Source organism: Stegostoma tigrinum, chromosome 2 (assembly GCF_030684315.1).
Source record: "Stegostoma tigrinum isolate sSteTig4 chromosome 2, sSteTig4.hap1, whole genome shotgun sequence".
NCBI lineage: Eukaryota > Metazoa > Chordata > Chondrichthyes > Orectolobiformes > Stegostomatidae > Stegostoma > Stegostoma tigrinum.
The window spans coordinates 97,411,398-97,555,576 of record NC_081355.1 but is presented as its reverse complement, the minus strand read 5'-3'; the positions used below and the strand labels follow the sequence as shown (position 1 = coordinate 97,555,576).

General features: G+C 40.4%; 1 protein-coding gene across 1 annotated transcript; it reads left to right on the top strand.

The window, feature by feature from the left end:
- The first annotated feature begins 49,250 nt into the window (after positions 1–49,250).
- LOC125462801 (maternal DNA replication licensing factor mcm6-like) lies at positions 49,251–113,074 on the top strand. Its single transcript, XM_059641122.1, is given in 17 exon segments — positions 49,251–49,351; positions 57,465–57,611; positions 58,536–58,646; positions 63,736–63,776; positions 64,151–64,296; positions 67,262–67,409; positions 69,023–69,164; positions 77,206–77,347; positions 84,406–84,513; positions 87,149–87,304; positions 87,928–87,949; positions 87,952–88,037; positions 92,691–92,852; positions 98,887–98,992; positions 99,579–99,749; positions 106,074–106,213; positions 112,728–113,074. Coding segments are annotated over 17 exon segments (2,055 nt in total). The 3' UTR covers positions 112,854–113,074.
- The last annotated feature ends 31,105 nt before the right edge of the window (positions 113,075–144,179 follow it).

Genomic DNA, 144,179 nt, shown 5'->3' with positions numbered 1-144,179 from the left:
AGATCTGTCAGTCCAACTTGTCCATGCCTGTCAGGTTTCCCGAACTAAACTAATCCCATCTTCCTGCATTTATTCCATATCTCTCTAAATCTTTCCTGCTTGTGTATCTGTCCAAAAGTCTTTTAAATACTGTAACTGTACCTGCACCTACCACTTCCTCTGGCAGTTCATTCCATATATGCACCACCCTCTGAATGAAAAGGTTGTCCCTTGTGACAAATGAAGGCAAGCGTGCCAAATTCCTTCTTCACCACCCTGTCTACCTGTGATGCCACTTTCAAGAAACTATGTACCTGAACCCCCAGGCCTCGCTCTTCGACAACATTCCCCAGGATCTTAACATTAACTGTGTAAGCCCTGCCCTAATTTGTCTTACCAAAATGTAACACCTCACATTTATCTAAATTAAACTGCATCTGCCACCCCTCAGCCCATTGGCTCAGCAGATCAAGATCCTGTTGTAGTCTTAGATAACTTTCTTCACTCTCCATTATCCCTCTACCTAAACATATGCTGAATTTGGATACTAACATTTTGTGATTCACACATGAGGACCACAAATCCATCTATATTGCAGTTTTTCTCCATTTAAATCATATTCTGATCCATTATTCTTCCTGTCAAACTGCATGATCTCTTATTTTCCTTTATTATATTCAATCTGCCAAGCTGCCCACTCAATTTGTCTTTCTCCCTCTGTAGACTCTCAGCGCATGTAACAATGCAAATGATTTTGTGCTGCTAAACCTGAAGTATACAATAAGGTTCAATGAAGGCTACTTCACTGAAGGCAAGCTGTGTGATCCAAGATCAACCCATTCCTTGTACTGGTATGCTTTAAAATCCATTTCTTCATCATCCTTTTAAAGCTATCTATAGTGGCTTTGTTCTTATACATTCAAATGTGATAGTTCTCAACAATTCCCCACGTAATGCATGTAAAAAATGGCTGGTTGAAGAGATGAAGACAACAACAATTTATGAAAAACAAGCTTTGTGCTGACAAAGATGGGACAAAAGTTAACAATAAGGTGTTTTATGGCTTTAAACCTTGAAAGACCTTGTTAGTTTCAAGGTGGCAGGGTGGAGTAGCAACATTCAGGCTCCTGCTCGTCTACTGTTTTCTGCCGTCCATTTCTCTTCTTTTTTCCTTCTGACTTTCATTTTCTTTACTGTTCTCTCTTACCTTTTGCCCTTGGGGCACTTGGGTGCACTCGAACCGACAGAATTGGTGATAATAGCGAATGTGGGGCCCACGGGCAAGAGAAGGTGCTCGAGTGTGGCAACTTTGACATTGGTGGGCCTACTGCAGAGCTCGAAGCAGTGAAGGTTCCCCCGGTAATGCTGGCTCTAATGTCAGTGCTGGTTTAAGGGTTATACTCTTTGGTTTTGTTCAGGAATGTTGTGGACTCTGATACTTCAATCACTCCAAAATTGATACTTTAGACACCAGCTTTGGTATAAAGGTGCCTAAGTACAGATTCTTCAGCTCAAGTTCTAAGGCAAAGAAATTTGTGAAATAAACAGGGCAGCGCAGTGACTCAGTGGTTAGCACTGCTGCCTCACTGTGCCAGGGACCTGGGTTTGATTCTGCCTTCGGGTGACTGTCTGTGCGGAGTTTGCACATTCTCCCTGTGTCTGCATGGGTTTCCTCCGGGTGCTCCGGTTTCCTCCCACAGTCCAAAGATGTGCAGGCTAGGTGGATTGGCCATGCTAAACTGCCCGTAGTGTTCAGGGATGTGTAGGTCAGGTGGGTCATTACGGGGATGTGCCTGGGTGGGATGCTCTGAGGGTCAGATGCTCTGAGGGTCATTGTGGACTTGTTGGGCTGAAGGGCATGTTTCCACACTGTAGGGGGAATCTATGATCTGATCCTCTATGATCTGAAATAAATAAGCCAAGCTTTATAGATCATAGCAATAAATTAGAAAAATAGAGAAATATAAAGTTCAGAATAACAATCCTTCCAATCCAGAGCATGTGGTGCCTAGTTTCCAGACCACCCTGAGCTTTACCTCGAGTCTCAAGAGGGCAGTGGGCTGCTCTGGAAACACCTTGAGGCCAAAGGCCCACACTGAGTCAACGCTGAGCTCAGGGACCTCTATGGGCCACTGAGTGACTGTCATGCTGGGCTGGGAGACAGCCACACTGGGCCGAGAGATCATCACGCTGGGCCGGGAGACCGCCACACCAGTTTTAGCGTAAGCCATGCTGGGCCGAGACGACACCTCGCTGGGTGTGTGCTGAGGCCAAGAGTCCAGGTCAACGCTGAGGCCAATATTTCAGGACTGCACCGAGAAGATAGGAGAGAGAGAAAAAAACAGAAAAGACATAGTAAAGGAAAAAAAAAGTGGACTGAGCAAGCGAGCTCAGGTTGAAGTGTCCCACTCTGCCACCACTTAGATAAAGATGGCAGCAGCATCGGTGATGTGTGCCCAGCAGCAAGTGATAGTGCTGGATCGTGGCAACTTCAGCTTTAGTACATCAGGCTCAGGATGCGGTGAGGTGCAGGACTCGAGGAGGTGGCATCAGTGCTGACGAAGTGGCAGCACTGCAGTGTTGCTGGGTCCAGAGCAGTTGGCTTTAGCGAGCCTGGCTCAAGACTCATGGCGTCAGTGATGGGCGTGATCTGGACATTTTCTTTTCCTTTTGTTTCTATTTCTTTAATTGCTGCGCTTGCTTTTAATTCTAACTATTGTTTCCTAAGATGATGACAAAGAGTAGTGATTCTGTATACTTTTCACTCGTCTTGTTCTCAGGTACCTGTGACAACAAAAGCTAATCTAATCTAATAAATCTAGCTTTCAAATGGGTTGAACTTTTATGAACGTTTTAATCTTCATATGGAAGAAGTTACACGATAGGGAAAAGCAAATACAACTGTGTTGCAATTTTTGGCAGTTAACCATCTCAGCCCCGGGATATTACACAGGATTTGTTTAGGGCAGTGTCCTGACCTGAGAAACATCAGCTGCTTTATCAATTAACTTCCCTTCTTTTGATGTCAGAAGTAGTGATGTTTGCTACTGATAGGACAATGTTCAGCGTCATTCATGACTCCTCAGATACCGAAGCAGTCCGTGTCCACATGCAGGAAGGCCTTAGCAGACAAGTGCCAAGTTACATTTGCACCACACAACTGCCAGGCAATGACGATCTTTAACAAGGGGGAATTAGAGCACTTGTCATTGTTATTCAATACCCTTACCATCACTGAGTCCCACACACTAACAACACCCTGGGATTACCATTGACTAGGAACTGAACTGGACCAGAAATATAAATACTGTCATTACAACAGCATGTCTAGGCTGAATTTTATGGCAGATAATTCACTTCCAGTCTCTACAAAGCTTGTCCATTATTGTTGAATACTGCTGTTCAATAGAAGTTATCAGGCAGAAGTGTGATGAATTGCTGTTCACATGTCTGGATGGATACAACTTTAACAATACTCCAGAAAGTCGACACCATTCAGGACAAAATGGCATCCCATCCATCCCCTTCAATACTCTTTCCACCACTTGCATTTTGACTGTACTGCATAAACTTACCGAGGCTTCTTTGATAGCGTATTCCAAACCTGTGACCTCCAGCACCTAGAAAGACAGTAGCTGCTGTTGCTTAAGAGCACTGCAACTATAAGTTCCCCATGAAGCTGCGCACCATCTTCATATGGAACAAAATTGTGTTCCTTCATAGTTTTTGGGTCAAAATTGAACTCTCTTCCTAGCAGCACAATAGATGTTGTGACATACCAAGGGCAGCAGTGATTCAAATATACAACTCACCACCACCTTCTTAGGGTCAATTAGGAGTGGATAATAAATGCTAGCCTCACTAGCGATATCCAAATCCTATGAAGGTATTGCAGCTTAAGAATGGTTCAGCGGCAGGAGCTTGCAATTGGGTCTGTTGAACTCAAAAAAACTATGTGATGAAGCTGCTTTAGTTTTCCATCCTAATGCTGATCTGGTGGCTGCAGGATAAATATTGGTCAGAATACTGGAAAGGGCTCCCTAGACTGTGTTTGTAAAATAGCCTCCCATAACCTCCTTGCCTTATAAATCAGTGAGATATCTGCATGTACAGTGTTTGTATGAGAACAGTGCACAACTTGATTTAATTATTAGTTTAAATTAATCATGATTTATTGTGTAAAAGAGCAGTTGGAAGAATCGGCACAAAGAGGCCCCGCAGGGAACTGGCTGGCAGGAAACAGAAGATTTGTCATATTTGATTTTGTTGTATTTTCGAGAAGATGAGGAATTTTCTGTGTCAAGTTTAGCAAGAATGCTCAAACTTGCAAAGGCAAGAAGTTTGATTGGTAATCAAGATCTACAGAAGTGATGGTGGTGCTCAATTTCTATTTTCCAACACATACTGCCTTTGCTGTTTTGTTAAACGTGTTACATAAATTATTCTTAGTAATTGCATCGAAGGAACTGTCAATGCATCAACGTCTCAATTACACACATCAGAAGCAAACTAAGATTATAAATTACAAGATTAGAGTTGAACAAATGATAGAGCTACTGCCTTTGGTTTTCTTCTATTTATTTCATTCATTAAATATTTTATAAAATGCCATTAGTGAATAACAGCTGCATTTAAAAATACAATAGAGACTTCTAAAAAAAGGTTCCTATAATAAGTAAATGCAAAATATAAAATTAATTGCTATCTGTACCAACCTTTATTGTCAGTTTCTGTTATAACGTCAATGTATAACACAATAAAAAGCTGACAATGCAACAAAGAATTATACCCTTGTTTCATTTGCTTTTACTGCAATGCAGAACATCAGAAAATAAGTCTCGACGTTTTTTGTGCAGTGCAAAATTACTTCAGAATGTTTTATAAGTGAAGAAATTGGATCAACCTGAGATCTGACTCAGTTACTCACAATAATACCTAATGAGTGAGAACATTTCTGAGTGAACTATAAACTGGGCAATATTGCTTTCAATAGAGGTTCTCAACAGGAATATGCCTTTAAGCATATTGAAAAAATATTAGGTTTGAAATACTTAAATCACTCGAATTTTTCTGGTAATGATATTTTAGGTTTGGTGACCAAGGGAAGAGAGAACTAAAGTAACAAATCATGACCCATTTGTCATTTTTAGGCACTTCATTGTAGAAATTGCACTGAAGCCATGGAGAGCAGATAGCAAACTATGGTTTTGATGAGATGCTTGAAATAGTATGGGTGCAAAATTGCAATGAGGCTACAGGTTGATCTCCTGAAGAAAAGCCAGTGTCTGGTCAACAGGAAGATATTTAAAATCCTGTCTGTGCCCTCAGGGTTCTGCAGCGGGTTTTTAGCCAGGTCCCATTGAAATGCCACCCTTCACTGTGAGGAAATTTTACTCTCAGGGGTTGCTGGTAAATGAAACAATGATCAGCTCTAACAGTCCTGACAGTGCCACAGTTCTCTGGCTGTCTCAGCAGGAAGTTTGATAATAATAGTAGACTGAGGTTATGTATTGTGGTTGAACACAATTCTGTTCCTGCTGGGGGCACGGTCTACCTCATGAATGTTTTGAGTTTGCAACCTTTCCCATTCATCATAATGGCAATGCCACACAATACAATGGAAGATATCCTCAATGCGAAAAGCGGAATTGGGCACAACAGGAATAGAATGATGATAACTCTGACTTATATTGCCATGCAAAGATACATTTGTGGCAGACAAATTAATGAGGAATGAGGTCAAGAATGAATTTTTTATCCTCTTGTTGGATTTTTCACCAGTTTCTGCAGACACAGTCGAGGAGATATGTCTTTATAATTGAGTCAGCTCAATCGTTTGCAGCATTACTGTGCCATTCTTGGTGATGGATATTGAAGGCCCCCACTCAAACTACAATCTGTGCCCTTGCTACCCTGAAAGTTGCTACTATGTCATATTCATTATGAGAGAGTATGATTCATCAGCTGAGGTAGGGGTGTTAGGTGAACTTCAACAGATTTCCTTGTCAATGTTTGACCTGATGACATGAAATTTCATGGGATTTGGAGCCAATGTTGAGATATCCCTGGGTAACACCTTCCTGACTGGATACAACTGTGCCAACAACAGGGATGGTGATGGTGCTTTGGGGACAATGCAAAATTTGAATCATTGCATACGAATGTGTCAAACTGATTCTTGTCTAGGCTTTTGTTGATGCTGAGTGGTCCATTCCAAATCATTCCCTTTTGACCTTTTCTGCAATAGCTTGAAGCCATTCAGAATGGTTTAAGAGTCAACCACATTGGCATCGCTATCACTGTGTATTGGTGGTGAAGGGAGTGGACGTTGACAGTGGTGAATCAGATACTAATCAAGTGAACTGCTTTGTCCTGTATGGTGTTGAGCTTCCCAAGTGCTTTTGAAATTGTACTCTTTTCAGCAAGCAAACATTTTCCATCACACTCCTGATTTATGCCCTGCCGATAACAGACTCACTCAGGGGAGTCAGCAGAATTCCCAGCTTCTGATGTGCTGACAACAGCTCTCTTTCAAGGTTTTTAAACTGAGTTGAAATGTTCAAACTGTTACAGTGTGTTTTGAGCTCACAATATTCGGATTATTGATTCATTTACATAACAGTTGCACTTCTTTATTCAGATTTATGCTTGTTTTTGTTAGTTCAGACTGCCCTGTGTTCACAGTTTTAATCAACTGGCACAAGTCCAGACTACAGTAAAGTTGAATTAAGAAAGGTTAGTCAACTCTTCTGCTCCTAACTGAGAATCACAGAGCGTGGTGAGCCTGTGGAATTCATTACCACAGAAAACAGTCGAGATCAAAAGTATTTCAAGAAGGAGTTGAATATTGCACAGCATTAAAGGGATCAAATGATCTGGAGGGAACATCAGGAACAGACTCTTGAGGTGGATGATCAACTGAGGCCATAATGAATGATGGAATAGGGCCAAGGAGTTGGATGGCCTGCACCAGCTCCTGTTTCCTACGTTTCTATTGTCCTTGAGTCAGCGTTGATCTTACTTACCTGCACAGAGATATTAGTGAACATTTTATGAAACTTCCATTGTTAGTGAGGTGAAGTCATTGGCATCCACTGGCTGCCCATCAAAAAATGTATTCAGCAGCAACTTTGACCTGGAAAAGGAAAATTAGTCAAGATGACAATGGCTTGAGCAGCTGGAGCTTAAAACATTCATCACTTGAAGACACAGGCAGAGCTGAAAGTTGGAACATGAATCAAAGAAAGAAGTCAGCATCAATCCAAGCATGAGTCAGTGCAGAAAACAATCATCATTGATTGCAACCTAAAGAGTTTATACCAACAGCACCTGGAACATGATGAGAAAGAAAGTCCACACTCTTCGGGGCCTGGAGCACTCATTTGAGAAACACTGAGCATTTTCTGGAGTCTGCTGCAATAGTCAAAGGAAACAGTTAGCATTGGCCTGAAAAGTCATATGAGAAGCTATTAGCATTCGGTCAGGTCTCAAGTGTCAGTTAGGCAAAGCTTTTCATATCATACAAGGTCTGGAGCATATCAATAAGCAATATCTGTGTCCATGTGTCAGTCAATTGAAGCATTTAATACTGACCACGGTCTCCAGAATGTCTGGGAAAGCAATTAGCATGAAATGGCACATTAAGCTTTTGTTAGCAATAAAAATCTGAATTAAAATGCCTCATTAGCAAGCATGTGGAATTCGCGCTAAGAGCTTTAATTCTGGCTTTGCAATGTCCCTGGTTCAGCAGCCTCAGTTTGATTTATTTCTGCGGCTCTAAGTTACTCTCACTGTAGCTGTGTCTAATAGGGGCTGCTCACTATGGCGACAATGTTTGATTTGAGTTCTATGTACTTTTCATTGCTTCTCGCTTTTCCAGGTTGTAATTCTTCACTGTGTTTTAAAGATTTCCTGGGATTTTAACTTTATTCATGGAACATCTGATACCAGTTTGCTTTCCAGCCTAACCTTGACTTCAGGACAATTCCTACAGATCACTGGCACCCAAAGCATTCTGTAACAGATTTGGGAGTAACTAATATCCCAGCTGTTATGCATCTCTTACCTGATCTGAAATGTTTTTGCCAGCAATTGAGTGCTTGCTGGAATCTTGCAACAAGGTTTTCTTCTGCAGGTTTCTTGAATGTTCAGCTCTTTCTGTTGCTGACTGTCTGCAGGAGCAGGATGCTTTAAGCTGTGAATTCAGAAATCTTCAGACTTCCATTGCCACCTGCATGTGATATGACACAGCTAAATGGGATCTGAGCATTGCTCACCATGTTGCATGAACAAGTTTCATGGCTTACAACATCATTGAATGAGAAAGTCCACATATTTGCTAACTATTGGGTGAGTGTGGTCACCATCCTCTTCCAGAATAGAATAGAATATCCTTTATTGTCACACGTGCAGTGAGAAGTGTTTACAATGGCTGCCTTTAATGCCATCATCTTAGGTATAAGTGCCGAGGTACAAATCTTGGATACAAAAGAGAATAAAAGGAAAAGAAGAAGCATTGCTTACAATGTCTAAGAGATAAGTTAGATATAAGATAGTTCTAACACAATTAAAGGGTTGACATTACAGTTCGATTAATAATTTTAAATAGCAGCAGCTCAGCATGTGGTCTGACTGATCACACCAGGCCCCAGTCTAACAACTGTCCTGCTCCGCTCCAAGCCTGCAGTCCACTCCACGTCGGCCCTCGGCTGTACCAGGTAAGTGGTGCCGCACAGGACCTTCTTCCCCTCACACTGCCCTGGGACTGCTTCCCTGCATGCTGATCCAGGACTGCTAAAAAGAAAGGAAATAAGGAATGAAATGAAAATAACAGGCTGAGCAGAGGAGCTCCGGATGGAGCATCCTACTCTGCCACCATCTTGTGGAAAAGATTAGGCTATCTACTTAGCTCACTTGATCCTTTACGGTAGAGGAAAACAACTTATTTGTCTAATGTGAAGAGGTGCTTATTATTAACCAAGATGTCATTACTTGCATGTTAGCAACTAAAAAGGACTTACACAGGTTTGATAGATGTTGGTATAGAAACAATGAGAAGCGTTGGGATAGTAGGTCTTACTTGTTCAAGATTCTCATCTGTTTCAAAAACAGAAATTGCAGGAGAAACTCAGTAGGTTGAACAGCATCTGTGGGAAGAATGCAGAGTTAACGTTTCAAGTTTGGTGACTCTTCAACAGAACCTGGATGCGTGCAGTGTATCCATTTTCTGTATTTGACTTTTGCCAAGTGTGTGTTTGTGCGATGTTACTGAATTGGAGCAGTTAATTAGTAATTGTTACTCTATCTATTATTCTGCAAAGTTTTCCGATAGACTTAAGTTATTCCAATCCCTTCTTTTTTTTGTTGTATTTCCTCTGTCGTGTATGAATAAAGTATGAGAGATAGTGGGAACTGCAGATGCTGGAGAATCCAAGATAATAAAATGTGAGGCTGGGTGAACACAGCAGGCCCAGCAGCATCTCAGGAGCACAAAAGCTGACGTTTCGGGCCTAGACCCTTCATCAGAGAGGACCCTTCTGATGAAGGGTCTAGGCCCGAAACGTCAGCTTTCTGCTCCTGAGATTCTGTTTGGCCTGCTGTGTTCATCCAGCCTCACATTTTATTATCTATGAATAAAGTATGCTTTGCTTTAAACCCGGTAGTTTTACCAAACAAATTGCATCTGGAACTCCACCCCTTACAGTTATCTTCAAAATGAATAAAAGTTGGGATCGAGACTATTTTGTGATTATTTTGAGGGGGTTTGTTCTCGTCCATAACAGAAACATTGACAGCTTTTGGGAGAACAGCCCAGATTTCAACATGAAAAGTGCTTCCGAATTTCACTCCTAAAAGGCCTAACATAAAATTTTAAAATTATGCCTTCTTATTTTTGGAAGCTATCTTCCAACAGACTTAAGTGTAAAATTCCCCATTTTCATTTATCAATTTATGATCGGGGAGGGGGGGTGGTGGCTGCTCAAGAATAAAATAAGTCCAAGGACACAGAAGATATCAGAGGGCTTGTTCAAAATGTAAACAAATTTTAAAAAAAGGTTTCTAGGCATTTAAGTTCTCTGTCTTTTACGCCAGAAAATGATAACAGACATAAATAAATATGATAATGCGGAATCTGAATTTCCATTAAAAACATGAGATCATAATCAAATCATAAGTAAACAAGATGGGAATGAAAGTCATCGAGCTTTCCCACCAAAGTATACTTTTATGCATACTGAAACTAATTACTTTTGTGGCTTTGAAACATATAATAATAAAGATCTGCAGTCAAAAATCGTACTTTTTACAGCAGAAAATGCCATTAATCTAATGGAAAAATGTTTAGGAAAAGTTTATAATGAATGCTTATATGTAGTTTAAAAGCAATATGGAAGAGTACAATTTCCATGTTGTAACAAAATGCATTCTAAGTTATGAGATAGAATTACACAGGAATTATAGCATGAAAAAGGCCTGTATGTCTGATTAATGTACATTGGTATTTATTCCCTGTTTGAGCAGCCATTATAATTCCACATCCATACTCTGTTTTCAAATGCTTTTATTCCTTTTTCCATCAACTTTTAACTAACCTATTATTAAGTATAGGCAATATGTCTGCTTCAATCACTAATGCCCAAATTATAGTCCACAGACTTAGAACTCTGTGTAACAAACATGTTTTCTGCTTTCTGTCATGAATGTTTTGGAATGTCGGGCCTTATTTGGTTTGGAGCCATAGTTCACAAAGGACCACAGGCATCGATTTCCATTAGAGATAGACCACTCGTTACAGCTGGTTGGAATAAGGGTAAGCATTCCAAAATGTGGGGTTAGGGGAAGAGTTAGGCAGCCATGAAGTACCACAGCTGGTATAGGGATTGATCCTGCGCTATTGGCTTTACTCTGTACCACACTTTAGTCATCTACCAACTCAACTAACCTTCCCTATAATGCAATGTGGATAAATGGGGACCTATGGGTGTATAGGCTATTCATAGATTTCCAAAAGGTATTTGGCAAGGTGCCACATCAAAGTTTACTATGCGACTGAGAGGTCATGAATTTGGAGGGGCATAGCAGGACAGCATGGGTATTGGCGAGACAACAGGAAATAGAGTAGGCATAAGAAGGGTGACTGGATTTGAAATGTTAACTGCTTTCTTTTCACAGATACTGCCAGAGCTGCTGAGTTTTCCAACAATTCCTGTTTTTGTTTCAGATCTTCAGCATCTGCAGTTCTTTTCTTTGTTTTGTTATTATGGCCATCTTGATGCTGGTTGCTGCCACTCAGTGTTATTGCACATTCATCGTCATTAGATTTTTTTCACCTTGTTCCCGTTGTGTGTGATTTCTGTGCTGTACATTGGTCTGAGCTGACTCCTGTTCCACTACAGTACAGAACCATGATCAGTATTGACTTCATATGATCAGGGCTGATCACATAGTCTAGAAACCTTCTCTGGTTTCAAAATATTTTTATTTGTATTTCGAAGTTACACTCTCTTACTTCTACTCAGTTGTGTTGGTTCTCTGCTTGCTCGCTCACTGTGCATGTCTTTTTGTTCTCGGCTATTTTGGAGAAGAATATCCTGTGTCTCAAAATGGTTAGATGAATGGATGCTGGGCAAGGTCATTTCTACTTGCCTCCTAAACATAAATCACACTGCGGATAGTAATCCATTCTCCATTGGTGTTGCATGAAAATACAGCAATGCAAGACAAAAACATAATATATCACTCAATGATTAATGATCATGAAATAAAAAGAAGAGAGTGCTGGAGAAACTGAGTATGCTGGCAGCTTCTTTAGGAAAGAAACAGGATTAACATTTCAAGTTCAGTATGATCCTTCTTCAAAACGTCAGAAAATCTTCAGCAAGCTCTAAAGAAGAATCATACTGGACTCAAAACTTTAACGTTTTTATTAACACTACCAGATTCTGCTAGACCTGTTGAGAATTTCTCCAGATTTTTAAGTTGATATCCAGATGTGATTCTTATTTGCCCATGAAATAATATGCCAAGTTCATCTCTGTATAGGCAAATGAATAAATTATCTCAGGTACTTTTTAAATACTGTTAGGCCATCCCTCGATAAAGGAGTTTTGAAAGCTTAGCAGCTGCTCATCTTCAGCAGTTGCTGATTGCAACTGCCAACACTTGCTCTGGCCAAAGTGTTAAGAGATAAACTTCGAGAATATCTTCAACTTCAGCTGACTTCATTACATCATGTGTGGGATACTACCCCGATCTGTGAATGCTGCTACCGCTGGACCATTGGTATTTACCAGATAGAAGACTTTAGGAAACCAAGATGATCTAGCATAGTGGTTCTGCAGTGTGATTGTGTAAATATGTGGAATTGACAAGACATGGAACACCAATGACTTTCAGGATGTGTAATGATAATACATTGCTTTCTATGTTAACTTGAGTTTTTCATGTTAGTAGTCCTGCGTTTTCAGGACATACTATGTTAATGTTTGTGAAGGTTTCTTAAACTATCAACATGGTATGTGATGTTAATGGCTTAGAAAGCTTGACTGTCTTCTGAAATTTCTCTTTAACTTGATGGCTTTGAACCTTATGAACATGCTTACAGATTTTCTTCACACATGCTTTGCTGACATTGTTGCGGCACTGCACTATCTTGCTGATCACCCTCTGTTTTGTTCTGGGCTCTGGCTTAGCCTTTGACATCAAATTTGATACCATATGTGCCCAATGTTCTATGGTGCTATTTTTTTAAAACAATTCTTGCATAGGAGTAGAGCATTACTATCTACTCCAGCAATTATTGCCCATTCCTAATACCTGCAGGGTAGTTAAAAGTCAACCATATTACTCAGCGCCTGGTGTCACATCCAAGCCAGACCTGGGAAGCACGGCAGAGTTCCATCCCGAAAGGGCATTAGTAAACCAGATACGTTTACATAACATTTGGCAGTGATTACATGGTGGCCAGCATTTTATTCCAGACTTTTATTGGATTTTATTATTTCTTAAAGATATTTGGATACTGATTGTGAGTCATAACACAACAATAAAGAACTTGCAAAAGAATTTGAATAGGTAAAGTAAATGGGCAAAGATATGACAGATGGAGTATAAAGTAAGAAAATTTAAATATATTAACTTAGGCAGGAAGAGTCAAAAAGCAGCACATTATTTAAATTCAGAGAGATTGCAGAACTGTCAGATACAGAGATATTTGGGTTTCCAGGTACATGAATCACATAATGTTGTATGCAAGTACATCAGGTGACTAGAAAGGCAAATGAAAAGTTGTCATTTATTGCAAGAATACAGAGTACAGACCCAGGGTCCTCAACTGCTTCTCATACGACAAGCCCTTAATCACTGGGATCATTCTTGTTAACCTCCTCTGAACCCCCGCCCGGGCCAACACATACTTACTTAGATATGGGGCTCAAAGCTGTTCAAAATATTCCAAATATGGTCTGACTAGAGTTTTATACAGCTTCATCAGTACTTAACTGTTCTTGTATTTTAGCCCTCTAGAAATTAATGCTAACATTGCATTTGCCTCCTAACTGCCAATTGAATCTGCATGTTAACCTTAACAGAAAACGGAACCATGACTCCTAAGTCCCTTTGTGCCGCAGATTTCCAAAGCCTTTCCCTATGTGGAAAATAGTCTACACCTTTATTCTTCCTGGCAAAATGCATAACCTCACACTTACCCACATTGTATTCCATCTGCCACGTCTCTGGCCATTCTCCTAGCCTGTCCAAGTCTGTAGCCATTCTGTAGTCATTCTGTAGCCTCCCCACCTCCTCAATACTACCTGATCCTCTACCTATCTTTGTGTCATCTTCCAACTTAGCAACGTCCTCAGATTCTTTATCCAAATTGTTAATGCATAACATGAATAGTGTGGTTCTAACATGGATCTCTGTGAAAGTCCACTAGTGACCAGCTGCCATCCTGAAAAAGACCCCTCCAATCCCATTCTCTGCCTTCTACCAGTCAACCAATCCTCTATCCATGCCAGTATCTTGCTCCTATCATCAGGTCATCTGGTGTCATCCACATCTATCATTAGTCACGTAGGCTAAACAAATTTAGAGCTCTTATTTTGCAGGTCCAAGAACTAACATTTCATTGTGTGAACGAGTGGAACATGCTTTCAAATCAATTGTACCAACTATTGTAAAACCATTTATCACCATCACGAGGAAGACTGAGCAATTAAAAACAAATGTCTCCGGTGGAATGAGACACCAAGGTGTAGAGCTGGATGAACACAGCAGGCCAAGCAGCATCAGAGGAGCAGGAAGGCTGACGTTTGGGGCCTAGACCATTCTTCAGATCTAGGCCTAAAGCATCAGCCATCCTGCTCCTCTGATGCTGCTTGGCCTGCTGTGTTCATCCAGCTCTACACCTTGGCGTCTCCAGTGGAATGTCTGGTTGTCTTTTAAGAATACGAATGTTTTGCTCTACACACTCAGTATAATTAATGAACTAAAACCTCTACTAATAATACACAATTCTTGTTAAAAGATAATGTGTGCAACTCATTTCAACTTCCAAAATGCAAACATATTACTTATTCCTTGAAAGTGAACAAACAAGCCTCGAATTGCACCTAATGTAACTGGAACAAAAACAATTGCTCAATTCAGACCATTCAGTACTATCACCCTGTTGTCTCACTCGTGTAAATTCAAATCAGGCTATTTAAAAAGATATCAGAGATAGTAGGAACTGCAGATGCTGGAGAATACAAAATAACAAGGTGTAGAGCTGGATGGACACAGCAGGTCAAGCAGCATTGTAGGAGCAGGAAGGCTGACGTTTCGGGCCTAGACTGAAACGGCTGATGAAGGGTCTAGGCCCGAAACATCTGCTCCTATGATGCTGCTTGGCCTGCTGTGTTCATCCAGCTCTACACTCTGTTATTTAAAAAGATAGTTAAGGCCAAATCATAAATGTTATTTGAACTAATATTGTACTCTGAAGTTTGACAATACTGTCAAATTGCTGTGTATGAAAAACGTTTTCACCAAATGTAAGCCATTAAAGTTTATCTTTCTCTTCAACATTGTTCTGCCTTCTTGTGCCAGCTCACACACTGAACGATTCACCCTATACAAATCTCTCTGTGTTATCTCTTACACTTGGATTGACAATTTCTGTGCTTGCAAGGATATAATGAGTGCTAACATAATTTATGTGACAGTAATCCCATTCCATAAATTGTGTGCGGGGTCAGGGTGTGAAGTTGGTAAAAGAAGAAGGGAATGAGGTATATTGAATGATGTTTAGACACCAGTAGAAGAACATCATTACCTTTGGTTATCATGCTGCCTCTATATAATGGTTTTAGAAAAAAGAAAGGTGTTGTGGCAAGACATTATCCAATGATAAAAGAACATGAAGACATAGTTCTTACCATTGCTATCTTAGTAGGACCACTGAACATGACCTTGTACAAAACCATTTCCAGACAGTGAATTCAACATGTGTGTGTTCAAAATGTAATTATTGTTTTTATTTGACAGTGAGATCAATTTTTTTTCAGCTTGTTCTATCACCTTAATAATATTCATTTGCTGAGTCTTTTTATTTTGAACTTTTTATATTTTCTCCACTCTAAGTACAATCTGAAAAACCACTCTCTTAAGCCCTCTTAGAAATAATTTTTGGATTGCTGTAAATAGAAGCAGAACATAACCCTATTGAACTTAAGTTTACCACTTTCACGTTGAGAAATGGCCTGGATTTGTACTCTCTTTTTCATTCCTTCCGAATAGTTTTTATTCTGTTTTAAACTCTGACCCTAATTCTATACTCGGTCGACTTTTCCCAATATGCCGGTTCTCAGAAAGTCTATGGATGCCACACCAACTGCATTTCCTTGGTCATCTCAAGGAATTCTATAAGATTTCCAAAGTGTGATCTGTTTTGGATTAAAGTCTTCACTGGCACTTAGAAACAACTTTCCTTCATGAAGATATTTGATGATTTCTTATTTAATTCAAGATTCCATCACCTTCCCCCCTCACAGATATTTAACAAACAGATATGTAACTATCTGGCTTAGCCCAGTCTCCCTTATTGAAATTGGAAATATCCTGGCTACCATCTCAGCCTGCCACTTGATCACACTTCATAGAATTCTGATGTATAATTTCTAGGTTCTTCACTATTTTTCCATTTGTTTCCTCAGGATCATTAAGTAGGGCCTTGGTTTGTATGATATCTCTCATATTTCTTTTTAATAAATTCAGGAGCCACATCTGATGAGCAAATTTTAAAATAATTCAATGGATTACTTGTAACATGTAGGTGATAAAAATCCTAAACAAATGTTTTGTCCTCCTTCAGAGATAGTAGGAGCTACAGATGCTGGAGAATCTGAGATAACAAGGTGTAGAGCTGGATGAACACAGCAGGCCAAGCAGCATCAGAGGAGCAGGAAAGCTGACGTTTCGGGCCTAGAGTCTTCTTCCTCCTTCCCTTCTTCTTAAAGATAATATTTCCCAGTCATTCTATCATAAAATAACTTATCTTTCAGACATTTTCTTCATTTGGGATGGGAAAATAATTAGATGTTATTTTCAATGCAATTATGTATTCACATAATTTGGTTATGATTTACAATATTGAGCAGTATAGACAAAACAGAAGAAAGAAAATGCTGAGAAATCCTTAAAAAATGCTACAGCCCCCTTTAATATAGGGGTCGGTAGTAACGTAATTCATAAGTTGTTTTATTTAAGTGAAGAAAAGAAGAGAAATGCCAGGGTAGCATATGTACAATTCACACATCAGTACACATTGCAACTCTGCCTAGCGTGATTGGAATAGACATATATTGCTTAAATCCCATAACTAACTGTGGGAAATTAGAATATCCCCTGGGAAATAGGCTGCAATTTTCTCATTGACATTAAAGTAAAAACAAAAAATAATGTCAGATTCAGTCAGCTGAGTTTTACAAATGTTCTGCTGATTGGACAGAAGGATAGTAACATTTGATTCTACTAGACATGAAAAATGTATTAAGAAAGCACATGACATCATTGTCAACAATATTACACATATTACTGTAATTACTCATATCAAATTATGCCTACAGCTTTGTGAAGGTATTGAAAAATTCTCCTTCCGGATCAGCAGTGAAACTGGTAGATTGGCAACACAGCTGGTAAATCATTTGGGAAAACATGACCTGGTAAGATGAAGTAAGGTTTTCAATGTCCAGAAAAAGCCTCTGATTCTGCAACTAAGTTGTGAAACAGCAAAAATCTTACATCTTGCTAGTGACATGCACTCGCGTATCATTAGTACATAATTACACCTAATTTATATGCATTCTCCCATGCTCTGGACAGAAACAAGACAGCCGCAATTCCCAACATGAAAGTTGGAATGGGTACCTGGTCATTTCACCTTGCAGCTTGCTTCTCCAGGTTTCCATCTTGAGCAGCAGAAAACAACATTACAAGTCACGCTCTCCAGGTAATGACTGCCCATTACCCCATCCACAGAACTTGGCAGTGGACATGTCACCACATCATCATGGCACACCTCTGACCCCGTTACAGTTGTCCACTTCAATGTTGCACTTTGAAACATACTGGTACGTTTTAATGAAACACTGTTACCAGCACACTTTGAACGCAGGAACAAGCACCCATGTTGAGGATTGGACCGGGGTGTATCACAGAATTCCTCACTTGCTCTCTTAGTGTTCAATCATTTTTTGCCTGCTTGGATGCTCATAGTGCCTCTACTTTGCCTTTTTTTGGACTTTCCCATCCATTCAGAGCATAAAAGCTCAAAGTACTTCTGTCATTCTTTGTGTTCAGCACAGACACAAAACCCAGCAGCTTGTCATAGTTTCCAACAATGATTAAGCAAGAGGGTGGACATGTTGCTATACTGTACTATGTTATATCAATCTCACACCCACACAATGTGCCAGCAGCCTACAGATTTGCAGTATTCCAAAGACAGAGAGTGTCTGGAATCTTGGTGGTCCGTTGCATCCTATAAAACCTCATTCAACAAACAGCAGAGGAATTTGCAGAGGAGTTGACGGACAATATCTCCTCTGATGATGAGGAAGGGTAAAGCAATATTGTTCATGAGGTAGTAGACAGTGTGGGTGCATTAGCAGATGGCAGAGAGATCGTATGACATACTGACAAGCCCTCGACACCTCATCACAAGCAGATTAGGAACACAGGAACAGGAATGCGCCACTCAGCCCCTCAAGCCTGTTCTACTATTCAATGAGATCATGGCTGATCTGTGCCCTATCTCCATATATCTGCCTTGTCCAAATCTTTTAATACCCTTGCTTAATAAAAAAATTATTAATCTTAGATTTAAAATTTACAACCGATCCAGCATCCATTGTCAGTTACGGTAGAGAGTTCCAAACTTCTACCAGCTTGTGTGTGTAGAAGTGCTTCATAACATTTCTCCTGAATGGTAATGGCCCTAATTCTCAGGCTATTCCCTGTTGTTCTAGAAGATCCAAACAGTGGAAATAGTTTATCTTTATTTGCCCTGTTTTCCCTGTTAAGTCTTGAAGACATTGAACAGATCTCCCCTTAACCTTCTAAATTCTAGAGAAAATAAACCTAATTTATATAATCTCTGCTCATAACTTAACCCCTGAAATCTAGGCATCATTCTTGTAAACCTACATTGTACGCCTCCTAGCGTCAATATATTCTTCCTAAAGTGTGGTGCCCAGGCTTGCTCACATTTGATTCCAGGCTGAGCAAGGCTCATACCATCTGTACATCACTATAGGTTTTCGGTCTCTGAAGGCTGTGTCCCGAGGTTCCATTAAGGACAGGCATCCTTGTTTCATTGGCAGCTGCATTGAATTTCGCATATCTACCTATGACTGGTGTTGTGATAGCGTGAGTAAACTGATGTAAAAAAGATATCATACTGGGGCAAGGTGTGTTGCTGAGGCAAAATCATGATGTCAGTGTTAGTAGGATGATGACCTGCATAACATTGTAGATCCCCAACAACTTCTCTGTTTGCCCTTGGCACGAATAAGCCCATAAGCAACTTATTGGAAGCTGCACACACTCGTAATTTGCAGGAAATCACATACAGGTAGTTCTCCCATAACGCGATAATTGCATTCTTGTACGACCTCACGTGATAGAAAATCACGACACCTGTACAGCAGAAAATTCACATTATCCAAATAGCGTCAGTGATTCATCTATCAGGTTGCAGCCAATTCGTTATATAACGGGACTACCTGTACTTCATTGACCATATTCTCCACTTGGGGTCACTGCAAAAGATTCTCTGTTATGTGGATACTAAACCAGACACATAATGACTTAACTGCAGGCCCTGCTCAAGCAGCAGTTTCAGAAGAATGATAATCATGTGAAAACTATCTGAATGATTACAGTTGGGGTGTGATGTAGCTCCCACTTGTTCAGCCTAATGTTCCATTTGATAGAGGAGACTTGCAACCCAGATTTCCGTCTGTCATCCCTCTGTACTTGTGCTTTTATACTGTTTGATGACTTCAAGAGAGTCACTTTACAGTGACTACATGAGATCACTCCCCACCACCACCCCCCCCACCCCCACCACAGAGCATAGCAGATCACCCATCATTTTTCTGCAGTGAACCTAGGTTCTGGAGAACGTCCCATTGATGCAAACTCAGGCTGAGACCACTGTCCAGGCTGCCTTGGTCAAAACGGAGGACCTCTCCTGCTGCCATCATTGAGAAAAAAGGCCTCCCACTTTCTCAACGAATTAATGTGCCTCTGACAGAAGACTCACTCACATCCTCTCATGTTGCTGATTACCTCATTCCTTTGGAAGATTCTGTTCATCCAAAAGAGTTTCCAGCACAGTAAAAATAGAAACCTAACACAAAATGGTTTGTAAAAGAAAAAAAGTGATCTTGGACTAGCTAGGCAAGTCCTACCTTGGACATGCCACATTTTGATTGCACCATGGGCTACGGCTTATTAACTTAATGCTGTGAGAGACATGAGTAAGCACAGATAGAATGATGAAAAAAACCTCTTTATGATTTCCTCTGACATAGTGCAGTACATCAATCTCTTACCATTATTGACCATCACCAGTTGTTTTCCATGCATCCTGCAATGTCGAGCTACAACAGCTTGCATTTGTTTATTATACCGAAATAGTTCAAAGACATAACTGCCACATCTCTTACATTATATCGCTGAGTGTTTTTGTGGGCATTTCACAAGCTGTATTTTATTTTAGGGCTCTTTGAAGTTGGGAGGGTTGTTATATAAATGTAAGTACTTGTTTTACTTCCCCAATTGGAGATAAAAAACAACATCCAGGACATTACTCTCTCTCATCCTGAAATCACTGCTGAAGTCAGGAATGAAATTCCACAATGGGCACAATCCCAATATAACTGCTGGGAATACATTCCCATGGTTTCATTTGGTCAAACTATCTAAATTCTAGTCTTCAGTTATTATCATCAATGTGATCTGTAATGTTAAGTATTTTTTATCTTAGACTCAGTGTAACAAAATTTACTAAATATCGAGGCCAGGAAAATACTCATGAGACCATCGACAGTGAACAATCATCTGCACAAGTAATATAAAATTCAGAAGTAAAATTTTCTAGGTTAAGAGGGAAAGAACAGATGCAACATATCAACTTTATGATCTCCCTTAAACTGTTTGGAAACACTGGACTGGCTCAAAAATACTGATTAATGCACCTTCTCTGTGCAGCAATGGCTGAGGTGCACATCTTTGAGTGGTTGAAGACTGGCTATCTGTAATTGAGTAACTGATGCATTTTCTACTCATATGTGACCTGAAGTATGAATTCTTAAAGTGATAAGTGACTTGTTATTTGGGAAGTGAGACATCTCGCCAAACACAAACTACATTTGTACCTACTTCTTATAAGAAATGTTCATATTTAAATGGCCAAATCTTAGATCTCATACATTTGATCAGTGTATGTTGGTAATCTCTGCTGCATTAGTGCAGTAAAGGTGGGAGGTGGTGGCCTAATAGCATTATCAGTGGACTTTTACTCCAGAGGCAGTAGAAACTGCAGATGCTGGAGAATCTGAGATCACAAGGTATAGAGCTGGATGAACACAGCAGGCTAAGCAGCATCAGAGGAGCTGGAAAGCTGACGTTTTGGGCCTAGACTCGAGGTCCAGGTAATGTTCCGGAGACTCAGTTTCAAACCTGCCACAGCAGATGGGGTATTTGAATTCAATACAATATCTGGAATTAAGATTCTAATGACGACCATGAATCCATTGTTGATTGTCAGCAGAAATCCATCTGGTTCACCAATGTCCTTTAGGGAAGGAAACTACCTCCTTAGTTGGTCTGTCTTACCTATAATTCCAGACCCACCAGCAATATAATTGACTCTTACCTGCCCTCTGAGTAATTAACGATGGGAATAACTACTGGCTAAGCTAGTGATGCCTTCATCCTGTGAACAAATGAAGAAAAATTAGTATGGTGTAAATGATTGATAACATAAGCCGAACAAATGCACGGTCATGTCATGTATATGTTGACATCTCAAAATGGTCTGAGAAATTGTTATCCTTTCCAATAACTTAGAGAAAAGAAGGAGTGGGAGTAATTTGTACAATGAACTGAAATCTGTTTTTTATACTATCTCAAGCATTCAGTTATATGAAGTGGGATCTCTCGTAATATCTTAACATTTTTCAGGTTTAGCATCATTCAGTTAGATCAGATGACTTACGAATAATTTGCAATTAGGTTTATTATCACATGTACTCATATGAGTACAGTGAAGAGTTTACAAAGTAGCCAGTTATGATGCCATCTTAGGCAACAAGGTACCTAGGTACAGATTCTTAGGAATAAAGTAGAAAAATAAAGGAACAAACCTTTGTGCCATCTTAGGTACAAAAGGTATCTGCGTATAAAATCTTAGGAGTATATTAGAAGAATAAAGAAATAAAAAGTTCAGAATTACAGACAGCACTGGGCATCGACTCCAGTCTGTGCCAGGTTTCACCTCGAAGATGGGAGTCCATGATGGCTTCACCATAACTTCACTGACTAAGTTGTCATTCGGTGCTCCAAACTTTAATCCCCAAGAACTTTGAGTTGGGGGTATTTCACAAGTGACTGGTTAGAAACAGGTATTAGATAGTTTAAATCAATTATATTGTTTGTGCTCAATTTATAACATCTGTTTAATAACTGAAAAGATCAAAATTAAATTGGAGGCTAATATGAAGCACATTCTCTCGGGAGCTGGATTACTTTTACACCACTCTTATAGGTGTACACATGTTACAGTATTGACCCATAAAACCATGTAAAGGTTATGGCACAGAATGATGCTGTTCTGGCCATTGTGTCCTTCTTGCTGCCTGTCAGTTAGAGCAAATTTACCTCATTCCCCCGCCTCTTCCACAGTGTTCGTGCAAATATTTTGTCTTTGGGTAATTATCTAATTATCTCTTGAAAGCTTTGACTGAATCTGTCTCCACCCTGTTCATTCCTAGGAAGTGTACTGCAGATCTTAACCACTTACATTCACGTCACTATTCCCTCTTTTGCCATTTATTTTGATTCAGTGTCTTTGGGATCTCAATCCTTCTAACAACTGAAACACTTTCTCCATATCTATTCTGTTCAATTTCCTGCCTAATAATCCAGATCGTCTGGCTTTTCAATTTGAAGATATGTAGCATAATTCCAGAGGCTACAGAAATTTAAGTGTTTCTTTGGTGAGCCGTCTCTGTTTCATTGCTTGTGGAACTGACTAGAATGTTAAAGTCTGAGCTGTTCCAATCAATAGTGACAATCTGGGTTCTAATATCTAGTCTTTTAGAGTTCAGTGTTCATTTCCTGAATTCTGCTTCATTCCTTGTGATTGTGACATCTTCCTTGCTGACAGAGAAATTCAATCAGTTTTGTACGAGAATGCTCAGTCTTTAGATATTCATTGTGAATCTTAGCTTAAAGTGGTCATCTTCTCAAAATCAAACTGAAAGGGGACCCAGGTGATACATGAAGAATATACTAATGAATGCATAGCAGTTTTACAAGTTGTGAAAACACTCTGAGATAAGAAGGTTAGTTTTCTCTTTCAAGTATCCAACTCAAATTAGGTGCGGGAAATAAAATGATAATAGCATTATGTAACTGATATGTAGAACTGACCATGTCTGCAGTTTAGAGTTGTGAGCACTTCCCCAGAGAATAGTTACAGACAGAGAGAAAAGGAGTGAAGGGAGAATAGAAGAAAGATGTAGAAACAACACTTTTGGAAAGCGTACAAGCAACACAAAATGCAGGCTTCAGAAAAATGGCCAAGCAGACAGCTTTTTGTACAAAGAGAGGACTGCATGTGAATAGCATCGGCAATTGAGAGGTGTACTGAAACAGGAAGACAGGCTTGTCTCGGTGAGATACTTTGGGAAATGGGAAATTGATCGAGGAGAAGTAATTCATGAATTAGGACTCCAATAACATCCATACATTAATTCGTATCATATGGCATTTCTATTCAGGATCACAAATTCATTAAATTTACCTTCAGAAATTTTTATAAACCATATACAACTGAATTATATATTTGTTTAAAAAATAAATAGGAACATCATAACAGTGTGTTATTCTGAATGTTTCACCAGCAATATTAAAATAAACTGATTAAAATCTCTCCCTATTAAAATAGCAGAATCAGCATGCACAGTTCATGTGTAATATGAAAAAATTATCGATTTTAAAATAAATAAATGGACCAGCTAAGATAACATACTCAACATAGAGCTTTGGCACAATTTATGGTGTATTGAGGGAAATTAAAGCTGATAATGAAACATTCTTCAATCCATATCAGTTATAGATATGTAGTATTACATTTATGTGTTATCAAAATTATTTCTGCTTAACTCATTGTTATTTATCACTTCCTAAATTATTTAAAGAGACCAAATGCAAAGGAGGAGTCAGCTAATGTTCAAAATTGTAAATGCTTTTCTTTTGATGAATTAATGTATATAAGAAACTATTTCATTAAACAACTTTGTAGAAACATTAGGAGAAAATCTGGATTGGTCACAAAATTGGAGTGAGGATGACAATAACCTTTGTCAATTCATAGTGATAAGGACAGATTGCAAACTTTGGGCTACCTACTAACTGGAATGACAATGTTGTGTAACTCAGTGTTACATTCATTGCTAAGTGGCGGACCATATTCACGAGGTCCAGGCTCACATGACATTAGCAGCACTTCAAGCTCATCTGTATTATTCAAAGCTAGCCAGCACCTCCTATCAATAAAATATATCCTGGCTACAGCAGCGGTTGAAACAGGTTCCGTAAGATTTCTATGCACATAAAGATGCGCAGGAATGGCACAACAATGAATGGATAAGCATGCACCAAGATTCTTGAATGCAGCATCAGAAGTCCTGGTGCAGACATTAGACAGAAGGAGAGATATCCTCTTTCCCCAGGAGTCCAGGGGCATCTGAGGAGATTGGGTGAGCATGAAGCCATTGAGGTTAATGCAAGATTTCAAATGCTGAGTAATTAGATGGAATGTCAAAAACCAGATTTTGTAACTTTACACAAATACCATAGCCTTAGATAATACAGCAAACATCACACTGCCTTTGTTTACATACCATAAGCCTCTGTCAAGCACAATCACACCTCATAATCATAGCCTTACCCTCACAAACTTAGCTGCAAGCCCCATGCCCGGTCTACCAGCTTGCACACATGCCAGTTAAACAATTCAGATGGGAAGATCATCCAACCTCATTGAATAACCTTCACTACATATGTCTCTCTCCAGAACAAGGTGGTCCACAACTCGAGGACAGCACCATCCAACCAGTGGAGGATAGCACAGCAGCATATCCTCACCCTTCGTTCCATCTAAGGAGCAATGCTAAATATATTCTCTCCATGGGTCCATGCTCAGACCTTTCCTGAACAAATACAAGGAGTTATCTAGATTGTTAGCCTTAACACTCTGATCAACCTCCAGTCCTGGAAAAGAGGAGACACTTTTATAGTCTAAATGAGAAGGTCGCGTTTGCTCAGACAGCTCCATTGTGATTTGACATCAATTTGCAGAATTTGTCAAATTTCGCATCCTACTTTTTTGTTCCCAAATAATGCAGTTCTTCAGTCAGCATACTGTTGCTTCTTTCATGTTCCATTCCATTACCATGAGACAACATTAGCAGATGCATGTGCCAGAGGCAGTTTACGTTCATTAACTTGAAAGAAAGACAAAAACACTTATATGATACAAAGTGACTAATGCATTGCAAAAGTAAATAATGCATTGACTCTCCCATTTGCCTGTTTGTCTCATTTCCAATTTCTGTGCACATCCTGTCACAAACTACATCCCTCTTCTAAGGTCCTCGGTCAATCAATTACACCATTTAACATGATGAACTCATTTAACTGTACACTATATATACACTCATCTAAATTATTAGTTAATATAACTTCCCTAGAATTTTTGGCAGTCAAGGTTAAATAGCATTTGCCTTCCTGTAATGTGCCCCTGAATAAATGTTTAAATAACTTTTGATTGAAGTTTGCCAAGCATCAGTTGTGTTGATTTTGAGAACTTCGTAAACAGTTTCCTGTTGTGAGCTCTAGCGATTGTCTCATGTAGTTCGTCACTACTCCCCACATTATACTTGGGCCACGTATCTATAGTGCTGTCTCTTATACTCTTGCTAATGACAGAAGCACATGCCACTGCTGAAATGTTCCTGGGTTTCTAGCACCAGTGCCGTGTTTAAAGACCAGGTGTGAAACAGGTATACGACTGCAAGCTAGGAACTGCCCTTCTCAGCATATGTTCTGGGAGGGAAATGGAAAAGAAATGTTTCAGAAGATAGAGAGATGGCATGGGAAATTCTGCAAATAAACCTTACATTCCTAAAGGTGTTGCTATTTTATATCATCGCTTATCTGATCATCATCCATTATCACTGCAACTACAAGAATCAAGCCACACAGGTTACCTGGTCTTGGTGCTCTACCATGTTAGAGGCCTGTCTGAGTGAGTGCTATCTTATCATTAATGCCAACTGTAGTACAACCTCTTGTCGTCGCTCATTTTCATTAGGCATCACAAGTTGGAAAGTCTTCAACCAGGTGAAAACATTCACCTTAATTGAAACATTAGTGAATCATTTCTTCATTGCTCAGACCTTTGAGTTTCGGAGTTGGGACATCCTGTTGAGGTTGTACAGGATGTTGGTGAGGCCTCTTCTAGAGCACTATGTGCAGTTCTGGTCACCCTGTTATAGGAAGGATATTATTAAGTTAGGGGAGGTTCAGAAGCGATTGACCAGGATGTAGCTGGGGGGTGGAGGGTTTGAGTTATAAGGAGAGACTGGATAGGCTGGCACTTTTTTCACTGGAGCATCTGAAGTTGAGGGATGACCTTATAGAGGTTTACAAAATCATGACGGGCATTGATAAAGTGAATTAGCAGGGGTCTTTTTCCTTGGGAAGGAGAGTTCAAAGATAGGGGGAATATTTTTAAGATGGGAGGAAACAATTTTAAAAGGACATGAAGGGCAACATGTTTTACGCAGAGAGTGGTTTGTGTGTGGAATGAACTGCTAGAGGAAGTGATGGTTGCAGGTACAATTACAACATTAAAAAGACATTCAGATAAGTACATGAATAGGAAAGGTTTGGTGGGATATTGGCAGAGGTAAACCGATGGGATTAGTTTAGATTGGGAATATGGTTAGAGTGGAGCAGTTGAACCGAAGGCTCTGTTTCCACGCTGCATGACTTTTTGACTCTACAGCAATTCTTTGTTTAAAAATAGATTTTTCATACTTTAGTATGCAATCAAAAATACAGAAAATTAAAATGTTATGGGTTTTTACACATTGTTTTAAGTTTCCAGCTATTTCAACACATAATGACATACTAATTACCTTACCTTTTCTCTTTATAATTAAGATAGAAAGGTTAAATAACAAATATTTCAAAAGGCACATACTACTCTTTCATGATTACATTGTAGCACCTGTCAGTATGTTAATCATAACACTCCAAACTCTCATGAACCATTCAGTGACTCTTATCCAGCTTAAGGATTTATTGAATTAAGTACAATATAAATGAATTGCCGAGATCTGCCTCTGTTACCTACATTAGATTGCTAGAATGCTCCATGTTAAAGCTTTTGTTGATAATTTGGTAAGGAAGGGAGGAAGAGGAAATGTGGTTTAAAAAAGTAACATATATAAGAGATGTTAGACTGGTTATATTTTAAACTGTAATCTTTAACTCAGTGTGAAAGGAAGCATGTGGCCTAGTTTGTGCAGTAATAAGCTGAAGTGCAATTTCAGCGATATACGAGTTGAAATGCATTTTGTGTAACTTGAGAGTTACATTAGTGGAAAGAAGTTGGACTGTTTTATTGCAAAATCTATTTATGGTAAGAGAGGTGGAACGATACTTAACTCTTTCAGATATAAAATTCTGGTGACTAAAAGAATGAAGGCTGTTTTTCTCAATTCTGGAAATATACTGGCCAAAGTTTAAAAATTTTATGAATAAAATTTGTAAAACAAACTAGTAAATCTCACTTTGGTGAAATTTGCTTCACCAAAGGCATTAATATTTGATAAATGGTAGGACCCAGTTATGAACCTCTAAACATCCAAATTAAGGGGCTATTTGCTCCCTCAAATCTGTTCCTCCATTCAATAACATCATTGCTTATTTAACTGTGAGCTCATAATTACTTTCTCCTAATTCCTTTTGACTGTCTTGTTCATCAAAAATCTATCCAGCTCTGCCTGAAAATAGTCAATCAGCCAAATTCCCTCCTCTCTGGGGAAGGCATTTCCACAGAATCATGACTCTCAGAGGAAATACTTTTCTTCATCTCTGAGTTGAATTTTATTTTTCAGCTGCATCCCCTTGTCCCCTAAGGCATAAACATCCTTTCAACATTTACCTTGGCTAGACCCATTAGAATTTTTCATGTTTCAATGAGATCATACCTCATTCTTCTAAGATCTGATGGATTCAGGCCTAATTCATGTAATTTTTCCTTATATGATCAAGTCATCATCTCCAGAATCAATCAAGTAAACCTTGTCTGTACTCTTGCTAATACAATTTTATCCTTTCTGAAACAAGGCAATCAAAACTGCAAACGATACTCTAGATATGGTTTCACTATATGCCTGATATATCAATTGCAAAACTTCCTTACTTTTATATTCCATTTCCCTTGCAATGAATATCAACATTCATTTGCATTTCTAATACTTTTATTATATCTACATTGCACCAGGGCACTAAAATTCCTCTACACCTCAGAGTTCTGTATTTCATTTTCATTTAGGTAATATGCTGCCCTGCTATCCTTCCTACTGTTGTGGGCAAGTTGGATTATCACAGACTATTTGGTCATTCATTTTATGGAACAAGCTTATTTAAATGTGGCTCTAGTTAATATCTCGGCAGCAACATCCAAAAGAAACTGCAACATCTTAGGCACCAAAAACAATCTCATGTACAAATGCGACATAGTCGACAGGTAAGTGCTTCCTGTGTCCACTTCCAAACTTAGAAATGAAAAGCTCTTCAGTAAATTCGCAACAATTAATTCACCTGCAATAATATTCTATTTCTACCCACACAACTGAGTTATGTTAATGGAAAAAATATAAGTTACATTGAGGAATACATATTGTCTAATATTAAATTGAAACTAACTTCCCTTACAAATATCCAACGTGGAACATATTTGAAGGGAATAATAGAAAAAGAACATGCTGGAAATACTCAGCAGGCCAGGTTGCAACTTTGGAGAGAGAAATAAATGATAGAATCTTATCAGGCTCTGAGTGATGGGCATTATGGTAAAATAATGATGTGATGAGTTGATCTCAATGTCGAGATGAACTTCACTGAACATCTCACCCAATACTCATTTTGAAGTTGAGATCAATTCATCACATTATACACACTTTTCTTAAGTGATGTGGTGAGATATGAATTCTAGCCCACCTTTCCACAGGTTGCAGTCTGACCTATTTTGCAACAGAAATTAACCATTGGGAAAACTCGACATAGCAACCAGCACAGATTCTTGGTGGGTTCAACTTGCCACTTGCTGCAAAAAAATCTTTGTGTTAGATGTTGGGCACCGCCACTTTAGGTACACTTCCTGGGGATCGCATTCACACATCCCACATCCATTGACATTGTCACCTGATGTGCACCAGTCTTTATGAACCCTCATGATATGTCACTGATCCAATTACAGGATGCTTCTACACTTCAGTGCTGCATCTCGGGCTGCACCAGCAACTCTCAGTGTAATTCTGCAGCAAGGACACTGTGTACTCAGGGATACACAACCAGCTCATGGACTGGACTGAGCTACATCTCTGGCTCCTCAGTCACTGTCATAGCAATCACTCATTTTGAGTCTTCCTGGAAGTTTGCAGCATCCCTGTCTTGCATTGCATTTTTGCACACTGCCCGCTGAGCCAGAGATACCAGCCTCGTATTACCACCATCTTGCCATGACATTTAGCACAGGCATAAAGCTAAAATACTGCCACAATTGTCAGCAGGCTTCAGTTCAATGAAGAGGTATAGCTTTCCTTTTATCTTATTCACTCGTGGGACGTGGCATCGCTGTCTGGCCAGCATTTATTACCTGTCTTGAGTTGCCCTTGAGAAAATGGGTGTGACCTGCCTTCTTGAACTGCTGCAGTCCACTTATCCAGTTCTGTAGGTTGACCCACAATGCTCCTAAAGAGGGAATTCTAGGATTTTGATCCAGCAATAATGAAGGAACTGTGACATGTTTCCAAGTCAGGATGGTGAGGTGCTTGGAGGGGAACTTGCAGGTTGTGTTCCCATGTATTTGGTGCTGTTGTCCTTCTAGATGGAGGTGGTTGTGGGTTTGAAATGTGCTGTTTGAGGATCTTTGGTGAATTTCTGTCATGCTTCTTGTAGATAGTACACACCGCTGTTACTGAGTTGGTGATGGAGGGAATGGATGCCTGTGGATGTGGTGTCAATCAAGTCTTCTTCAATTTTTGGAGCAAGGGATCTCTGTATTGAAAGTCAAGGGTAACTTTTCATACCAGTTGACACTCTGAGGCCATCAGAGCCAGGATCCTCTGCTCATAATGGGTGAGGACCTGAAGTCAGGCAGCACATGGCCCATTTTGCTCCATTGTGGATAGTTTTGCTCCTGGAATGAGAGAGCAGTAATACAAATGATAAACTTGGGTGTTACAGCTGCTACTGTTAGTGTATGGTGAGGTTTCCCAAGTGATTGAGAATGTGGTGCCGAGGGCAGCCAATGTTATTGGTGTTGCGGATTGGCGTGTGTGAGGGGGAGTGAAGAAGATGCTGCATGATGGGATGGAATGACTAAATGAATCACTCGACACCCAGGTCCACTTCAAACATCAATGCGATTATTATATCACATTGGTGGGGAGAAAGCATCTGGGCAGTCCAGGGAGTTCTCCATTGAACAAAGGGAAGCATGTACTTTTTATACATTTGCTTTCAGCTGCCTTGTCTGTTGCAAACTAATCATATCATTAATTTATTACATATGTGTCCATTCAGGTTAATCATATGACTGTGTGATCAGCCCATGGATGATTCTGGGTCATAATGACCGCATAATGATCTCATAATGCTTACCCAATCGCCTTATCAATTATCCTTGGGCTTTTGTCTTATTCAACCACATGCCAAGCGTAGTTCCCGCACAGTTATAGAGCACTTCTCTACTGATGGGTAGGGCCCCTACTATCCATCGTAGACTGAACATCCAAAAGAATGTAGTTAAATCCACAATCCAGTTACCTCCAATATGGTTGTTCTATGAAGGCAGCTAATTACTGTAGCTGATAGTTTAACTTCAAATAGCAGACTATTGAGGCTGCTGTTTCAGCTAAAAATCTTCCTCAGTCATTTTATTTTAACGAGGATATCGGGTTTTTATACTGCTTCAACATGTGCAGCCCTATAACTGCATCATATCACTATATCACAGTCACCAAGAAGCATTACCATTTTTTGAATCTGTATGCATTGAACTTATGAACTTTACATTTTGTGCAATTGAGTTAATTTTTAACAACAATATTTATGCCAAATAAATCATATTATCACGGTGTATTCTCTAGACCCAGCTCTTGCAAACATTATAATCATTTTCCCTGAGAAGCATGTTTTTGATACATTTCCCCTAACCTCCTGCTCCTTTGCACGTTTCCAATATGTAAATGATACATTTTTATGTTTGAATCTGTAGTGCTGTATAATGATTTTCTCATACATTTTAATGGACTCCATCCTGCACTCAAATTCAACTTTGAAATGCAGCAAATTAACACACCCTTTTTCCTGCATGTAGCAGTTGAAAAATCCATTAATGCGTTCTCTGCCACTATCTACTCCAAGCTAACATTCATTGGCAATACATACATTGGAATTCTGGCAGCCTCACACGAAAAAATCGGTCTTATTGCCAAACTTATAAATAGACTTTTATTTGCTTCCAATGCAAGCTTGACTGCTTGGGTGCATCAAAGCTATCCTGTAGGTTAATGGCTACTCTGATCAGCTCATTTTTTTGCTGTGTATTTAACATACTACAAAACGAGCCTCGGGCCACCATTTTCAGATCTGAAAAGTGTTTATTCTATCTGAAATTGATCTGGAAGATTAAGATACCTCTGAACTTAGAGAAACAGCTGAAGCTAGATATTTCACACTGCTACCGTGCAATTGCAACATGAGTGGTATCTTTTATTAACATGAAGCTAGAGTCAAACAAAAGAGACATTCTGCCTACCAGGCAAAGATTAATCTAGCACATGAATTTCAGGGCTGCTGTGATAATATCTAAGTTAATTGCCCCACTGACCAGCGGATCCTATTAAAGAGCTCATAACCTTAGCTAACAAAAACAGAAATTGCTGGAGAAACTCAGCAGGTCTGGCAGCACCCATGGAGACAAGTCACAGTTAATGGTTTAAGTCCAAATGCCCTTCTTCAGAGCTTCAGCTGTTTGGTACAGGCCAAGCATTGCCTGTATTCAACAAGCCAGTGTTTGCAAAACTCCATTTGCTATAAGCTACATATATTTAAACACAAGGACCTGTACTCTGCACATAAAAGCAACATGTCCAGTCTTGCACATTTTTTGAATTGAAGAAAAGAATGGGAGACAATTGTTCTCTGTTGCCTTCTTCATGCCTCAATCAATGAGCTTTGGCATATCAAACAATCATAGTCTTTCTTCATGTACCATAAATTGCCTAAATGCTCCCTTTGTCGTTTGTGTTTCTTTGCTCAGTTCTGATAAGAACAAAAGAAAAAGGTCTGAATAATGTTTTTTTTTCAGCAATTTGTAAGATATTTTATTGTGAAAGATAACTTCTCCAGTTCTCCAGTTACTAGTGGTGTACCGCAAGGGTCGGTGTTGGGTCCACTGCTGTTTGTTATTTTTATAAATGACCTGGATGAGGGCGTAGAAGGATGGGTTAGTAAATTTGCAGACGACACTAAGGTCGGTGGAGTTGTGGATAGTGACGAAGGATGCTGTAGGTTGCAGAGAGACATAGATAAGTTGCAGAGCTGGGCTGAGAGGTGGAAAATGGAGTTTAATGCAGACAAGGATCAATGGTCGGCACAACATTGTGGGCTGAAGGGCCTGTTCTGTGCTGTACTGTTCTATGTTCTATGTTCTATGTTCTAAGTGTGAGGTGATGCACTTTGGTAGGAGTAACCAGAAGGCAAAGTACTGGGCTAATGGTAAGATTCTTAGTAGTGTAGATGAGCAGAGAGATCTCGGTGTCCATGTACACAGATCCTTGAAAGTTGCCACCCAGGTTGACAGGGCTGTTAAGAAGGCATACAGTGTTTTAGCTTTTATTAATAGAGGGACCGAGTTCTGGAACCACGAGGTTATGGTGAAGCTGTACAAAACTCTGGTGCGGCCGCACTTGGAGTATTGCCTACAGTTCTGGTCACCACATTATAAGAAGGATGTGGAAGCTTTGGAAAGGGTGCAGAGGAGATTTACTAGGATGTTGCCTGGTATGGAGGGAAGGTCTTACGAGGAAAGGCTGAGGGACTTGAGGCTGTTTTCATTAGAGAGAAGAAGGTTGAGAGGTGACTTAATTGAAACATATAAAATAATCAGAGGGTTAGATAGGGTGGATAGGGAGAGCCTTTTTCCTAGGATGGTGACGGCGAGCACGAGGGGGCATAGCTTTAAATTGAGGGGTGAAAGATATAGGACAAATGTCAGCGGTAGTTTCTTTACTCAGAGAGTAGTAAGGGAATGGAACGCTTTGCCTGCAATGGTAGTAGATTCGCCAACTTTAGGTACATTTGTCATTGAACAAGTATATGGACGTACGTGGACTAGTGTCGGTTAGATGGGCTTGAGATCGGTATGCCGGGTCGGCACAACATCGAGGGCCGAAGGGCCTGTACTGTGCTGTAATGTTCTATGTTCTATATTCTATATGTTCCTTCTAAACACTTCTCATATCTTCAACTGAGTTCCCATTTGTTATCCAAATGTATGGTTCTTCTAATGCTTAATCTAGTGTTAATTATAAGGCCTACACAACTGGGTTGAGCAAGTGTAATTTCTATTCTAGCGCTATTGTTTATTCTAAGCCTCAAGAATTAGGTGGGAACTATTGGTTTGGTTGATTGTATTGACTTGACATTAAGCTTATTGAGGCCCCAAAGTTTATATCAGCTCTAGCTATTTCAACACCATCATTACAATATGTGTTTTTCCTCCACTTTGAATTATATTATCTTTGACAGATTGAAATGGTGGCCCTAGGCTCATTTTGTAGTATGTTAAATACACAACAAAAAAAGTGAGCTGATCAGAGCAGCCATTAACCTACAGGATAGCTTTCAGTCACCCAAGCAGTCAAGCTTGCATCGGAAGCAAATAAATTCAGGTCTATTTATAAGTTTGGCAATAAGACCGATCTTATGTTTTGCCCATATTTGAATTCATTATGAACTGTGTGCTCTTATTCTACAGCACCTCCCAAAATGGTATCATGAGGAAATATGAATACTTTATATTGAGTTCGTAAATGCTGACAATTAAAAAAAAATTCACAGGATGAAGCCGTCATTGGCTAGGCTGCATTTATTGCCCTTCCCTAATTGCCTAGACAGTAGCTGAGAGTCAACCACATTGCTGTGCGTCTGGAGTCACATGTAGGCCAGACCAGGTAAGAATGTCAGTTTCCTTTCCTAAAGGACATTAGTGAACCAGATGCTTTATCTAACAATCAACAGTGGTTTCATGGACAAAAATCATTTTCATTTATGGGACGCTTGCAGTATTCGCATCACCCACAATTATTTCCAATTGAGTTATCCTTCAGAAGATGGTAAGGTAATTATATTTAATGCAATTTTTTGTGAAGGAGAACCAACAGGTGATTCCTTGACCAGACCTCTTCAGGACTGGCTTCCCTTTCCACACTAATCCCGCCTTCCAACCTCACCACACACTCTAAGTTGTCAGACTTCTTGTCCAACAATATTTGATGAGCAGAAATTTCCTCTAATTAAATATTATGAAGAGTAAAGTAATTACCTTCAATCCCTGCAGTACATTCTGTTACCTGGCCACACTTAGGCGACTGTCTGGAGCTGAATCAGGCTGTTTACAACTTTTGTGTCAGATTTCAACAAATGGGTATCTGACCACATATCTGTACCAAAGCTAAGACAATCTATTGCTGTCTCCATAGTATTGCTCATCTCTGTCCTGGCTTCAATTCATCTGAGCCTGCTGAAACCCCCACAAATGTGTTTTTATTACTTTCAGACTATTCCAACACCCTCCTGGCCATCCTCTAATGTTCCACCGTCCATAAATCTAAGATCATCTTAAGCTCTGCCGCTCATGGAGTAACTCCTATTCACTAACCACCCCCATGCTTGCTGACCTAGACCATCTCCTGATTTAAAGCCTTGATTTTAACTTTCACATCCGTCTTTCCAAATTCTTTCTAAGTTGTGATCGTCCCAATCGCTACACTTTCCCTTCACACTCTTTCAAGATATCTACACTCCTTTAATTCTGGCTTTTCTGAGCAATCACAATTTTAATCCCTCTTACATTCTTGCCCGAACCTTCTTTTGGACTTTAAGATTTAGAATTTTCTCCATACACGTCTTTGCGTAAGAACCTCTATTGCAGTACTTAAGATATGCTTTAAAATCTAACTCTTTGACAAAGAATTTGGTCATCTGTTCTAATATCTGCTTCTGACATGATTTATAATGCTCTTGTGATGTTTACTGTAAAGATATAAATATTATAAATACATCCTTCTGTTGTAAGACTTAAACTTTCTGTCATTTTTCGAGTCTCTTAACTTTTCACAAGCCAGTATATTTATTTTTGCTTCACTTCTGTACCAACAACCAAGGAGAAGTTTGTAGTCTGCTGCCCTCTGCAGGAAATTCTGCAATTGTAACAAGACAGTGAACAACCTGCGTAACTCTGAATAAAAACTCTCATATCAAAAAGACAATAGCAAATTACTTTGCTGCACTTTCCCCAAAATTATCAAATGTTGCAGTTTAGAGTTTAGCAATTATTGATTATGAATTATTGCTATGTGATTTGAATGGCTGGAGCAGAAAAATTCAGTTCACCCTGATTTTTATTAGTGTTCCTAAAAGTGGGATTAAAGCCACAGTTAATGAAATGTGAGGCTGGATGAATGCAGCAGGCCCAGCAACATCTCAGGAGCACAAAAGCTGACGTTTCGGGCCTAGACCCTTCATCAGAGAGGGGGATGGGGTGAAGGTTCTGGAATAAATGGGGAGAGAGGGGGAGGCGGACCGAATATGGAGAGAAAAGAAGATAGGTGGACAGGAGAGTATAGGTGGGGAGGTAGGGAGGGGATAGGTCAGTCCAGGGAAGACGGACAGGTCAAGGAGGTAGGATGAGCTTAGTAGGTAGGAGATGGAGGTGCGGCTTGGGGTGGGAGGAAGGGATGGGTGAGAGAAGGAACAGGTTAGGGAGGCAGAGACAGGTTGGACTGGTTTTGGGATGGAGTGGGTGGAGGGGAAGAGCTGGGCTGGTTCTGTGGTGCAGTGGGGGGACGGGACGAACTGGGCTGGTTGTGGGATGCGGTGGGGGAAGGGGAGATTTTGAAGCTGGTGAAGTCCACATTGATACCATTGGGCTGCAGGGTTCCCAAGCGGAATATGAATTGCAGTTCCTGCAACCTTCGGGTGGCATCATTGTGGCACTGCAGGAGGCCCATGATGGACATGTCATCTAAAGAATGGGAGGGGGAGTGGAAATGGTTTGCGACTGGGAGGTGCAGTTGTTTATTGCGAACCGAGCGGAGGTGTTCTGCAAAGCGGTCCCCAAGCCTCCGCTTGGTTTCCCCAATGTAGAGAAAGCCACACCGGGTACAGTGGATGCAGTATACCACATTGGCAGATGTGCAGGTGAACCTCTGCTTAATGTGGAAAGTCATCTTGGGGCCTGGGATAGGGGTGAGGGAGGAGGTGTGGGGGCAAGTGTAGCATTTCCTGCGGTTGCAGGGGAAGGTGCCGGGTGTGGTGGGGTTGGAGGGCAGTGTGGAGCGATCAAGGGAGTCACGGAGAGAGTGGTCTCTCCGGAAGGCAGACAGGGGTGGGGATGGAAAAATATCTTGGGTGGTGGGGTTGGATTGTAGATGGCGGAAGTGTCGGAGGATGATGGGGTGGTGTGTGAGAACGAGGGGGATCCCCTTTGGGCAGTTGTGGCAGGGGCAGGGTGTGAGTGATGTGTTGCGGGAAATGCGGGAGACGCGGTCAAGGGCGCTCTCGACCACTGTGGGGGGAAAGTTGTGGTCCTTGAAGAACTGGGACATCTGGGATGTGCGGGAGTGGAATGCCTCATCGTGGGAGCAGATGCGGTGGAGGCGGAGGAATTGGGAATAGGGGATGGAATTTTTGCAGGAGGGTGGGTGGGAGCAGGTGTATTCTAGGTAGCTGTGGGAGTCGGTGGGCTTGAAATGGACATCAGTTACAAGCTGGTTGCCTGAGATGGAGACTGAGAGGTCCAGGAAGGTGAGGGATGTGCTGGAGATGGCCCAGGTGAACTGAAGGTTGGGGTGGAAGGTGTTGTTGAAGTGGATGAACTATTATCTTGGATTCTCCAGCATCTGCAGTTCCCATTATCACTTAAAGCCACAGTTCTCTATTTTATAGAATGGAATGTCTGAACTGCCCTCATACTGATTCGCGGATTTTTCACACTTTGTTTGAACATAGAATTGAGGGCTACTAAGCACTGTTGTTCTTTTGATGAGTTGTTACCACACCAAGATACTATCACCAGTCACAGCATTAATTAATATTATTGATTTTAAATAATTAATTTTAATGCAGTCATACAAGTTTTATATTGGCAGCCTAAATACTTGATTTTGTCACTGTAAATGTAAAAGTTATTTTATGAAGTCACTCCATATTTAATAATTTTTGTTGATTTGAGTTTGAAGAACTGAAAGATAAATTAGTACTAACAAAACATTCCTTGAAAGCGATATGGTTCCAAATAATTACTTGTCTTGGTTGCTTGATCTCACTTCAGGAAATCATCTTACTGTTTTATGATTGGATTTTATAGCTGTTCTGCTCTAACAATGCTTGCAGCTTGAACTTTCTGTTTTAGATCTTGCAGTTGGGGAAAACCTGCTGCAGAAGAAGGTGTGCAGCTCCGGTCTCCTGGTTCTGAAAAAAGGTTTAGTGTGAGATCAGAGTGAAACCTGATTGTTATTCTCGAAGGGTGACTGAAAGAACTTCTCACTCATCTATTTCTTGAGAAAACTGTATCTGCTAAGACTCCAAAGAAGCCTGTGATTAGTGACTTGATCATAATTGTAAGAATAGAAGATCAATAGGCTCCACGATATTCTATGCTGTATTCTTTTTGCCTTTAAGAATAACCACTATTGGACACAAAGTATTTTTCTTTACAAAGTGAATCTCTATGAAGAGAAATCTTACCTGAAGAAAGAGAGAGAGAGAGAGAGAATGTGTGTGTGTGTGTGTGTGTGTGTGTGTGTGTGTGTGTTTCATCTACTAGGGAAACTTTTGATACTTTTGAGAAATAACCATATAAAAGGAAGATGTTTAGCTAAGCCTGTAACTGCTTACACTGCTCATAGCTGGTGCTATGAGCAGGCTGACAATAAAAATCACAGCCACATGGAATTATAGAATTTCTACAGTGTGGAGGAAGGCCATTTAGCCCATTGAGTCTGCACTGACCCTCCAAAGAACATCCCACCCACCCAGATCCATACCCCTACACTACATAGTTAAAAGTCATTCAACCAACCCAACACAACATATTCAATCATGTGACTGGGGCTTCAGGTTGTGGTACTTAGCTAATGGGTTGGATTGTTATCCCCTCACAAGAAACCATCTTGTTTTGTCGTAAATAAATCATTTTGATGGTCTCCTTTCAGAATTGATTGAGTCTCTGGTGGTCTTGTCTACTAATTTTTATGATGATTTTGCTGGAATTTTCAAACAATGCAAATACTGTCACATTTCAGAGGTGACGAGCCTGCTTTTGCCCTGGTAATTGCTGGAAATTTCTGGAAGCAACGAGTTTGCTCATCCTATGTTCAATAGCAGCCATTTTAAAATTTCAGCTAGATCCCATTTTTTAAGGGCGGAAATTAAGTAGCTTTTTTAGGATTTTTCTCTTCCTGCCTTCTGCGGAATGATAATAAATGATTAATTGCCAAGATAAACTGCAAATTCCATGAACTACAATAATTAATGAATATAGAAATACTTGTGGTGATGTTACCATTGCACTTCATCAAGGAATTAAAAACTAGCTGCTTTCCAGTCTTTGCTATATTATTCTGTCATTATTTATGACTAGTTTAAACATCATCTTGATTTTCAAGTTGGACACACATGCCATTCTTTCAATTTTCTCTACGCAAGTTGGGAAAAATTGCCATTCTAGAAAACGAGAATGATGGCTAGAAATTACGGTTGTCAGTTACCAGCTGAGCATTTCACGTTGTTACAGCATTTCTATGTCAGTTCTCTAAACACTGGATTTATCGCCTTTAAAGTTTGCAAAGTTTGTGTTAAAGATACATATGGACTATGCATAAACAAGTTCCAGCAAATGATGCTGATACCTGAGAGTTTCATGGACTAGAGCGATTTTAAAAGGGTTGCATAATGACCTAGAGATAGTGGGAACTGCCGATGCAAGAGAATCTGAGATAACAAGGTGCAGGGTTGGATGAACACAGCAGGCCAAGCAGTGTCAGAGGAGCAGGAAAGCTGATGTTTCGGGTCTGGACACTTCTTCAGAAAAAAATGAGTTGTTTCTGGTGTGGGGATAACAATCGAACCCATTAGCTAAGTATCTCAACCTGAAGTCCCAGTCACATGATTGAATATGTTGGGTTGGGTAGTTTGAATGACCTTTTTTCTGAAGAAGGGTCCAAGCCCGAAATGTCAGCTTTCCTTCTCCTCTTATGTTGCTTGGCCTGCTGTGTTCATCCAGCTCTACACCTGTTATCTGCATACTGACCTAAACTGCCTGATGTGACAGATTAAGTTAAGCTTTGTGAAACCAGTGACAGAAACAAAATGCATCTGTTTTGATATTACTATTTCATCCAAAGGCTAAACTTTATTCTATTTTGTAGCTAAGTGCATGTTGAGTTAAGTTTTTGGAATGCGTTTTGCTGCAAGATCTGGTGGGTTTTCTTGCTACATCTTATGGAACTCTTCTCATTAACATACCCTTCCACTAACCTCTCATCCACTTTAACGACATCTGATCATGTATCATTCCTGGAACAGCTCAACACTCACCAGGCATCCTGGAATTATCGGCGGGCATGCTATCCTTAAAAGCCCATTGTGCACTCAGACAAGCACAGACGGACCGGAGCTCCTCTGCAGAGTTCCTGAAGTCTCTCCTGGACATAACAGTGAGGGGAAAATGGTATCCCTTTTGAGGTGGGTTTCTGGAGGACCTGCTGCACAGAGTGATGCACAGGCACAATATCCTCTTAACCCCTCCCCCACCCAGTTCAAACAGTGGAGGCCATGATAGATTAGATTAGATTAGATTCCTTACAGTGTGGAAACAGGCCCTTCGGCCCAACAAGTCCACACCGCCCCTTGGGGCATCCCACCCAGACCCATTCCCCTATAACCCTCACACCCCTGAACACTATGGGCAATTTAGCATGGCCAATCCACCTAGTCTGCACATCTTTGGACTATGGGAGGAAACCAGAGCACCTGGAGGAAACCCACACAGCCACGGGGAGAATGTGCAGACTCTGCACAGACAGTTACCCATGGGTGGAATCGAACCTGGGTCTCTGGCGCTGTGAGGCTGCATTGCTAACCACTGAGCCACCGTGCCACCCAAAGATAGCAGACCATTCCAACCAGGTTCAAAGTTATTACACGGCTCAATGCCTTCTCAGCCAGCTAAAGGAATGGACAACATTCCTCAAAGTTGCCACCCGAGTCGATAAGGTTGTTAAGAAAGCACATGGTGTTTTGGCTTTCATTAACAGGGGGATTGAGTTTAAGAGCCACAAGGTTATGCCGCAGCTCTACAAAACCCTGGTGAGACCACACTTGGAATATTGTGTCCAATTCTGGTTGCCCTATTATAGGAAAGATGTGGAGGCTTGGGAGAGGGTGCAAAGGAGGTTTACTAGGATGCTGCCTGGACTGGAGGGCTTGTCTTATGAGGAGAGGTTGACTGAGCTCGGACTTTTCTCTCTGGAGAAAAGGAGGAAGAGAGGTGACCTGATCGAGGTGTACAAGGTAACGAGAGGCATGGATAGAGTCGATAGCCAGACACTTTTCCCCAGGGCAGGATTGACTGCCACGAGGGGTCAGTTTTAAGGTGTTAGGAGGAAGGTATAGAGGAGATGTCAGAGGGAAGTTCTTCACCCAGAGAGTTGTGAGCGCATGGAATAGTTTGCCAGTGGTAGTCGTGGAAGCAGAGTCATTAGTGACATTTAAGCGACTGCTGGACATGCACATGGACAGCAGTGAGTTGAGGGGAATGTAGTTTGGGTTATTTTATTTTTGGATTAGGATTATTCCACGGCACAACATCGTGGGCCGAAGGGCCTGTACTGTGCTGCACTTTTCTATGTTCTATTGTAGATAGAAGGTCAATGACCTTCTCCACTCTGCCAGCATTGATATTAGAATCTTCTCTCCTATATCTCACACTATAGTCTATATCCTACCAGCCTCACTACTGCAATCAACATCTTCCCTCAAGTGCTCCTATCCACCCCAACCTCCGACACCACTAACCCTGCTTTGCCTTCTCTGTGCTGCTTATGAACTGCTCAGCACCTACAGTAGCAACTGTGTCACAACCTCTCATCTCTTGTAAGGGAAAGCAGTCCCAGACGGGCAGAAAGAGTCAATGCAGGTGGTGTCTTGACAGCTGACATTCAGCTCTTCACCCCCTATCTGGAGAAATTCCGGACTCTGATTGCTCTGAGCACCTACCTACCTGTGCCCAAGCCCCTGGACTGGTATTGGAGGCTGCTTTTAACTTACTGTGCAGGGACCCCGAACAAAGGCCCTGTCCCTTAACTTGATTGATTCCTTCTGGCGACCATGACAACCTTCCTTGCCTTGTGCCTGCACTAAACAACCAGGCAAGACAGAATGAATGTGAGCTTCGTATCGCTGATAAAGGGCAAAAGGGCAAGGCAAGGCAATAAAAACAGGACTGCTGTGAGCATCAAGGTAGTCTCAGAGTGATTGAGCACAATGATAAAAGGTGAAAAAGCTAATGCTGCAGCACAGTCCATACTAATGTCTTGGGCTTGTCCCTGAGCACAGACTGTCCTCACAGCACCAGGAGATGCAGCAAACTGAAGTGTAGAAGCATCCTGTAAGTGGCTCAGAGATGTGCCAAAGGAGTTCATAGAGGCTGTCACATGTCAGGTGCCAAAGTCTGTGGATGTAGGGTGCATGTGGCCAGTATCCATGGAGGGTGCCCTAAGTGTCAGTATCCAGAGTCCAACATGGGGGCCCTGTGGAGCAAGCAGTGCTCTGAATCGACTAGTTACCCGCTGCTACCAACTTACGAACTCACTGCTGCCTAGAGAGAAACTCATCTCACTGCTTAACAAATGCATAACACAGGCAACAAGTTACTCCTGATGTTGAAACAGGCCTTGCTGGACTCTTACACTTTCTGCCACAGCCTGTCATTCAGGCCCCCTAAAGACTCTGCCCAGGGAAACCAGACAAGTAAACTATTATCAAGAACTTTCCATTTGGTTTAATTCACATATTTATGTTGATCTCACATAATGGGAGATGAAAGGCTCACCTGCCAGTTAGCCAACATGAAAAGACAACAGGCTATGCAAAAAGTACCTATTTCAACAGCAGCTTGGGGCAGCAAAACAAGATCAAAGAGAAATGAATTTGTGAACAAGGCATTCTTTCTCTTTCTTTCTCTCTGACTCTTCTTTTCTTCAAATCTTCATTGAGAAACCAACTTGGCACAACCACCATTGCACTCAGACTCAAGATCTACAAACCTAGCCACAGCTGTAGAAAATGAGAAAACGATGGGTCTGAGGCTCAAAATCTAACACTTCAAGGGCTATAACAACTTTAAATTACTGCTACTTTTCCATTCTTCTCAAATTTACTGCTCGTTTTTGCGTGGGTTTGATTTAATATTTTTGCTACTTATTTTGACTTGGTAAGTAATAGATTTCCTCTTTATGACATGCAAGAAAATTACAATTGCAATTAGAATTTGGCCCCTTCATTTTAATTTAGTTGGTCAAATTTTAATTGAAATGTGATAGCTTTGTGCTTAAGATGAAATAATAAAGATTTGCTGCAAATGACCAACAGTGATTCAAAAGGAGAGTTGAATCTCTCTCCTCAACTCGCTCTTGTAACAAGATCAACATTTCAATTGCAATGAGAATAACACCCAAATATATTAAACATCCATTCAGTAATAGCATGAATGATAAATTCTAGGCTTTGCTTCACATTAAAAATGTCATAATTATGATGATACCAAGCAGCTGCAACAGACTAAGCACACAATTTACACACTTTACAAACATCATCCTGTTTTCATAATGAGATTTGAATGATTAAATATTGAAACTAATAAAAAAAATTATCATGTTCTCAATCAAAGTGTGTGGTAAATGTTGTTTACTTATTCCTCTATTTTACTCATTTTTGGATTCAGTCAAAAACAAGTTCTGAATTTGAATTTCATCCCATTGTGGGTTGAAGGTTAAACGTATTCAAGGATGCAACCTAGCCATAGGACTGAAAGTTTGCAAGGAAAATGCCCCCTGTAATCTTCACCAGTTTATAAACACGCTGATATAATGCTTTGTCTTTCACTATGCCAAATAAAACAGAATACTTTATTTGTCTAAATAACGAAAGATCTTGGTGGGAACGTGAACTGAAAACAATTCATGCAAAGAGAATAGGGGTCACTATTGCAATGTTGATTCTGAAATATAGCAACATGAGCAGATGAAGCCACCAGCAGAAATCATCTGTAATGTATTAAAAGTCTTACATTTTTTAATGTTTCCAGATTAGATATTTTTGTCACACTTGGTGTTAAATATTTCCATTGTAAATGCCTATGTTCACATTTATAATGAGCTGAGGAGGCTCTTTAATGGGGAGGTGATGGCCTAGTGGTAATATTGCTAGATTGTTCATCCAGAGACCCAGATAATGTTCGAATCCCGCCATAGCGGATGGTGGAATTTGAATTTAATAAATATCTGGAATTAAGAATCTGATGGTGACCATGAATCCATCGTCGACTGTCAGGAAAAACCCATCTGGTTGACTAATGTCCTTTAGGGAAGGAAACTGCCATCCTTACCTGGTCTGGCCTGCATGTGACTCCAGACCCACAGCAATGTGGTTGACTCTTATCTGCCCTCTGGACAACTGGAGATGGGCAACAAATGCTGCCTGGGCAGCAATACTCTCATCTGTAAATGAATAAAGGGAGTTGTATTTACATGAAGTGCACTCAATGATCACTCAATCTGGCCAGTTAGACTTTTAGGCACATTTCAGAATGCATTGGGCACTGAAAAGCAAATGTTTACACCCATTTCCGTAGCTGGGTTTTCCTACAACAGGTCACCAAAGGCTGTAGTTGAAAAGATGGCACTCTGCTCTAAGTATGGCTGGCAAAGAAGCTTTGGTATTCTTAGGGCAGGCATATTGGAAGGATTTCTATCAGCATGCCCTTATGAAAAAAGAAGTGTGCAGTAGTTTTTAAATATAAAATCGTATAAATTAGGAGGAGTAGGCCATTCAGTGCCTCATGATTATTCTACAATTCAATAAGGCGATCTGATGATCTGATGGCTATATTTTTTCATACTGCCTTGATCTACTACAATTCACCTACCGTCACAACTGGTCCACAACAGACACCGTCTCCCTGGTCATATACTTATCCTCGGAAAATCTGGATAACAAGGACTCGTATGTCAGACTTCTATATATAGGCTTTCACACAACTTTCTACATCATAATTCCAACTATACTCATCTTCAAACTCCAAGAGCTAGGATTCAGCTCCCGTCCTCAGCAACTGGATCCTTGGCTTCCTGAGACGCAGCCCACAATCAGTAAGGATAGGCAACAACACCTCCTCCATGATCATCCTCAATACTGATGCCCCTCAAGGCTGTGTAGTCAATCCCTTTCTATATCTCTTATGCTCTCATGGCTGTATGGTCAAATTCTGCTCTAACTGCATTTACAAGTTTGCTGATGACACCACTGTAGTGGATCAGATCTTAAACAACAATGAGACAAAGTACAGGAAAGAGATAGAGGGCTTAATGGTATGATGCAAAGACAAAAATCTCTCCCCTAATGTCAGCAAAATGAAGGAACTGGTTATCAACTTCATGAAATAGAGTGAAAGACACACCCCTTTCTGTATCAATGGTGCTGAGGTTGAGATGGTGGAGAATTTCAAGTTCCTATGAGAAAATATCACCAACAACCTCTCCTAGTCCGTACACAGTGATGTCTTGGTCAAGAAAGCAAACTTATGCCTCTACCTCCTCAGGATGCTAAGGAAACTTGATAAGTCCACAATGACTTTTACACATTTTTATAGAGGCACCATAGAAAACATCCTATCTGGATGGCAACTGCTCTACCCAAGATCGCAAGAATTTACAGAGTTGTGAACACAGCCCAGTCTATCATGCAACCAACTCTTCTTCCATTTACTCTGTCTATAATTTCTGCTGCCTTGAGAAAGCAGCAAACATAATCAAAGACCCCTCGCACCCCAGTTATACTCTCTTTCAGACTCTTCCATCAGGCAGAAGATACAAAAGTTTGAGAACACATACCAACAGATTCAAGGACAGCTTCGTCCCTGCTATTATCAGGCTTTTGAATGGACCTCTCAAATATTAAAGTTGATCTTTCTCCGCAACTTCTCTGTAGCTGTAACAGTATATTCTACATTCTGTTCTAATGTGCTGATGTATTTATGATTTGCCTGGATAGAAGGCAAAACAATACTTTTCATTGTATCTGAGTACATGCGACAATAATAAATCAAATCAAAAATTGAATCCCTGATTTTCATTAGTTTCAGTTTTGCTAGGGCTCCTTGATGCCATACTCAGTTGAATGCATTCTTGATGTCAAGGGCTGTCACTCTTGCCTCACTTCTTTTGTCCATGTTTGAACCAAGGCGGTAATGAGGTCAGGAGCTGAATGGCTGTAGCAGAACCCAAACTGGGTGTCAGTGAGCAGGTTATTGCTGAGCAGGTGCTGCTTGATAGCACTGTTGATGATACCTTCCATCCCTTTATGCATGATCGTGAGTAGGCTGATAGGGTAGTAATTGGCTGGGTTGGATTTGTCCTGCTTTGTGAGGACAGGTCATAACTGGACAATTTTTCACACTTTTGGGTAGATACCAGTGTTATAACCTCACTGGGAGAGGCAAGTTCTGGTGCACAAGTCTTCAATACTATTGCCAGAATGTTGTCAGGGTGTGCAGACTTTTCAGTATCCAGTGTCTCCAACTGTGTTTTGATATCATGTGGAGTGAGTTGAATTCATTCAAAACTGACATTTGTGATGCTGGGGACCACTGGAGGAGGACAAGTTGGAACACCTACTTGACAATTCTGGCTGAAGGTTGCTGTGAATGCTTCAGCCTTGCCTTTTGCACTGATGTGAGGTTACAAACTATGTTGAAGTGCAGTTTTGCTTCTGTTGATGGCCTACATTGTCTCTTGGATGCTAGAGTTGCTAGATCTATTTGTAGTCCATTCCATTTAGCACAGTGATAGTTCGCACAACTCAATGGTGTGTACCCTCAATGGGAGGACTATTTCTTTGAAGGAGTAACGTGCTGAATTTCTTGCTGGCATTTGATAAGTTTCCACCTCAAAGGTAATTGCAGCAAATAAAAGCTTGAGATGTAGGGAATAATATATAGCTGATAGAGTTAGAAGCATTGAAGATTGGTTGGTTAGCAGAAACTAGGAATATGCATAAGTAGATTTTTGTATGATTGGTAGGATGGGACATTTAAGAAAATTCTGCCTGATGACAGCCCTCTAGATGAACTGCAGAGTGTTAAAAGTTCTAAGTGCGAGGGCAGAGCCTATGAACTGAAAGCATTCAAATATCCCTTTGTCTTCACATGTGAGAAAGACAGAAAATCAAGAAAACTAAGGAAAAAAATTCTGACATGAAAAGATCTAGTTTCACTCAATGAACTACAAATCGAAAAATGACCATCAGTCTACAGACAACTGGGACTTATCAGTGCAAAAATTAGAAAAAAAGGCTATGAGATAATGTAGCTCATTTTTGAAATATGGACTTATGATCTTGAAATTTTGACGGTCTATACCCTTTTTCCACCCATTGAATCTATGCCAAATCATTTGTCTTTTGTCTGTCTTAACCATGACTGTATCTGTATGTTTTTGGGTGTTGTGAATAAGTTACATAGCAGTGGATTAGAAATTATCCCCTTGCTGTGCTTTTTAAAGTTAAATAAGTTACAATAAATAGCTTACTTTTCTGTTACTGATGAAATCTGGGCTGTGAATTGCTTTTGTCCTGAACAACAGGCAGCCAGACAAATTGGTCATTTAGATAATCTAACTGGGATTTTATACATTTTGCAATGGATTGTGGAAACGTTGAGCATGGTTATCAATACATAATTCCCAGTTAAGTTGTCACTGCATATGTGACATATATGGTTTAGAATAAATATCTTACCTGATCAGTGTACTTGTTACTCATTATTGCTTATGTTTGTCTTGTTCAAGTGTGTGTTATAGGTTCTTTTTGCATTCCAAATAAATCTTGGAAGCCTGCTTTTCACTTTCTTATCTTCAGTTCTTCTACACGTTCTGTTCTTTAAATGGTCTATCAAGCCCAATTGTAAGTATCATTTTTCTGCATTCTTGTAAGTAGGATCATATCAACTGGGCATGCTGTGAAGATTTCCAGACTTCAGTCTATATTGTAACCATGAGTTCATGAAAAATACCATTTTTATGTTGTTGGCCTCACTGTAATGGCCCTTGAAAAAGTGACAATTTATTGTCTGACATGTTACTGGGTTTCTAATGGCATTCTAACTTCAGAATTATTTCTGAATATCCTGTCATGCTCTGAGAATCAAATTTTATACTGGCGGATTATCTAATTTCTCTATAATGATTCAAAGAAATGCATTGTTTTCTAAAAGCAGATTTTTCTTTGAGAAATTTATCTTAATTTTAGCTCCTATCTTAAGGTAATCAAAATCAATTATTTTGTGAACTGAATATTTAAATTGAAACTGAATGATATTAAATGTCTTTAAGCCTATTTTTGCTGTGCAAATTCTTCAATCTCATTGACTAGTTGCATGCTTGCTCACAGAAGCTGTGTCTCAACATCCCTTTGACTTAGTGCTTGGCGTATACTGAGAGAGGAGTGAAAAAGGCCACTGATTTGCTGAGATTTTTGGGTTTGGTTTTCTTTTAAGTCCCCACAAATCACCTTTGTTTTATCATTGACCACAGATTGCAGGTATTTATTTAAAGGCTGAGCTTGCTGACACCAACTCATGCATATTATGCACTTTATGAAGCGTGAGTGCAGATGTCAAAGGAGGGGAGGATTGGGCTTCAGTGGATAACGTGAGAGAGAGTGGGACTGGGAGATGTGGAGAGATCAAGACAAGGAGAGAGAGAGAAATTGAGATGAGGGAGACAGAGAGAGATTGGGATGGGGATGTGGGAAGAAGTAGAATGAGCACATATGTGTAGTTCTCCACAGTTGACAGTGTCAGCAAACATGATCTTATTTTGAACTATCCTCTTTAATTCCTTCCGCTTTAACTCCACTTCATTCCTTTGGCCATCTGCAGGAGTTTGCGGTGGAGTTGGTGGAACAGCTAACTTGGGGGAAACATCCTGTTGCATCTAGTGCAGGAAAGCAATTGCTAAGTGCAGGTTTGACCGTAGTGGACAATTGTTCCAGCTACCTGCCTCTTTTCCATTGGATATTTTGGAGCTTGGGTCGCTGGAGAGGGAGTATGTGATGTTTACTTGAAGTTTTCCACATGTGATGATCTCTGGGAATGTAGGAGTAAAAGTAACCAGTAAAACAATAGATAAAGTCACCATAGACCGACCAGACTCATTAGAGAACTGAGGAAGGGCCACTTTACCCAAAGTAATAACTCTGATTTCTCTCCACACATGCTGCCAGCCCTGTTGAGCTTTTCCAGCAATTTCTGTTTTTGTTTCTAATTTACAGCATCCACAGTTCGATTGGTTTCTAACCTGTGATTACAGCAAACACAATTACGATTTTGTTTTATCAGTAAAATCCATGGTTGTGTCTTTTCAAGTGAAAAGATTTGTGCTTCCAATTACTGATTGAATTAATTTAATGTTTAACCCAAAGAGTAAAGTTTCTCTCGCCATTGGCCAGTACTCGCACATTTCAAATGTTACAAACGGTTTTGCAGCTGCGGCCAATGGGATTTCTCCAGGAGCGGGAGGTTTGATCTGCTGTTGGTCAGTGCGGGGTTCAGGGTGAATTGTCTCTAAGGAGCTATGGATTTGGGTCAGGTTCTGGCAGATAATGCCGCGAAGCAGCAAGTTAAGGATGAGCTGGCTGAAAAGTGCCAGAAACTTTTCTCAGAATTTTTAGAAGTGTAAGTGCTAACCAAGTGATTGAACTTGGTAGAGGGCGTTTAAGATTGGTTGCGCTTTTAAATTTTAGATCTTGTGATATTTTAACAAATGCATAAATAATTCTGCCGACCTAGGGATAGCTGTATGGTTAACTACACTTTGTTTGCTTAACTTGCACTTGCAATAACTTTTGTAGTTACGAAATACGATCATTTGATATTTCACGGCGGAATAAAGCATGATTATCCTGCGGTGCACACTGTTGATGATAGCGATGCATTATTAAATAACTAGCCGCCCCCGGAAGAAGCATGTTTTCACAGTATAATACTGTAATTATGCTAAATTTACATTACTAAAGTGGTAGCTTTTAAAGAGAAGTTCTTTACTTTCTCCAGTTTCGAGGAAAGGATCACATTTCCTACTGATTGATGTTGTTTTTAATCTGCAGTTAGCTTGAGTAAATGGTCTCATCTATTTGTATTCAGCTTTCCTGATCCGTCAACGTTTCTACCTTCTACAGAAAAATATTTCAGAGCATCTCACAAGAAGATGGGTGAATGTAATGTTATTTTAGTTTAAGTCTCAGCTGGGACCCAATGTATGTGGATAACAATAATGGAATGTAACTGTTTAAAGAATGTGATCAGAGATATATTAAGCTCACTGCGAAGCCTCTTCCAGGGATGCCTAACCTGAAGAAGTTACCCTCCTCCCTCCGGACCAACCTCAGGGAATCTCTCTCCCACTGCAACTCTCTTGCAATCTCTTCGGCTCCATCTTCAGTCCGCCTCCCCCTCTCTCCCTATTTATTCCAGTTCCCTCACCCCATCCCCGTCTCTGATGAAGGGTCTAGGCCCGAAACGTCAGCTTTTGTGCTCCTGAGATGCTGCTTGGCCTGCTGTGTTCATCCAGCTCCACACTATTATCTTGTGTAAAGAATGTGTCTTTTTAAAGGCTAGATATTCAGTGGGATATAGTACAAACAATTATAAGCCAGAGTATCACTTTGCAATTTTCTAAAAAAAAGGCCATTTATGGTTTAAGTTTTTGAATCTTATTTTACCAGCCGTGTCTGTAAGTGTGTAACTTACAGGTAAAAGTAAAGGTTATTAATGCGTAGACCAGCTAGCAGTTGAGAAGCGTGAGTCTTGACGTATTTCCAGCATCTCGTACTGTGACATTGAAACACATGCCTCGTATGCAATAATACGTAACTTTTCAGTAATTTTGTCACTGCATTATGAACCCATAATTGGTGAATGATCTTAAACACAAGTTTGCATAAACAAACTGCATGTTTGTCGCTTCTACTCTTCCCTTTGCTCTATTCTATCCCGTTAAACATTTACTTTATATTTAATAAACGTAGAAAGTGCTGGAGAAATTCATCAGGTCTGCCAGCATCTGCGGCGATAGAAGAAAAGAGCGAAGGTTTTGAGTCTATTTTTGGAACCTTTAATTACAGTTTTCAGTTTAAAAGCCATTCGATGACGCTTCATTTAAGGACATAAATGCAACTATTAAGATGTTATTTGATCGTCTTAACAAGAGAAAAATTGTCCAGCGCGCTTTCATTTTGTAATTATTTTGCCATCTTTGTAGCTTTGCCTCGGGAATAATCTTAAAAGTTCTCAATTCAATGAATCATCATGTCCAACGTAGATGCTGTTAAATACCTGCTCTATTTGTGCCCATCCCTTGCCACCCCACTTATTAAAAACAAAAGCTATTTAAAAGCTGGATCATTCAACACTATTTAGCATTTCTTAAATTGTTCATTAGCTCAATAGAATTGAGTATATTTGGGTCAGAGATTGTTTGATTTGTAGCGACTATGGAAGTTAGAACTGAGCTATAAAATATGCTGGAATAATGGAAGTGCTTTGAAAAGACAAATGTCCTTCTTTCGTAATTATTGGATATGCTTATGTTTCCTTAGCTTTTCTTTCTCTGTGCGCTTTCCCATTTAATTTTACCTCCATAGTCCTGGATGTTCAAGAAGCAGTTCAAGTAGTGATTTAGTGAAGACCTTTTTAAAGTTGAAAAACAATGGGCCAAAGTCCAGGAGTCCAAGTAAATTGTCCCAGTGATTCAAGGGTGTAGAATAATGAGGCACAAATACAAAGTTAAATGTAAAAGTTTTTGGATGCAAACTTGGTAAAATGTTATCATGCAGAAGATGTGAAGTCTAGTGCTGCAGTTAGTGATTGCTTTGCTTTTCCGAGATACCATCAGTTCTGAGGAAAGGTTACCAGATGCAAAACATTAACTCTGATTTCTCTGCACAGATGCTGCCAGACCTGCTGAGCTTTTCCGGCAATTTATGTTTGTTTCTGATTTAAAGCATCTGCAGTTCTTTCAGTTTCTATTTAGCATTCACTGGGTTGGAAAAGGGGATAAAGAAATAGTTCTAGGAACGGGGTAGGAACGTTGGATTAGATCTACAATTTATATTGAGATAAAATGCTAATGTGATTTGTTTGAGCTGAATGATCTGTTCCACGTTGCAATTTAAAAACTATTTCAGGGAACTAGAGCAGATGGAATAATTTTAAAATTGGTGTAATGGTCATATCAGCAATTCACCTCATGTTTAATAATTTTGAGGGAAATTGAGGTTTAAAAGAGAGGACTGGGTATGATCGAATATGAATAAAGGAAGATATTAATTTTATTGTAGGTACAGAGTGAAAGAAAAACTGAGCTCTAGAATCTTTTGATATGATCTGGGATGTAAACATAAATTTGCTATATGTATAGATGTTGTTAAAGTACTAAATGGAAGCATTTCCTCCAAGAATTTCAGTGCTGGAGTTTGTCTGTGTATTTGGAAACTCATTTTTATGCAAAAGTCTTTTACGGTAAGATTTTACTGGTGATAATGTTTTATGAGGAGATTATACCGGAGAAAATTCAACTCTTGAATGTAGGACAGGATGCAGGGGAATTGTTGGCTTGAAGTCAGGTAAGGATGTGCCATATGTTCTTTGTGTGATATCGTTACGTGATTGCAAGTTACAACTAAGCTGATAAATTACTGTCATCACTGGCATATGTTTTTAACTCTGCGCAATACGCTATTTGCATCTGAAGAAGCACTTGTAAGGAAGAGCTGGTCCATTACACTGTCCAGGTTCTGATATTGTACAAGAAGATAGGGAACAATATCAACCAGCGCCCAACAAAGTAAGATTATCAGAAGATAATAAAATGTGAGGCTGGATGAACACAGCAGGCCAAGCAGCATCTCAGGAGCACAAAAGCTGACGTTTCGGGCCTAGACCCTTCATCAGATCTGATGAAGGGTCTAGGCCCAAAACGTCAGCTTTTGTGCTCCTGAGATGCTGCTTGGCCTGCTGTGTTCATCCAGCCTCACATTTTATTATCTTGGAATCTCCAGCATCTGCAGTTCCCATTATCTCTGATAAGATTATCAGAAGGGTGTTTGGGAGTGACACTCACTTTAAAGCATTGGCTAAAATCTGTTGCTTGGGTTGGGAGTGAGATTGTTGATTTGCTCGCAAAGCTGGCTTGTTTTGGTTCAGATGTTTCGTCACCATGCTAGGTGACATAATCAATGGATGCTCTAATGAAGCGATGTTATTCTACTCCACTTGGAATTTATACTATTCGGTCCCTTCTGGTGAGTACTGTCATTTTCCGGTTTTGATCTGTGTGTGTTTATACATGGGGTCAAATGCTAAATGTTTTTTGATTAAGTATGGGTGGAGAACCGTGTCTCTAGGAATTCCCATGCATGTCTACTTTTGGCTTGGACTACTGTGGTTATAGCCATATGGCTAACCATAGTAGCCCAAGCCAAACACAGACTGTTTTTATGTTAACACGACAGGACTCATAATCCTGAGGCTCCAGTCTGGCTTATTTGTGGCTCCAGACACACAGCGATGTGGTTGATTCTTAAATGTCATTTTGAAATGGCTTAATAAATTACACGATTCAAGGACAATTAGGGATAAGAAACAAATGATGAACTTGCACATGACATCCACGTCGCTTGATAGAATGAAGAATAACCGGTAAGAAAGTTTGGCTGCCCCTCCATCTAGTGGTAGACTAGGGATATTGCAGGAGCTGCGCAACACTCTCTAAACGCACACACACACACACCCATAAATCTATGGGGTGAATCATTTCTCCCAAGATTTTTGTATGTTTGCACGTACATTCTATTTTGTTCAAAAAAAGGTTGTTGTCCCAGTCGGTCAGTGTGGCAACTTGTAAACTGCTGCTTTCAGGATAAAACCCACCTGATTATAGGATAAAACTCTTGAGACAGATTCTGAGCCAAGCCTCACACCAGCAATTCAGTGTTTGACCTGAGATGTATATTACTATCGGTCTGCGTGATTGTAATGGCAGCACAGCACTGACATTGATTTTATAAACACTTTACACGCTGTCTGACACTCTTGGTCACCAACAGAGGCTTAGTATCTGATACGCCACTCACACCAGTTGTACGATCTTTTGAACTCTCAGCCATTGATTTTTCTGCCTATAAACTGTGTCTGTGCACCTTGCTGTCTCACTGCACCTGACAAAGGGATTGTGCTCCGAGAGCTTACGCGATTTCAAATAAACCTGTTGGACAACAACCTGGTGACTTCTGACAATATGTTAAAGGTTTCTCAGATCCTGGGGATTGCAAAGCAGCATATTCTGCCTACTGACAGGCTTTGGCCTTTTTGTAAAAACTGGATGTGGCCACAAGCGCGATGCAACAGAGGTGACCGTACCAGAGATTCAGCTAGAAATCTGAGGTGGTGTCTTGCCACACTTGACATTGGAAGCCTGAGCGTAAACTTTCTTTTTCCCTTTAATTTGAATGACCTTGCTTGGTTTACTTTTGCAGAGTATCTGCAATTGATGCCCAAGCCAAAAACCTGTTCTGCGGTTTAATAAATCTCACTGAAAAGAAATCCCTCAAACATCTGATTAGGTCTGGGCTTGTGCAGTTATAATTTAGTCTCTAGGTCTTCTCCAGTCTATCTAACTTTAGTGTACACTAATATTGTTTTTAGCTATTTTGTTACGATGAACATCTGAATTGTAGCTATATGTTAAAATGTACTTAACATTTAAATTTCAAAAACATTTGTTAGCTGGGCAAGAAGAACTAATCCCAACCCTGCAAAAAATGGTGCCTATAAAATTCGAATGACACATGTAGCTGACTAAGGTAAACATTGCATGTTTTGGCTTGCAGCCGATGACATGTTTAGGCCCACTCCAGTCTCCTTTTACTGATATCTAGCTGGGTGGATTTGCTATCACCTAGTTCGATTGCCTGTCTATCCCTGAAAAGACAATTGCCCACATTAAGCCAAAATATTGCCTGTAATATGTGATGTTAGCAGCTTGTGGCTGGGGTGCAGTACTGACAATAACCCTCCTTTCTGAATGTTGTTTTTAAACAACCTGTTTGTACATAATATAACAGACTTCTGGGTCAGGTGATGCTTGAATTTGGGCCTCCTGGCTCAGAAGTAGGGACGCTACCACTGCATCACAAAAGCCCTCTTTTTGCTCTTAACTGCTAAATTTGTTTTTTTTTATTTTAAACAGCCCCCAGTGAGATATTGTCATAGAAGCTTAACATTAATGGAAAATGTATCAAATTAATACTGCCTGTAGTGAAGATGCACCTCAGCATTGGCAGTGCCCACTGGCCTCTAAAGATCTCTATCGTGCCAGTGACCACCACCTGCTCTCTTGATGCATACCCAAGTGTGGGTGTAATGATGAAGATGGGCAGATGGACAGGTGCAATGACCTCACCATGCCTGGTTGCAGGACGCTGGGAAGATGTTTTAATAAACCTGTTCAAAGATGTTATAACACACATTTGGAGCAGGTGGGATTTGAACCTGTCTCAAAGAAAGGCACACTACCACTGCACCACAAGAGCTCCCAGGTCCTGGGTATATAGGGGACGCAACGGACTATGATACTATCGCTAAACTGTTAATCCAGAGACCCCAATAATGTTCTGGCGACCTGAGTTCGAATCCCACCATGGCAGATGGTGGAATTTGAATTCGATAAATATCTGGAATTAAGAATCTAATGATGACTGTGAATCCATTGTTGATTGTTGGAAAAACCCATCTGCGTCACTGATGTCCTTTAGGGGAAGAAACTGCCATCCTTACCTGGTCTGGCCTACATGTGACTCCAGACCCACAGCAATGTGGTTGACTCTTAACTGCCCTGTAGGCAATTAGGGATGGGCAATAAATGCGGCCTGACCAGCAACACCCTCATCCTATGAGTGAATTAAAAGAAAAAGGCTCTGTTCAATTAACAGTGGTGGATGAATCACTCAATTCTTGATGAAGCCATTGGTTTTAACAAAAAGTTGTGACTTCTTGCATGATAGCAAGACACAAATTAAATTGGCTAGCCAGGCATAATTCTAGTTCATGTTAACAGGCATCAGTGATGACATGTCTGACTTGATTAGGATTCCAATGAGAACACTATCAGGCTGAATGGTACCCAATGCCACCTCCGACATTACCCTTTTCACAACTGTTACCTTGCCATGTTTGGCATTAATGGTTTGCCTTCCAACTGCTACACCGTTACCTCTTTGGTCATCCAAAGATCTATCATTGGTCCCTTCCTTTTCCTCATGTAAACTCTCCCCTGGAGGCTATCTAGAAACATTGTTTCAGTTTTCACTTTATGGACCAAACCCCCTCAGGACATGTCAAGGAGATAGCCTAAACCCTAACTTTTTAATATTTTACAGGCAATTGCCAGGTGTTGCATTTTAGATGCAATTCAATTGGACAAACCATGAAGCTTGAAGCAAAACGTAATTTATTAAAAGATTACAGTTAAAATACAGACAACATAAAAATAGAAGAAAAGAATGAGCTTAACTATAACTTTATCGAATTGCTTAACAAAACATTAAACTACTGACTAACTGTTAGAATGTTGAAACATCCCAAAAGCGTCCCCTTGGCAAAGGTAAAGTCAGTAAGAGAGATTGTCTCACATACAAACCTAGCAGCAGGAAGAGAACCCCAGCCTGTAGCTGTAACAGCTTCCAAATCCAGCTTCAAGACCCCAGCAACTGCTGAAGGCTAAAACTAAGAAAATCCTTGTTCCGTGGGAGCTTGACCCCACCCATTTAGTCTGCTTCTATGGTTCCAACTTTAAAATAAAACCCCAAGAGCTGACAAACTGTTCATTTTATTGGCTTGACACAGACTGCTCAAGACCTCTGTCTCAACCTCTCTTTGTGGAAAGCTAGCAGGATAAATTACAGCTCTCAAAGCCTTAGTTTCATCACAACATGTACATGGACAAGGCTCAGCTCAACCTCATCACTGATGGTTTTGATCTCTGTCTCTTTTCTTCAATTGTCTGTTATCCAGCATTGGAATAGCAGAAATGTTTTCTGACTAAGTATCGGGAAGACCTGCTTTTGTCTCCAACTCCCAGCTTTGAGATTGAACAAATTTTTTTGCAAGCTTAATGTCGTTTGACTTTGAAATAAGCTCCTAACCACATCCATGCCATCACAAAGACTGCTTATTTCCATCTCCAAAACATCATTCAACTTCGTGCCTGCCTCAGTTCATACGCTGCTGACATCAGTGTCCATGCTTTGGCCTGTGGTCTTGTCTATTCCAATACTGTCCTGGCTGTCCGTCTTACTACCTCAATTTCCTCTAAAGATACTCCTTAAAGTCTACAGCTTGAACCAAAATCCTCCACTCTAATATTTCCCTGTGTAGTTCAGCATCAATTTTTTTGTTTGATAATGCTCCCATGAAATATCTTGGAACATTTAATTATAGTTTCAGTGTTGTATAAATAAATTCTAATGCTGTGGTTATTGCTGATGTTGACGAGATACCATAGATGCTTCAGTTTTTTTTACGCTTAACAGTGAACTGTCAGGCAATGAAAATTGATCTTTGTAAATTTAACCGAAAGGATGTCTGCGTTTTTTAACTACAGAAAAATAAATAAATATTGGCTATCTCCAGATCACAGAGTTGCTGCAGAGCAGAAGGTAGCCATATGAGTTTTGGATTTCTATGCATTGTTTTCTGAGTTTGAATTTTTTAAGACATGTTGTGCTTTCAGATACCAAAGTGCTGATGGGGACGTTAAGTATTTTAAAGATATTAAAGAGCTTATGCGGCCAGAACGGAATACTTTATGTGTGAACTTCACCGACCTAGAATATTATAATCAGCAGCTAGCAACAACCATTCAGGAAGAGTTTTACAGGTTTGAGAGAAAAAAAAAGCTTTTCCTCTGATTACATGTATTATAACAGCAAATTTATGCTCTTTTAGAAGAAATATCAGGCCTTTGACTTGAATAACAAACACCTTGCAGGTTTTGTAGAATAAATAATCACTGTTTTTTATGGAGTTATAAATGAAACATCAACTCTAACATTTATATTTCTCTTTCTAATATCTCAAGAATGTGAGATTGTGGAATGTGACATGTGGCAGCTAAAAGAAGGAAAAAATATTTTTGTCTTTCAGGAAGAACCAAATACACAAATATAAGAATACAATCTGTCCAGTGGTTTGGTTAATCACATCAATAAGTTCTGAATGCTGGGAAATGGGGATATTTTACAGTTGAAGCAAATAAAAGCAAAAACTGTCCTTAATTTATAAGTTTTTTTTTGTAGTAGCTAATTGGAGCTCCTGATAATGAACATGTATTTTGAAAGGAAAATGTAATGAGACTAATTGAATAGCTTCTTCCAAGAACAACATACTCACAATAGGCTGTAAGTTCTCTTTGTGCTGTATGATTCTAAGGAAAGGAGAGCACAGGAGGTTCATTTTTTGAATAAAAGTACTATGATTACTCCATCAAATAACCATTTTCAATTTAAATGGCTTGTTAAAATGAAAAAAACTGCCTTTGACCTTTGGGAGCTAGCGATAGGCATTTATTTTGAAGGATCTGTATCTCAAATGCTCATCTGAGGATCAGGGTTCACTCATTTCGTATGATGAATGGAAAGTGCTTAAGTTTTTAAAAAGGAATATATTGACAGGATCTGGGAAAGGAGATGTTTTGCTGTGCAGCAGAAATGGATGTTCTCCAATGCTGTTGATACTTAAAGGCCGTGAGCCATTATAATAGCCCTAATGTCTATCCATTTTCTGTCCATTTCTGTTGCCCCAGAATTTATCCATATATTTGCCGAGCTGTGCGCAACTTTGCCCAAGATCAAGGAAACATCCCTGCTTCAAAAGAGTTCTATGTGGCTTTTCAAGACTTCCCCACCAGACAGAAGTAAGTAACCTTGCTATTTGTGATAATGGGAACTGCAGATGCTGGAGAATCCAAGGTAATGAAATGTGAGGCTGGATGAACACAGCAGGCCCAGCAGCATCTCAGGAGCACAAAAGCTGACGTTTCGGGCCTAGACCCTTCATCAGAGAGGGGGATGGGGTGAGGGTTCTGGAATAAATAGGGAGAGAGGGGGAAGCGGACCAAAGATGGAGAGAAAAGAAGATAGGTGGACAGGAGAGTATAGGTGGGGAGGTAGGGAGGAGATAGGTCAGTCCAGGGAAGACGGACAGGTCAAGGAGGTGGGATGAGGTTAGTAGGTAGGAGATGGAGGTGCAGCTTGGGGTGGGAGGAAGGGATGGGTGAGAGGAAGAACAGGTTAGGGAGGCAGAGACAGGTTGGACTGGTTTTGGGATGGAGTGGGTGGAGGGGAAGAGCTGGGCTGGTTGTGTGGTGCAGTGGGGGGAGGGGACGAACTGGGCTGGTTTTGGGATGCGGTGGGGGAAGGGGAGATTTTGAAGCTGGTGAAGGCCACATTGATACCATTGGGCTGCAGGGTTCCCAAGCGGAATATGAGTTGCGGTTCCTGCAACCTTCGGGTGGCATCATTGTGGCACTGCAGGAGGCCCATGATGGACATGTCATCTAAAGAATGGGAGGGGGAGTGGAAATGGTTTGCGACTGGGAGGTGTAGTTGTTTATTGCGAACCGAGCAGAGGTGTTCCGCAAAGCGGTCCCCAAGCCTCCGCTTGGTTTCCCCAATGTAGAGGAAGCCACACTGGGTACAGTGGATGCAGTATCCCACATTGGCAGATGTGCAGGTGAACCTCTGCTTAATGTGGAAAGTCATCTTGGGGCCTGGGATAGGGGTGAGGGAGGAGGTGTGGGGACAAGTGTAGCATTTCCTGCGGTTGCAGGGGAAGATGCCGGGTATGGTGGGGTTGGAAGGCAGTGTGGAGCGAACAAGGGAGTCAAGGAGAGAGTGGTCTGTCCGGAAAGCAGACAAGGGTGGGGATGGAAAAATGCCTTGGGTGGTGGGGTCGGATTGTAGATGGCGGAAGTGTCGGAGGACGATGCGTTGTATCCGGAGGTTGGTGGAGTGGTGTGTGAGAACGAGGGGGAATCCTCTTTGGGCGGTTGTGGCGGGGGCGGGGTGTGAGGGATGTGTTGCGGGAAATGCGGGAGACGTGGTCAAGGGCGTTCTCGACCACTGTGGGGGAAAGTTGCGGTCCTTGAAGAACTTGGACATCTGGGATGTGCGGGAGTGGAATGCCTCATCGTGGGAGCAGATGCGGCGGAGGCGGAGGAATTGGGAATAGGGGATGGAATTTTTGCAGGAGGGTGGGAGGGAGGAGGTGTATTCTAGGTAGCTGTGCGAGTCGGTGGGCTTGAAATGGACATCAGTTCTATCTCCTTCCCAAAATCCACAAACCTGCCTGCCCTGGTCGACCCATCGTCTCAGCCTGCTCCTGCCCCACCGAACTCATCTCCACCTATCTGGACTCCATTTTCTCCCCTTTGGTCCAGGAACTCCCTACCTGCGTCCGTGACACCACCCACGCCCTCCACCTCCTCCAGGACTTTCAATTCCCTGGCCCCCAACACCTCATATTCACCATGGACGTCCAGTCCCTGTACACCTGCATTCCGCATGGAGATGGCCTCAAGGCCCTCCGCTTCTTCATGTCCCACAGGCCCGACCAGTCCCCCTCCACCGACACTCTCATCCGCCTAACTGAACTCGTCCTCACACACAACAGCTTCTCTTTTGACTCCTCCCACTTCCTACAGACTAAGGGGGTGGCCATGGGCACCCCGCATGGGCCCCAGCTATGCCTGCCTCTTTGTAGGTTACGTGGAACAGTCCCTCTTCCGCACCTACACAGGCCCCAAACCCCACCTCTTCCTCCGGTACATTGATGACTGTATCGGCGCCGCCTGTTGCTCCTGAAAGTATGGCTGCTGGGAATTTCTACTTTGTGTTCTGTTGTAAGATGAATCATCACCAGTGCTTATGTTGTAGGTGCTTAGGGTAGATTTGCTATCACCATCCTCTTTCCTGGTGGGGAGAAAGTCTAGTACCTGGTCTGGTGTCTAGTTAATGACTGCTTGGTTTACTCTGGTAATGGAAAACCACCTGGTATGCTATTGAGAAATGTTTTGAACAATTATTATGAGTGGTGCATAATGTGTATTCCTTAACATTAACCCTTTATATCCCTTGACGCATTGTAGAGCTTCCACAAAGTTCCAAAGAATAAAATACCACAGCTGGTTACAGTAAGCACACATCATTAGTTTCAATATCCATCTGTTTAATGTGGGAGTAAAATAGAAATAAAATGTTATATTCAACTTTAACTTATGCACACCTCTGTGTTCAAGGTTCTAACACATTATTACCTGCAAATGTAAAACCATTACTTAAAAAACACAATCCCTTTGCGGGATAATACTAAAGAAACAATGCATTTGTACACAAATATGTTTAGACCAATCAAATTTTGAATTTCCCGGGTTAAAAAGAACATTAGAACAATTTCTTATTAACTGTAGCTTTACCAGCAGCGTAATACATTTTAAGAGAAGTGTAAAGCACTGGAAATATTTTAATTGGAGCAGCGAGGGATGAAAGACTAATGCAAATTTTAAAATGTGACAAGTGAGTAAGGAAGGTTTGTTTCCTCTAAATAAACAATCTGTGTAAATGGGGTGAAAGTATTAGCATTTTAAAATTGTTTATACCAAAGAGCATTCATCAGAAAATTCTGCAGTTGTTAGAAATTGCAATGCTTTCCCACTGAGTGATCAAGATTGCCATCACAGCATCTTTTTGCGGGAAAATTTGATAAATGTTTAAACCTGAAGTTCATGTGCGACTGAGGAAACGGTGGAATGAGGTTGAACAAAGGAACAAAGAACAAAGAAAATTACAGCACAGGAACAGGCCCTTCGGCCCTTCAAACCTGCGCCGATCGAGATCCTCTGTCTAACCTGTCATCTATTTCCTAAGGTTCTCTGTCCATTTGCTCCTTGCCCATCCATGTACCTGTCCAGATACATCTTAAAAAACGCTAACGTGTCTGCGTCTACCACCTCCGCTGGCAATGTGTTCCAGGCACCCACCACCCTCTGTGTAAAGAACTTTCCACGCATATCTCCCTTAAACTTTCCTCCTCTCACTTCAAACTCATGACCCCTAGTAATTGAGCCCCCCCCCCACCCCCGCCGGGAAAAAGCTTTTTGCTATCCACCCTGTCTATACCCTCATGATTTTGTAGACTTCAATCTCCGTCTTTCTAATGAAAATATTCCTAATCTACTCAGCCTCTCTTCATAGCCAGCACCCTCCATACCTGGCAATATCCTGGTGAACCTCCTCTGCACCCTCTCCAAAGCGTCCACATCCTTTTGGTAATGTGGCAACCAGAACTGTACACAGCACTCTAAATGTGGCCGAACCAAAATCTTATACAACTGTAACATGACCTGCCAACTCTTGTACTCAATACCCCGCCCAATGAAGGAAAGCATGCCATATGCCTTCTTGAACACCCTATTGACCTGCCTTGCCACCTTCAGAGAACAATGGACCTGAACATCCAGATCTCTCCGTACATCAATTTTCCCCAGGACTTTTCCATTTACTGTATAGTTCGCCCTTGAATTAGATCTTCCAAAATGCATCACCTCGCATTTGCCCGGATTGAACTCCATCTGCCATTTATCTGCCCAACTCTCCAGTCTATCTATATTCTGCTGTAATCTCTGACAGTCCCCTTCATTATCTGCTACTCCACCAATCTTAGTGTCATCTGCAAACTTGCTGATCAGACCACCTACATCTTCCTCCAAATCATTTATGTATATCACAAACAACAGTGGTCCCAGCACAGATCGCTGTGGAACACCACTGGTCACAGGTCTCCAATTTGAGAATCTCCCTTCCACTACAACTGTCTGTCTCCTGTTGCCTGGCCAATTTTTTATCCATCTAGCTAGCACACCCTGGACCCCATGTGACTTCACTTTCTCCATCAGCCTGCCATGGGGAACCTTATCAAATGCCTTACTGAGTCCATGTATATGACATCTACAGCCTTTCCCTCATCAATCAACTTTGTCACGTCCTCAAAGGATTGTATTAAGTTTGTGAGACATGACCTTCCCTGCACAAAACCATGTTGCCTATCACTGATAAGCCCATTTTCTTCCAAATGGGAATAGATCCTATCCCTCAGTATCTTCTCCAGTAGCTTCCCAACCACTGACGTCAGGCTCACTGGTCGATAATTACCTGGATTATCCTTGCTACCCTTGTTAAACAAGGGGACAACATTAGCAAGTCTCCAGTCCTCCGGGACCTCACCCGTGTCTAAGGATGCTGCAAAGCTATCTGTTAAGGCCTCAGCTATTTCCTCTCTCGCTACCCTCAATAACCTGGGATAGATCCCATCCAGACCAGGGGACTTGTCCACCTTTAATGTCTTTTAGGAAAGCCAACACTTCCTCCTTCCTTATGCCAACTTGACCTAGAGTAAGCAAACATCTATCCCTAACCTCAACATCCGTCATGACCCTCTCCTTGGTGAATACCGATGCAAAGTACTCGTTAAGAATGTCACCCATTTTCACTGACTCAGCGCATAACTTTCCTTCTTTGTCCTTAAGTGGGCCAATCCTTTCTCTAGTTACCCTCTTGCTCTATTTATATGAATAAAAGGTTTTGGGATTTTCCTTAAACTGGTTCTTCAATTGCACAGATTGTAAACCAAATGATAGTTCCCAGTGCTAAAAATTTCTCTGGTTCAACAGTGAAGTAAGGCAACTAAGGTAAGGGGATGAGTCATTTTTTAATAAGTTGGAAAACTGAGGAATAGGGAAGTGAGTGCCAATAAGCTATAAACAAAGGTCTTGCATCCTGAGCATACACTGCAAATGAAGTGTGGAAGGTAAATGAATCAAACTTGTATAAATTCAAATAATATTTAGATAGACAAAATATATTTTAAGAAAAGACTGTTCTCAACGTGTTTTCAAGTATTGCCTTTTTTTATTTTGTCCATTATCTGATCTCTTAATAAATGTGCAGTGCATCAATAAGTGAACTACTTCCTAGTTTTCAGCTGCACTGTGAGAAAGCTAAGCATCCAAGATGATTTCAAGCTTTCAAATTGCTACAAGGAGTACAATAACTAAGTAAATAAATGGATCAAAATTAAGCTGCATTCCATCTTTTATACTAGCAATTCCTTACATCTGTGGAAACTGCCTCAACATTTTACCTGCATCACTCTGGAAACTGATTTAACAGCCTAACTAGAAAATACATTGTCCTCTGAAGAAAAGCAAGTATTGCTAGAAAATTCTGCCTCAAAAATAAATGTTTGCTTCAATAAAATCTTTAAATGTTTTGAGTATTCAAGTCAGTTTCATTAGTTTTTTTTTGCAGATGCATTTTTTCTCAACCAAGTAGGCTTAAAAACTTTGTTTTGTACCAAAATCAGGCACGAGAGTGGAGACAAGTACTCGCGTTTCAGGGGTGCAGGGGTCTGAACTTGATGGCATACAGGGCCTGAAAGCTTTGGGAGTTCGTGATCTTTCCTACAGACTGGCTTTCTTGGCTTGTTACGTAGCGCCTACTGATCCCCGGGTAAGAACAATGGGACGTTACTTTTGTGAGACCAAAGCTTGGGTGCAAAGAATTTTTGTTTTAATTAGTGTTTATTTCAAATCTCTGCACCAGACCAACCAAGACAAGAAGCCGGCTAGTTTATTTAGCACCAAATGTAACATTACAGGAGGATGTATGAAACACAGATAGATATTTGTTATTTCTCATTAAATGCAGCCTCTCAGTGACATATGTGAAGACACCAGAATGATCTTCCCACAACTTGATGTAATGTTTTCACTGCCTCTGGGCTGGGATTGAAGTCTGACACTCAGTTCTGGGTAGTTTCCTCCAGTTGGGAAGATTGTTGCCTTTAACTTTATAATTTTGGCGTTTTGAAATTATAACATTCATTAATTTTCTTGTAAAATCCAGGTTTGGATTTTTTTAAAAAAAGCAATAACGAGGGGATTCAGTTGTGCCTGAGCAAATACAATGAGCAATATTCCTAATTAAGTACAACTTGTTAAGTGAGATGTGCTTATGAAGACAGTGAGAAAGATTATTCCCCCAGCACCCAGGTTCCCTTGATCACTGACCGCACAAGTGAAGTCTGCCATCTTTTGATCTCGAAGTGATGTTGAACTATGCCAGAATACCTACACCAAAAACATTGGGGAACTTGTGTGACTGAAGATTAGTTTCTCAACATTTATCCTTAATTTGATAGTTTCCAATTTCCTGTGACAAAAGATTCCAAATTAGCCTTTTCTGACTGGCTAAGGTTGAGTGTCATATGGTCCCTCCTCACCTGTATGAATAGAGCCACGTAAGTGAGACAAATATCCATCTCTCGTTCTCTAGGCCAACTGAGATTACTTTATTTATTCAGAATGGGATATGTCCCTGTAAATATACGTTGGAGTTAGAGGAACAGTGGTACCTTCTACAGTACCAACTGTTAGTTATTCATAAACACCAAGCCATCTGTGCAGCTCAAATGCAAAACATAATGGAATATAGGTCAACTTATGCCACAGATGGATAGGTTTGCTCATACCTTGATTAATTAATAGCCAACCTAATTCAAAAACATGGTTCCTATTTAACACAAAAAAGCCACATTGGGTTCAGACTGCTGGCCAAAATTTGCTTATTTCTTTAAGGTTTCAAGTTTGTTTTTACATATTTTAGGTAGCTTTTTAAAATTGAGACCAGTCTAGAGACCAGGGATGATATTTATTTCAATATTTTAAACTTTTATATAATATATTAGAGCCTAATATTTCCCTTGGCTTGGTGCCCTTTTATTGTCTGTTTATTTCCCAAAGTTAAGTCTGTTATGTTGGTGGAAGTCTTGGTTACTATACTCACTACTCTGACCTCTACAGAACTGCATTAGTTTTATTTGGCTTGGGTTTTATAAATTTCGAACAGTTATGCATGCAAATTTTATGATACTGGTACAATAGTTAATCAATGTTTGTTAGAAAGTATAGTGAGTTTGATGACATGCCACTGGAATAAGTGTATAATTGAGGCTTGAAATCATTTGCTTGGTCTAGTTTCATAACAACATGAGGATATTTGACTGGCATAAAGTTACACTTTTGATTAATTGGGCTCCGTGTCTTTGACTTTGCCTAGTTTCAAGCAGTGCTCTGATGTTTTCTTATGCCCTCTCCTGAATTTGTATCATTGAATTAACTTGGCTCAATAGACTGATGTTCAGAGTAGGAATTTGCTGTGTTGTTCTTGCACAGAAGTTGGCAGTAGTTTATGGATCCTGCCACAGGAACTCGGACCAAATTTCCCAAGAACTGCATTCTTGTATGCTGTAACATAAACTGGTGTAAAATTTACAGAAAGCAGGCTAAATAATTGGGTCCTATAGAGAGCATGGAAGAAGTGCCATCTTCCTCTTTCAGTTACTAACCTTATTAATTTGAAGTTCTCAAGCAATCCCTTAGGATGGTTAAGTAGAACGTGTTTAAGAAAATTTAATGTATACTTTTCCCTTTAAAAGACAATGGATTTTGGCAAAGTTTTCTTAATAATAATAATAAGGAAATAATTAATATAGCCCAGTTCTCTGCTAAGGGAACCATCGTAAGCATTAGATCTCTGGTGTAGGCTATTCACGATTACAGCATTTAAAAGTGGAATTGACTTAGTGACTTAGGCTGAAGATTTTAACAACAATTTCAGCAAAAGTGCCCAAAGGTTCATGTTGTCATTGGGTGCTTGGGATGATCTTGTAAAGTTCTGTCATCTCTGGACATCAGGGGTCTTTGGCAGAGGCACACCAGGTCTTTGGGCTGCCTTTTAGCAGCCAAGGAAATTTTCACTATACAGCAGAGGGGAAGGATAATGACCTGGTAGAGATTGACTGACTGGTAAACAAGTGCAGGCAGCCTGTCAATATGGGTGGCGGTTCCCTCAGTCTATATTATTCTGACCCATGATTGAAGGCATGGGCATGGACATGGAACATGGATGTAGCAACTGTAAGCCAACCTACAACACTTGCTTCCCAACCCAAAAGCTTTGGCTTTACCCCTATTCTTCCACGTGTTGCTGCCTGTAGGTGGTTTCCGTAAGCATTGCAGTAAAGAAGAGAATGAAGAGGTGGGGAGCCATGACACATGCTTGCTTTATGTCACTGCTGAATGCAAAGACATCAAATATCTCACCAGAGGTACAAACAAATGAAGTAGACACAAGATTTTGACAGGTGCTAATATTTAGGATGTAAATTTGCAGTTGTTCTAAATGAGATATATGTAGGAAGTGGTTATTCTCGGGTCTTCTTGGGCTAGGGAAATGCTAATGAGCCATGTGCGATTTTGGTAGAAAAAAATTTCAGCTGCAATCAAATAAGAACATTTGTGTATTAAGATTTTCAACAATTCAATCCTACATCTCTAATGTTGGACCATCCACATTCTGAGTTCTTCGAGAAAATTTCTCTCTTTTTTAACATTTTTCATTATACGTTCCACAGTTTGGTGGCTCAGTGTACAGGGAGGAACAGACCGCAGAAAGCATCAAAAAGCAGATGACTCTGCAGGAGTGGGAAAAAGTGTTTGAAATGAGTCAGGATAAAAATCTGTATCACAATATTTGCACCAGCCTTTATCCTACAATTCATGGTAAGAGACAGCCTGGTTAAACCAAATCTTGAAGAGAAATTCAATGGACTTGGTCAGAGTCTACAGTAACAAAGCTGAAGTATGTTTAATTGTTTTCTATTTATACAATACTGCTAATTTATGAATAGAACATAATCACATTGCTATTTCTGCTATGTTTTCAACAAAGAGTATGTGACGTTGATCTTATTCTCAATGGGTTTTCAATGTGGAGCAAATGAACTCAAAATTTGAATAGCTATGAACCACTCCTCCTCTTGATCGAAAGAAACTACATCTAGGTTCATAATTGAAAAATTACAGTGAACTTGACTAATATAAAATAAGTACAGTCTGGCCATTTTAGAGTCATGGCTGCAGAAATGCCACAGACTGGGATCTAAATATTAAAGGGAAAATTACTTCTCAGAAGAACAGAAAGTTATGAAACAGTGGTGGGGCAGATCTGCTAACTATTGATGGTATTGGCACAATAAAGAGGGAGGGCTCAAGTTCAGCAAAGCAGAATATAAGGCAGTTCAGATAGATATGAGAAAGGCAAGAATTGATTTGAGAGATCAGTGTACAGGCTCAATACCAGTAATCACATGGTTGAATGGGGAGTAAAGGAAGAACTGGCATGATTTTGTTAGAAAGCTAGCAGTTTTGTTCACGAGAGATTTTAATCTTAAAAAAAATTCATGTGCAAAGGGAGCCTAAATAAGCTCATCGAATGTGTTTTTTCTGTTTTGAAGGGGAAGGAAGAGAATCTGTTAACTTGATATTCTAGAGCCAACTAGAGTGCAGACTATACTACACCTGGTGATGAGGTTAAATAATGGCAAGTTAAAGTGTCCTTAGACAGCAAAGATAGAATGATTTACTTTGGCCTTCTGTTTTCTGGAAGGAAACAGGATTCCCAACCTAGTATTTTCAATTATGACAGAATGAAAGTAGAGCTGGCAAATTAGTTTGAATGATAGTCCGGGGCGGATATTTAAGGGGGTATATCAAGAGTACACGGAATAGATACATAACAGCCAAAGAGAAATTCCAAGGAGAGAACCACAACCCTTGGCTAATTAAAAAAACTGTTAAAGATCATATCAAACTTCAAGTGAAAATATATAATTGTGTACAAATTGGTCAGAACATTATACAGACTATTAAAAATCAAAGAATTGGTCTTTAGTATCTATGTAACACTAAAAGTACATGAATAAAGACTTGCAGAGTATGAAAAGAGCATATTTAGAATTCTTAATTGTTTTAGTCAATTTCTGTATAGCTCCTCTTTAAGATAATGGCATTTCCATTTGAAGTGCAGATCAGTAAACGAGTGTGCAATATTACATAACTTGAGATGAGTTGCCTGGTGACATTTCTAATTCCTGTAGAGATGGAAGGATTATGGATTTTGCAATGTGTGTTGGTTATTCAGTGCCAGGAATTAATTTCATATCAAGCATGTAAAGTACATTTTGAATAGTGTTCTTTTTACTTAAAAAAAGCTTTCCAATTGCATCATAGAAAAATGTCATCGTTTGTGGATAACTGCATTAGGTAGTTGACTTGGGATTTGTGATTTATATTTCCCAATTATTTTCTATAATTAAGGCAATGTTTTCCCACAGGTAGTGATGAAATTAAGAGGGGAATCTTACTGATGCTGTTTGGAGGAGTTGCAAAGACTACAAAAGATGGTATTTCTCTTGGTGGTGATACTAATATCTGTATTATTGGTGACCCCAGCACGTCCAAGAGCCAGTTTCTTAAGTAAGCAATATGACTTTTGGGATACGTTGCTCTCAGAATATTAAGCCTGAGCCTCTAAAGGACATAGTTGAACATGAATGCCATCTATAAATAATAGGAGAATGCACAGTACAGAAGCAGGCCATTGGCTTAACTGGTCAAAGCTCATGTCCATATTGCTCATCAACTTCTTCCCCACTCCCCCCCCCCATCTAACCTTTGTCAGCATTATGTTTATTTCCTTTCACCCTCTTGTATTTATCTAGATTTTCCTTGCATGTATCAATTACTCTCGACTATTCCTCATGATAATATATTCCATATTCTCACCACTCACTGGTTTAAAAATCTTTTCTGTATTCCTGTTTCGATTTATTAGTGTGGGTGTAATCATTTTGAAAACATGAACTTGGATTCTTTGGGAGAAAACAGCAATGTAGCAGCTTATTTAAATAGAATGGTCAGACAATGAGGTATGGTGGGTTCTGGGTACTTTCGTTCTTAAAATCCCAAAACGTTTGTTTGTGAGTAGAACAAGTGGGAGGGAAATGGGATGTTGTAATTTATTGCAAGAGGAAGGGTATATGAAAATAACAATGTTTTACCACAGATGTATAGCATTGTTGAAACCACATCTGGAGTACTATCTTGATTGCCTTACTTAAGAGATGATAGAATTGCATGTTTGTAAACAAGAGAGGGGAGTTGAGACCATTATCAAATGGCCTACTCCTCATTTGTTGATTTTTTTAAAAAAACAGATACCTTGTTTTAACTTTTAATTTGGCTTCATGTTTGGACTGTTATCTGTCTCGAACAAAACTTGTGAAGTAGAAGGGTCATAATTTACTTTGCCAACCTTACTATTTCTGAGGGCAATGGTGAATTCTCTCGGAATCATTTTGAAACAATATTTGATAGTACTGACTAAGGAATGAATCCAGGACATTACCTAGCAATAGCAAAGAAATAGGACTAAATGCCTGAGTCAGGAAAGTGGGTGACTTGGTGGCAATCTACTAAGTGCTGGTGTTCCTGTAACATTGTCCTTGCCTTGGTGGTTGGGTCATGGACTGAAAACCTACTTTGCTAGCAATTTGGTTTCTGGGTTACATGCAGCATCCAAGAGTAGATCCCAGTTGAGAAGAACACCCTCCTGGATATGTTGAAATTTTTTTAGTGTTGTTGCATCTATCCAGGCAAGTGGCATTCGTCTTTTATGGATAATGGAGGAAATTGAATGGAATAGAGTACCCATTAGTGTACCCAGCCTTTGTCCTACATTTGAGACCAGGTTAGTGAAAATAAATTAAGTAGGGCAACAAGTTAGGACCCTTTTAAAAGGAGAGTTTTCATAATCAACAATTGGAATAGATTTCCAGGAGAGTGAGTAAAGAGTGAAACTTAGTGAAAAGACTATGTATCACCAGCTCAGGTTCCTTAAACTGGTTTACGGCAAATACTTCTGGAATATACTCAGCAGTAATGCAGAAAAGTATGGCAGCCAATTCGGCTACAAGTAATCATGATGAAATCTTTGAAAAATATTATTTTTGCAAATAGATCAGGCCACTAGGAGAATTCTCCCTCTCTTCAAATCAAGCACACATATGCTATCAAGCAAACATTAAAACCAGGTCGTTGCACTCATTCAAGGGGCTGCTCTCCCTTATTGATGCACTAAATTTCAAGAGATTGAGTTCATATCATATAACATTTGAACCCAGAATCACCTGACTCTGGCAAGACTGGAATTGAAATGGAATCAATTGAATGGTTCATTAAGATTCTGGAGTCTTTGGATGAAATAGAATATATTTGGACTTTGATTTAATTGAGACATTCATTTTGTTGATAGACTTCTACATGTGTATTTTTGTTCAACCACTGGAGGACAGTAGCATACCAGATAAGCCTACAGTTCAAAAGCCGTCAGAGACAATTTCCAGTAATGAATTAACTTTGTGGGTTTATTTAAGAAACATTTTTTCTTGGTCTATTTACTTTGCAGAATGTATGTATGATTCTTGTTTCAAAAGGAAGCAAAAACAATTAGAAAATCAATTGAAGTAGACTCTTGTTATTCTCCTAATTTTCTCCATTGTCCGTTTTGAAGGATTACAGCTCCATGTGATGAGAATAATTCCACATCCAATGTAAATTACTAACTCTGCTTAACCATGACAAATAATATCATCAGACACACTATGTTTCAAGACTATTTGCAGCTGATATGTGCAACACAATTTCAAACACAAACTGAGTTCATCTGCACTCCCTGCAGCCAGTGTTGACTTTTTTTATCGAATTATGATGCTGTTATATTCAGCCTGTGGCCATTCACTGTGTAGTCTCACAGATTGAATTACCTCAGCTGGCTGGACAGCTGGTTTGTGATGCCCACCAAGTAGATTCAATTCTCATACTGACTGAGGTAACCATGAGGACTAGCCTTTTCAACCTCACGCGTTGATGGAGGCATGATGACAACTCATCAATTAAACCATAAATAGCCATTTCTCTCTCTACATCTCTTCCTTTTTCTCATACCTTCCTTCTCTCTCTTTCTTTCTCGCACCCCCTCCCCCCTCTCGTTCTTTCTTGCACTGCCTCTGTCTTGTTCTCAAATCCCCTCCATTCTTTCGTGCCTCTCACTGCCTTTGTCTCTGACATAGCAGCTGTTTGGCCCTCTAGGATGATGGCAACTTAGCCTTTTTGGGGTCGATCAGCTTAGTTGGCTGGATGATTGGCTTGCAATGCAGAGTACTGCCAGCAGCATGGGTTCAATTCCAACAACGGACTGAGGCTCCCTGAAAGACCTTCCTTCTTAACGTTTTCCCCTCTCCAGAGGTGTGGTCACCCTCTATCAACAGAGCAGCCTGTGATCTGGTAGGACTATGGCAACTTTAGCTTTCGTGTCATGTGGCTAACTTTAAGTGAATAACTAACAATGACTGTGGAACTGCACCCAAGCAAGGACTCTTGCCTTTTAGAAAAAAAAGAGTAGAATTTATTATTGCCAATTATGTTTTGGCTAGGAATGCTGACACCAACAATTTGAACTTTGGGTACCTTTTAATTTGAAGAAAAGGTACCGCAGACATCCTAAAATATTATGATACCAAATTACATAAGAAATTATAACATCAGATGATCAAAAGTTGATTTTGCGCAACCATACTTTGAGGAGAATGCATAGCAGAGGAAACTCAGGGGCCAGACAGCTGAGGAACACCTTCCACCCCAACCTTCAGTTCACCTGGGCCATCTCCAGCACATCCCTCACCTTCCTGGACCTCTCAGTCTCCATCTCAGGCAACCAGCTTGTAACTGATGTCCATTACAAGCCCACCGACTCCCACAGCTACCTAGAATACACCTCCTCCCACCCACCCTCCTGCAAAAATTCCATCCCCTATTCCCAATTCCTCCGCCTCCGCCGCATCTGCTCCCACGATAAGACATTCCACTCCCGCACATCCCAGATGTCCAAGTTCTTTAAGGACCGCAACTTCCCCCCCACGGTGATTGAGAACGCCCTTGACCGCGTCTCCCGCATTTCCCGCGACACATCCCTCACACCCCGCCCCCGCCACAACCGCCCCAAGAGGATCCCCCTCGTTCTCACACACCACCCTACCAACCTCCGGATACAACGCATTATCCTCCGACACTTCCGCCATTTACAATCCGACCCCACCACCCAAGACATTTTTCCATCCCCACCCCTGTCTCCTTTCCGGAGAGACCACTCTCTCCGTGACTCCCTTGTTCGCTCCACACTGCCCTCCAACCCCACCACACCCGGCACCTTCCCCTGCAACCGCAGGAAATGCTACACTTGTCCCCACACCTCCTCCCTCACCCCCATCCCAGGCCCCAAGATGACATTCCACATTAAGCAGAGGTTCACCTGCACATCTGCCAATGTGGTATACTGCATCCACTGTACCCGGTGCGGCTTTCTCTACATTGGGGAAACCAAGCGGAGGCTTGGGGACCGCTTTGCAGAACACCTCCGCTCAGTTCGCAACAAACAACTGCACCTCCCAGTCGCAAACCATTTCCACTCCCCCTCCCATTCTCTTGATGACATGTCCATCATGGGCCTCCTGCACTGCCACCATGATGCCACCCGAAGGTTGCAGGAACAGCAACTCATATTCCGCCTGGGAACCCTGCAGCCATATGGTATCAATGTGGACTTCACCAGTTTCAAAATCTCCCCTTCCCCCACTGCATCCCTCAACCAGCCCAGTTCATCCCCTCCCCCCACTGCACCACACAACCAGCCCAGCTCTTCCCCCCCACCCACTGCATCCCAAAACCAGTCCAACCTGTCTCTGCCTCCCTAACCGGTTCTTCCTCTCACCCATCCCTTCCTCCCACCCCAAGCCGCACCCCCAGCTACCTACTAACCTCATCCCACCTCCTTGACCTGTCCGTCTTCCCTGGACTGACCTATCCCCTCCCTACCTCCCCACCTACACCCTCTCCACCTATCTTCTTTACTCTCCATCTTCAGTCCGCCTCCCCCTCTCTCCCTATTTATTCCAGTTCCCTCCCCCCATCCCCCTCTCTGATGAAGGGTCTAGGCCCGAAACGTCAGCTTTTGTGCTCCTGAGATGCTGCTTGGCCTGCTGTGTTCATCCAGCCTCACATTTTATTATCTTGGAATCTCCAGCATCTGCAGTTCCCATTATCAGCTGAGGAACATTTCCTGTTTTCCATGTGTTCCAGTCAGATCATTTTTAAAATCTAATTTGCTCAAGAGGCCAAACTATGTGAGTGATAAATACAATTATTGTGCTTAATAAGACCAGAAATTGAGAGGGACGAAGCCATGGAGACTTTTGAAAATGGCAACAAGCTCTCATCAATGTTTCAGCGGGGAGGCAGTGTAGTTCAGTGAGCATAAGTGATTGGGAATGACATTTGGTAGGATTTGAGACATGGGCAGAAGTTTGGATGATTTCATATTTTGTCAGAGGATATAATGAAGTAGACTAGTCAAAATGAATTAAAACAGTCTGTTCTGGAAGTAGCAGGCATGCAGAGAATTTCAGCAGCAGTGGAAATGAATATGGTTAGAGCAGAAAACTCCAATAACTCAAGTTGAAAACTCATCATGGATATTTGACACCAAGGTGATAATTATATATAAATTAAGTTATTTATTGCAGTCATAGTTATTTTGTTTTGTCTCTGACTCCACTGTAGATCATGTTTTACAAGCTAATATTACTCCACTGGTCCTTGTAATTCATCCCCTTTAATTGATTTCCCATATATAGTGATCCAGGTTTGATTCCAGTCTTGGGCAACTGTCTGTGTGGAGTTTGCACATTCTGCCTGTGTTTGCATGGGTTTCCTCTGGGTGCTCTGGTTTCCTTCCACAGTCCAAAGATGTGCAGGTTAAGTGAATTGGCCATGGGTAATTGCCCACAATGTGTAGGGATATGTAGGTTAGCTGGATTAGCCAAGGGAAATACAGGGTTACAGAGATAGCATAGGGGGATGGGGTCTGGGAGGGCTAGAGTGGTCTAGTTGGGCTGAATGACCTGCTTGTACACTGTAGGAATTCCATAATTCTATGATGAGACATGATTCTGAGGTGTAATGGTTGGATTGATGTTGACTGTTGCCGTGGAGTAGATGGTGCTTGTCTGCAGAAACATTTTGTACACTGTCTTTGCTGACTTGGCATGGCATTGTGACATGGTCTTTAATTACTCTCAGTTTGTAAGAAAAGCCATTAAGACCTACACATGAAAATCAATAGATATAATTAGCCTGTTACTGATGAACCATTGTGTTTTGTTCACTTGGGGGTTGGGGGAGTCTATTTTATTAAAATCTATGCAGTTTTTCTCTGCTGGAAAAAAAGCAGAGATAGAAGCGCAGATTAGAGAGTAGTTGAGAATACATGCCATTTTCTTGGTTGTAGTCACAAAATCTAAAGGCATTTTGACAGTAAGCAAGCAAAGTAACATGGAAGGCAAGTCAATTAGCTCAGTTGGCTTGACGGATAGTTGGTGATGCAGAGTCATGCCAGCAGCATTCTTGAACCAGCTGAAATTACCATGAAGGTGCCATCTTCTCACCCTTGCCCCCTGCTTGAAGCGTGATGACACTCGCGTTAATTTCCGTACCAATCATCTCTCACCAATAAGGGGAGCCCTATAGTCCTCTGGGATTTTGGTGACTGCTATTTACATGAGCCCAATTTTGATAAAAGTGCAGGTGAATCAACGCTTGCAACAAAGAGCAGAAAGGGAGTAAATCTATGGCTTTTGAGTGTCTGTTAAGGTATGATGGCCACAATGGCTTCTCTGCTTCAACTTAACAAAACTTGTCTAATTGTAGTAACAAGGAAATTTTTAAAATTAAAAGATATCAAAACTAAGCAATGAAGAAAAATACACAATTAACAAATGAAAGGGTGTTTGATGCTTGACAGATTCATTGTGTATGAGTGAGGAACATGGCACTCCAGTGGAACAAGTGTGTTTGCTCCAAGCAGCCTGTGGCAAATACAAATTAAAATATTTTAACCTCCTCAGGACAGGCATGTGAAGGTAAGTTTAAAACAAATTTGGGGTCTATGATTACAATGTCTTCAATGAGTTCATTTCCCATTTTAACACAGCACAGCTTTCCCCATAAGCAATTTAATCTGCTGTCCAGAAGAGGGTTCAGAATTAAATATTTTAACGTGGCTGCATCTCTCAATTTTTGTGGTATCAGATGTGACCCAGGCTAGGTGGGTTTTCCAATCCTTTAGATAGACAGTGCTTTTCCAGTGGAAGTCTAACCTTTCTGGTCCGTTAGTGTACTCTCCTTCATAATCCCATCCCATCTGCTCTACCTGTGAGCTGACTCCAGTGCCCTCTTCATTTATCTCTCTCTATCCACTTTTGATGTCTTCTGGTAACCTCTGTCCCTGTGGCTGAGGCCTTGCACTGTAGGCCTACTCTCGTTGGTCAGCACCTCTCAACCTGGATGGTAGAGGTGGCTGAACTAATTTAAGATTCTGGATTTAAATCCACAGGACATTTGCAAAGCTAAAGTTCTGGGAATACGGATTCCCTTTCCAAGGAAAATGGGATAAAGAATATGCCCATGGCCTTCCCCTGCCCCCACGAAGTTGTTTCCGTTAGGCGGGGAGATTAGGACCCATGGGCACAGCCTTAAAATTAGAGGGGGTAAATTTAAAACTGAAATGAGACGACATTTCTTCAGCCAGAGAGTGGGGGGCTTGTGGAATTCATTGCCATGGAGTGCAGTGGAGGCCGGGACGTTGGATGCCTTCAAGGCAGAGATCGACAAATTCTTGATCTCAGAAAGAATCCAGGGCTACGGGGAGAGTGCAGGGAAGTGGAGTTGAAATGCCCATCAGCCATGATTTAAATGGCGGAGTGGACTTGATGGGCCGAATGGCTTTACTTCCACTCCTACGTCTTATGGTCTTATGGTCTTAACGCCCACCCCCCCAAAACAAATCTGCATTGTTATTTGTTATCGTCCTTCTGTTCCAATACCTCATTTAATCTTTGCATGTTTGTATTTTAGTCTCCCCATGGCTTTGCTTGTTCCTTTTAAGACTCTTCTCAAAATGTATTTATTTTAATTCATAATCTTTTGTGAACCCTTCCTTACATTCCCTTCATTAGATAATCATTTTTCCTTGCATATCATTGAAATACTGTCTACATTGGCAAGTTGACTTTGTATAAAATATCCAAAAGCTGACATGGTAATATGGACAAGCTCTGAATTCAACATGCCGAATCAACAAAAGGATTTAAATGGTTGCGATTGTAACTGAATATCATTTCACCTTATCTAGGATGGCCTGTTGGGAAACAGTGTTGTTTTCTGTGCTTGAAGGGTAATAGTAAAAACGCATTTATTCCCATTTGTAATACTATATATTCTTAAGCCATCTCCTTCAAGTATTTTGATCAGTAGGGTTGTATCTCATTGTGACTTGTGTGCCAAGTGGTTGGATGTTTAACATTGTATAACAACAATTGGTAGAATTTTGTTTTTTGTGTTTCAGACACGTGGAAGAGTTCAGCCCTCGTGCTGTCTATACTAGTGGGAAAGCCAGCAGCGCTGCTGGTTTAACTGCGGCTGTAGTAAAGGATAAAGAGTCATATGGATTTGTAATCAAGGCTGGTGCTTTGATGTTGGCTGATAATGTGTGTAAATTTCTACTCTTTTATACCTTCCTGTTATGTCTCTGATGTTCAAGTCAAATAGTAAAGAGGTTTCAGTAATTATAAAGATCCTGTTGCTGACTAATTTACTGGACTCTGTGTCCCCATGTCATTGACTGATGGTTCTGAGAAAGAAGCCCCTTCAAAGACTGAGATAACAAGGTGTAGAGCTGGATGAACACAGCAGGCCAAGCAGCATCAGAGGCCTCAAAATGTCAGCCTTCCTGCTCCTCTGATGCTGCTTGGCCTGCTGTGTTCATCCAGCTCTACACCTTGTTATCTCAGATTCTCCAGCATCTACGGTTCCTACTATCTCCCTTCAAAGACTAGCTGGTCAACACTATAGTACTAAGGGTGTCATAATTTTATTTGTTTTCATACTGACTCCTGTACTGTGCATGAAGCAGCTATTATCACTAGCTAGTGATAAAAGGACTTTACAATCTGATCCAGGCCAGAATATTTGCTACTGGTTACAGTTTAACACTGGAATTAGTGCATATGTCAACAATTAAAACATTCATATGCAAGTCTAAAATGTTCTAAACTTCCAAGTCCACTCTCCCGGAATCTGGCCTTAATGCAGTTATCCCCTTAATCTTTCCTTCAGATCGGAAGAGAAGTCAATGACATTCTGATTTTCACAGTGACATTCAGTATTTTTATCAATTTTGTGTTACAGTAATCACATACAATGTGGCCACTGTGCCCTCCCACTACTTCTATGCTTCCAACTCTATGAAATACCTATTCACTGATGGACATTTCTATGGACAACCCCAGGGTCCAAATGATCTCATTAAGTTTAACAGACATTGCAATCACCCAGGTTTTCAGTGCATGATATTAATTCGTATCCCAAAGTTACTGGCTTTGGACATGTCCCAGACTTGCTTATCTTTAAGGATTGCTTGAATTCTCTTATTCATAGTATTCATATGCTCTCCATATCAAATTCTGTTACTCGTATTTCCCACTGTCCTAATTATAAAAGATACAGAAGTGAGTTGGTTCTTACTAACTACTATAAGAATCACACTATTAATTCTATTTTAAAGTTAGTTATATGTAAAGGTTTTTTTATGTCTACCACTAGTGTTAGTATTACTTAACCAATGAGCTGTGAGCAATTTGTTTCTTACAGGGCCCACAAGGCATTCCTTTATTGAAAGGTATCTAAGACTTGTTTAACTTTACATCTAAATTTGAATCTTTTCGCTAATGTTTTTAGTGATCTTTGTTATCTATATGTATTTATAATTCTGTTGAAATCTATCTCTGTGATTATCTGAAGAATCTTTAACTAGAGCCTATTTCTTAATATTGTGAATAATTTCAAAGAAGCAACTAATTACCATTATGAGATAGTAGGAACTGTAGATGCTGGAGAATCCGAGATAACAAAGTGTAGAGCTGGATGAACACAGAAGGCCAAGCAGCATCAGAGGAGCGGGAAAGCTGATGTTTTGGGTTTAGACCCTTCTTCAGAAACAAAAAGGGAATGGATTATAAAAACATTTTTGCTAAAAATATGCAAAGGTACAAGTTGGACTAGAACTGGAACCCGGAACAGTTTTGATCCCTTTTATCTAAGGTAAGATATACTATCATTGGACACAGTCTGGGGAAGGTTCACTAAGTTGATCCTGGGTATGGATAACAAATCTGATATCTGATATCCTCTGAGAAGAATTGCTGATCATTCCTGTCGTACATGTGCAACCCCTTACTCTGAAATTTATACCCTCTGGTCCTGGACTCTTCCATAAGAGGCAACCATCTGCAAGTAACCACACTGGCAAGCTGCCTAAGAATCATTTCATTTCACTCAGGTCAACTCTCATTCTGATAAATTTTGTGTGAGTACAGTTCCGACAAGTCCATCTGTCCTCATAAGAAAATCCCTCCGTACCTGGGATCAGTTTAGTGAACCTTCTCCAGTCTGTATCGAATGATTTGTATATCTTTCCTTAGATAAAAGGATCAAAACTGTTAAGTGTTCCAGTTCTGGTCTAACTTGTACCTTTGGATATTTTTAGCAAGACCTCCTGGTTTTTATAATCCATTTTTATTTGAATAAAAATCAACCTTCCATTTGCCATTGCAATACGGCTGAACTTATATACTTGCTTTTTGTGATTCATAAACAATGACTCCTAAATCCCTGATAACAAAGTGTGAAGCTGGATGAACACAGCAGGCCAAGCAGCATCTCAGGAGCACAAAAGCTGCCATTTCGGGCCTAGACCCCTCTCTGATGAAGGGTCTAGGCCCGAAACATCAGCTTTTGTGCTCCTGAGATGCTGCTTGGCCTGCTGTGTTCATCCAGCTTCACACTTTGTTATCTTGGATTCTCCAGCATCTGCAGTTCCCATTATCACTCCTAAATCCCTTCCTGCTGTAGCTTTTCTGCAGTTATTCTCTACTCAACTCCTCTAGTTTTCCTTCCAAAATAGAACAAAGTACAAAGAATAAAGAAAATTACAGCCCAGGAACCGGGTCTTCAGCCCTCCAAACCTGTACCAATATGCTACTTATCACAACTAAAATCCCCTAACCTTCTGGGCACCATATCCCTCTATTCCCATCCTTTTTATGTATTTTTCAAGATTCCCTTTAAAAGTTGTTATAGTATCTGCTTCCACTACCTCCCTTGGCAGCGAGTTCCTGGCACCCACCACCATCTGTGTTTTTTGAAAAGAAACTTGCCTCATACATTACCTTTAAACCTTGTCTCTCGCACCTTAAACCTATGCCTGCTAGTAAACGACTCTTCCACCCTGGGAAAAAGCTTCTGACTGTCCACACTGTCCATGCCTTTCATAATCTTGTAGCCCCCTACCAGGCCGCCCCTCAATCTCCGTCGTTCCACTGAGAATAACCCAAGTTTCTCCGCCCTCTCCTCATAGCTAATGCCCTCCATACCAGGCAACATCCTGGTAAATCTTTTCGGTACCCTGGCCAGAGCCACCACATCCTTTTGGTTGTGTGGTGACCAGAATTGAACATAATATTCTGAATGTGGCCTAACTAAGATTCTATCAAGTTGCAACATTACTTGCCAATTTTTAACTCAATGCCCTGGGCGAAGAATTTGCCTTTTTTTTACCTTCTTCATCCGCATGGCTCCTTTCTCAGTGACCTGTGTACCTGTACACTCAGATCCCTCTCCCCGTCAGTACTCTTAAGGGTTCTGCCATTTAATGTATATTTTCCCTGTAGATTAGACCTTCTGAAACACATTACCTCACATTTTTTTGGATTAAACTCCATCTGCAATCTCTACGCCAGAGTCACCAACCAATCTATATCCTGCTGTATCCTTTGAGGGTCCTGATCGCTATCCGCAATTCCACCAAATTTGTGTATTTGCAACCTTACTAATCAGACCAGTTACATTTCCCTACAAATCATTTATATATATTACCAACAGCAAAGGTTCCAACACTGATCTCTGAGGAACACCATTAGCCACAGCCCTCCATTCAGAAATGCGCCCTTCCACTGTTACCCTCTATCTTCTATGACCAAGCCAGTTTTTTTAATCCATCTTGCAAGTTCACCTCTGATCTCATGCGACTTTACCTTCTGTGTCAGCCTGCCATGAGGGACCTTGTCCAAGGCCATGTGGGACCTTGTCCAATGCTGAAGTCCATGTAGACTACATCCACTGCTCTACCCATACCGACCATCTTCTTTACTTCCTCAAAAAACTCAACCAAGCTAGTGAGACATGACCTCCCCTTCACAAAACGATGTTGCTTCTTGCTAATATGCTAATATGCTTCTTGCTAATTATTTCTAAATGGGAGCAAATCCTGTCTCGCAAAATCCACTCCAATAATTTCCCTACCACTGATATAAAGCTCACTGCTTCTAAATGGCTGGATTATCCAGCCACCCTTCTTAAACAAAGCAAAAAACATTGGCTATTCTCCAATCCTCTGGGACCTACCCTGTAGCCAGATATCCTTCAAGGCCCCAACAATTTCCTCCCTTGCCTCTCTCATTATTCTGGGTTATATCCCATCAGGCCCTAGGGACTTGTCTACCTTATTATTTTTCAAGATCCTCAATACCTCCTCCCTTTTGATCTCAACATGACCCAAACTATCTACACATCCTTCCCCAGACTCATTATATATAAAAAGACTTTTACAACAAAAATGCACAACATTACATTTTCATGCCCATAGCTCATATGTGATGTAATCTATGCGGTACATACACTAAACAAGAAACGCCAGTTTAAAACATCAGAAGGGTTTTTTTAAGCTAGCAGTTTAGAAAGAGGGTTTTTCTTGTTTTTTTTTTCGTTTTTGTTCAGAGCAGTCTTATGAAGTCCTTTGTAAAGGATTGCTGTACCGTGCAATGGCCCTGAGAATGGAATGGTATATATAGTGAAATGAGTTATGTTTCATGAAGAGTCAGTTCGTCCCTGCCTGGAAGTGTTAGGGTAAAACTCTGACAAGGTTACATTAAAGCTATATGCATTTAAGCAGGTTATCATAGTTTCTTCCGATAGCTATCTGTATTTCAATGAGTCTAAAAATGTAGGCTCAATTTGCTTAAACCGACCAAGGTGGGTTTGGTGTGAGCATTGTATGAGTGGTGTTTGGGCACTATACAAATGCTGTTCCAATGCCTTTCAATTTATAAAGGCTTGTGTAGGGCTTAGACTTGTACTGTGTTTAAAAATCTTTGAATTTATATTGTGAACAGATGATTTGATTTTTTGTAATTTCATGTTTTCATTAATAAACTTCCATTCTTATTGATAAAGTAAAATCTGCTACATAGAAATGCTTCTATTTGAGCAAGCTACTACCTTGCCAAAATCAAACCAAATCGAAAATTGATCTGTCAAGTCAGGTTCCTCTCTGAGTTCTGACTTGTCCAGTGATAATATTGGCTGGGATTGTAACATTCTGAAGCATATGTACCATACTCATTTCTTGCTTTCTTACCTATTTCTGTGTCATCTTAAAAACTTGGCTATAGTTCATTCATATTCCTCAACAAGTCCGTGGTTCACTTTGCTAGACAGTTGGCTTGTGATGCAGAGTGATGCTAACAGTGTGGGTTCAGTTCCCAGTAACCGGCTGAGGTTATCACAAAAGACTTTCCTTCTCGACTTCTGCTCTCACTTTAGGTGTGATGACCCTCTGGTTAAACTGCCACCAGTCATCTCTCTCTGAGAGGCAGTTCTGTGCTCTGGTAAGATTATGGTGGCTTTACTATTTAAATTAATATATTGTAAACTATTATGGCCTCAGATATGATCCCTGTGCCACTCCATTAATTACAGGTTGTCATCCTGAAGATGCTGCCTTTAACTCAAATCTCCATCACCTATTTGTTAGCCAATTCTCTATCCGCACTGATATATTACCTCCAACATCATTGCCTTTTATTGTAAGTAGACTAACATGCAGTACATTATCAAATGCCTTTTAGAAATTCAAAAACTTGTACTGTGTAAATCTGGAATAAGTTCAAACATGTCCAAGATGCATGTAAGGGCACCCCTTAGCCCTCCTTGTCAGAGGTTTCCATGCCTCACTGTATTGAGGATGATGGTAGACCTTTTCTGATGGATCTGATTTGGGTGAAGTCATCATTGATTGTAAATCTGTTTCTTCTCCAAAGGCAGGAGCCCCAATTTATTAGGAGGAACATCACCTGCACTTTTAGCATGACTGAGAGGTACAGTGCCAGATGCAACAAATCAGATAGGACTTAATCAATACCTAGTTTCAATAGGTCTGAGCTGGGTGCAGTGCTTAGTCATTGCCCGTAAATTTGTCATTGCAAATGTGAATGGTTCAGGTTTGTTCCCAGAGCAATTGTGGCATTTATTTTGTATGATTCTTGACATTTTTTGAACAACAGCAAAGAAAAATATTCTCAATAGTTAGAAGTTTTTCCAGCATAGGATATTGCTGAAAATTTTCTAGTGCTGTTTACTATTTCCTGAAATTTGCACTTTGCAGATTATTGGTAAAATTAAGCTCTTGGCATTTTTTGAGAATTCTAGCACATAGAATTCTTGGCCTCTGTGCATGAGCAGTCTCCATTCTGCTCCATGAGTTTGATGTCCCCTTCTCATATAGAGTGAGAAGACAAATGACTGGCATTTGCCCTCTCTTTCTCTCGTGCTCTCTCTCTTTCTCATGTGTTCTCAAGAGGCAGTGAAGGGCAAAGATTCAATGTGACACAAGTGGGTGGCACAGCTATTGGTATGAATACAGCTATTGGAAACCTGGTGAATGTTCTGATGGCAGAATGGGGTTTATATTTGGGGGAATGGGGTATGTGAGGTGAAAGCCATTGAGGGAAGATGCTGCATGCAACAGAATTGGAGAAAATTAACTTTAACTTTAGTGGGTTAGGTGGAGGTGGGTGCAATGGCAGAGTTAGAGAGTGAGGTAGCAGAGAAACAACACTTTGCAGAATGCAGAAGGCTTTGACCTTGTTGACTTGCTATGCATTTCTCCAGATGTTGGAAATAGCATCAACTGCATGACAACTTTGGCCCATGTTGGCAGGGTCTGGTGCTGTTAGTCTCCTCTGGTGACCTAGATGAAAGAGGTTAGCCCTCGACACTACCCCAACCATCAGGACCTGCAGGTTCCCACCAGCAAACTAAGGGTGCCATTTGCCTCTGTCAAACGTTGTTTTACAACTGTTTAGCTACGTGAACAGTAAAAGGCATTTTGCAGCTTGCTGCATGTGAGATAGTCTGGACTTCAAATATGGCATCAGCAGTGTGAATGATGCAAGTCCCTGCCTTAACATGTGCTAAGAAGGCTGTGGATCAGAAGAGAGCACAAAAATGGAGGTGGGGTGCAAGAACAGGGTGAGCAGTGTACAATTGCATGAGCAAACTTGCCAGGGCTCGTGGAGGTAAGTACTTCTTGAAAATTTGACCTCAAGTTTTCTTATATCTACAACTAACACGTTGTATTTTTACCAGAAGAAAAAGTCATTACAAAAGAGTCCTGAGCGCACTCAAATTTCTCACTATTTGTTTTATGCAGGGAGTGTGTTGCATTGATGAATTTGATAAAATGGATATGAAAGATCAAGTGGCAATTCATGAAGCTATGGAGCAGCAAACTATTTCAATTATGAAAGCTGGTGTGAAGGTGGGAATAATATGCTGTAATAAATGTATCTTGTGGGAGCCAAAAAAGACTTTCAACACAAGGGAGTAGAAAAATCACTCTCACCCAAAATGTTGAAGCCTTTTGTAAACTAATTTTATTTATTAAACAATGTAAAAGTGAATGAAAAATTGCAACTTGGTGCTGAAATCAAGAAAGTTCATGCTTGTCGTGAAAAGTTAAACTTATTTCTCAGCACTTAAGGACTTGAGAGTCTGGTCATAATGCTGTTCTGTCGATGACTGTGTGGAGATGACATTTGGATTGATAACTTTCGACTTTCTCTCTTGTGACATCTTTTATTTGTCCTAAATCTTTTAATGTTAAATAGTTGGAAGACTCTGAAGCTATTATCTTTGGTCTCACTATAAACATCATATTCTAACTCCATCCCTTTCCCTGCAACAGACTAAAGGCTCAGCTGGAGTTTGTTTCCAAAATCGGTGACCCCAAGTCTAACACAGTGTGGTGCTGGAGGAACACAGCAGGCCAGGCAGCATCAGAGGAGTAGGAAAGCTGATGTTTTGGATCAGGTCCCTTCTTCAGAGTTGGGGAAGGGCAAGAGAGCTGGGAACTAAATAGAAGGAGGAAGGCTGGGGCTGGGGGAAGGTAAGTTGGGTGGTGATAGGTGGATGCAGTAGTGGGTAGGGGGAATTGGTCGGTGGGGAGGGTGGGGCGGACAGCTGGGGAACAAAAAGGACAGGTTGTGTCAGGTCAAGGAGGTGGGGATGAGAGTGATATTTAGATGCGGCATGAAGCCAGAGGTGGAGAATTTTTTAAAACTGGAGAATTCTATATTCAAGACGTTGGGTTGTTGGCTCCCGAGGGGGAATATGAGGTATTGTTCTTCCAGTTGGTGGGTCCAAGATATACTTCTGTTCACCGTCACTAAAACTGCCTATTGCCAACTAACTCTGGCCCCGTTTCAGCAAATCTATTGAAACCTGCAGCTGTGCCTTTTGTTATTTCACCCAGCTGGCCTCCCATGTGATAGCTTGTATACTTTATACCAAAGATCTGCCATTGTCCTTTTTTATTTGTAATGTGGGTGCCTCTGGCTGCATCAGCACTTATTGCCCCATCCCTAAATTCCCAGGCAATATTCAAGAGTCAGCCACATTGCTATAGATCTTGAGTCAGAGGTAGATCAAGTAAGGTCAGCAGATTTCTTTCTCTAAAGGGCACTTGTAAAGCTGATAGGTTTTTAGAATAATTAGCAGTGGAAATGGACTGGCTTGACATCTGTCATGCTGGGAATTGAAGCCATGCCTGCAGAACGTTTACCAGAGCCTGTTGGCATGGAATGGGTCAGCCTCATTAAAATTGTGAAAGCAATGTTCTGCTGTCTAGCCAAAACGTGTGAGGGAACTAATCCCTGGGGATTGTCATTGTCCTCTTTTGGTCCAGCATCCATCTGAAGAAGAATGATCCTTGATAAGGAGGTGTAGGTAGCTTACTGCTGTCAATCAGTTGTCTGAATCCTTTTGGCCAATGACCATGAGGCAGCTAATCATGACGTTAGATGGCAATTATCCCCTTGCCCACCTCAATTTGAAATTTAGTTTTCATTCCTTCAAAGATCAAAAACACTGCGATCATTAAACGGTAGTGTGATAATCTTCTTATACCTTTAGAGGGCTAGTTACTATTGTAGCAGTTAAATGAGAGCTGCTGCTTTGCAGGGAGTACTAAGTGTGGAATACTAAGCAAACACTGTTTTTAAAAAGGTTTCCGATTTCCAATAGTAAGTAGGCATCCCAGGTCACAAACCAATGAAAAATGATTGTATAATTGCACAAATTTATACTTTGGCTAACATGGGAATATCTAATATTTTCAACCAGAGGGTCAGGTGAACTACATTGAATTTTCCAAATTTGAGGGATTGTCTTGATTAATGACTCAATGTTCTGTAACCGTTACTTATTTTGGATTTGAACTGTTTACATTAATAAGCTATTCAACTCTGTGAAGATTTATTTTGCTCTCCACTATAGTGCATGTCTAATTCTGATTTGCAGACTGTGATCAAGAGTGCCATCACTCTCTTTGATATTGACCATTATACACAAATCTCTTTGGCGAGATCTAGTTTCGGTTTCCCAAGGCTCTGATGCTTACCTGCCTGACACACTCATATCCAGAATTTGGCCTGATTTAGCTGTAAAGCCAGCTTCAGACTTTAATTTGCATATTCGCAATCACAGTAACCAAAACTCATTTTACTCCCTACTGATCCTACCCCAAATCCCTCTGTAGAAACATGAGTGAACAAGCAAGCTGAAGAAACATGTATAGCAATCTTCCACCAGGAAAAATATTTTTAAATTCTACAATCTTTACTATTGTACTGTTTCTTCGGAAATAAAGCTTGATCTGGTTATCTTATGAGCAATTAAATTACTTGTAGATCACTGAAAGCTGCTGTACTATTTTTATATTATGTGTTTTAAGAATTTGGTTTAATGTGTTAGGATTATTTCCTGGATTCAAAGCTTTCCCCAGTTAACTACAAATCTGTGTCCATGATTAATGTAATGAGCTACTTCCATTTATTTGAAACAAATCTACAGTATAAATCTTTGTGTGCTGCATAATAATTTGTTCCATCTCCTAGGCTACATTGAATGCTCGAGCTTCTATTCTTGCAGCAGCAAGTCCTGTAGGTGGGAGATATGAGCGATCCAAGACTCTCAAACAGAATGTGAACTTTAGTGCTCCAGTCATGTCCAGATTTGATCTATTCTTCATCTTGTTGGATGAATGCAATGAGGTAATTAAACAAATACATTTTGACCCAGATCTCCAGATGGAATCTATAGCAATCATTCTGACGTTTGCCACTATTGCATGTCAGGACCGAGTGAAATTCCTGCCCCCGTATGCTATTCACTTAGGCTAGAATTCCAAACTCTCCAACTCTACGAGCCTGTTGAAATTTATTGAGTGTTCATTCGTTCTCTGCATTGCCTCTACACGTTGTGTGTACTATGTTTTATAATAAGGTGAAGAGCAGCAGATTGCATGACAAATGTTTCCAAGAATGGGAAGCAGACTGGACAACATGAATTTGACTCGATAAAGCATCTTGCTCAAAAATGGTAAATTTCAGAACTCTGTCTTTCTTTAGTCTCTTTGCCAATGCTGCTAGATCTACTGAAGATTTGCATTATTTTTCTTGCTTTTATTTCAGATTTCAGCATTCCAGTACTTTATCTTGCTTTTGTGAGAGACTTCCAAAATCGGGAATACAGAATAAATTCAACTTCCACACGTTTCAACTATATAAATATTAACCAGCATTTTAATAAATAATTTGAAGTTTGAATTGTCTGTTTCCTCGGTGTGTTTGGCTGTACAAATGTGCTGTGATGATGACAAAAGGTTGTTTTTCAGGTGACAGATTATGCAATTGCCAGGCGAGAAATGAAGAATGTGTTCATAGGGTTTATTCTCCAGAAGATATTCGCCGATATTTGCTGTTTGCACGGCAGTTTCAATCAAAGGTAGTATATTCTAACTCTTTTGAACCTTTTAAAAAAGCATTCATGTTAGTTTTGTTTTATAAATGTCATATTAGGAATATTATATTAAAATTCTGTATTGGATTTGATTTTCACGAAATCTTTGACCTCCATTAGTTGGTAAATGGCTCAGTGCCAAACTTTTAGAAACTTCTGTATATCAACAAATCTGCACATTGTTTTGTGCCTCTGAGATTTGTTGAGATTATATCACACCAGATTGAGAGAGAATAAGGAATTTTTAAAAAAATATGTGCTGTTGTGCTTGTAGCTGAATTTCAGTTCCTCTGCAACTATGCCCACGGGTTTGACTTAAGCAGTGGGCAGTGAACACAAGTACTCAAACCAAGCTTTGAATATTTAAACACAACTGGTAACACTAGTGATTATGCTCACTCGAGTTATACAAAACCTTTCAGATTAGATTATGCAACTTGCCTGTTCTAGAGACCATAATTATGTAACTAGAAGAAAGTAATTTTTTTTATTTTGCTGGCCAGTTTTTTTGCTCTCAACCAGCGCCACCAAAATTATGCTATATAACCCTTTAACTTATTGGTCTTTTACAGGTAAAGTAGCTGCCACATTTTTCCAACTAGCATCAGAACAATACAACTAAGTTCATGATATGTGGGCTTGTTTGGAATTGATTCTGATTTGTAATTTGCTGCTTTATAATTGCAAACATGCCCACTTTTGACCTCCAGATGGAGGGAATTTCATTGCTGAAGTTGCAGAAGGTGGTTAATATCTAGGGCACTATCCTGCGGAAATCCTGCCTAAAAGTGTCTTGGAGCTAAGATAGCTGATCTCCAGCAACCATAAACAGCTTTGCTTCTGTCAAGCATCTCCCTAATCGGACTACTACCACCACCCCCGCCTCCCCCCATTCCTTTTAACTCCAGTTTGTTAAGGCTCAGTGATGCCAAGGGTGGTCACTATTGCTTCATCTATAATTTGGCCCTTTTGTCTGTGTTGGAACTAAGGCAGTAATGAGGTCAGGAGCTGAGTGGTGCTGGCAGAATCCAAATTCAGTATCAGTGAGTGAGGTATTGTTGTTTGGTAGCACTGTTTGATGATCGCTTTTATCTAATGATTTAATTGAGCGTTGCCAATGATTGACTGTAGGCTGGATGGGTTGTAATTTGCTGGCTTGAATTTGTCCTGCTTTTTGTGTACAGGAAATACCTGGGTGATTTTTCACATTGTTTGCTGGATATCTTTTGGAACAGAGGTGCACCTAGTTTTGGAGTACTATGGTACTATTGCGAGAATATTGTGGGATCCATAGCTTTTATCCTATCTAGTGCCTTCAGCCATTTCTTGATAATATATGGTCTGAATCAAATTTTCTGAAGCCTGGCATCTATGATTCTGGGGGACCTCTGGAAGAAGCTGTGATGGATTGTCCAGTCAGCACTTTTGGCTGAAGACTGTTGTGAATACTTCAGTCTCCTCTCTGTGCATTTGTGCTGGATACTTAAGGAGCTGCCACCTCCCAGGGAGTTGTTTAATTATCCGTCGCCATTCACAGCAAGATGTGGTAGGACTGCAGAGCTTAGATTTAATCATTTAGTCGTGGAACCACTCAGTCCAAGTTATCATGTGCTGCTTATGCTATTTGGTCTGCAAGTACACCTGCTTTGTAGCTTCACCAGATTAATGCCTCATATTTAGACTAGGTGCTGCTTTGGTATGCCCTCCTGTGCTCTTTGTTGAAGTCAGTAAGCTGTTATTGAAACTGTAAGCGCAGATTATTTCTGAGTCTCTGAGGCAGACTTGTTTAAAGGGCCTGCTATTTAAATAACTTGGCATCTTGACCATAACTTGTCTTTATGAGCATTTAACCTCTTCTTAAAACTTTGCACCTCTTACATTCTGGGTTTAGATTTCTGCACCAGCAAAGATGCTACGCTTGAAGTCTCAGCTAAGTTTGTTTCCCTCTTTTGATTCCAATCTCATTCCATTTCCTGAAAATAAGAATTGTTAGAAATGGGGAACAACTCCCAAATCCACATTTTTCATGCTTTTTAAAAATTTACTAAGAAGAGGTTTTTATCAGTATCACTTTCACAGTACAAAACTGGGAACTATAAGCAGTGACTTTAATAAGACAATAACCATAATTTCAAAACTTGCACATAATTCTCAAAAGTCACAGTTTACGGCAAATGATGAAGCAAAGTAAACTGGTTATCCTCAGGCCTCAGATGCATTTAACTAAAGAGGGGAAAAAAAGCTCCTTTCCTCCCAGAGATCTGGCTTCTTCCTTAAAACTTCAAACACCAAGCTGTTCAGCTACCTGGGAGTGAATCGTATAATTATTGGCAGGTAGAAGGCCTTTGTCATCATTAAATGGTCCCTAGTCTACAGACCAATCAGCTACATGTTGCTAGCCTTATTTCGCTCCTTGACTGGCCCCATGGCTCCAGCTCATCTGTGCTCATCATCAGTTGCATAAAGAGCACTTTTAATGTGTATCAGATACTTTGCTTTTTAAAAAAGTACAGCTCTTTCTTCAACAATCCTTGGCTTTTACACTAGTCACTTATCTATATTTTCCAGTGCAGAAAAATAAAAACGTGCAGCCTTCACAGTTTCCTTTCTCTAGGCACAGAAACTAAAGGCTGAATTTTACCGCAGACTTTGGGTCCCTGATGTTAAACAAGACAATTGGTTCTGAGCCAGCACTTGTCCATAGCACAGCAGTCCTGACGACTTTTTGGATGTGAGTTTGCTCGCTGAGCTGGAAGGTTAGTTTTCAGACGTTTCGTCACCATTCTAGGTAACATCATCAGTGAGCCTCCGACGAAGCGCTGGTGTTATGTCCCGCTTTCTATTTAACTGGTCAGGTTTCCTTGGGTTGGTGATGTCATTTCCTGTTCTTTTTCTCAGGGGATGGTAGATTGGCTCCAAGTCAATGTGTTTGTTGATGGAATTCCGGTTGGAATGCCATGCTTCTAGGAATTCTCGTGCATGTCTCTGTTTGGCTTGTCCTAGGATGGAGGTGTTGTCCCAATCAAAGTGGTGTCCTTCCTTATCTGTATGTAAGGATACGAGTGATAGTGGGTCATGTCGTTTTGTGGCTAGTTGATGTTCATGTATCCTGGTGGCTAGCTTCCTGCCAGTTTGTCCAATGTAGTGTTTGTCACAGTTCTTGCAAGGTATTTTGTAGATGACGTTCGTTTTATTTGTTGTCTGTATAGGGTCTTTTAAGTTCATTAGCTGCTGTTTTAGTGTGTTGGTGAGTTTGTGGGCTACCCTGATGCCAAGGGGTCCGAGTAGTCTGGCAGTCATTTCGGAAATGTCTTTGATGTAGGGGAGAGTGGTTATGGCTTCTGAGCCCGTTTTGTCTGTGCTGCACAAAGGAACTACGCAGAGCAGAGGAAAATCACCTATACAGCGTATTCAAAAAGAATGGGCACCCTATGAACACAGTCCGCCGATTTCTCAGCAACAAGCCCAAACAAACAGACAAAACGGGCTCAGAAACCATAACCACTCTCCCCTACATCAAAGACATTTCCGAAATGACTGCCAGACTACTCGGACCCCTTGACATCAGGGTAGCCCACAAACCCACCAACACACTAAAACAGCAGCTAATGAACTTAAAAGACCCTATACAGACAACAAATAAAACGAACGTCATCTACAAAACAGCTTGCAAGAACTGTGACAAACACTACATTGGACAAACTGGCAGAAAGCTAGCCACCAGGATACATGAACATCAACTAGCCACAAAACGACATGACCCACTATCACTCGTATCCTTACATACAGATAAGGAAGGACACCACTTTGATTAGGACAACACATCCATCCTAGGACAAGCCAAACAGAGACATGCACGAGAATTCCTAGAAGCATGACATTCCAACCGGAATTCCATCAACAAACACATTGATTTGGAGCCAATCTACCATCCCCTGAGAAAAAGAGCTGGAAATGACATCACCTACCCAAGGAAACCTAACAAGATAAATAGAAAGCGGGACATAACACCAGCGCTTCGTCGGAGGCTCACTGATGATGTTACCTAGAATGGTCTGAAAAACTAACCTTCCAGCTCAGCGAGCAAACTCACATCCAGAACCTCAACCTGAGCTACAAATCTTCTCAAAACTCGCTGACGACTTTTTACTAGAAGCAGTCATCTGACTTGTTACCTCAAGGTTCGGAGTCCATTAAGAGCAGTGTGTCAGCTGCTTATGTTGGCAACCCAGTCGGGGGCCCAACAACTCTGAAGCCTCAACCAATCCATCACGAGAAGTGAGCACTATTAAGGTGACCTCCAATGTGCACCACTTAAAATGGTGGTTGATAGAAGTTGAAAACCCATTTGATTTGGGGGAGTTTGCCTCTAGTTTTAAGGTTGGGCTGTCGTCGTGTTGCCTTTTCTGCTTGCACCCTTTGTTAATTTATGGAATCTTTTGAATCAAAAGAAGAAGAATGCTGAGGAATTGGCATTGAAAATAGGCTAATCAGAGTTGCATGCAATGTTGCTATTGTTTGCACCTTTAGGATCCAAAACAAACCTTGCCTATTTTTCTTTTGAGATTCCATTTTCCAGTCAAATAACAAAGTCCTGGATGCACTTCAACTTTCTTTTAAATTTTAATTTTGTTACAGATGTCAAGAGAAGCTGAAGAATTCATTGTTCAGCAATACAAACTCCTGAGACAGCGTGATGGTTGTGGAGTTGCAAAATCAGCTTGGCGCATTACCGTTCGGCAACTGGAGAGCTTGATTAGATTATCTGAGGCCATGGCTCGTATACATTGCATGGATGAGGTGATAATGTGTTTTATACACCAAATAGTAAATGCTTATGAACTCCAATTTCAAAGTGCTTGGGAAGGGGGAAGAAAATAAAGGGTAGCTAAGCTTAAAAATTGATACTTCTGGAAATATTTGTTCATAGGACCTGGGTGCTGCTGGCTAGGCTGGCATTAATTGTCTAATTACCTGGGGAAATTGCCCTGGTGAAAGTGGTCTGCTGTCAACTTGAACTGCTGCAGTCCTTTATGGAAAGTGACAGGGACATTGACATTGTGAGGATCTGTATCCAGAAAATGATTTAAAGTTAATGTGAATCATTTTCCAAGTATTTAGTGTTTTTCCCCCCTTTCTTCTTTTGTATCCTGTTGAGAATTCCTAATTTCCCTGAAATGTTGGAGATGCAATCAATATTTTATAAACATCAATTTAACTGACTTTTCTGTGATGCATAAGAAATTTATTAGTTCATATCTAGTTGATAGAGCAGAGTTGGAGAATATATCAAAGAAACAAAGAAACCTACAGCACAGGAACAGGCCCTTCGGCCCCCCAAGCCTGCGCCGATCAAGACCCTCTGTCTAGAGATAATGGGAACTGCAGATGCTGGAGATTCCAAGATAATAAAATGTGAGGCTGGATGAACACAGCAGGCCAAGCAGCATCTCAGGAGCACAAAAGCTCCTGAGATGCTGCTTGGCCTGCTGTGTTCATCCAGCCTCACATTTTATTATCTAAGATCCTCTGTCTAACTGTCCAAATATATCTTAAAAGACGCTAACGTGTCTGCGTCTACCACCTCGGCTGGCAATGCGTTCCAGGCACCCACCACCCTCTGTATAAGGAACTTTCCACGCATATCTACCTTAAACTTTCCTCCTCTCACTTTGAACTCATAACCCCTAGTAATTGAGTCCCCCACTCTGGGAAAAAGCTTTTTGCTATCCACCCTGTCTACACCCCTCATGATTTTGTAGACCTCAATCAGACGCTCAATCTCCGTCTTTCTAATGAAAATAATTCTAATCTATTCAACCTCTCTTCATAGCTAGCACCCTCCATACCAGGCAACATCCTGGTGAATGTCCTCTGCACCCTCTCCAAAGCATCCACACCCTTTTGGTAATGTGGCGACCAGAACTGCACACAGCATTCCAAATGTGGCTGAACCAAAGTCCTATACAACTGCTACATGACCTGCCAACTCTTGTACTCAATACCCCACACAATGAAGGAAAGCATGCCATATGCCTTCTTAACCACCCTATTGACCTGCGTTGTCACCTTCAGGGAACAATGGACCTGAACACCCAGATCTCCCTGTTCATCAATTTTCCCTAGGACTTTCCCATTTACTGTATAGTTCGCCCTTGAATTAGATCTTCCAAAATGCATCACCTCGCATTTGCCCGGATTGAACTCCATCTGCCATTTATCTGCCCAACTCTCCAGTCCATCTATATTCTGCTGTAATCTCTGACAGTCCTCTTCACTATCAGCTACTCCACCAATCTTAGTGCCATCAGCAAACTTGCTGCTCAGACAACCTACACTTTCCTCCAGATTGTTTACATATATCACAATCAACAGTTGTCCCAGCACAGATCCCTGTGGAACACCACTGGTCACAGGTCTCCAATTTGAGAAACTCCCTTCTACTACTACCCTCTGTCTCCTGTTGCCCAGCCAGTTTTTTATCCATCTAGCTAGCACACCCTGGACCCCATGTGACTTCACTTTCTCCATCAGCCTGCCATGGGGAACCTTATCAAACGCCGTACTGAAGTCCATGTATATGACATCTACGGCCTTTCCCACATCAATCAACTTTGTCATGTCCTCAAAGAATTCTATTAAGTTGGTAAGACATGACCTTCCCTGTACAAAACCATGTTGCCTATCACTGATAAGCCCATTTTCTTCCAAATTGGAATAGATCCTATCCCTCAGTATCTTCTTCAGTAGCTTCCCTACCATTGACGTCAGGCTCACTGGTCGATAACTACCTGGATTATCCTTGCTGCCCTTTTTAAACAAGGAGACAACATTAGCAAGTCTCCAGTCCTCCGGGACCTCACCCGTGTCTAAGGACACTGCGAAGCTGTCTGTTAGGCCCCGGCTATTTCCTCACTCGCTTCCCTCAGTAACCTGGGATAGATCCCATCCGGACCTGGGGACTTGTCCACCTTAATGTCTTTTAGGATACCTAACACTTCCTCCTTCCTTATGTCAACTTGACCTAGAGTAAGCAAACATCTATCCCTAACCTCAACATCTGTCATGTCCCTCTCCTTGGTGAATACCGATGCAAAGTACTCGTTAAGAATGTCACCCATTTTCTCTGACTCAGCGCATAACTTTCCTTCTTTGTCCTTAAGTGGGCCAATCCTTTCTCTAGTTACCCTCTTGCTCTTTATATATGAATAAAATATCGTGTGGACTTTCAGGGACATTCAACTTTAAAACAAAGTTAACTGTTGGCAATGCAAAATCTTAATATTATTAACCGAATTCTAGACATTATAGTGAGAAATGAAGATTGGCCATTTGACTTTTTCAAATTGTTGTTTTGCCTTCCTTTTAACAAAAAAAAATCTGAAACTGTGGTGCACATCTTTTTCAAAATTTTTGAAATCTTTAATATTCATAATTCACTGGAAATTTTGTTCCTTCAAGTTGCATAAATTTTATTCATTGAAGTATTGAAGTCTTATGAATTAAGACTCCTTTCTTTTTCCTCCTCAAAACTTACCTCTTTGATCGCGTGCTTTATTTTATAATGCTCCTACGAAGGACCCAGAACATTTCATTACAATTCATTAAAGGAACCATAGAATTTTTTGTTGCGTTCACAGTTATGAGCCTGGAATTTGCTGGGGACTGAGCCTATCTCCTTACACAATGAGATTTAAGGATTGAAAAATCAGGAGGAAGGACTGAGGAAACTGAATTAGAACGGGGCTGAATTCAAAGTCAAATCACGTCCAGGTGAAATTGAGAAGAAAGAAATGTCTAATTAATAATGGGTGTGGGGAAGAGAAGAACTGTGAAAAAGTGAACAAAAGTAAAAGTTAACGTGTTTATAATCCCGAGACAAAATTGGTACCCAAGTTGAAGAGCTGCAGTTGGGGCAGAAGGATCAAGGCACAACTGGAAGATATTGGTCATGTCACATTTTTTTTGCGAACAGCCTGTAAAGTGATTTTTAGATAATTATCAATTTGAAGGACATTGGGCTCAATTTCCCACACCCTGTATGGGCACTGGTGAGTCAGTTGGGAAATATGGCGAGATCAGAAATGTGTGATCCTCAATATTGGGGAAGAAAAGTACAACTTTCCACCAAAAGTCTCTACATTGTAATGAGAATCTGGTTAATGGGCAGTGAGAGGCCCATTTGTATGCATTTTAATCTCCATACCTAAACCTTCCCTTATTTATCTGCAATTTCCTATTCTCCCGTTAGACAAAGAGGAATGAAATGGTTCATCTCTAATTCTTAGCTTGCTTCCTTTGTTTTAACTCACTTTGCTGCTAATTTGATGCTTGCAGTATCTCTTCCATACCTTGCTCTGCATTTTTATGTATGGGAACTTGGAGGAGATTATGGCTAATTGGGTTGTTAGGGAATACAATACAGAGAGAAAGGAACTTGATGTTTGGGTGTTACCTAGTCTAAGACAGAGCCTGCGACTATCTAGCTATGTTGACTTCACTCCTTATTGAAATCACAGGTTTGGAATTGAATGGAAAATGAGTGACTGACTGCCACCACATCTGGAGTGGGTGCAGTAAGCTTTTTTAATCCTTTCGAGGGAGGGGAATCCATTTTAGTGTGATAAGAGGTCCTTCACAAAATAATAATATAAACAGGTTTTTGCAGTGCAGTCAGAAGACACCATTTGTCATATTTATGTAGATCTTATGCATTCACCTACTGTGTCAGCTAAAAACCCTGGCCGCAAGTAGCCACATCATTCAACATTATAAATCATTCCTACTAATGGCTGTGAGGCACAAGTGATAATACTTGGGCTGTAAAGATTCACATAGTTGCCACACGCACATACAGTATACAAGTTTCTGTCATCTGGATAAGATGCAGGAACTGCTCACTTCATACTTTCAATCAGAAAAGTTCCAGAAGATGGTCTCACTTCACTTTATGGAGCACAGAGGATCGTTAATATTGTTGTGGATTCCTCTTGACCATTAATATTGCCTGGTTGGCAACTTCAAACCAGGTTGACAGGGAGGGGTGTTGTTGTTGCCTCTCGAGAACAGACGAGAGGAAAGAGAACAGTGTTTCTCTTCACCATATCCATCTGGCTCTCCAGGTAACTGTCAGCAAGTTGGAGTGCCTACATGTTTTCTGTCAGCTGTCTTTGAAACATTCCATCTGGTACTGCAGCTCTGGAGGGCAGTTCCTAGACTGTAGCGATTAACTTAGTTGTCAACTGGGTTTTACACATGGTGCTGATGGTGGCAATTCTGAAAGGTCTTAGCAGTGATGAGTAGCTCTACTCCTGGCATGACCGCAGTGCCATATAGATGTGATACATAATAAGGTGAGCAGCATAAAATTACATGTGCAATCTCATAAAGGCTCACAGAGAGAAACACTGACACCTCACAAAATTATCATAAGCTGAATTTTACCAAATATCAGCTCACTTTTCTGTGATTGTAGAACAGTGTGTCATATTCCATTCTTAAATCTATGAGATTCAAAATGTCTAATTATGCTTATTCAAGCATGACCTTGAAGGTGTCCAAGGAAATATATCTTGTGATAGCTTTGAACAGGACAGTAATCTATTTGAAACATAACCATCTTTTATCTATTATTTTTTACATTATTGCTCTCTAAAAGGTATAGGCAAAAGTGTGACCCAATTAGTTGATAGTAACCTTACTTCAGAGTTGGAAAACTGATTCAAAACCCACTCCAATTAAAGAAATTAGTATATAATTGACAGATGTCGAGAATGATAATTTGTTTTATACCTTGGTGCAACATCATCTTGAGTGCCTTCTTTTCATGAAGATGTTAAAATGGAGGTTTTATCCACAAGTTATGGGTAGTTCAAATTGATATGAAAGACCCTTAGACGCTAATTGAAGGGTGGAGAATGCTCCTGGATCCCTAGGCAACATTCTTTCCTGCACTCAATATCCAAAAAGCATGTCGCGAACTGGGGGGTGGGTGGGAAATATCAGGATGCTGTATCCAGTGGAAAAGGCCATGGATGGTACTATGGTGTTCCTTCGCCACTTGAGCTGCATGGTTTAAGATTTTAAAAACCTTCTCAAGAGCACCATTTAGCAGAAAATGATTACTTTAATGAAACCCAGATGGCTAGATTTTATTTAAAATGGGTGTCATTTACTATGAGTTGATTATTTTGATGTAAAGGTACCCTTTAAATGATTACTGGACTGCTACCCAGTATGTGGAAATGCACAGAAAAATTTGGAGGTTGGGGATATGTCTGGTTTCATTGGAGTGTATGGAACAATTTGATTTAAAGCAATAAGTGATTTAGAGTTATAAACAATGAAAGAGAAATAAATTGATATGTCAATTAGGTGGGTGCAAAGGTTATGTGCAGAATAAACAACTCATGGTCTGGTTGCATCAAATGACTTATTTGCGTTGAAATCTCTCCAAGTAAGTTTCACATTTAGTACTTGCCTGCAGTCTGGTGATTTTAAAATAAAGAATTGTTTCAATAACCTGGTCAGCGATGTTATGAATTCAATAGTATGTGAAATATCACAAAGCATATTTCACTCAAATAAATGCAATGCAAGGAGTGTTCGAATAATGTGCATTGAGTTCAAATGATGTAGATGAAGGTGTTGTGTACAATACTGAGTAAAAGTTTCTTGGAACAGTGAACATTTGGTTGAGTTTTTAAAATTTGTTAATGCATCCTATTATTTTTATTTTGTAACTTCTTTTATCATAGTTGGATGTCCACAAAATAGATTCTAATTGATATCGGTTAGATTATCTAGTAACAGTTCAAATTTGTGCTGTGTGCAGGTACAGCCAAAGCATGTTAAGGAAGCATTTAGACTGTTGAGCAAGTCGATCATTCAGTTGGAAACTCCAGACGTCCACTTTGATCAAGAAGAAATTGAACCGACTGGTATGATTTTGTTGGCTTTAACTGCCTCTAAAATGTGTGCTCCCCTTCAGAAAGTAAAAGTACATGTGTAAAACCTGTTAAACACATAGAAACTATCATCCCTGCTTAGCTATAACCTATAACAGAACTAAACTAAACAAACAGTTGTATTAAAACAGAAAGTGGTTAATTTAATTGTGAACTCAATTGGTCGCTGCTTGTGTTTGGATGAGGGTAGTAATTGAGACATTATTTAATGTTTCTGTGCGAAAGGGATTTGGAGGAGTGGTTGCCTTAAAAGATAATTCTCACCATTAATATTCTTGCAGCCTTGCTCAACACTTGTGTGTAAATGCTGAGCAGTTATTTTAGGTTATTAGCATAAAAGCAATTTAGTTGATGAACTGGAAGGCTTGTGTCATCCATTGAATGGTGTTCCAATTAATTAAACATCTTGGGCAAAGGAGAGGGGAACAAAATAAAACACCAGTCACGGTTAAAATTGAAAGATGAAACTTTAAAGGAGCAAGTGTATTATTTTCAGTTGTCATTGTTTCAATAGATCTTGCCTACCATTACTGGCTTTCTTGCTGCTCTTTCTTTTCAGCCAGTAGTGTGTTTGACACTAGCCTGGAGAACAACGCTGGAAATGCTGGTGAGAATGTGGAGATGGAACAGCAGGTTCCTGACGTGCACAAGCCTGCCCTAAATATGTCATTTACTGAATACAAGAACATTTCTAATTTGTTGGTCCTACATATGCAAAAGTTAGAAGGAGGTATGTACTGTACAGTGTCTTATCTTTTTCTATTCTTGGGTTGTGACAAGGCTGCATTTATAGTTTTCTGGAGTGTTGGCAAACCTCTTCCTTGAACTCACTTTACGTTGACATCACTTCTAGATTGGCGCAATGTGGGAAATTGCATGATGTTGACTTAATGACATTGAAAGAAAGCCTTTGAGTACGCAAGATGGTATGATTGTATGATCCACAAAAGCCAAAGAAGTTTGGCTTCTCTTCTTACAAATTGTATCAATTTTTTTGACACTTTTCTCCTCACAAACTCCTATCTCAGAACCCAAATCATTAACATACCTGCGTATCATAATTTACGGCTTTGGACAAGTTGGTCCAGTGGAATATGAATTAATTTACATTTTAAGTTTGTACAAAGTTAAATTTTACTTGGATGCTCTGAGGATACTGATTCCACAATATTGTAAGAATGTAAGAAATAAGAGTGGGCCATTCAACACTCTGAATATGTTTTACCATCGAATGAGATAATAGCTCATCTTTTTTATTAGCTTATGGGATGTGAAAGTTTCTGGGCAGGCCAGTATTTATTGCCCATTATTTACTGCTCAGAGGGCAGGTTAGAGTGAACCACACTGCTGTGGATCTGATATTACATATAGGCCAGTCTGGATAAAGATGGCAGATTCCCTTCACTAAGGACAATCTGGGACTTCAACACCATTTTCCTGCCCTATCCTTGTACCCCTTGATTTCTTTTCTCAGTTGTGTAGAAATGGGGCTGTTGAGACATTTCAGCACTACTCCTACATGTTGAATTAGCTGCACACATTGAACTGTGAGTGAGGTGGTGGAGTCTGCCTAGGAAGACAGTAGCTGCTATAAGTGATGTAACTGGCCAATTGTCAATCTGGAATGATGGGAAAGGGTCAGGTGTCAAATCCAGCCATTTTTTTCTGACTGAAATACAACAGTGTGGTGAAATTTGAAGTGAAAATTGTATGTCTTCCCAATGTTGGAGCTAATTAAGTTTGAGGTTTTGCTAGTCTGTATAGTGAATTTATCCTGCTAACTACGATACTGAAACATTAGTTACATTCTGAAAGCAACATGAAATAAATTGAATTCTAGATGTTCACATGGAGTACACAAATCCTTTCATTTATTACTTTCCCCAACTCCTGCCTAGAATATTTCTGTTCACCTTTGAGGTATAAGAAATGCAAGCAAGGCAAGTGATTACAGTATCTTGAGTGCAAAACTGGGAGTTTGAGTATTATGAGCCTTTGACTGTATTGGATTGCTAGATATTGGCACTAATTGTTAGTTTTAGCTCGTGGGGTCCATGTCTGGGACTGCTTGCACTAATTCTAAGGTCCAAAATTTTATAACTGGATATTTTGCTAAGATCTTGATTTTTGTTATGATCTTAGCTAAGGTTACAACTGAACAAGTCAGATCCCAAAATAGCTGTTTTCTTTTCCTGATTTAATATGGAGATTTTTCACAGAAACATGAGGCTGCAGCTTTGGTTCTAACAATAATACACGCTTATGCAAAAAAAATTCAATCGAGCTATCTTCATAATACATTTGAAAAATTTCCAAACGGGCAAAACAAGTCTAATCTCCAATACTAACTTGTTATGGTTACTCAAAAATCCAGGGAAATTCCTTCCCCACCCGCACCCCCCCCCCACCCCATAAAATCTGGAACTTTAACCTACCTGCTGCTTCTTAGTTCCAGTCCTGAGCTGTGAAATCTTTCCAGTTAACAACTAACATAACGAAAAGGTTAGACCCTGGTCTTCCAAAACTTTGCAGAGTTTTATCTAAACATGCCTGATCTAGAATTTTCCGCTGGCTCCTCTCTATCTGGGTAACTGTTCCATTTCCTTTACTGCTCTGAACAATGTGTTTTTTTTTCAGTAGGAGAGACTGAACTTGTTTGTGACCATAGTCAGGCCTCTTTCAAACTGCCTAGAAGATTTTGAACTGAATGTAATTAAAACTTACATATCCTCTCCCCTGTTGAATGGACAGAATTTGTTTTCTCTGCAGATGTTAACCCCTACAGTATGAACAACCTTCCATTAACACGCTAGAACTCACATACTGGTTTAAAATCATGGTCCCAAAACAACTGACCGAGTTTGTTTTTGTTTGTGTCAAGGAATTTAAAAAAAACTCCATATGTCATAAAAGCCGAAGGAACTGTGGATGCTGTAAATCAGGAATAAAAACAGAAGTTGCTGGAAAAGCTCCATATGTCAGTAGTTTAAAAGCCAAGCTGTGTTGTAAAACAAGAAATGATATCTAATTGATATATATCTCATGCATTTTGATCACAATTTAAACATTCTCATAAGATTATAATAGCTGCTTTGAATTTACATCGTATTAAAATTTCCTGTTCATTCACATGTAATTTGTAATTTGTTAAATACAACTAGGAATGCATAAAACTGTCTAGCAATTTGAATCATTTGATAATTGTTTAATTTGCTGCAAAAATCTGAAACTCTGTACAGTCATTGACTTCACTTAAAGTGTGTAATATTAACAAAGAAACTTAGAATTTTAGAATTTTTAAAATTAATTTCTTTCATTCCATGATCACTGGGACAATTTTAGTCTTACAAAACACGTTTAGTTTTGAGATTCATTTTCCAGTTTTGGTGACTTCCAAGTGTTTCCATACTTCTGGGTCTACACTGCATTTAAGAGATTAATCCTTGTATAATACTGAGCAATCAACACTCTTTGTGCTGTTACCCTTTTATAAGCTCTATTCTTCAGTATCACCTTTTAAGTTTCAATAATTCATGGAAAAACGAGTCGAGTGCTGAGTACATACCTCCACCACACTGTATGAATGCAATATTAAACTACGTTAGAATGTTTTCTAAGCCACCACAATACAGTAGGTGATACTTTCACTATCAAATGCTGCCATCAATCCAGAAAGGTGATGTGCTTACCATGTAATTGTGCAGTGCAGTAATTGAACTTCAGTATTGGTGTGATGCCAAGTATACAGGTCATTTATCTCAATGATTGGATGAATAAATCTAAAACACGTGCCTTTAGTTGTTTGTAAAGGGGAGTATAGATTGGGCTGCACTAACCCATACTTATAATGGCCAAACCGAGCTGGCTACTGGTTAGAGATAATGGGAACTGCAGATGCTGGAGATTCCAAGATAATAAAATGTGAGGCTGGATGAACACAGCAGGCCAAGCAGCATCTCAGGAGCACAAAAGCTGACGTTTCGGGCCTAGACCCTTCATCTGATGAAGGGTCTAGGCCCGAAACGTCAGCTTTTGTGCTCCTGAGATGCTGCTTGGCCTGCTGTGTTCATCCAGCCTCACATTTTATTATCCTGGCTACTGTTTAATTGTGATTCCATAATTGGGAAACACTCACTGAGCTACCCTGAGTAGCTACATTAGCAAGCAATTTAAGATAATCAGTGCCTCTTGTAAAATGGCTTTTCCTCTTGCTAGAAGAGTAAAAGCCATTCATACATGGGAACCTGTGCTCTGCAAATAAAAGAAATTTGGGAAGAATAATAGGAAGGCAGAATACCGGGTCAATGAAAAGATTCTTGATAGTGTGGATGTGCAGAGGGATCTTGGTGTCCATGTACATAGATCCCTGAAAGTTTCCACCCAGGTTGATAGTACTGTTAAGAAGACTTACAGTGTGTTAGGTTTTATTGGTAGAGGGATTGAGTTCCAGGGCCGTGATATCATGCTGCAACTGTACAAAACGCTAGTGCGGCCTCATTTGGAATATTGCGTGCAGTTCTGGTCGCCCCATTACAGGAAGGATGTGGAAGCATTGGAAAAGGTGCAGAGGAGATTTACCAGGATGTTGCCTGGTCTAGAGCACAGGCCTATGAAGAAAGGTTGAGGGACTTGGGTCTGTTCTTATTGGAGTGAAGGAGGCTAAGAGGGGATTTAGTAGAGACATACAAGATGATCAGAGGATTAGATGGGATGGATAGTGAGAGTCATTTTCCGAGGATGATAACTTCAGCTTCTACAAGGGGGCATAGCTACAAATTGAGGGGTGATAGATTTAAGACAGATGTCAGAGGCAGGTTCTTTACTCAGAGTGGTAAGGGCGTCGAACACCCTGCCTGCCAATGTAGTTAACTCAGCCACATTAGGGGCATTTAAACAGTCCTTGGATAAGCATTTGGATGATGATGGGATAGTGTAGAGGGAGGGGCTTAGATTAGTTCACAGGTCGGCACAACATCAAAGACCGTAGGGCCTGTTCTGCGCTGTATTCTTCTATGTTCTATATGTTGAAGTTTTAAGACATTTTTCTCAAGTGCTGGGAGTTTAGGGAACCTGTAATTCCCAAATGTTTTCTTCATGGCCACATCTATATCAATCAGAATTGTCTTGCTAACCAATCAGCATCCTCTTCACCATAATATAAATTATTGTGGTTTTTTGAATTTTGTCAATCTTGCATTTGCCCTGATGAATGCAAGATGGGAAGCTTTTAGCAATATCTCTCCCACTGCAGTATAAAATGTCTGTACTGCTTCAAGTTGATCTTTTTGGCCCATTAAATGTGAGGTTTCTTTTTTTTCCTGATTGATGACTATAAGCCTGAGAAAATGAATTTTTACATGAAGAGCTTCCAACTTGCCCTAGAGGCTTCTGATCCAATTTGCATTTAATAACCTGCTCTGAAATGTCTGCTCACATTTTTTGACAGCTGTGGTAGTTTTCACCACAACAGTTGAGAAAATCACCAACATTCTGAAACAAGCAGCAATATTTTAAACAAAAATTCACCACGTTATTGAAAACCAGTAAATTCACCTTTGTCTCTCAATGTCAACAGGTCCTTTAAAAAAAATTCCAGGATCTGATCTCTCTCTCTCTCCCTCTCCCTCTCTCTCTAAATATTAAACTACTCGTCCTAGTCCATCCCCAAACTGTGTACTAAATTTTGTTGTAATATGTCTATTCAGTTTTTGAGATGTTTTGTTTACAGACTAACAAATGGGCCAAAATGTCAGTCAAGGACACCACCTCACTTCCCACCTGAGCATCTCTCAACCTTCACAACTTGACATTGATTTCAACAACTTCAGGCCATGAACCTGTCCTCCATGTTGGAAGGCCCACTTCCCCTCTTCTCTCCTTCACTCTCTTCCCTGCCTGACTGTCTTATTTGCTCTCAGTACAGATGACTTTTTTCCCCTGTTATCAACATCTAGTATTAACACCTATTGTTCATCTGTATCTCTTTTTGACCACATAAGCACTCCCTTTGTAAAGTGTACAAGAGCAAAAGGCAGTCTGTTTAACTTACTGCTTGTCCCCCTTTTTAAACAGTGTAAAACCCATTCCTTTTCCAGTCCCCTTTAGTTCCAAAAAGTCACATTGGTCTCGAAACATAAATTCTGTTTCTCTTCTAGACCTGGAGAAACTGAGCAAGTCTGGCAGCATCTGTTGACAGAAAGCAAAATTAACATTTCAGGTCTAGTGATCCTTCTTTAGAACTTTTCAGAGTCATTCTTAAGTAAGGTCACTGGACTGAAAGCGTTAACTTATCTTCCTTTCCACAAATGCTTCCAGATCTGCTGAGTTTTTCCAGCAATTTATGATTTCCAGCATCTGCAGTTTTTTGTTTTCTTTAGTGTTTCTCCAGCACTGTTTTGGTTTGAACACAATCAATAAATGCAATTTGTTATCTTCAGTTATTGCTTGAATCAGCCCAGTCACCCACATTTTGTTCAAATATAAATGAGTTATTAAATGAACTACAATAAACGTCTTTTCTTCCCAATATTATTTTTAAATTCTGTTTTGACAATTGATCTGACAGTTGAGAGTTGCAGTAGGTGTACCATTACTAACTCACTGCTATTTCATCACAAAATTATCAATTTAAGTATGCCTGTGGTCACATCCCTATAATATGAATTATCTGGCCTGTCTTGTATTTGCCTTTATGCTGTTTGAACTGACTTTGAACAGCAGTACTTGAAATGCCAAGAGAGCCATCTTAACATCTGGCTTCATATGTGGTACTTAATGATTTCTATTGGCAAAGTGATGAGCATCGAGAAGTTTGCTGCAAAACAATTTTTGAGTGAAAACCCTGCATGATTCAGCATCTCTCATCATTTCATAACTTAAAAGAGCTCTACTTTTTGGAAGATTTTGGTAATTATTGCTGTGCCTGTAATTGTGGTGAATGTGCTCAATGGATTTCAGCACCAGCATGTGGGACGCAAACATAAGATCACAGTTTCTGAAAATATGTGCTTCAGGCCTACTGTTCTAAATTAGATATGTTTACATTTTATTACAGTCGAAGGTGATGTGAGTATGCAGAAAAGTGATCTTATAAATTGGTACCTCAAGGAGATGGAAAGTGAGATTGAAACAGAGACTGAATTGATTTTGAAGAAGATACTGATTGAAAAGGTTATTCAACGATTGGTTCACAATGTGAGTGTTTCATACAGCAGATTATAAATTGTCCTAATTTTCAGCAATTTGAGTATGGAGAGACTCTACTGATTGTATAGGTACATTCTAATACAGTCATCTTATAGCTGCTGTACAACATTTCAAACAAAACAGCAAAGAAAATGGTAATCTCATCTTTTTAACATGCAGAATTTTTTAACATGTTAGAATTTTCCTGAATTGAGTACTAGGTTAGCCTCAGCTTGAATATTGCACTGTGGACACACAGATGTCAATAAGTCTATGATGGAAAACATAGGAGACAAATATGTCTTAAAAAGTTTTGTATATTTCCTAAATTAACTCTGTAGATTTACCAGTCCACCCTGTTGTGAAAATCTAAAGAGGGATGTCAATAATTTATAATTTTTGCTGTCCAAGTTGCTACTTGCAATGTTCTTTGTTAATCTGTTTTTAATGTAATGTTCTGGTTAGCCAAACTGCAGTTAGTCAGATGCATGAGGCATTGTTCTAAGAGAAGCTTTAGACATGATAAATTTTGGCCAATTTGATACTGAAAAAACCCAAATAAAAACCAAAAGAACTGAGGATGCTGTAAATCAGGAACAAAAATAAAGTTGCTGGAAAAGCTCAGCAGGTCTGGCAGCATCTGTGGAGGAGAAACAGAGTTAACATTTTGGGTCCGGTGACCCTTCCTCAGAACTGAAAAAAATACTTGTTCACGCTAGTGTACATGTCACTTGCGACATGATGTAGATCTGCTTTAAAACCCAAATAAACAAAATCCTCTACACGTTACAACGATATAAACAAACTGGACAGATCAACAAACAGAGTTCTTAAAAATGAATCCCGAAGGAACCGATTCTATGGCCTCCCTAAAGTGCACAAGCCGGAAGTCCCTCTCAGATCCATAGTCTCCCTACCAGGCACTCCATCACACAGATTAGCCAGAGAACTACAAAGAAGACTCAGGACCGAGCCAACAAGTCTCCCCACTCTATCCACTGAGCCCAAGAATTCCTCATTCATCATACATAAAGATAGAGGATGAAGACACCATGCTATCGTTTGATATCACTGCCCTAGTCGCATCAATAGATATGCCACTAGCAATGGAAACAATGACAATGTTACTTGAATAAGAACACAACTCCAGTGAAACCATCTCCAAGGACAACATGCTCAAACTATAGGATCTAAGCCTCAACACCCACTTCATCTTCATCGGCCAAACATACGAGCAAATCAACTGGACTCCCATAGGGCCACCTATCTCTGGACTCATAGCAGAAGCAGTGGTGCAAAGACTGGAAAGGACCGCCCTCCCGCTAATCCAACCTGTGCTGTGGATACACTACGTAGACGACACCTTTGTCATCAGTAAACAGAGCAAACTAGAAGAGACACACAAACCTATAACCAACACCCTCACAGGAATACACCAGAGAGAAGGAGAAGGACAAACCACTCCCATTTCTGGACGTCATGGTAGAGTGCAAAACAAACAGGGAACTGCAAATGAAAGTACACCGAAAAGCCACGCTCACAGACCAAGTACTGAACTTCAACAGTAACCATCCCAGTGCACACAAATGAAGCTACGTGTGAAAACTATTTAAAAGGGCAACAACACACTGCAGCAACGTGGAACTACACCAAGAGGAAGAAGAATACTTCTTCCAGGTTTTCAAGGATAATGGATATCTTAAAAAAACTGGGTCAGAAGATGCCTACACGAACAACATCAGAAAGATTCTACATGCCCTGACGCACTCATCACACTACCCTACATCAGGAACACATTGGAACTTATCACAAGACTCCTACGGCTGCTGGGCATCAGAGTGGCACACAAGCCCAAGTCAACCTTACGACAACTGCTCACCTAAACTAAAGACCCACGCCCTGCCATGGACAGGACCAATGTCATCTACAAGATCCCCTGCAGAGACTGCAAGAAACACTACATTTGACAAACAGGAAGGAAACTAACAACAAGAGTACATGAACACTAACTGGCTACAAAAAGACACGACCAATACTCATCTCAATCCACATGGACAAGGAGAACCACGACTTTGACTGGGACAACACCAAGATCCTGGGACAGGCTAGGCAGAGACAAGCACGAGAATTCCTGGAAGCATGGCACTCCACAAAGCATGCTATTAATAAACACATTGAACTCGATCCCATATACATTCCATAATGGAGGAAACCCGGAAGCGAGGCAATCCATTTCAACAGAACCCAGTGTTTAAAAACCAGGCTGGAAAACACACCGATGCTTCATCAGAGGCTGCATTGAGGGAGTTATCAAGTACGGTGACGAAATGTCTGCAAAACAACAAACCAGCTCAGCGCACCAATGAACCTCAACAACCTGCATAATCTTAATTTGGCAGTTAGTGTTATTCTTAACATAAGATGATCATATCCAGGAATTGGTAAAAATTTAAACAGAAGTTTGGGGAACTATTTACCTGTTGCATTCTGCATGGCACTATTTTAATCAACTGCAGTTGACTTACAAACCAATTTCAAATCCCTTTGGTGTTGCAGTTGCTTCTTTGTAACTTGGTATTCTTGCATCTGAACTGAGGGTTGAAGAGCAAATAGCACTTCTCTCTTGTTGAGCAATGTTCAAATTCTGTATCACTAGGCAATTATGTAGAAAATACATGGATATGGGTTATGCATCTTTGTTTTCATGATTTTGTAACTGTAGTCTCAGTTATTTAGATTTAGATTCCCTACAGTGTAGAAACAGGCCCTTTGGCCCAACAAGTCCACACCGCCCCTTGGAGCATCCCAACCAGACCAATCCCCCTATAACCCACACACCTCTGAACACTATGGGTAATTTAGCATGGCCAATCCACCTAGCTGCACATCTTTGGACTGCGGGAGGAAACTGGAGCACCCGGAGGAAACCCATGCAGACACGGGGAGAATGTGCAAACTCCACACAGTCACCCAAGGCTAGAATCGAACCCAGGTCCCTGGCGCTGTGAGGCTGTAATGCTAACCACAGAGCCACCGTGCTGCCCTATTATATTTCAAATTTGGAGATCAAATGAAAGTCAGTGTGTAATGAATTTTCCTCCTGATACTTTAAGACTGTGACTTTTTTAATTGTTGTTTCTGTAAGCATGCGGTTGATTTAATTTGTATCAGTTGGTTTGTAAAGTGAATATTTTTGCTGTTTCTTGTAAGACATTTTGCAACAAGCAGAGAACTTTTTGATGAGCTTGCATATTAAAATGATAGGGTTAGAGTTTCGATTTGCTTCAGTGGATTTAGCAAATATGGCATAAAGGGTATCTGAAATTTAAAATGAGTTATGCTCGCCAACATCCCATCAAATTTTCTTATGGCCAGCCGGCCTTCCATTCCACCCGCCACCATCTTGGCTGCCTTTTCCTCATTGCTGCAGCTGTCTACAAATCTTCCACCTTTGACTTTGTGAACTTTCAGCGACATAAATGATATTATGAGGAGAATTGACAACATCACAAAGCTCTGACTAAACATCCTGAATTTGATCTGTTGTGGTTTGCCTTTGCACACATTGGATGTAATCAGCGTCTGATTCCATAAGCATTCATTTTGTTGATAGGCACACTTTTATGATCTTTTGAAATTTTTTTTGCTAAGGTCTGATGAGTTTATACTGTTAAGTAATTCAGTATAGTTACTTTAAGTCATTTTTGGTGATTTTTAAATTTATTTGTAAATGTGTAGGAATGGGCAATAACTGGCCCAACTAGTGATGCCTATACTCCTTGAAATTTCTTTTTTAAGAATAGACACCATGAATAAAATTCTCATTTTTGATGTAACCATTTTCAGCTGTATTAATAAATTTGTACCAGATTACCAGATTTGAATACTTATTTTCCAGAAAGAAAAGATAAAACAGTTATCATCTCCAAGATAGCTAATTGCAATGGTTCATGGAAAATTTTAACTGTGTGATAAAGCCTGATTTTATTGGAAACTTGCACGATTGTCCAAAAAATGCATTTTGCACAACTTCAAAACTGCATCCAAAGCCTGAATCATTTTAAAATCCTCAACAGGAATGTGATTTAATTTTGTCCTGTCCCAGATATTTTCCACATTTTCAGAATTATTAGAATATAAAATGTAGAGCTTGCTATTATCCCCTTTTAGACTGATCTGAAAAATCCAAGACCTTTGTCTCAACTGTGCCTTCTGTAACCGGATCCTCAGCTTTCTGACCCACAGGCTGTAATCAGTGAGGATAGGTAACTGCATCTCGTCCACACACTCAACACTGGAACTCCCCAAGGATGCATCCTCAGCCCCTTGCTATACCCCCTGTACATCCACCACTGTGTTGCCAAATTCCAAATGAAGTCCAACTGCAAGTTTGCCGATGACACCACTGTAGTAGCTCAGATAACTAATGACGATGATTCAAAATACAGAGGGGAGATAGAGGGCTTGATGACGTGGTGCGACCTCTCTCTCAATGTTGGCAAAACAAAAGAACTGATCATTCTCCTCAGAGAGAAAGGAGGAGAGCACACTCCCATGTACATCAATGGAACGAAAGGCAAGAGACTGGAGAGCACCAAGTTCCTTAGTGACGATAAACACCAACCTGTCTTGGACTTGCGATGTGGATGTGACAGATGAGAAGGCACAACAACGCCTCCTCTTCCTCAGGTGGTTGAGGAATTTTGGCATGTCCATAAGATCCCTCACCAACTTCTACAGATGCACCATTGAAAGCATACTGCCTGGGTGCATAACTGCCTGGTATGGCAACTGCTCTGCCCAGGACCATGAGATACTACAGAAGGTGGTGTGCACAGCCCAGACCATCACAGAAGCCAAACCTTCTACCCATGGACTCCATTTACACCACTCACTGCTGCACAAAGGCTGCCAACATCATCAAAGACCCATCGCACCCTGGTAATGATCTCTAACAACTTCTTACATCAGGCAGAATATACAGAAGCTTGAACACATACACCAGCAGGTTCTAGAACAGCTTCTTCCTGGTCATTATTAGACTGATGAATGGACTTTCTAGCCTCAAATAATACTGACCTTGCCAACATTGATCTTGCCTAGCGCATACACTCTGTGCAATGTAACCTGTATGCCTCTAAGAAGCTTTTCCCAACCTTTAATCTGTACATCTTTGCCCACTATGATCTGCCTCTACTGATTGCGAACAAAACTTTTTTCACGTACACATGACAATCAATCAATCAATTATAGCTTGTCTAACCGAAAAACATTTCCTCTTCTTGCACTAACCTGTGCTGATTTGTATTCAGCAGCTATTTCTGTATTTTATGTGTTAGTTGTGTGAGTAGAAAGAAACCTACAAAAAATTCTACTTCTGTATTTTTTGAGCATTTTTAATGAATTTTATACTTCTTTCTCTCTCTTCCCATTCTCTGTCAGGTTTTAAAGTTGCATACTGTGCAAATTAAATGGCATCTCTGAGCTGGGTCTGAGCCTAGTTTGTTACATTGTCAAATGATGGTCTGCTTTAATATGGTATTACATATGCTGTGTTCGCTGTAGGCCCTCTCAATGCTGCAGATATCAAAACCGAGCACTTCTGACCCACCAAGTGCAAATATACACTTAGTTTTCCATTATTACAAGTTTGTAAAATCAGTTGCAATTAATGATGTTTAATACTCAGCCCAAAAGGTCAATGACAAGTCATGGCCAGTTTTCCAGTAAGTTTCTTGACAGTTTTTTTTTCGCATTTTTATCCTTGATTATGTTGACTGACCTTCACAGCAACAGATCATGTTTTGAATTGGAATCACAAATATTTGTACAATTAAAATGTCTCTTTGAATTTCCCATTTAACAGTCTAATTTGCCTCAAAGCCAGCAACTTTCATTGTTCTGGGGAAGGGTAACCAGACACGCAACATTAACGCTGATTTTTTTCTTCATAGATGCTGCCAGACTTGCTGTGCTTTTCCAGCAACTTTTTGTTTTTGCTTCATTGTTCAGTTGTTTCCTTGAGTCATTGTGCAGTATAGGAACAGTAACCTATTCCAGTATTTAATTAGATCACGGCTGAGCTATATCTTAATTCCAACTATCCACTTATATTCCATATCACTTCATGATCTTGCCTAGCATAAAACTGTAAGTTATAATGAAAATATTCAAAATACAAGACCTTGCTTTTCACATTGAGAGCAAAAACAGCAAATCCTTTGAGTAAAAACTGAAAGAACTGCAGTTGCTGTAAATCAGAAACAAAAACAGAAATTGCTGGAAAAACTCAGCAGGTCTAGCAGCATCTGTGGACAGAAGTCAGCATTAACCTTTCAGGTTGAGTGACCCTTTCTCGCAACTGGAAAGGTCACACCACCTGAAACATTAACTCTCACTTCTTTCCACAAATGCTGCTTTCCCAGCAATTTTGTTTTTATTTCAAATTCTTTTGAATGTGATTGTCGAGATGCTGAAAATCATTGTAACAGATATTGAAGTTATTGCTGCTTCTGTGTTTTAGGATCATATTCTGATAGAGTTGACCAAGTCTGGACTGAAGAAGCTAAAGGCTGGAGAAGAGGATGATACCGTTGAAGAAGATGATCCCTTCTTAGTAGTTAATCCAAACTATGTTCTAGAAGATTAGTGCATATTACAGTTTGAAGATACTAGATGATTAGCTCTTGAAGCTTGCACGTCAATTAAAATGTATATGTGGTGAAACTAATTATAGTAATTAGTAATTTTGCAGTGGTATATCCATTAGTATTGAGATTCAACAAGGTATGGAACTTGGCAATTAATTTATTTCACATTTGTACTGTACTATGGAAACATTTAGATTAGTACTGAATATCCCTTCAGAAATAAAACGACGAATGCTTCCATTCCAGAGTAGCCCTGAACAATTATGTAAAATCTTTGTTTAATTATCAGAAAATAAAGGACTGAGTTACTTTCTCACAAAGCTGTTGTGTTTTATGGTTTAAAAAAATAAAGTTCTGAACCAAGAGAAAATGAAGAAAAGAAAATTGATAAATTTACATCAGTTCAGGAGTGAAGATGGGACCAAATACATTCATTTCAATACTACCCATCCTGAAGTCTGGCTATTTGTCAACTGAATCACTCTTAGCAGGGTCTATGCAGTACTTGCTTGCCCTTCAGCAGCTCCTGCTCATACACCTCTGTATTCAGCACCATGGAACAGATTCTAGCTTTTTCTGTTCTTGAAACAGTGTCTAAGTTCTCAAAATAATTTTTCGGGGATGATCATATCAACATCATGTTCATTCTTCTGTTTTTTTTAACATTCTGGAAACCCCTAATATTCCTTTTTTTAATGATTTTCTTGTCAATTTTCCTCCATGTTTCAGCATTCAGGTTTAATATAAAATGGAATTAGCACGGCTTCATTATGTCTTTCTCTTGTTTTTGCTTAACCTTCCCTCTTCATCTTAATCTTCCAGGTTTAGTGAATGCAATGTCAATTCTTCTGATGCCTTTGCTACTCATTGTCTGTCCCTAACTCTCCAAAATAGGCAAATGCTTCTACATTCCAATAAGTTTGTCTGAATGCAACCATGTAATATGTGTTTGAGTTGTTCTTTGGCTTACTTTTCATGCAATAATTCAATTACTTATCTTGCAACTTGCCTCAACAGCTTATTGACTCATCTCTGGATTTTTAATCTGGTTTTCCCGTATCAGTGCTTCCTTTCTTTTCTCAAAAAAACCCCATTGATATTAGAGGCTTCGAACATTCTTCGGGCACTTGTTTCTCTTCAGAAAAGTTGTTAATCAGCCTTTGCATCTTAAAAATAAATCTTCTTTGCCTTCTGTAACAACATTATAGTTTTATAGCCTAGCTATTCTGATGACTATTGTTAGAACAGCGTAGGCTAGAGATGTACATCCGAACCATGTGGAATTCCAGATGTAGCAGAATGCTTGGGAAATGCCTAGGAAATTGACCTTTATAACAGGTAATTCCCATATCTCTGCATTGTTATGATGCTGTCACTTTAAAAAAAATGTTGTTTTCTCCTTTTTTTTTGAAGAGACGTCATAAAGCAGAGGTGCCAAAAATGGCCTAAGTAAATAATTTAGGAGGCCTTTAGGTTGTTTTCTTTTTAAACAGTTGGACCAATGGAAGGGGAGCTCTCTCAGACCAGGCTTTCTAGTTTCTTTTTAAGCTACAGCTGCCAGACGCGGCTCTTGGGGCCCCAGAAAGGTTAGAAGCTTCAGTAAATGATTTCTAGCTGCTACTTCTCTGAAATATCTCTTGACCTTGTTTCTCCCTGGAATAACAAACTGCATGCAAGAATCTGTGTCTGAATTTGTCATTTTGCCAAAGCATGTGTTTATGGAATGTTACTATATTGGAATAGTTAGTTAGTAATAGGTACTGTATCTAATATTTGTCTTCCCATAGTTAAGTTATTCTAAATTCATCTTTTGCTTGTATTTTAAATAGTGTTTAAACTGAGTTTTGCTTAGCATCATGTAGTTTGCCCAGTTGTATCACACCTGGAACAAGCACTTCACATTTACCTTTAAAATAAAAAAGTTACGCCCTGGACTATCATCTTCAAAATATTTTGAGGGGGTCTGGTCTAATCCATAACAAGAGCCTTTTGAAAGAGTCCATTAAAGTCTGAACATTTTTTCAGTATCTGACTTGGTTAAGTTAATTGTTAACCAGGAACGGTTAGAGGATTTATAAATCTACTATAACTCCTCGGTAATTAGTTAACTGAATACTTGACTGACTGTTCAACATCCCATCCACACCACCCAATGCCTTGTGCAACCTAATGTCGTTGACCTGTGCTCAACTCCTGAAACAACAGGCAACCCCCATTTGCATCTAAAACCCACCTCTGTGCCAAGCAAGAACACCCCTTCCTACCAGCCTGATGACCCCTGCCAATCAGACCAAACACCACCCTCCACCAACTTGCCCTAAGGATTCCATTCCATCACCTACCTGGCACCTTGGCAGCCTATCCACCTGGCACCCTACCCACCCTCCTTACCCTCATGTTTACCATACGTACTTAAACTTTCAAAGTGCTGGCATTAAAATCTCAGAGCATGACAATTGACTGCTGCCAAAGAAAAAGTACATGGCTTTTCCAAAGAGCTTACAGTGCTGAATTTATGGATTACTGGACAGGTTCATAACAGAAGGCCCCTGTCAAGGAATCACCACAGCCGCAGCCATCTATCATTAAGTTGGTAAGATTTAATTTGAACAGGGACTCAAATGAGGGATGGATGGGGGAGTGCAGTGAGTTTCTTGAGCATTGCTGGAGTTGCACTCTTTCATTTGAATGGGGAGTATTCCTTCAGTGCAAAGATGTGCAGGTTAGGTGGATTAACCATGGGAAATGCAGGGTTGCAGGTATAGGGTATGAGTATGGGGTACACTTCGGAGGGTCAGTGTGGACTCGAGGTGCCAAATGGCCTGCTTCCACACTGTAGGGAATCACATTGTTCATGAGAGCCTTGTAGATGGTGGACAGCCTTTGGGCAATCAGGTAATGACTTCTTGCTGCGGCATTAACGGCCTCTGACATGCTTTTGTAGTCAATGTGTTTAGGTGGCTAGTCCAGTTCAGTTTATGATTGGATGATTTGGTGATGGTAATGCCATGAGAGCCTCTCTTGCTGGAGATATTCATTGCCTAATAATTATGTGGTGCCAACGCCACTTGCCACTTGTCAATCCAAGCCTAGATGATATGTATGTCTTACTGCATTTGGGCATGTTGCATTTGGACAGTATCTGAGGAATGGCCAATGATGCTGAACATTGTGTAATCAGAAGAGGTTAATCCCCACTTGTGACCATATGATGATAGAAATGTCTGCACAATGACTCTCCAGCTTTCACTCCTATTGTCACTGTCATGGACAGATACACCTGCAGCAGGCACGTTGCTGAAGATAAGGTCAAGTATGGTTTTCCTCTTTGCTGTTTCTCTTGCCAACTGCTGCATGCCCAGTCCAGCAACGATATCCTTTCAAAATCAGCTGGCTCAATCAGTAGTGATGCTACTGAGTTTATTAAATAGACCAAGTGTTGTTTGGTCTGTTGATTTATTTCTGAAAGACATTTGAGGATCAAAAGATGAATGAGAGGGCAGGATTTACAACAATCACCATTACCAGGAGAGCGATTCCAGGAAAGCTATTGAATCCAAAGTCTGAAAAGTCTCCAGGACCATGTGGTGTCTGGGACTCTTAAAGGAAGTAGCTGTCGAGATTTTAACTGCATTGGTTATAACTTTCTAAAATTCCTTTAGATCTTAGAATCATCCCAGTAGATTAGAAGATAGTGCAACTAATATCTTGCATACAAAGAAACAGGGAGACAAAAAGTTAGGAAGTTTGTTGTGGCTGAAAGGTATTTGGTCTGTTTGAAAATTTGGTAATTTTGAGCTTTTATATTAACTAGTAGCCTGGTTACTAGCTGGTTACTAAGTGTGGACTTGGGGATATACTGGGCTTCAGTAAATGAGGGGAGCAAGGTAAGTTTCTTTTATCTTTCTCAGTGCAAAAAAGCAGAGATGGCATTTAGGGCTGTGGTGTGGTCCTCCTCCCAGATGTGGGAGATCGGGGAGCAGTCTAGTGTCCCTGACAACTATATCTGCAGGAAGTGTGACCAGCTTCAGCTACTCACAGACGGTGTTGTTCAGTTGAAGCAGCAGTTGGACACACTGAGGAGCATACAGGAGCATAGGGTGCGATGGACACTAGTTATAGGGAGGTCAAAGTCAGAGCTCAGGTGTCACCAGGTTATAGTCCAACAGGTTTATTTGAAATCACAAGCTTTCAGAGCGCTGCTCCTTCATCAGATTAAGTGCTGCTAGCTTCAGCTGATGAGGGAGCAGCACTCCGATAGCTTGTGATTCCAAATAAACCTGTTGGACTATAACCTGGTATCATGTAACTTCTGAGATAACAAGTTGTAGAGCTGGATGAACACAGAAGGCCAAGCAGTATCAGAGGAACAGGAAGGCTGACGTTTCGGGCCTAGACCCTTCTTCAGACCCTCATTTTCTGAAGAAGCATCTAGGCCCGAAATATCAGCCTTCCTGCTCCTCTGATGCTGCTTGGCCTGCTGTGTTCATCCAGCTCTACACATTGTTATCTCAGATTCTCCAGTGTCTGCAGTTCCTACTATCATGTGACTTCTGACTTTGTTCATCTCAGTCCAACACCAGCACTTCCATATCATGGTTACAGGGAGGTGTTCACACCACAGATTCAATCAGGTAAATGGTGACCGCTAGTGAGAGGCAGGCAGGTGGTGCTGGAGTCTCCTGTGGCTAGTCCCCTCTATAAGAGGTATAGCTTTTTTGGATACTGTTGTGGGTAATAGACTCTCGGGGGAGTGTAACAGCAGCAGCCAGGCCTGTGACACCACAACTGGGTCGGGCAAGATCCAACTGAGCCATAGTGGTAGGAGACTCGCTAGTTAGGAGCACAACAGGCATTTCTTAGCCACGTTCAAGACTCTAGGATGGTGTGTTGTCTCCCTGGTGCCAAGGTCAATGACACCTCTGAGCGCTTACACAAAATTCTTAAGGGGGAAGGTGAGCAGCCAGAGGTCATGGTGCACATTGGTACCAATGACATAGGTAGAAAGAGGGATGGGGTTCTACAGAGTGAGTACTGGGAGTTAGGAAAGAAGCTTAGAAGTAGGACCTCAAGGGTAATAATCTCTGGGTTACTACAAGTACCACATGCTAGTGAGGCAAGGAATGGAAAGCTAAGAAGGATCAATGCCTGGCTAAGGAGCTGGTGCGGATGGCAGGGTTTCTGGTTCTGGGATCATTGGGACCTCTTCTGGGGAGGAGGTGACCTGTATAAGGGGGACAAGTTGCACCTAAACTGGAAGGCAAATAATATCCTTGCAGGGACGTTTGCCAGTACTGCTCAGGAGGATTTAAACTAGTGTGGCAAGGGGCAGGGAACCAGGGTCAGTATTTGGTGGGACTGAGGAAAGGCACATAGTAAGACCAGTAAATCAGAAAGAATCAGAGACAGGTAAATGAGCACAATGGCACTAATGAACTGAAGTGTGTTTACTTCAACACAAGCAGTATTATAGGTAAGGCAGGTGGGCTTAGAGTTTATGGACTATGATGTTGTGGCTATTACAGGGACTTGGCTGAGAGAGGGACAGCACTGACTGCTCAACATTCCAGGGTTTTGTTGTTTCAGACGAGATAGAGAGGAAGGTAAAAGAGGTGGAGGAGTTGCATTACTAATCAGGGAGAATGTTACATCTGCACTCTGAAAGAACTTACTATAGGGCTCATCCACTGAGGCAAATGGGTAAAGCTCAAAAATAAGATGAATTCAATTACACTGATAGGATTATAGGATAATACGAGAGCTCCCCCCTCCCCCCAGTAGCCACCCAGAGATTGAGGAACAAACATGTCGGTAAATTATGGAAAGGTGCAATAAAAACAGAGTTGCCATACTGAGTGATCTTAACTTCCCCAATATTTCCTGGGACTCCCTTAGAGCAAAAGGCTTAGACAGGGCAGAATTTGTTAAGTGCATCCAAAGGGCTTTCTTGAGATAGTATGCTGATAGCCCAAGTATAGGAGGGGCCATACTGGACCTTGTGAGCTAATGAGTCTGGCCAGGTGACTGATCTTTCAATGGGAGAGCATTTTGGAAACAGTGATCACAACTCCTTCAATTTTAAGATAGCTATGAATAAGAATAACTCAGGACTTTGTGTCAAGGTACTAAATTGGGGGGAGGGAAAATTACATCAGTTTTATGCAGGAGCTACGGAATGTTAATTGGTAGAAGTCATTTGACATGTGGGAATTGTTTAAAGACCTACTGTTGAGAATTCAGGCCTGGCATGTTCCAGTGAGGAGGAAGGATAAGAATGGCAAGATAAGGATCACTAGGATAACGAGGGTGGTTGTGAATTTAGTCAAAAGAGAAAAAAAGAAGCATTTGTAAAGTTTAAGAGGCTAAAATCAGACAGGGGCAATGAAGAATATAAAGAATGTAGGAAGGAAATTAAGCAGGGAATTAGGAGAGCAAGAAGGGGCCATGGGAAGATAAGACCACTTAAGGATAAAGGAAGGAACTTGTGCTTGGAGGCAGAAGATATGGGTAAATTCTTAATTGAGTGCTTTCTGTCAGTATTCACCCAGGTGAAGGATATGGAGGATAGTGAGATTTGCGGGGAGCATTCTAATATGCTACAGCATTTTGAGATCAATAAAAAAAGTGTTGTTGGGTCTCTTAAAAAGCATTAAAGTGGAAAAGTTCCCAAGACCTGATGGTATCTACTCCAGGTAATTGAGAGTGGAGATTTCTGGGGCCTTGACCAACGTCTTTATATCCTCATTAGCTACTGGAGGTGTCCTGGAGGTCTGGCCTGTAGCCAATGTTGTTCCCCTATTCAAGAAGGGAAACTGTGATAATGCAGGAAACAATAGACTGGTGAGTCTCATAACGGTGCTTTATGTTTTCAAAATTCTTACATAATCTTTGAGTAAAATAATAGTTTTCTATTAAATCAACATGGGATGATAATTTGTAATAAAGCGTTTTATCATGCATTTGTTAATGTCAAGCTTCGGTATAATACCAATTATAAAGGCTTTTGTTAAATGCACCAATTGGAATTATTTCTGGCACAGTTTCAACTAGCAGTGAAGAAGTAAATTAGAAAAACTGGGAGCAGGTGTGGAATTGAATGTTCAAGGCTTTGTGTTGAAAAATCATTGAGTACTTCCAGTTACAAAAAAAAAGTGTAACATAAAACTTTGCAATAAACTAATACTTCTGGGGATAATGGCTTTTTCAGAGGAGGTAGATTTTTTGTATTTCCATCTTGACCAAGCTAGACAGCAAATCAATCATCCTGGTTTGAAGCAGAACAGATTGTTCCGATTTAGTGAATTGCATTGAATCTTATGTAGAAATGCTCAACTGTAGTATATTTTCTCCGGCTGTGAAGAGAATTTGTTAAACATTAATTTTGTTTAAATTGTACCATTAATAAATGAGTCGTAAACATTGATCGTCTTAAAAATTCATGCATGTAAAATGAGAGCACAGCAAGAATCCTTTCTTTGCTTTGCGTAAAGTGCCTTATTGCCAAGATAAAAAGTTTTGAATTCCACACGCGTGCACATATATATACACAATATTTATTTTGATTTACCAAGTGTTCCATTTCCTGTGATTTATGTGGCCAAACATCTAGTATTAGAGTCTGATTCTGCAATTTCTTTCTTCTGCAATCCATCATAAGCCTACTTTTGTACCCTCTGCAACAAGATTGAAACTTGCCTTGCCGTGCGTGCAACATTTAGCTCAAAGTGAGAGTTATCAGCAAAGCAGATCATTAAAAACTAGTTCTGACAAAGGGTCACTGGATTCAAAACATTAACTATTGTCTTCTCTCTGCAGAAGTTGCCAGATCTGCTGTGTTTCTCCAGCATTCGGTTTTTGTTTCATAAAACTGTTATTGTTGTGAAAACAACTTTGGTTACAATATGCTGGCAAGAAGTAGACTCTCCTTCATATTATTTAGTGCAAAACAATTTTTTAAGCTTTGTTTCTTTATCATCAAATCGCACGATTATCAAAACTTCAGGTCACAACTTATTTTTTGAATTAAAATTAAATGATAGGAAGATTTGGTGTAATATATCATTTTTGAGCTTCAAGCCTAATACCAAAAGGATCTACTCATTTTGTTTTGCCATTTAAGTCACAATCAAAAGATACATACTTGTGAAATAAATAATTGTTATAAAGTTTACAGATCAGAGAGCTGCTTCTTGATCTTTCTTCTTGATGTATTTTCATTTCTTTGTGTGAGACACAAGGTGACTGCTTTATACTTATAAAGGCCTCTGTCTTATTAATAAGTCACAGCTATGAAAACTGATTGGGGAGGGGGCAGGAAATAAATCAGCTGCTAACAGTCTTGAGGTGCTTTTTGCTACAGAACAAAATCCATTCCTTCCTTCCCGGAGGTCAGTGATAGTAGGAACTGCAGATGCTGGCGAATCTGAGATAACAAGGTGTAGAGCTGGAAGAACACAGCAGGCCACACAGCATCAAAGAAGCAGGAAGGCTGACTTTTCGGGCCTAGACCCTTCTTCAGAAATGTTAAGGGCCCAGGCCCAAAACGTCAGCCTTCCTGGTCCTCTGATGCTGCTTGGCCTGCTGTGTTCATCCAACTGTATACCTTGTTTTTCCAGAGATCAGGTGGCTTCTGATGCAAACGTCACATCCCTAAGTTGTTCAACTCTCTGGGAGCCAATCACATAGTGGTTGGCAGGCAGAAGGTCTTGTCATCCATAACTAGTTTCTAGTCTACAGACCGTTCTGCAGTATAATACTGGTCAAATCTCCATTTGCACATCATCCCCTGCCTCCATCTCATCTGTAATGAAGCTTTCCCTACTCTCTGAATCAATAACTATGTAAACAGCGCTTGTAACGAGTGTCAAATAACTTGTTTTTATAAAGTGCAGCAATCCTTCAACAATCCTTAGCTTTTAAAACAAGTCCCTTTCCTATTTCAGTTTGCAATCAAAAATGTTGGAAAATAAAAAAATGGTCTTCACATATCACTACAGTTTATCATAAAAACTCATCAGGTTCACTAATGTGAAAATGGAGGAATTCTGCCAACTTTATCTGGTCTGGCCTACATGTGACTCCAGACCTATAGCAATGTGTTTGACTCTTAATTATACATTAGGCAATTAAAATGGGTAATAAATGCTAGCCAGGGCAATATTGCCCATAAACCATGAATGAATAAAATAAAAATTGAGGATCTGCTTTATTACCGCAATATTGGTCCAAAATTTCTTGTAACTGTTCAATGGATATGCTACTGATAGACATGCTCTTGCCTGTTTAATCCCAATGATACTAAATGCAAGTTCCTGGAAGTATTGTAATTTTCAGTAGTTAGTGTATGGAATGCACTGCTTAGAAGGCAGGCTCAATTGAAGCATTCAAAAATTGGATGATTAACTGAATAAAAGTAAGATACAAGGATATGGGGAAAAGCAGAAGATTGGCGTGAGGCAAAAATAGCAATTTCACAGGCCCATGTCCTCTTTCTTTGCTGTAACACTTCAGTGAAGTAGACAATTGAAATGGTGTGGTGCCCTATTATGCATTATATCTGGGATCGGAGCAAACAGGCAAATTATCTGTATCTCCTGAACAAATCAGCTTGAAAGATTCTGGGTTCGGCAGTGCAAGTTTGCAGCAAAACTGTATAAATTAAGAATGGTGAATTTAATTTTAAATTGGGCACTTGAAAATAAAATAATATATTTTTGGATGACGAGAATAAAGAAGACCAAATGTTTGTTTCAAAACCTAAAATAAAAGTCTTCACGTCTAATCGGAATTTCACTGCTCAAAGCATTTGAGAGGTGAATCAAACAGTGTCATACCTTTTTCATGAAGCTAGCACTGACCAAGCAGCCTGGATAATAATGCCCAAATTGTACTGCTTAACTAGTTATCTGCCCGCACCAATAAAAAATTCTGCTCAAGTAACAGTAAATGCTATTTGATAGCAAATTCCAAGTGAAATAACCTTGAACTTCAAAAATGCTTTCAAAACTTTGTTTCCCATCCTATAATACATTCCCCCTTTACCATTCTGTTTTATTTTTAAACTTAAATTATTCTGGCTAACCTTTTTATGTGAGGCTATTGTGACTTTATATTCCTTGCTTACTTTCTTTCTGAACCCTCAATGTAACCAATTTGATGTTTGAGCAATATACATTAAAAAGTAATGAACCTGGTATTGAGTGAATATATCGAGCAATGATCCAGTTGGCTCAGCTCACTGTGGTATGTTAAATGTACGTTGAAAATGCCTTCGGAAATTCTAAGGCATATGGCAGAAAGGAAATAACAAAACTCGCACAACAAAAAAATCAAGCATGATTTGAAATAATTCATTCACTGCCAGGAAAATTCAGCAATTATTTATTTATTTTTCCTTATCATTACACTTCTAAAAACTCATCGATAATGAAGAATGTAGATTGCACAGTTATTTCCATTTGATCTAATTGTTCAGGGACATAAGGTGAAGGAGTTCAACCATTTCATAGAAAGGTAAACAAGCTGTCTCTGAACATGTCATTAATGGAAGAAATTGGAATAGTTGGGTCAATATTTATTCTGTTACTTGCATAAAATTTAATTTATCCTTTTTTTCTTAATTTTTTGACATTTTCCAGTCTAACGCCCCTACATTTCACCTTTTATTACTGTTTTCTGTTCAGTTTAACTAAACAAGTTTTTTTTTCAATTACATTTTCAATCTCATCAAGTTATTTCCCAGAAATTAATCAATGTCCTTAGTGTACTGGAAGCCCATTGATCTAAGAAGTAGACATGGATGCATTATAAAATATATTCCTTATGTTATCATGAATAAAGATCAGCTTTGAGATAGTTTGAACAGAGAGACCAAGGAGTTCAGGTATATAGTTCTTTGGAAGTTGCATCACAGGTAGACAAGAAGATGCTTAACATACTTACCTTCATTGCTCAGACCATCCAGTTGGAACATCAGGTTGTATGGGGCATTGGTGAGGCCACTTTTGGAGTACTCTGCACACTTCTGGTTGCCTTGCTATAGGAAGGATATTTTAAATTGAAGATGGCTCAGAAAAGATTGCCCTGGATGTTTCTAGGACTGGAGGGTTTGAGTTATAAGGATAGGCTCGGACTTTTTTGAGGAGTGTAGGGGGTTGAGGGGCAACCTTATGAGAGGCATAGATAAGCAAAGGCTTTTTTTTCTCTGGGGTGGGTGAGTTCAAAACTATGGGGCACTTTTTAAGGTTGGAGGAGAAAGTTTAAAAAGGGCCTGAAAAGCAACTTATTCACAACAAAGTGTGGTTCAAATGTGGAATAAACTGCCAGAGGAAATGTTAGATGCAGGTATAGTTACAACATTTAAAAGGCTTTCGGAAAGGCACATGAATAGGAATGGTTTGGAGGGATATGGGCCAAATGCAGGCAGTTGGGACTAGTTAAATTTGGGAAATTTGGTCAGCATGGACAAGTTAGACTGAAGGGCCTGTTTTTGTGCTGTATGACTCTATGACTCTATAACTCTGTTAAATTCCGGGTGTCCTACTGTATCCTCTGAAGTATCTTCTTGGAAGAATCAGAAGGAATGGAGACTTTTTCACTCAGGGGCTGTCAGAATGTAAGACATACTGTCTGAAAGGTTAATAATGACATAAGCCATGGTTGTATTTAATGCACACTTGATGTGAACTTTAGCTATTGTAACCAACAGGACGACTGACCAACAAGATGGGATAAGACTGAATAATTTTCTATTGGTCAGAATGGATGTAGGGGCTATATGGGCCTCTGCACTTTCCTCAGATTACTTTATCAGGAAAGCTGATTTCCCAGTCCAGCCCAAATTTAAACTACATTTCAATATTTTTTTTCTATTCATAGCTTCAAATTAATTTTAAAGTATCTCTTTGAATACCTTGTGATTTCACACAGCAATTAGTCAATCCAATTTAGAATGCCGAATCTTATTAATTTTCATTTGATCTTTAACAATTTTCCCTCTCTGTCACTGCTTTAGCTTGTGTTAAAGCTATTGCTTGAATAAAGAATTAAGAAAGAATCTTTACGTGTGTAGCGGGTAAAGACAACCCATCCAGCAAATGATGTTTAGCCATTAAATTGTCCCCCAGTTAAATGAAAGCAACACCCACCAGCAAGTATTCCTTCTCCACTTGTGAATCATAACTTGCCAGTAACACTCTGGTAAATTTGCTACCATGAAATGAAAATCTGCGATACTCAGTCGAATCCTTGATTTAATATTTTATCTGAAAAAACTGTACCTTTAAAATGCAGCACTTCCTTTTATTGTACTGGAGTATTCAGTTACACGTTGTGTTTGAATCCTTGAACTCACAACTTTATCACTCAATGGTGGCACTGCTTTCAAGTAAATCAGAGAAGACATTTCTATGTATTCAATATAACATCTTTTTTATCACATGGTCAGATTGTTACAGATCTTGTCTGCCTGTCTTGGCAAAAATGATCTGTTTGCCATCTGTTGGATGAATTTGTAATCCTGTCATTTTGTGTTTCTTTCACTGAAAGGATGTGTCACTTAGATGTGAAAACAATATTAGAAGATTTTTTAACGTAGGTAAAATTCAAAATCTATCATTGAAGTAAGAAATACATTTTTAAATCTTTAAAAAGAAGTGTTCTAAAGCTGGAAATATAATACAGCTAGAAAGTCAGATTAAGGAAAGCCAGAAAGGGATCATAAAGGGTATTCCCAGGGTTATGTATGATACTTATAAATGTGTATTTAGTTTGAAATGAGGGTAATGAAAGCAAACACTTCATAATGGAAGATAATTATCAAAATTGAAGGTATTAAATAATGAGCAATAATGTGACTAGACCCCAGTCTTTTTGGACCTTTTAAGGAGCTGCTTGATATAACTTTGGCATGTGCCAACGTTAAATTATTTTTGAAGGAAGGCCCTCGTTCCTAAGGACCTGTGTCCCATGGATTGCAGCAAGTCAACAAGACATCACTACCTACTCAAGGGAAAATAAAGAATGGGCAATAAATACTGGCATAGCCCAGTGATGTCCACGTCTCACGGACAAATAAAATAAACTGAAATGAAGGAATATAGTAACAGTTGTTTGGTATAAGGCATTTGATATTACTGCACACAAATACTGAAACCAACAAATCAATGCATGTGTGCAGTTGAATTGGGAAATGGATATTGGTACAAAATGTAGGATACTATGGATGGTGGAAAAATGCAATAATCTCAGGAAATGCTTGAATTACTCAGCACAATACAATAGGAGTACAGTGAAAATTGTTGATAATGTCTGCCTTCTTATGGTGACATCTTAGGTTCAAGTACCTAGGTACAATTCTTGGATATAGCAGAGGACTAAAGTAGTTGCATTACTTGAGCAGTTGAAAATTAAGCTCAAATAGACTTTACAGTGAAACAGCTCAGCACAAGGCCTCCACATATTGTTTAACCAGCCGCACCAGACACCTGTCAACAACAGCTGTCCCTGCTCCAATCCAAGCCCCAGTCTGCTCTGAACTGGCACTCAACTGCTCCAAGGTAAGTGCCCAGGACTGCCTCCCCTGCACCAATCTCTGCCTGGGGCTCGTTGCCTTGTGATGTTTCAGGGCTGCTTTCCCTCGTGCTGCTCTAGGATTGCTTCCCTGTGTTAGTCTGGGCCTCGCAGTCCACACGCTGCTCCAGGGCTTGCAGCTTGCAGTGTTCTGGGACTCGCAGCCCATGTGCTGTTCTAGGGCTGGCTGCTCTGGGGCCTTGCTGCCAGTGCCTGCTGCTGCACCAGTATTCACCTCAGGGGCTGAGGAGAGAGAAGAAGGAAAAGAACGAGAGAAAAATAGGAAAAAGACAGAAAAGAACAGCCAGAGCTGAGGGGCTCCAGCAGGATCATCCTACTGTGTCACCATCTTGCCACTGTAGGTCAGGCAGAATCTGTGGAGAGAGAAACAATTAGCATTTCAGGTCAATGATGCCACTCATCAGAATGGAACAGAAACATTCAAATAAAATAGTGGATCCTATTTTAGAGATGATCAGTAAAAAAAAGTGATGTGGTTGCTATTTAAATTACTTGGTAATTTCAAACTGTATTAAAGGATACACTATTGATCAGCAGCGTGTAGAAGTAGGTTATTCATTTTCAAAGCTCCAGTATAGGAAAACAAGATGGAATAAGACCATAAGATGTAGGAGCAGATGTGGGCTATTCAGCCCATTGAGTTTTCTCTGCAATTCAATGAGCTCATAGCTGATCTGATAATTGTCAACTCCACTTTTCACCATAAAACGTCATTCTTTTACTGATTAAAAATCTAACTCAGCTTTGAATATACTTAATGGCCCAGTTTCCAAAGCCCTTGTCAATAAAGAATTTCAAAAATTCATGAGCCTCTGAGAGGAGAAATTCCTCCTTATCTCTATCCAAATTAGTTGGCCTTTTACTCTGAGACTATGCCCCCTGGTCTTATATGCTCCCACAAGGGAAAACAACTTTTCTGCATCTACCCTGCCATGTCTAATAAGAATATTGTGTTTCAATAAGATTGTATCTAATTCCTCTAAACCCCAATGATGTGTCATCATTATTTCCCCAGCCTCATTTCCTAACGGGCCTATATTCACTCTGACCTTTGTCTTCCTTTCTACCTATTTTAAGAAGCTCTGTTGCCTATCTCAACAAAAGTCAGTTTGGGAATGTAAGACACAAACAAGGTTTTTTTAGTCTGCTCAAAGATGGACTCAAAGTTGATCTGAATGATTTTTTTCACAATGGTGACAAGATGTAAAATAGTTGTTTCAGAAAAATCATTCATTCTTTTAATGTAGTCAATTATTCATTGGTTAGTATTACATAATATGCGTCTGTTGATATTTCCGTACTCTATATTCTGTTTGTCAAACCTAGGTGGGATTACAGAGAAAGTGAAACTAAACAGAAGGAAGAAGTTGTAAGCATAAGACTAGACATTTCAAAAGCAGACATAGTGACATAGACATAGACATTGACATAGAGACATAGAACAGTACAGCACAGTACGGGCCCTTCGGCCCATGATGTTGTGCCGAACTTTTACCCTAAACCTAAGGTCCATCTAACCACCACCCCTATCTTATACTATCATCCATCTGCCTATCTAATAGCCGCTTAAAATGCCCCTAATGAGGCCGACTCCACTAGCCTCTCTAGCAATGAATTTCACGCCCCTACCACTCTCTGAGTAAAGAACCTACCTCTGACATTTCATCTATATGTACCTCCACTCACTTTAAAACTATGCCCCTCATAATAGCAACCTCCACCCAAGTAAAAACTCTCTGGCTGTCCACTCTACCTATACCTCTGATCGTTTTTTACACCTCTGTCAAGTCACCTCTCATCCTTCGTCGTTCTAAAAAGCTCTAGCTCTCTCAGCCTTTCCACAAAAGACCTTCCCTCCGTTCCAGGCAACATCCTGGTAAATCTCCTTTGCACCTTTTCCAATGCTGCCTTAGAATATTCCCCTCCATGAAGTGGGGAAGGATAAGAAAGGTGAAGAAATATCAAGAGAGTGAAACAATTGAAATCTCGATGTTGAGGAAAGATTTCCTGACTTTCTCCCTGAGCATTAAACAGTAGCTCCAGAACATCATTATTGCAAATCCACTCAGAATAGCAAGGACTGCAGATGCTGGAGTCAGAGTCAATAAAGTGTGGAGCTGGAGGAACACTGGGCTGGGGAAAGTAGGTTGGATGGTGATAGGTGAGTGCAGGTAGAGAGTGGTGGGGATTGGTCAGTGGGATTGGTGGGGTATGTAGATGAGAGAGAAGATGGGCAGGTTAATTCAGGTCAAGGAGCCAGAGTTGAGAGAGAGGCATGGACGTGGGACGAGGCTGGGGGTGGGGAGATATTAAAACTGGTGAATTCTACGTTTAGGCCATCAAGGCGGTATGCTCCTGAGGTGGAATATAAAGTGTTGTTCCTCCAGTTTCTGAGTGTTGTCATTGTGACACTGAAGGGGCCCAGGATGGATATGTCACCCAGGGAGTGGGAGGGTAGTTAAAATGGTTGGTACCGGAAGGTGTTGACGTTGGTCACATACAGAGTGCAGATGCTCTATGGTCTCTGAGTCTCAACTTGGTCTCACTGATGTAGAGTAGGCTACACCAGGAGCAGCAGATACAGTAGACAAATTCACCACTGTGTTTCCATGCATTTGCTTTTCAATATTAGGTCAATTTGTATCAATTCTTTCCCAGTCTAATTCTCCTCTCCTTCCCCATAAAACTAGACACACAATTTGGTGTGTGTGAATGGTGGCTGGATTTTGCTGATTGCTTTTCTCAGCTTTCATCAAACTTCGCCACAATGTCCTTGTGTATTCCATGGATAGGGTCTTCCTTCACCCTTTATCCACATAATTAATTATAGACAAAACACCAGCCTCTTCTCACCATTATATCTGCTCTCGGTCAAACTGTCATACTACTCAAACACTCCAGCATTTTATTTTCGAGCTTGCATAGCTATGGCTTACATGTTTCTGCAAGGTCACCTTGCATGCAGGATCGCACACACCTCAACCATCTAGATAGGATGTATCTAATGGCTCCAAAATTGATGAATAAATGCTCTTCCATTTTACCACTTACTTGGAGACTGCCAGCCACTATGGGTGCCACATTGTTTTCTTAACATGCAAGCTCTTCCGTACTCAATTGCATGCTGTTAATATCTGTTGTGAACAGAGCTTTTTAGCGCATCGGAAGAGAGAAGCAGCTTATCATTGTAGGAAGCATTGAATAGCCAAGTGTGTAAACATGTCGCTGTATGGCACCAGGCTGCATAAGTGTCACATCTGCAGCATGTGTTAGCAACTTATTTGACAAACAAACTGCATGTGTACATGAACCAAACAGCTATCTCTGTAAATCAAAAGGGATCAATCCTTAGTGGCATGAAAGATGAATACAGTCAGATAGAAGGTGCCACCACAGTCAGTAAAGGGATTGGTCTGATTCCAATTCAACAGGTTGGCCATGGTCATTCAGGTACTTGGTCCTAACAAAATCTTGGAATCTGTGTCCTTCCTGTTTGGGAATTGGGTAATAGTCAATCCAGCATGTCACATGCAACGTGCCCAGGGAAAACCGATATGTTAGTTGGGGGTGCTGTAGAAGCATGACTAGGGGGTGTTGGATCAAATTTCTCAGCAGGGAAAAACTGAGTAAGATGGATCCACTTGGATGGAAGAGCAGTCATGGTGGTGCTGGGACAGGTTGTGAGGTGTCTCTAGTGAGGGAGTGGGAAGCACAGAAGGCAATGAGGATTAGTGTTTTATAAGAAAGAGGTGAGTGAGGGGTGTCTAATGGACATGATGCATGTTTTATTAAGAGCAGTATTCCTTGAACCGTAGTGAGGTATCAGTTCAGTGGTGTGCTAGGATGATTGATTGGTGGCCCTGTAAGTGAGAAGTAACAGAGAGAAGAGAATGGCGTTTACCCTTGCAGAGCTCAGGATGTCATTGACCTTCTTCCTGCACTACTCATTGAGTCAGAGAATGTTGTACAACATGGAAACAGGCCCCCCAGCCCACCGTGTCTATGCTGACCAACAAACACCAACATGATCCCACTGACCTGCACTTGGTTTGTGGTCTACTATGTCCTGGGCAGGCATTTTAAGTACACATCGAGATGCTTCTTAAATGTTTCATGACCTCCTGCCTCCTCCACCCTCTCTGGTAAAGCACTCCATACTTCTACCACACTCTGGATATGTCCCTCAAGTCTCTGAGGCACTTACTTACCTTAAACTTGTGGCCTCTGGTCTTAGACATTCCTGACATTGGGAAAAGGCTCTCATGATGCAATCTGTCCATGTCTTTCATAATTTTGTATATCTCTATCTCCCTCAGCCTCTTCTGTTCCAAGGAAAACAATCCCAGACTATCCAGTCTCTCGTCATAACTGAGGCTTTTCATCCCAGGCAACATCCTGGTGAAACTTCTTTGCATTCTCTTCAGTGCAAGCACATCCTTCTGATAGCATGGCAACCAGAACTGTACACAGTATTCCATCTGTGGCCTAGCCAATGTTTCATAAAGTCATAACAAGACTTCCTTGCTCCTATATTCTATAGCCCAGCTAATGAAGGCAAGCATACAGTGTACCTCCTTCACTAGTATGAGGTAACATAGTGTGAAGCTGGGTGAACACAGCAGACCAAGCAACATCAGAGGAGAAGGAAAGTTGACATTTCGGGTCAAGAACCTTCTTCAGACCCTTCTTCTTCTTCCATTTCTGAAGAAGCGTCTTGACCCGAAACATCAAACTTTCCTGCTCCTCTGATGTTGCTTGGCCTGCTGTGTTCATCCAGCTTCACATCGTGTTATCTCAGATTCTACAGCATTGGCAGTTCCTACTATCTCTACCTTCTTCACCAACCTATCAACCTGCATTGACACTTTCAGGGATCTGAGGACTTGTACACCAAGATTCCTTTGTTTGTCAGTACTCCCCAGGGACTTAACATTTATTTTGCATATCGTTCCCTTCCTTTATTAGACTTCCCAAACTGCATCATATTTATCATAATTAAATACCATCTGCCATTACTCTGCCCAATGTACCAGCTGATCAATATCAGACTGTAGCCTGAAACCATCCTCCTCAGCATAAACAACACCACCAACTGCAGATGCTGGAGAATCCAAGATAACAAAGTGTGGAGCTGGATGAACACAGCAGGCCAAGCAGCAGCACAGGAGCACAAAAGCTGTCGTTTTGGGCCTAGACCCTTCCTCAGAGAGGGGGATGGGGAGAGGGTTCTGGAATAAATAGGGAGAGAGGGGGAGGTGGACCAAAGATGCAGAGTAAAAGAAGATAGTTGGAGAGGAGAGTATAAGTGGGGAGGTAGGGAGGGGATAGGTCAGTCCAGGGAGGACGGACAGGTCAAGGAGGCGGGATGAGGTTAGTAGGTAGGAAATGGAGGTGCATCTTGAGGTGGGAGGAAGGGATGGGTGAGAGGAAGAACAGGTTTGGGAAGCGGAGACAGGCTGGGCTGGTTTTGGGATGCAGTGGGGGGAGGGGAAGAGCTGGGCTGGTTTTGTGATGCAGAGGGGGGAGGGGACGAACTGGGCTGGTTTTGTGATGCATCACCAACATTTGAGTCGTTTGCAAAGTTACAAATTTTACCTCCACATTTACATCCACGTTGTTAATGCACATAATAAATAGCATGGGTCCCAGCATTGATATATGTGGTACACTGCTGGTTTCAGGCTCCCAATCACAAAATCATCCTGCCACCATCACCATTTGCCTCCTATTTGTAAGACTACTTTGGATCCTATCTGCTGACTTGCCTTGGATCCCATGGGTTATTACTTTTGGAACAGGCTTCCATGTGGGGCTTTATCAAAGGCTTGACTGAAACCCATGTAAACTACATGAACTGGATTACTTTCATCAATATATTTAGTCATTTTTTCAAAAGTTCAATTAAATTAGTCTGACAAGATCTCCCTGTAACAAATCCATGTTAACCATTCTTAAACAATTTCTGCCTTTCCAAGTGTTGATTAATCCTGTCTATCAGAATTATTTTGACTTTCTTCCTTATCACTGACATCAGACTAACTAATCTGTAATAACCTGGCCTACCGCTGCTGTCCTTCTTGAACAAAGGAATGACATTAGCCATCCTCCAGTCATCTCGTACTTCATCAGTGGCCAGCAAAGTATTAAATATCTCTGTCAGGGCCCCTGCAATCTCCTCCCTTGCCCCCCATTGCAGCCTCGGATGCATCTCATCAGGCCCTGTGGATTTATACATATTTATGCCCATTAAAACAATACATATTGATCTTAACAAGTTCTCAAGCCTCACCACCCCAAATAAAATCATAGGTTACAATATCTTTCTCCTCTTTGAATACAAAGCAGAAATTATCATTTATGACCTCACCCATGTCCTTTGACTCCACACATAGGTTTCCCCTTTAATCTCTAATAACTCTTGCCATAGTAATCCTCTTACTCTTAATATACCAATAAAATGCCTTGTGTGAGGCTGGATGAACACAGCAGGCTGAGCAGCATCTCAGGACCACAAAAGCTGACGTTTCAGGCCTAGACCCTTCATCCCAAAACGTCAGCTTTTGTGCTCCTGAGATGCTGCTCGGCCTGCTGTGTTCATCCAGCCTCACATTTTATTATCTTGGATTCTCCAGCATCTGCAGTTCCCATTATCTCTAATAAAATGCCTTGTTGTTTTCCTTAATCCTTTCTGCCAAAGATATTTTGTGGCCCCTCTTTGTCCTCCTAATTTCTTTTTTAAGCATCCCACTGCACTCTTCATGCTTTTGAAGATCTCCCCTGTTTTTAACGTGCTGTAGCTGACATATGCTTCCTTTCTTTTCTTGGTCAAAATCTCAATCATTAGACATGCAGAGATCCCTGGACTTGTTGCCTCTGCCTTTCACTCTTCAAGGAATACGCTGGCTGTGAAATTTCACTATACTACTTTCAAAACTCGCACTTTCCAATTGTAGACTTTACTGCATGTAGCTGCTCCCATTCTATGTTTCCAGATACTGTCTAATAATACTGAAATTGGCCTTCCACTCACTTAGACACAACTTCTGCGCTATCCTTACCCCTTTCCATCATGACTTTGAAACTTAGCATTATAATTACCATCCCCAAACTGCTCATCCACCGAAACTTCAATCACTTGAACAGCTTCATGCATTAGGCCTAGTACTGCGCATCTCTAGTTAGACTATGTCTGTAACTAGCACAAAAAGGTCTCCTGGATGTGCTATAAATATTCCACCTCATTTAATCCTTTTGTACTAAGGCAATCCCAATTAATGATTGCAATGTTGAAATCCTGTCAACTATAATCCTGCTTCTATCATACCTCTCAGTGAGGTCTGCTCCTGTATCCCCTTCTGACTGCTGCAGGTCTGTTGTATAATCCTAGCAAAGTATTCATCCCTTTTTTTATTTCTAAGCTCTACTCAAATGACCTCATTTGAAGACCTTTCTTGGATTTTCTCCCCCATTAGTAAAGCGATGATTTCCTTTACCAATAATCCACCTCTTAAGTGCACAGTGGCTCATTGGTTAGCTCTGCAGCCTCACAGCACCAGGGACCCGGGTTGAATTCAAGCCTTGGGTAACTATCTGTGCGGAATTTGCACATTCTCCCAGTGTCTGGTTGGGTTTCCTTCTGGTGCTCCGGTTTCCTCCCACAGTCCAAAGATGTGCAGGCTAGGTGGATCAGCCATGTTAAATTGCCCATAGTGTTCAGGGATGTGTGGGCTATAGGGTTATGGGTTTGGATGGGATGCTCCAAGGGGCGGTGTGGACTTGTTGGGCTGAAGGTCCTGTTTCCACGCTGTAGGAAATCTAATCTAATCCTGCTGAGACCTCTATACTCTGGAATATTGAGCTGTTAGTTCCGTCCTTCCTTCAACGATTTCTCAGTGATTGCATCAACATCATATTCCCACAGGCTGATCAATGATTTAAGCCCACCTGCCTTACCAGTCAAGCTCCTTACCTTAAAATAGACATAATTTTCTGCCCTCCTATGCGCCTTATCCTGCCCATGTCTTCTGTGCCTACTGGACTGTCCGAGCATTCCACTGATACCTGAATCATGGGGAGGTGATGGCTCAATGGTATTATCACTGGACTGTTAATCCAGAAATTCAAACAATGTTCTGGAGACTTGGGTTCAAACCCCACCGCAGCAGATGGTGGAATTTGAATTCAATAAATATCTGGAACTAAGAAGGTAATGATGGCCATGAATCCATTGTTGATTGTTGGGGAAAAACCCATCTGGTTCATTAATGCTCTTCAGCGAAAGAAACTGCCATGCTTACCTGGCCACAGCAATGTGGTTGCCCTCTGGGCAATTAGGGATGGGCAATGACTGCTACCTAGCCAGTGATGCCATCATTCCATGAATGAATAAAGTATAAAAAATGGATTATGCTCCCTATTTTGCATCTATTCTGTTCCCATGCCCCTGCAAAATAAGTTAAATGACTCCCCAACATCATGAGCCACATCCCAGCAGGGATATTAGACCCATTCTGGTTCAGGTAAAACATGTCCAGCTTATGGAGTCCAACCTACCACAAAAACTGTCCCAATGATCCAAAAATCTAAAGTCCTCCCCCATATATATAGGAATGGTTTTCCTCATCAAATTTTTTTGTGTGTCACAAGCAGATTACTTGTTTTGCCAAGTGTCCATGTGACCTATCTTCCTATTCCTATAGCCAGTAGCATGTGTGTGTTCCTGTGTCCTGGATGATCTGAGCTGCTGTCTCAGTCTGGGCGGATTATGTCTGGTCATGTGGTTTCATGTGACAAACAGTATAAATCTCTGTCCGCCTCTCCATTGTTCATACACTGATACTTTCAAGTCACTGACCACAAAGCAATTTGCTAATGTGTTTTCTTGGATCATTTGCTCAGTGATAATGGTGGAGCACCAGAATCTAATTTGCAACATCTGAAGTGGTTTACAGCTGGACGGTAAATATGTTGTCAGCAACATGGACACTGGACAGTATTTGTGCTTCTCCTGCTCTGTGATTGGATAAGAAGGTTGCCGAAGAGTCTGGTTGTATAATGAATAAGGCAAAGAGAGGAAGATTCCATGAAAAAGCCACTCCTAGCAATATCAGACCCCAGGTACCATGAATCTCACTCATCAAAAAATTTTAATTCAAAATGGGAAGATTCAGCCTCTAATGAATATCACCTCTATACATACAAGAGGAATACATTGCAAAGCTACTAATCAAAAAATAAACAGCAAAGAAAAAAAAATGTCAGATTAGGCAAGAAATTCAGAAAGGCAGAAGAAGAGTAAGTGCAGGGAATTTACTCTGCCGTCATCAACCACCAGAACTACACAGACTGTTAGAAATTTCCAATAAGGTCATGTACAGGTTCTCGAGCAACATGACCTGATTGCAGCAGATGGAGGAAAATCATGTTGAGTGGTTCATGTACACATCAGGTCTGATCAATTTTCTGAACATTGACATGACTGGTTTGTATAATCAAATGTAGGTAAGATTTTCGTCATCAGATTTTCTTCTGTGTTGCAAGCAGATTATTTGTTTTGCCAAAGTGTAATGGAAAGAAAGACTGCCTCATTTTGTTACATCTTGAAATAAATGATTCGAAACCATGAAAATGTTGTCAACATTCCTCACTATAAACTAACAAATTGAATCTTGAAGAATTTGTGCAGCCTTTTTTTGGTCCAACTACTGCTTTTACTTTTCTGATTATTTCTGCTGATGAATTTTCAATATTATTCTGGCTGACATGGAAAATGGTATTCTTGTTCTGCTTTATTTAGTACTGCATCCTGATTCAATCACATCTGTCATTCTGCTCTCTTTCATTAAAATTAGGAAGCATTCCAAGCTAACTTTATCTCTGCTCATAATTTCCATGCATCTGTTATTATAACTGTCAAACCAAATCTTGATGAATAAAAGTATTAGCAGAAGTGTTGTTTCAAATCCTGTTATATTTCAAACATTTTTTATGTTGTGATGAAAGGTTAATGACCTGAAAGCTTAGATCTGTTTCTCTTTCCACAAATGATACTTTATCAACTGAGTATTTCCAGCATTTACTTTGTTATTTCAGATTTCAAGAATTTGTTGCATTTTATTTTTGTGTTTGTGCTTATTTTAGAACCATATTGTTTATGTGGAAGGGAAGTTCTGTTCTTTTGCTCAGTAGGAATTCTTTTTATTTCCTTGTCTTGTTGTCTTCATTGCATTGGCCAAGGTCTTCCAAATTGAATTATGTCGATGCACATCAGAAGGTCATGGCTAGGAGCACGGTTATTTTGGGACTGCAGCAACATGGGATCTCTGCGAGTGAGATGAAGGTTAAGTGAACTACTTACTGACTACTATTGGAAATATATACAAAGTGGAAACTCAACTGGTATATGCTTGCCAATTGCAGTTTGTAGAGGATCAGGTATATAAACAAATAGTCTAATGACAGGAAGTAATTGCCTGATTCTGGGTGATTACTGTAGACCAAAGAGCAAATCTCTGCAACCTAGGACAGTGCAGTCTCCTAGTTCCCTACGATTTTTAGGCCAAGTAACCCAGGCCAACATAACCCAATGTCTTAGATGACACCTGCTCTTTACTTGCTGTGATCCTCTGGCTTTTTCCTGATTAGGGGGATGCATTCGCTGAAATTCCTCCTCAAGACTCTGTCCAAAGTCAGAATGGCCTGCTCCCATTTCAAATCCCTCAGGTCTTGGCCATTTATTCAACATGGCTTCTTCTGATACTCCAACGATATGAGCCAACTCACATCAGTCTCAAAAGCCTAACCATTTGTTACTCCAGCAAATGCTCCAACAATGCCAACTCTGTTCCACTGGTTGAAAACCTGAGTGTAAAAGCCCAGTTTTCAATTGTCTTGATCAATGCACCCATTAGCCTTGATGAAAGATCATGGACCTGGAACGTTCAATCAGCATCTCTGGCACAGGTGATGCCCAAGCTGCTGAGTCTCTTCTGCTTTTTCTGACCCTATTTCAAACTCTCAGCAACTGCAGTGTTTTATTTTCACTCCCATTTGCCGTCATGGCTCCCCTCTGTGTTCACAGCAGCTGTACCCTGATCTGTTTCAGACAATGCATTTCTCCCACAGCTCCAATTGGGAATAAAAACAAATGCTGACTTTTAATAACTTCAACAACTTGTTAATTGAGGATTGTATGCCCTTGACTCATCTTCGGCCCTCCCAGCTTTTCTTTGAAAATCACATTTTGTTGCGGAAACATGAGGTGCAACTTACCACTCTCCGGAAGTAATGAGAAGGGGAGCAAGCATTAATCCAGGGCTGACTCATCTAGTTATTTGTCCTCACCATAAGCTCCTTAATTATGTGCTGGACAAGGTGGTCCTTTAGGAATCTTCTCTTGTTGCCAGCAATTTAAGCCTTTAATTGGTCAATTTCGAGTCACCTAAGGGTTTTCACTCACCATTGGCCCAATTAGCTGCCTTCTCAGTAGGAGAGAAAATGGCTGATTCCCTGCCAGTATGGGTGGAGAGTCAGTCACCATTGAACATGTTTGTATTCAAGGTTAGGTTACAAAATAGGACATTTTGGCCATGAATTCTGTGGTACTTATGGGTAGATAGATTTGTGAGAAAAACTGGCTCAAATTCATGCGACATTAGCACCAGTACTGGGGAGGAGGGAGCTGTTCCAATGGTACAGGCTCCACCTGAATCACGCTTGGGCCAGAGTCCTGTTGAATTGCACTAGTAGGGATGTACTAGAGCTTTTAAACTAAATAGTTGAGGAAGGTGGGTTAGGGCGTGTGTGCCAAGTTTCATGGAAAATTACAAAATCAAACATAAAAAAGAAGGTAGCATTACAGGTTCATGATGGGGTTAATTGTGACCAGAAAATGAAAGGAATTGACAGAAGGTGTGAATGTTATATTGTACGAATAAGCCATAAAACTGTAGGGAAATTCAATAATACAACAAGCTTAAAGGTTTTGTATCTTAATGCACAAAACATTCGGAATAAGGTAGATAAAGTGATGGTGCAAATTGAGGTAAATGAATATGATCTTAGCCATTGTTGAAACATGGTTACAAGGAGACCAAAACTGGGAACTTAACATTCAGGGATACATGGTGTTTCACAGATAGGAGGATTGAAAATAGTGGTGGGGTAGCACTACTGAAAAGAGATTAAATGAGGACAATTGTGAGAGATGATCCAGCCTCGGATGATGGAGATTCCATTTGTGTGGAAGTAAGAAAAAACAAGGGAAAGAAGGCATTGGGAGATGAATTGTACAGACCCATAAACAGGGGTCACTCTGAAGGAAAGGCTATAAATGAACAAATAATAGGAGCATGTAAGAAGAACAGAAGAATAATTATGGGTAACTTTAATCTTCTTGTTGTTTGGGTTAATCTGATTGGAAAGGGTAGCTACAAGAATAAAATCATACGGTGCATTAGGGATTGTTTCCAAGAATGATATGTCCGGGAGCCAAACAAAGAGCAGGCTATCTTGGATCCAACAATAGATATCGAGGTAAGTTTACTAAATGATTGCAGAGTAAAAGATTTCCTAGGAAATTTTAATCATAACAGGATAGCATTTAATATTCAGTGCGAGAGCAAGAAACTGGAGGCAACTGTTTTAAATTTAAAGGGAGTCACAATGAAATGATGATAGATAAAGTGAACTGAGCAAGGTGATTACAGAAATAGCACTTTAAATGGAGTTTTTGACATTTAAGGAGGTAACTCAAGGTCTTTCTGCCAAAATTAAATGCCGACCCATTCAGTTAGTGGACCCTCCCAATGCCTCAAATATATGTAAATATAATCTTGTACAAGTAAGAAATGTCTTTGGTTTGTTCGTTAGATAGAGTCAGTCTCCAATTTTTGTTTGTTTCTTCATATGCTACTGTACAGGACTAAACTGCTTTAGTCACTATGTAATAAATAAAAATAAAAGTAATGCATAACTCTCAGCAAAAATACATGCCAGTAAGTAGGAAAGTTTCTAATTGAGGATAAATCAACCCTGGTTAAACAAAGAAGTTAAAGAGAGTATTAAGTTAAAAGAAAAAGCACATAAGGAGGTCAAAGTCAGCATTAGCCATGAAGACTGGGATAAATCCAGAGTCCAGCAAAGGAGGACGAAAAGGCCAATAAAGACAGAGAAAATAAACCATAAGGAAAAACTAGCAAGGAATATAAAAAATTGACAATAAGAGTTCCCTTTAACTATTTAAAAAAGAAGAGACAGGTCAAATTGAACATAACAGCCCCTTAGAAATGAATTTGATCAGATGTCTATGGAGAACAAGGAAATGGAAGTGGCATCAGACAGATATTTTGCATCAGTCTTTACAGTCGAAGATACTGTGAAATCCCATTAATACTAAAGGATTAAGTACTATCACCATCACTAAAGAAGTAGTATTAGACAAACTAATTGGGCTAAAGGCCAATGAATCCCCTGGCCTGATCGTTTATACCCTAGGACCCTTATAAAGGTAAATACAGAGATAACAAATGCGTTGGTCATAATTTTCCAAAATTTGTTGCATTCTTGAGAAGTACCACAGGAATTGAAAACTGCTAATATGAAATCCATAGTTAAAAAGGGGAGGAAGCAAAAAGTGGGTAATTATAGCCAATTAGCCTAACATTTAATGTTGGAAAGCATTGCAATCAATTATTAAAGAAGAAATATTAGAACATTTGGAAAATCATAACCTTATGAAGCAAAATCAGCATGACCTCATGAAAGGGATGGGTGGATTTGGGAGAACCAAAAGATGTATTGTGTTTTCACTTCCAGAAGACGTTCAACAAGGTACTTCATAAAAGGTTACGTTATAAGCGCTCATGCTGTAGTATATTGACATGGATAGGGAATTGGCTGATGGACGAGAAACTCCAAGTGAGGGTAAGAGGTTATTTTTCAAATTGGTCACATGTGACCATTGGGGTTCCATAGAGATCCTTTTTACAATATATAATTAATGATTTGGTGGAAGGAAGGAAATATCTTATAGCTAAATTTGCAGTCAACATAAAATTGGGAGAAAAGCAATTTACAAAAAAGATACAAACAGTTTACAGAGAGATATTCATAGATTGAGTAAGTGAGCAAATATTTGTCAGTATAATGTGGGAAATATGAACTTGTCCATTTTGGGGAAGGGAGAGCAAAAGAACAAAATATTATTTAAATAGAGAAAACTTACAGAAAGCCACATCAGAAAGGGACCTGGGGGCACTTGTGCAAGAACCACAGAAAGCTAGCACATAGGTGCAGCAGGTAATGAGGAAGGCTAATGGAATGTTGGCCCTTATTTTAAGGGGTGTGAAGTGCAAGAGCTGGGAAGTCTTACTGCAAATGTACAGGTTGCCTTTAAGATCACATCTGTTGTACTATGAGTTGTTTTCTCCTTTTTAAGATGCTTTCTTCCCAGTTGAGGCCAGTTCAAGCTATATGAAACACACAAAGAGACTGGATGTGAACACAGAGAGTGCTGAAGAAACTCAACAGGTCTGGCAGTATCCATGGAAAGAAATAGGTTCAAAATTTTTCTTGTTTTTTAATTTGCTTGGGCCAAGTTATTTTTGCAAAATGCAATCTTTCTGTCTTTCGTACTTCAATCTAATTGATTTTATCAACAAACATGTAACTCTTATCTTGAAATTTCTGGGCCAATACCTGATCACTAGCATAATTTTCAGCATGACTGTTCTATTGTGTTCTGGTTATCGGTATTATGCACTTCTGGATTTCTGTTCATTGACACTTTATGGAATCAGTTGTGATTATCTGCTGTAAAGCATTTGACAGGGTATAATGCTTTGCTCTTTAATGTTGTTTGCATAAAGTCAGGAAATTTCCAATGATAGTTTTTCTCTCCCACACATCTCATAAAATACTAAACAAAAAAGGCAAAGAACTGCAGGTGCTGGAAATCAGAAACAAAATCAGTTGACGTGTTGAAGGCTCAGTGTCATTTTGGGTAGCGCTTCACCTGCGCTTCACTCAGTCTCGACCAGTATTCACTGCTGACAATGTGATCCACTCTACACTGGGAAATGAAGCACACACTTGGTGACCACTTTGCAGAGCAACAATGTTCTGTCTGCAAAAATGACCTTGAGATTCCACTTGCCAGTATTTCAACACATGATTGTGTTCCCTGGTGAATATCTCTGCCTCGGGTTTGCTGTTGTGCTCCAGCAAAGCTCAGTGCAAGCTGGAAGAACACCTGATTTTTCACTTGGGAACCCTGCAACCTATTGGATTTCATACCAAGTCCAATAAATTTAGGTCCTGAGCAGTTTTAGCATGGTTTTAAAGTTCTCCTGATTGCTGGGGTTCCTGCCATTTGTTCTCTTGGTTTGGAACAGGCCTGTGTCTGGAAGCCCTTATTTGGACAGTGCCTGGTTAGCCTTTCCGCTCTCGGATGTCTTTTGTCCCGATGATGCTCTTTGTTTGGTTTCACGATTCAGCTTCTCTGTTTGGCCTCAGCGGTTCTTATTTCTGAAGCCGTTTTTGCAGAAATTTGTTGTTGATAAAAATGGCCCTCTCACAGGTGAGGTCGGGGCTAGCAGTTATAAGACTGTGCGCCCCGTTATGTCCCTTCAAATCTTTGTCTTCTATTGTGTGCTTCTGGTGTTTCTTCTGAAGCCAGTTGGTTTCCTGATCATTAAGAGCATGTGTGAATGTATTTCAATTGAGGCTGAATGCCCAGTATCTCTGTGGGTCCCAATCTGAAAAGTCAACTTTCCTGCTCCTCTGATGCTGCCTGGCTTGCTGTGTTCCTCCAGCTCCACATTGTGTTATCTCTGTGAATGGATTTTGATTGAAGTTGAAAGTCCAGTATGTCTGTTGACCCCATACTATCTGTGCTGGGTAGCTTGACGTATGGAAGCCATCTTGCGCTAGAGTCCTCATAGTGATGTGTGATTATTCTTTTAGAGAGGAGGTGTAAATTGGAATTCCAGGCTGTACAATAATCCCGGACAGAAATCCAAATTCTGTTGGCTCTGTTATGTATTTGCTGCAGCCTTACCAATCCAGGGTTTTGCCCAGGATTTTAGATTTTGGAAAAGTCCAGGGTTTTAACCAGTATATTAGAGTAAAGGAGTTTGTTGTTTGATCCTTTGTCTGCCCGATTGTCTCTGTCTCTGTCTCTCTGTCTCTGTCTCTCTCTCTCTCTCTCCCTGGTTTCATCTTCAACTATCATTTATTCCTGCTCCATCCCCTGGCACCATTTGAGCTTATATATCAACCTTTTCCCAGCTACAATCATTTTTGAACAAGGGTCACTGGACACGAAATGATAGCTCTGTTTTCTCTCCACAGATGTTGTGAGGCCTACTGAGCTTCTTCTAGCAATTTCTGGATTTGCTTCTTTATTAGCATTTGATTTTTTTTGACATTCAATAACTTCTTTCGAACAAACTTCTCATACTGTTCCAAGGCAATATCCTCAAATTGGGTGACAAACCCTGTTTCTCTGAGCTTCGATACAGCGGCCAAACCAAAGATGCAAGTACCTGCAAGGAAAGCTGAAAGCTTCAAATAACAATCAGAATTCAGCTGTTGCCTGGTGTCCACTGCAAATTCCTCTGGCTCTAGTGAGAGTCAGACACTTGGAGAGTTCTGCTCCACTTACCTGGATAGTTACAAAATGTTAGACAGAATAAAATCTTGTCTCACATCTAGGTAACTCCACAACTGACTTCCACATCATCCTCCCTGGACCTCCAGGAATCACTGCCTCTTCACTGCCCCCAACACCCACCCTGGATCTCCCACCGATTAGACTGGCCTATCCTGACAGTTTCAGGAAAATGGCTTCACTACTGCCTGCCCACCCAAACAGCTCCTTGACTCATTTAGCCCTCATCTGACTAAACCCTCAATCTAAATGTGCCACAACTACCCATCTAGTTCTTGATGAGAATTAATTACCCACTAAGCAATTACCCATCTCCCAGTTCACCCACATATACCTTTCAATTACTTAGCCTCCTCACCACTTACTGTCCTCAACCACCTCACTATCCACTTACCACCTCACTATGCACTTACCCATTTGCCCATCCTACTCACTTATACATTTACACAGTTACACATCCTGCCAATCCACTTACTCGCTTGCTCACTCATGCTTGCTTACTTACCTACAAGATTGGGCCTTTAAACTTAGTACACAGTAGTCATTATTATAAAAAGGATCTCTAACTGAATTCCTTGAGAGTTGCTGCACTCTTCATTTGGTGAAGCTTGAACTTAGAAGAGCTTCAAGGAACTGTGCAGCCAAGCCATGCACCACCCTGATTTGGAACCACTGTTCCTTCATTTTTGATGGTCCATAATCATGGAATGTCCTCCTAACAGCACTATGGGGATACCTACATCACATTTGCTGCCACAATTCAAGAACACAACTCACTATAACTTTTTTGGACAATTAGGGATAAGCAACAAATTCTGGCTTTTCATTGATTGAAAGAAAAATAACGAGATGGAATGAAATTGGAAGATATCTGATAGGGTTACATAAACTAAGATGGAAGGAGATTGATTTAGAGAAATAACATAGACGACTTCAGCTAAATTGCTGTAATTCTGCGAACCAACTTTCTCTAATTCATTCTGTTAAATCTGTGCTGCACATCCTCAAATATATTTCCTGTGGTGCAGTAAAGAGAAGAACTGGATCCTTTTGCTTACATGTATCT